The sequence below is a fragment of the Megalops cyprinoides genome, chromosome 5 (assembly GCF_013368585.1).
Source record: "Megalops cyprinoides isolate fMegCyp1 chromosome 5, fMegCyp1.pri, whole genome shotgun sequence".
NCBI classification, from domain to species: Eukaryota; Metazoa; Chordata; class Actinopteri; order Elopiformes; family Megalopidae; genus Megalops; species Megalops cyprinoides.
In genome coordinates, this window is record NC_050587.1 from 10,164,144 (window position 1) to 10,308,322 (window position 144,179).

Sequence of the window (144,179 nt, forward strand, 5' to 3'; positions counted from 1 at the left end):
AAGTGAGGGAATTAATTTAGAGGTATTAAATGACCCTTGTAATTGTAAGTGGTCCTTAGAGGTCTCCATGTTCTCGTTTACTCTACTGTGTGTCACATGGGTAGAATTTAGAACCTGTGTGTGTGTTTGTGTGAAGCCTTGAGAGTGACTTACCTGTAGCAGAAATTAATTGCAATTTGTGATAAACAAACCAAAACCACAACTTGAGGAGTTGGTGTCTGATGCTTTGAACTAACTGAAGTTTTGTTATGTGTTTTGTTCAAAAAAAAAAAAAGTGTGTAATGTGATAGCAAGCACATTCAGATTCAGCTGGCAACTACCCACTCAAAAGGCTCACCAAACTGCTCTTCTTAAACCAATAGATTTCTGGTCTGCATGCAACTTCAGGTGGACTAAACACATACATTTGATTTCATTTGCTAATGAATTCAAGTTCACTTGCATTTTCCTGGTCTGAGACAAATTAACCCTAAAGTGCAAAAAAGTTTGTTTGATAGTACTTCCAGTCCCAATCGATTGGAAATGAACAGGGTGGGAAAGCGCTCTTAATTTCATATATATTTTATATATTTCATATATTAATATGAACATTAGCTGTGGGTTTTCCATACAGAAAGTATAGTTTTCATGTGAAGGTTGTGTGCATGAACAAAGGATATGGGAAATCATTTAGACATTTTTGAGCATTGGCTGTACAGCAGTTGACTGCACTAGAAATTATTTATATAATGTAATAGTGGCTGAAATTTAATAACAATTGATAGCATTAATTGTAGCTTTTGGACTTACACTTCAACTTTAATTAAACAAAGTGAGTCTTCCATCTTTAAAAATATTATTCAGGGAGTCTATTTCTTCAACACAACCTTCTAGAAATAATGTAGCACCCTCTGACTAAGCAGTTTAAATACCCAAAAGGTACTTTTAATGCCTAAAAGAACCTTGATTTCAGACATTTTGTACTCACCTCCTTTCTTTTTCCTCTCTATATTTCTTCTTCATATTTGGATGTCACATTTTAGCACTTATCATCTTAAATATCAGACTGAACATGACTGATATGTTGGTCATATTTGGCTGAAATATAAAATAACCCATAATGCAGAAGAGCATAAAATAACTAAATATGCACAGGTAGCTCACATTGCTCCACATAGCAGCAGCTATCTCCTGAACAAAGAAGACTGTGGGCACCACATTGTACCCTTGAGCTAAGTACTTAACCTGAAATCCTTAGGTAAATATTCAGATGCATGAATATAACATTTGTAAAAATGTTAACTGTGGACATCCCTCTGAATAAGGGTGTCTGCTAAGAAAATGATTCACAATGAGTGACTTCCGAGATTGTTTCCAACTGAATGCTTCTCTTGTGGCCCAACCTGATCTTATTTGTTAAGACATTGAATAAATTTCACAAGCAAAGGTATATTAATGTTAGAGAATTTAAGGCTCACTAAGGTATTTTTGAAATACATTTTGTTATAAAAGTTATACTCACTATTAATAATGTCATTAAAGGTTATTGAAAAGTTATTTCAACATTGCTACTGTCGAATAAAGCTCTATTTGCACTTAACTTTAATATGAAAATTTCTAAGTGAACACTGGGAAAAGGAATGAATTAAATAGAAAGAGAAGAGTGGAAATGATATTAGCTAGCCAAACATTAAAATTTCTACTTATAAAACACACACTTATTTAGATAAGCACCAATTATTCATGCAAACAAAACACTGCTTTCTAATATATAGTCTAGATACTACCGAAAAAAATTGTGTTATGGCTATGATGTAGTAATACCTTCCAACAGATGTAACTTCTATATTTATCCAGGTACTGATTTCAAAACTGATTTCCTTCAAAACTGTCTAAGGATAGTGACAATGCTTGAGCAATTGGTATTCATTCCATTTGTACCAGGTGATTGGAACTCAAAGCTTAACAATGTTTTGGTTAGGGATAACATAGAAATGTAAATGTAAAAAATGTAAAATGTAGAAATGGCACTAAAATTGTAATAATGTTGTATTGTGCCTTTTGACCTCATATACTACGAATCTATGAATAATCCCAGAGTGAGCTGTCTAATGGTCAACAGGGGATCCAGTTTAAGCAATGGTTGAACGTATTAAACAAAAGATTGAACCTTACAATAATGATGCTTATAGGAAACCATAATAGATACCAATACCAAAGATACCAAAGGTTCCAATGTCAGCATGTGGTATGAGTTTATTGTTTTAAAAAGTCCCTGTGATTTTGAACTTCTCTGACTTTACTAATGATTCAAAGCCTTACTTTAAAATCTCGTCATGCTCATTTTTTTGTTTCCACCAACAGGAACTGAATAAGTAACAACAAACAAGAAAATACAGTTTTGTAACAATCCATAACAATTGCCTTCTGTTACCTGACTAGTGGTGCATTGTGAAAAGGTTCATAACACAACGAGCTGATTGGGACGTTCAAAAGTCCTCCAAAGGTCTCAAAAGAGCTATCAGGAGAAAAGTGAAGTCAAGATTCCTTGTGGATCAATAAAAGAATAGCCTTTTGAGTGCATCGCTCAAAATTTAAACCAACTGATGCTCTACAACCTAGTAAGAAAAATCTGACTGCTAAATGTTTAATGAAAACCCAAAACCAGAGAGCAATAACAACAACCAGAGAGCCCCTTCATCAACCAGGCCTTTTTTGTTGCCCTAACTGTGCATGCTTAAGGAGGAAATGAGGATATTGGCTTTCCAGCTCTGTCAGTGCAATTTGTTCACCCAAGGCTGATCCATACCCCAAGGCCAGAGCCAGGCCACTGATGAGACTAATGTTTTTCAGTGACTTCATAAATGTTTTACTGCTAATATAAATGCTGGAGAATGTTCCTCTTTTAGCCCAGCTTGAGGGCTTTCAAGGTGTGTAGTGCCAATGGCATTTTTTCTACTAAATGATAATTGCAAGTATGGATGGCAATACATAATTACTGATAATCCATTGAAGGAAATATTCTATTTTGAGAAAGTGACACGCTCAAAAACTAGCACGCATAAATGCATTTTGGATAATCTAATGGCACTGGTGGCAATTCAACATGATCCCACTCAATACAGAGACTACAATTGATACAAATATGGCCTTGACACATTGAATTTGTTATCACTAGGTTTGAGTGTATATGCAGTCCCTTAATACATGGTACAGGATAGAGTCAGAGATAGGTTTGTACTTCTTTTGACCATCAAAATATTGAGATTGTTCAAGAATTACAGACATTTTGGCATTATACCAGCATGAATATGTTCAATATCATCAATATTCATTCACCTTGGAAGTTAGCTGCAGGTCCCTATGGTCATAAAATCTATAAAATAGGATGATTAAGACATTAGCAATGCATTGCTGGACTGATTACACAAGCAGAATGTTTTCAGCCATTAGTTGCTTTTAACAATAAACAGCAAATTACTATTTTTGCAACACTGGAATTTTATCAAGCTTGACAGCTGCCTGGTAGTCTGTTGAAGAAAATGATCCCAGTATTTTCAATATTTAACCGAAAGATATAAAATGGATCAAAAACTGCAGGAGCAAATGTGTGCTCTGCAGAATTTCACACAGCAGTCACAAGTTGATTACCTAAGGGCAATTACTATGCAACAAAACAGAACCAGTCCTGAAAGTGGGTGAAAGCATCAGGCCACATTGCTGTTGTTATTTAATTTGGAGCCTAACCATCCAGCGTGTAAAGATGAATGGAAGTAAATTTTCAGATTATGGTAGACAAAGACTTTGCCCAGGTCAAGGCTATTACAGAAAAATATATTTGGGCAGCATATGAATCAGCACTTTGCTGATTTCTGAGGACTTTGCAGGACCTCTTGTTCAGGTTGACCTCCTGGACAGTATTTAAAAAAAATATAAACCTAGAAAGTTTCCATCCTCTGTATTGTACTGTCGATACACCACACTGAAGGTTATAAAATAACCATAAAATTCAGTGCAGATGAATTTCAAATGGACCATGCTACGGTCCTGTCCAGTAAACTGTTTAACTAAGACTGAGGTGGTGTCCTCACGTCAGACATGCCTCATGGCTTTGCACTGACAGAGTCTTGTTTTTCAGTTATGCATGTATTTCTTCCCCCACAATACCTTCCCACAGGGACACAGCAGTAAATACACTGCACAAGTTGAATTACAGGTTGGAAAAGGATTGTTTAGGGAAGACCATTATATTTTCCACACCATAGTATTTAAGACACAAATACATGAGACATATTTTGTCACAAAAACGGGTTTCCACCTACAATGCAACAATCACAATGCTATTTAGCGGGTACAAAATGCTGCTAATACAATGCTACAAGGTGGACAAAGGTAATTCAGAAACTGAGAGCCACCAAAGTGTTGAGAGTGTTTCATCATAATATTTCGGTTCTTTTTTTTTTTGGTTTCACTTTTGAAATGAATTTGCCTTTTCACTTATGCCTCACTCTACACCAAATTTCATTGTGCAGGCTGGGGACTGGGGGTGTATATTTATGATAAAAAGGAGCAGTCACCAGCAGATGAATGCTGTTAAATAATGCATGTTGTAGCTCTATCTAATCCAGGCTAGCAATATATTATTGACTTTTTCCACAACACAAGGCAACAGACAGCTCCACTATGATAGTGTTTATTTGGAAGCAGGTGGCACTCAGCTGAGAGCGAATGGTTTCAGTAATACATCAAAATGGCAACTTAAAATAATACTGTTGACCTCACAATTGGTAAAACATGCATAACTACTTTGCAGGAAGGCAACCCGGACTCATACACATGTTTCTCATACACCTGCCGAAAAGCATGGTTTGAGCTGATCTTTTTAAAGTGCCAACAGGTTGAGTTAAAAGCATAACGGCAAAGAACTTAACATGAACAAAATAAGACATAGATATGACTGAATGACTCAGACCTCCTCATGGACCCTGTCAGGGTTCACATCACTCAGAGTTTCAATTCAAATCACTCAATCACTTCATCTGCTCTCACAGAGAGAAGACTCTCAAGAGAGAGTTCATCACAAAGTAAAACTTGCAGCACAAAAGGGTTTAAGGCTCAGGGCCTTACATTACAGTTACTAACAGTATTTTGCCTTGCTCTTTTTGAAACCACACACACACACACACACACAAACACACACACACACTAGCACAGGTATACAGGCATACGTAAATATGAACATACACACAAAGGTACACTTGATTAATTTCTGAACTTATTTCCAGAGGCTTGTATCACTTTCTCTGGGCCATTATCTTTAAAGTGGTGTCTGTATTTTTCACTGAGTTGGCAGATGATTGAATGAAATATTTTTCGTTAAGAGTAGTTTTCTTGTCGCTGTTTATTTTCTAAACGGGAAAATTATGAATTACAAACATATTTCTCATGAATTATAAATAGAAGAATGGCATTAAAAGGCATTATTGCTGATAACTAATATAACAGCTCTAAACCAATTGTGTGTATTTTTAAATATGCTTGAGTGTAAACATATGGAAATGCATATTTGCAGTTAAAAGCTGCCTAACTGTCCATTCCCTACAGTTCTAAATGAATGAACAGACTCATTGACCCAGTAATGTCCCCTCCATGTGAAACAGCTTGTGTTGTATTCTGTGTAATGTCTAAACTGGTAAAAGGCCTATGTAATTAAAGAGTGCATTCTGTAATGCAAGGGTTTATCTCTATAAAAAATGTCCAGTGTCTTGAAGACCACAGCTTATCAGAGAGTGTGAGATTCAATCTGTTGCAAAGATTAATTCAGTCTGAGTGTCCTGGGAAATATAGTTTTGTAAGCATCCCCATCTGATTGTTCATATGAAATAGAATGATGCAAAAGTATCTTCATCATCTGTGACAGAGCACATCTTTCTTGACAAACATTATCATAACTCATGAACTTGTGTATTTGATCTTGTGAATATTTTGAGTTAATTGGGATATCATTGCACTTGGCAGGTACTGATGCAGCATGCTATGTGGGAAAGCATTTTAATTGGCCACTGCAATCTGTCTGGTCTATAATTAAACATAGCTTGAACCTTGTTTGACATGCTCCACTCTAAAAAATCCCCATTACCAAGAAGGAAAAAAAAATAAAGTGTAAAAGTGATGGCTATAACCTTTATTAACTTTACTATAGCAAAAACAGATAACCATTATAGTTGTCATGGAAACTTCACCTGTTTCTAAATCTCGCTCCTCTGTCAAACCTTCAGAAACTTTAAAGATGTACACACACATTTTCAATCATACTTATTTGTTCACATAAATGCATGGCCTCTCTTTTCATCTTTCTCACAGCAACACACACACATGCGCACAAATGCATTGTAGGATATACACCAATGTCCTTTTAGAATCAATGATATAATAAAAAGGGGAAAAAACAACAGTCAAGCATTATTAACTGTCTGATCCAAGGACAATTTCCTTGTCCTCCACCCTGAGGGAGATGCAATCATGCTGAAACTAACTATGCAATGATAAACAAGCAAGGGCGAGAAGTTTCCATTTTAAACGTTTCCATGGAAACACAATAAGATCAGGAAACTTTGATGCTGGAAGCAGTGATTGCAGTTGCTGTTAGCCATGACACTGTGCTATGAGGGGTAGTGACTGACTTTGACAGTGTATTATCCTCAATAACTGCACAGAATAATTGAGTGTATTTCTGCCTTGACACTAGACCATGTTGCACAGGTTACTGAACACCTGTCCACTGCAACTTGTGTCCAGGGAGAAGAAAGAATATCCATGGCAACAGGTAACCAGACTGTTCTTTCGAAAACTGGTTGAACAACATGGCCTTTGACCCAATGTAACGCTGATATAATTCAAGTCAAGCAGATATACATCTTTATAGTCCGCAAAATTTGCATTGCATTAATTGTTGACAACAAAATTGAGGCTTTTCCGTGACGCCTGCTTTTCATTTGTAAATAAACATTTGTTTCACAAAGTATCGATCAGTGTATACACACATTCTGTTAATCGAGCAACACTGAGGTTTAGCTGGATAACCAATTCTCTTGACGAGAAAAAACGTCGTGTTTCTACAGTTAAAGCTACCACACTAAAAACAGATTTCTAAATTTAATGGGTGACAAGATTGTTCTCATACTTTCCCCCCTTTTTTTACGACAGTCACACTCGAAACCAATTGTGCGTTATGTGTGAATATTCAGTGTAGTCAGGTAGCCGTGGAATCTAGGAGTGCGCAACCTGTTGCGTCGTGAAAACCGCAGCTACATAATGTGGAAATGCGGTAAACGGCGCTAGGACCCTGGCTGCTCAGCGCAGCGACCAAGTGTTGTGCGCTGAAGTGATAGCGAGCTACACAAGGAAGGAAGCAACATGCAGATCGAACGGGTAGTATGAGGTATGAGCAATCCGTACAAAGCTTTAAATGTATGTAGCAAAAAAGAAAAACGTTTTAGGCGTGAAGGCGAAGGATGAATCTGCAGTAAACCAGAGAAATCATATCATTTAGTATTTGCGTCTCGCTTTTGGTTTCCCCAGGCTTTGAAGATGAGAATGCTCCAGCGCTGGGGAGAAATGGGCTAGGCAGACACCTGCAAGCAAGATTTGAGCCTCATTTTATTGTTATGTAAGTACTCATTATTATTGCTGTTATTTTTTTTTTATTAATGTTTAGTAAGGTCTGTGCTGTTGCGTGCGTAGTTGCTACACAGATTTTATTCCCCGCAGAATTGTGCTGTATTTTCACAATTTTCTCTCCCCCCCCGTAATAATGTTAGCAAGCTACAGTTCACATCTGCACCCCCATCACAGCTTCTGAGTCATACCGAGCCTCCGTGACGGTAACTTGTTCGGCTATACGGTCTAGTCACCATTACTGTGTTGCACAACAACTCACCATAGGGGATTTACCATAAATTTTGTGAAGGTATGTTTTTAGTGTAGACAGATGAATATTATTTTAAGCATTGTCTTGAATGGCGAAGCGTTTGGGGAGTACAGTCATGACCACTCTTAAGTTCAGCGACTGTTAGCTTTTTTTCTTAAATATTATATTGAGGAAATATAAAACTGGTGACTTGAAACAAAATGTAATGCGTCGCTCTGGTCTTGGACTAAACAGGGATACCGAGGGACTATGAAGTTATGGTCTAGACGTAAATGCATACAGATATATTCTGTTTGACCCCTCAGCCATGCTTGTTTTTATATCACATTTATAAATTATGGGGGAGTTAAATGCCTGCATTAAGCAGGTAGGTAAAAAAAGTAAGGTTAAAAAAATAAATTATATATATATATATATATATATATATATATATATATATATATATATATATATATACACATATGTAAGTTCACATAACAGCATGTATATATACCCCCACCTTACTACACGGTCATCTTCAGTCTCTTTGATTTACCACCCACCAACCTGTTGACAGGTGTAAGTTATTTTGGTAGTGTCAGGTTGAGGTGAAGTAGATGTCAAAGACAGTGCACTAAATTAATAGATAAAAAAATATTCATCCAAAACACATTTTAGCTGTCACTTAGAATCAATGCCTCACTTCACAATGGTAGATAGACTGAGGCGGATGGGTCTAATTCAGATCAGTGCACAGAGGTAGATATTTGGTAATCCAGATAAACGCTTAAACAGAGTATTGCTGATGGCAAATTCTAAGCTTGCACACACATTGCCTCCAGTCCTTTGTGATGGCAGGAAACTTGACTGTTCCTCTCTTCTTAAATAGTAAGAATATTTCTTTTGGCTTTTGCAGAGGCTGCTCATTAGACAGTGGACAAAGGAAATCCTGTTTCCCATTGATAGCCTTATTTGCAAGGGCCCCATGTGTGTCAGTGCCATATTTCCAAACGGTTTGAAGAGACTAATGGTGTCCCGGGCAAATTAGTTGTGGCCTGAAAAAAAGCTTAAAAATCTGTCGAAAATGATGTTTGAGACACCATATTAAATGGAGTGGTCAAGGAAAGCTGAACATTAGCCTAATTAGCCTACTTCTAATTGTACATACTCTGTATCAACTATGAGGTACATGACACGACTTGGTTGTGTGGTACAGGGCGTGTGTTCCACTTGTAGGTGTATTTTTTCGCTGCTCTTTGTTGGGAGAAAATGTTTTATTTTACAACATAAAATGTTAATTGCACAGCTGCATTAACATATTGATGTATGGATGCTAATAACATTTGTTCTCACATAACAAGTGTGACCTGAACCATTACAGTTGCCACAAGGATAAGCCCATCAACCTTCTAGCAGATGATAAGGTATTATGGTGGTGATGACAACTCAGAACTGCCTCAGTAAATATCCAGTTGTATAAATGAATAGCAGGCAAAAATAGTGAGCTATGTCACTAATCTGGACAAGAGTGTCTTCTGAGAAACCAGTGTAATTCTTGGAAAATGCATCCTTATCAGAAAAATGTTAGACTGAGGGGTCAAAACCAATTTAAGGTTAATCTAAGACCAGTTCACGTTTGCTCTGTATTCTGTTCCTTACGCAACATTTTTCAGTGATTTCAGTGACCATGAAAGTGGTTGTACTGAATCTGGGTCAGAAAGTCTACGTGTGTGTATCTTTGCAATATTTATACTTTGTATTGTGTGTTGTTTGGATGATGAAGTTGTTTCAAATATTTATGCAGCTGGAAAGATGACATTTTGTTGAGAATTATGATGTTGCAGAAACCTGCGTACGCAATAGCAGAAGATGTCAGGACGCCTTAAAGTAACTGCACTGAAGAACAGATCAGACTGTTCTTTAGCTGTTTACCGTTGAAAAGGCTGACCCAACCGGGCTATATTGGAGACCACAGTCAGTGTGTTTTCTATGCTGGACTGTTCTACTCTCTGCTACTCTTTCACACCTCAGGATGATGGTCTGTTTCACGATGTACCTCATCAGCATACAGTCTTGTTATGATTCAAGGCAAGTAATCATCACCATGTGTCGGCACTTGGAGATTTTAAAACCAACCACCGTTAATGCGATTTTGAACACTGATGGGGTTTTTTTTTCTAAAAAAAAAAAGGGTAACAGCCGCATCGTATTATTTATTTGTTTAGCAGATGTCCTTGTTTAGGGTGACTCATCGTATATTGCTAATATTTTACGCATTATCCATTCATAGAACGGGATATCCATTGAAGCGTTTCAGATTAAGGTCGTTGTGCTTAAGCACCTCTGGTGCCTTACATGGGCCCTGGGCCTGGGCGCTTTCAGTCACAGTATGTAAAGATCTGCCAGTAACAGAGACAAATTCTTGGTGGGTGGGTTTCATTAATAGAGAGGAACGTACAATTTTGACTGGACCGGCTTCTCTAATTCTTTTAATTGTCCTTGAGTGATGGTCCCTGGGAGTTGCCCCTGTGTCTGAGCTGGTTTTTGACAGTCATTGCTTTTTTAATTAGCCTTCATCCTGCACAAGCAGGACTCCTGTAATCGCTGTCTGTCTGTGTGCTGTCATGCACGACGGCCTGTTGTTTCCGTGAATCACTGCGCAAATGAAGAAACCGGGAGCGTGTAGTAATTAGCGGAAGCAGCTTTTATTACCATTTCAATATGTCCCAAGTGCTGTTATCATTTATTACTTTCATAATTCAATTTCTGAATGTTCTCCCCCTGCAAACGACTCAACAATAGATTACAGCTGAATGAATTCATCGATCAATGATAGGTCAATCTAACTTGATGGTGAATCAGTATCCAGTTAAGGTGATAGTAATTTAATTGTTGGAATTTTCTTCTGTTTATCTTTCTATTTTATCTTCGTCAAACATTGTGCAAGTTACATATATTATTCATATTCCATTTCATGACAGGAAAAGTCTTATAATTCTCTTTATGATTCTCTTTATGAGTGAAACATTATTGAAAGCAAGTGGCAAACACTGGTTAAATCATGAGAAAGCGCTTTCACCCTTAGCTGTGTTTAACTCGTAAACATAGTAAAATTGAAGAAATATATTTTATAACTGTAGTGTATCAATGAAAAGTTCCCATTTCACCAATTAAAAAGTCTAGTGGTTCAGCCTCATGCTTAAAAATGTTGGTTCAGAGGGGAGTACTTAATCCTATTTGATCTATTTAATCTGACAATTTCTAAATATTTTCTGCACCGTTGATATACTGAGGGAATGACAAAGCACTGTATTTTCATTGTTATATTTGATTGTAATTAACCAAAGCACACACGGTGCATACATAATTCTCACATTTCTCAAACAGAAGTTCTCATGTGAATAGTGGAAGTGCCAATTACCTTATACTGTGTGGGTAATGCATTGTGCCCCATGTTGGGTGTACTCTGTGTGGGTCACTGTGTCCCATATTGGGTGTACTCTGTGGTTCCTCCGTCCAGATGACAAGTCCAGACAGTTATCAGCTGCCTGTTGTACCACCACAACCTGCCAACCTTTCAGCTGCTCTGCTGGCCACGTTACTGCTTAACAGGGCCGTGCTTTTCTGCTCACCACTGAAAACGTTGTGGTGAGTCAAAGCAAATGCCATGGTGACTGGACTGATGTCACAGTTTAGTGAAAAGCTAATTTAATTCTGACTACCCTGAGGAAGGTGGGGCAGGGGAAGAAAGAGAGAGAGAGAGAGAGAGAGGGAGGGGCAGGAGCAGAAAGGGGATGAGTGTGTGAGAGAGAGAAGGTGAGAGAGAGAGCATTTGTGGTGGCTCTGCAGGTCTGACCCTGGAATGCAGCACCTGCTCAGCGCTCTGTCGCTAATTAGCGCGGGTGAGCCCGCTGCGTCGTGCCGGGGGGTGAAAGGTCAGAGCAGGCCCCAGCTGCTGAGGAAGTGTTCACTGCGGAGGGCTATGTGTTTATTGGCAGTCTGCTGGCGAGTGTTCCCGGGGAGTTTCACCTGCAGGATCTGATACCAGGGAAAAGAAATACACTGCTGTCGGTGTTTCAGTGTCTCCCCCTAACCATAAATAGCAATTCGGCTATCACCATTAATTGAACTGTTTGAAGGTAGGGGTCTGGAGGCGGGAGGGGATAAGCGAACTTACAGTGTGCATTCAAAAGCGTCAATTAAGTGAAATGTGCCACCATACAAAGGATTATGCTTCGATTGATTCCAGTGTGTTCTAAATTCTGATTCATAATTCAGCAATGACACAGATTCCACTTGAGACACTTGGTCTGCCAGTGGTGTTTTTTATCAGGCTAATTGCAGACGAGGTAGAAGACGGTACAGATATTATTAGGTAGTCAGACAGCATAACCATACTTTCATACTGGAAACCCAAGCATTTCCATGCAGCTGCGCCTAAGATGCTGAGTTAAGTTCACTTTGCAAACCCCATCCTCTAAATGTGAATTTGAATTTTATTTCCTATTAGCCCCTCTGTCATGCAGGAAATATAAAATCAATCTTTATTGAGGTGTACCTTACTGGTGAAGGTTTCATATGATTTTTCATCTGACATGGCAAATGAAATTGACCTTTTTAGAACAGAATGAAAAAAAATCTGATTTTTTGAAAGGTTGTCTCTGTATTGAATATGAGCACACTCATACAAAGACGAGTGCCACAGAGCTGTAGTATGGTATCAGTGATTGTGGCAAAGCAGAAATTCAATGGATTTTATCACTTACTTTAAATCACATACATTTGATTAGAGGATTGCTTTTTTTGAGGTTAGAGTGGGTTTAGTACAATGTACAAAGTGACAGTAGTGGCCCAAGGTTGGGCTAACTAGGCAGTTGCACTGGAAAAAACAAAGCAAAAAATAAAATCATCAGATAGTCTGGAGTTTGGTGAAAAGCTTCATTTTATTGTGAGTACCCTCAGATGGGGGTGTACAACTTTCATGTCCATAACTTATGACAGAAGGTCAGAACATCAGTGCATGTGTTCACTTTGTCTTGAGTTCATCAATTCTTCCTTGCTCTAATTCTCTAATCCTTCCACAGACCACGAATAAAGAATCATTTCTGATTAGAAGATAATGAGCTAAAGGTGCTGCACTGCCAAAAACTTTAAGACTTGCAATGTGAATTCCTCAAAAAAACAAAAATGTAAGTGGGTCATAATCACAAAGTGGGTATAGTATTTTTGGTATTCATATTGTAAATAACCTTGCAGGGAAAAGAGTTTTAAAGCAAAGGGATTGATGCATACTGTATAAATAGTTGTGGAGGTTATGCTACATTCCATGTCTGTTCAGTTTAGGTGGAGGGGATCTGAGGTACAGTGGTAAGACCTTATATAATATTGCTGGAGCAGTGCACAGCACTAACACAATGATAGTAAACATCTACAGTCCTTGATGGAGAGGACCATCATAGGGCATGGTTTGTGGGCAAGCTGTACCTGCCAGTGGCTACTGTGGAAATAAGGCTAGCTGTTGTACCATCTTCTTTAACTAATGTTAGCATGTCAACATATATACTACTCATGCTGTAGTTTCTCACAGGTCTCTACCCAAAGGTCCTGCTCCACCTGCTTCCACCACAAGAGAACAGCTTGGGCTCCACGCTTTGGGAATCTGCTTTGGTGTCTGGAAGCCACTTTGGCTGTAGTGTTGTGTTATGCTGTAGCATAGTTCCTTCGTATGTTTGAGCCAGTTGTCTTGAAAGCCCCACTTATAGCCACACCATGACGTAGTACCTTCAGGTTGTTTACTGATTACTTGCAGCCTTAGTGGCTATCACAAAGTATAGCAGCAATCTTTAATATGTGTAAGTTGGAATTTCTTGGGGATTACTGGTCCCCCAAAATGCACAGTTAATGCGAGGGGCCACCTGACCTGTCACTTAGCGTCTGTGTTCTTGAGTAGGGTGTCGTGCTGTTTTGCCTCACTGTTCAGTTGCCAGGAACCCAAGGTGGAGCGTGAATATGGTGGGACTGGTTTGTGAAATGGGACGCAAGAACCCCCTTCAGGTATTTTCAGGGGCAGTGCCCTGCGGCGTTGGCAGCTCTCTGTGCTCATCACAAGGAGGTGGAAGTGACCAGGTGGGTTTTCCCACCTCTGCGACAGTGACCTCCACCAGTGTCTTGCTCTTGTGAGCTCCTGCCAAGACCCCTGCTTCAAACAGGTTTTTCATTGGTATCATAGGTCTGGAAAGGCTTCAGAACCACATAATCTTCCCATCTTCAGTCCCCCCCCCCTCAGTGCTAAGGACGGAGTTGGAACCACTGAGACGTGAGGTTCCCGCTCCAGTGTTCCACTGAGAACATTCGTCTGCTGGCTCAGCCGCCCGTTAAACTCCTGTGGAGTAATCCAGCTGGCAAATCAGTATCATGATCCTCTGCTGGACAGTGATGTTTTCTTTGCTAGATTTTTCCATTTGTTGTCTCCTGTTCATTACCACACCTGCTCTGACGCCAGTGTGATTTCTGCCTGCTCTTCAGTGAGCTCATTTGGATGAACACGTTGCTGTTAAAATTTGGCTGTTCGTTTAGGACTACAGATCCCATAATGCTCAACACACGAGCTCTTAAGACTCTGGCACAGCAGGTGGAGCGTTGAGCAGGCAGTGCTGAGTGGGACTGGGCGAGGTGTGTTGACACACACAGCCTAGGCATGGCATGTGGAAAGAAAGCTAAACAAAGGGAAACAGGTGGGACAGTGCAGAACATATTCTACTCCACGAGCAATTATAAAAACTCTCTTCTTGCAAAGGACAACACTCTCCACAAACACACCAATGCACCGAATGTCACAAAGGCTCATTGGCACCATGCCTGTCTGTTAGCAATGAGCAGGGAGACTGTTGCCCCATGGATGCCACAATATGTAATTTAATCTTCTCAGGCAACACGATTGAGATTGGATTATGGCCAGTTCTTTCACTCTCAAAGGCAAGATGTCTTAAGCAGCAGATGGATATAGCCACGCTGTTTCTTCATTTTTCGGTCTGACTGGCAATCAATAATGCATGGAAACATTAGTGTGACCAAGATGAAGCAGTGGCTTGAGTCCCTCTGTTTTATTAATTTATATTAATTATTACAACAAATATGAATATGATGATGATGATTATTATTATTGTTACTATTATTATTATTATTATATGAAACTGAGAAGACCACTTATTCCTCTCTGTGTTAAAAAGCTCTTAATGATGTTCAGCTGGTACACTCAACCTCTTTCTCACTTTGTCATCTTAAAGGATGCAGACTGATCATGAACTAATTGCTTGCTTTAAATAATTGATGACACTGGAAATACTCCGAAATGCCAAGGACTTTCAGTGGAGCACCGTATCTCTCTGAAAGAGAGGCTTTCGCCATTGCTATGCCTCACATTGATGCTCCTACCTGGAGTTTGATGTTTTCCTCAGAATTTGGGTGTGTATTTGAGCTTAGAGAATTCAGACTCATAAAGTGCACAGAGATTTAAATCTCTGTAGATTGCATTCGGTGCACACAGATTTCATTGCATTTATACAGACCTATTCCTTCTCCAAACTAAAGTGTTGTGAAATTTTTATTGCCTATTTTATGATGCTTAAGGACTATGTTGTACTCCTGTTACACAACACAAGGCAACAAGGAATTATGAAGAACATGTGGGAGAGGGAGATTTATTGCATTAATTTTCTCCAATGTAGAGAAAAACACTGCAAGCCCTTCATGGTGTGGTCCTCAAGAAGCAGAAAACATGGATGATACCTGACACTTTATAGCTATTTTATAACTCTTACTGTGCCTCTGAGTTTGACAGTGTTGTGTAGAAATATATTTGTATTCTGTAGGTATATCTATGTATCTGTATTTCATAGTCATTCACTCATAATCAGCGAGCAGTTATCGCCGAGGATATTTCTGCCCACCTGTAGGAATATCTGTGAGAGGTTTCACATTAAGTGCTCTCCCTGATGAGTAATGCTAATATACGTGTGTGTGCGCACGTGTGTGTGTGTGTACATAATCTGTGGCACATTTTTTTGCTTTTTTTGATAGCACAGCAAACACACAGCGTGTGTTTTTGAAACACACAGCGTAGGTGTGTGTGCATTTGCTGCCCAGGGGGGCGGCTGAGCCACCCAGTCCTTCCCAGCAGGATCACTGGGCTCTGCGCTACAGCCGGGCTGTGGACGCTGAGCCGGCGTGGCCGCATTCGGATCGGCGCTGTGGGAAGACCGCTGCAGTTGCCTGGTGACTGAGGGCCTCGCAACAGGCAAAGCGAGAAAGGCAGCCGAAAATCTTGGACCTTCTTCACATCGTTATTCATCGAGGCAGAACAAGTTGTCTCTGCTTTTTTTGATGGCTTATATTTTTAGCCTTTTTTTTAAGCAAGATCGATGCACGTCGAACTTGAATGTTATTCGAAGAATGGAAATATACTGTAGTGGAAGAGCTAATGAAAAAGATGTACTCACAGAAAAGAGGTATTAATGGTTCAAAACTTGTAATCATCTAAGTGAGTCCTGTGAATGCTCCAATTCTTTTTAGATGAACGGCCATTTGCAGACATCACACAGTTACTATTAAAAATCTAACATGGGTCCTTCATTCCAAATTAGCAGTCATTTTTGTTGCTAATTGGGATATTATCTGAATACATTAAAAGTATTAACAATCCCCTGTTATCCAAAAGTTCAAGTACTAGTGAAAACTTCAAAATTGGAATTCAGTGAAGGTGCACCATCGTGTCCCTCTGAGAAAGAAGGCTGTTTTGTTGCGAATAGAAGACTTCTTCTATTCGCAACAAAACTGCATGGCGATGAGATTTTTATTTGAATTGTTGTTGTGGCATCGAGGGAGGAAGTGTGTCCCTTCACTCCATTATGCTTTCACCCAAGTAACTGGATTGTCTTTTTCGCTCCATACTGAAAATGAAAGCTCTGAGATTGTGAGAGGGCTCTGTAAACGAGTATGCCAAGTGACAGTTTACTGGAGTCCGGTTTAAGCAGCATCTTCCTTAAGTAGGTTCTTATACATTTTTAATTGGGGAAATATTGGCTCTCTCCTTTTACGCCTGGCCCTTGTGATTCATCTTGAGGAATATTTCATGAGCATTCATTTTTCAGTCGCCTGTCTTGCAGAATTTAGCATTTGGTGATAATAGATTTGCATGGGTTAGATTAATAGCTGGATTACAGGTCCTCCTTCATATCCTCTGGACGTGCAGTCTATTTTTGCTCGCATTACTCCGGTTTTTGACGGCTCTCCGGAGATTGATTTCCAAAGGAAGTCGTGGAGGCCGACCGGTGGACCAGTTCGGATCTGTGAGATGAATACAGAGAGTGGGACAGTGTGGTGGCCGGTGTCGGGGGCCTGTTCGTGGTGTCGAAGGCTGATTAACATTGCCCGCTGCTTGACTCTGTGGTGATCTCTCTCACCTCATTGATCCTGTGTCACTGTGTCCATTCAGCTCCGAGCGCCATTTTCTGAGCCGGTTCCACTCAGTGTGCGGGCATGCAGGGCAGAGGTTAGTTCCATTATCCATAGCGCCCAGCACATTAAGCGGTACTCAGATATGCTAAACCGATAGGTGATTCCGCATTTAAATTGCCTGTTATATTATTTGATAGTATTACCTATTACGAATGTGAAATGTAATTAAGTTAAAATTAGTAGTCTTGAAATGATAGATTTACCTCCAGCGTATACCAAAAATAACTCTAGGACTGTGAGTCATTCTGTGAGCGATTGTGGGGTGATTAAACACCTTTTTGGAAAATAGCACAAAGTGGAAGTACAGTTTAAGAATATGTATGAGCCCTGTTAGGAGGACGGTTAGGGCAAGCGTGCTGCAGGGAACACCGGCTTTTATAAGGCTAAGGGTTTTGTGTTGGTCTCGCAAACGATTATAAATGCTCTGTCCCAGGCTTAGCGGCAGAACACTTAATTGCATTCCTCTCATGCTGTCATTTAATTCAGGGTGCATGACTTTTCAGCCTTGTTTGTCTCCTGTGGATGACTCCTAAGGCAGTTCACAGGTCACTGAAGGCCCACGGCTTGGGTCCAGGAGTGAAGTGATGTCCAGCGAGCATGGCTGTATGTGAACCATTGTGTGTGTTGTAGCGCATTAGCAGTGTACTCCTCTGGGAAGGCTGCGGCATCCTGTCTGTTGAACCATTGTGTCACAGGACCTACACTGAACAGTGCAGCTGATTTCAGTGCCTTCCTAGTATGAGTGTACTATTGCATATTTAATGCCCTTATTCTATGAGGTCAAGTACTCTGAGGAGGGTTGAATGTGTCCCTGGCCAGCCCTGAATTTTAATGAAGGCTCATCTTCCCTAATCTTGTAATTCTTGCCATTGTAGATGTTTGGCATGTGCCCGAAAAGAATAATTTGGAGTTTCATACAAAACTCCACTGTTGTACCCGTGGACAAGGTAGTCTTTTCAGTTTTGAGTTTCACCAGTTATTACCCAGCAGCTTAAACTTGATAATAAATGGAATGTAAACTATGTAAATCGCCCAATAATCAAATTTTTACTGCATCAGCCAGTCCTCTCAGTACTGCACAGGGAGTTATGTTTTGGAATGTCCTCTGTTTAGGGTTCATCACTTAGAGTCACGATTTCATCCATGCTTGTTGACCTCTTCGTCCTCTGACCTTCCTTACAGGGCTTGACAGGACAAAAAAAACACTTCCGGTTCTGCCCTAAGTGGTCCACACACAGACTGGCTTAGACCTCTGGAGAAAAAGCGACGGCAAAACTTGTTCAACAGCAGATGGGATTGGTCGCTGATATGCACGGTTTGACTTGTGCTTCGACCCGTGCTTTGTGGACTGGCAAGCAGATATACTTGTGACGCTCAGTGGATTGGTGCAGCAGGCACGGTGTTGGTCAGCTTTATTTTCGAGTGGTCAGCCGTCGCTTCTCTTTGTCCTTTTACTAGTCCCACTGCACCACTGTCAAATTGATGGCCGCAATAACGATTCCATTACCAAGGGGCTGCTTTAAAGCGGCACTGGGAAGATGAAGCGGCCTTGCCTTGTTTTGGCAGCCTCAATTGCTTTTTGTGCTCATGTGAGAGCCGCTGATTTTATTATACAAACACCATCAATTTTTAAACACCCGACACCAGGGAGCTGAAGGACTCTGGTATTCTCTGAAATATTGTGTTGGTGTTCCATCTTACAGTTACTTTACCAACCTGTAAACTTGGTTGTCTGTCTTCTCCCATTTTTTGCTTAAGCTTTCTTATTGTTCCATACTTATTTTGGCATGAAACACTCTCAGTTTTTAAACACCCGACACCAGAGAGCTGAAGGACTGTGATGTTCTTTGAAAGATTGTTTTGGTGTTGATCTTACAGTTACTATACCAACCTGTAAACTTGGTTTTCCGTCTTCTCCTATATCTTTTGCCTAAGCTTTCACTACACACTTTTTTTTTGGCATGAAGCGCTAAATTTTGATCCTTTCATTCCTTAGCCACGGTATGAATGTCTGGTGTTCAGCGCCACCCCAGCTCAGTTGTGCGACTGAATTGTTTGGGAACGCAGCACGTCTCTCCTGCCTTCAGTATCGGTGTTGCTGTCCTACCTGGTGTTATTGATCGGTGGAAATGCTCAACATTCCCCACGCCCCTGCATTCAGCCCCTGTCTGTGTTCTCCCTCCGGTGTTACCGGTCTCCAGGTCTGAGGCATTTCACGTTCCTCTCAAACAGAGACTGACCCCAGTGAAAAGCTCACGTCACGGACGCTCCTCTGCCATTTTTGCCCACCTTTTTGAAAAAGAAAAGGGCCGAGACAACCGCATGCCCTTTCCAAAATGCCCCCAGCGGCCTCTCTGCAGGCGTGTGGTGAATTGCTGTGCGGTTCACAAAACCCGGGATGCCCGGTTGCTCTGGAAGGAGTGTGGGGTCACGATTAAAGAACTGTGGGTGATCAGAGGAGCGTTCCTTCATGCGGCTAGCAGGCTTTCTGTTTGACGATGGTCTGCTTGAAGGCTTACTTTAAATGGTAGCTGATGCTTCTTCGCTGTGCTCTAGCACCGTGGATAACATGTGGATAGCTATGTAGAGGCTGAGGAGTGGCAGGATTATGCCGCAGGGAATGAGGCAGTAATGTATGCGGTGAAGAAAATGCAGATTGGTCTGGAGGGACGCATCCTTGAGTGAAGGGGCGTGGGCTGGATAAAGTCCTCTCTGTCTGACACTGTCCAAAATGAGTGACCAAAAGCCCTTGTCATTTTCCTTCATCTTAAAACTGTAATGGTTTAAAGACCAAATCAAAGTCATGATTGAACAATCTCAGCAGTTAGTTATGGTAAATAATTTATTCAAACATTTCGCGAGACACAGCTGGACAAGATAAAATGCCTGTCTTGGACAGTGTGTCTTATTAGCAGTCCATCAAGCTAACGTGAAGATGGGCAGTTTAAACAGATCGGGGATTACACTGGGCTAAAGCAGAGGGGAGTGAGGGTAGATTAGCAGAACGTGACACAGCGCAGGAGTGTCAGGGGGTTGAACATTAGGGAGACACTCCAAACAGGGGCTGATACAGGCAGGCCTGATGGACAAAGCTCTGATTCATGGGGGGAAGTTTGTGCTGCAGCGCTCTCAGCTGAGCCGCAGTAATTGGTGCCTTATCTCACGCATCAGTGAGGCCATCAAGTTGACAGCCTGAGTTGGGAGAGCCGTGTTATTCCGGAGCGGTCAAGGGGAAGATGATGGTTAATTTAAGGGTTTGCGCCGCTGTCATATCCTTTTTCCTTGGTCAGACCTTTCCAGAAATTAAGACATTCAGTCTTCTGAGAGACAAGAGCACACACGGAATAAGTTTGTGACTGCACAACAAACATCAGAATTGGTTTATGTTTTTTTTTTGTTTGTTTTTTACCACAGGGCCAAGTTACATGAAAGAATTTAGGAAACATTGGGCAGAATTGCTTTGGAATAGTGCTTGTTCAGTTTGTGTGAGGAAATGTGGCCCAAATTGTTTATTGCAATTTGGCTTCCATTTTGATATCAGGAATTTTTAATGTCTGACCTATTTTTTTGCCACTGTTTGTACTTCTTTATTGGAAATACTTTTTTGCTTTTTCGTGTATTAGTAACTGTCATTTTGGTACTCTGAAAGCATTTTGCGGAGATGTGTTTTTTTTTTTGTGTAGTATGCTTGTGGGCTCAAAGGATACTACTACTATGAACTGATGGAACGCAATGGGAAAGCCGGCAATATTGTTTGTCAGTGCTGGTGTTTAGTCATGATGCCTTCAGAGACTATAAATGCTTAATCTTTGCATATCAGGACAGGCATGCAGTACATTTTTACATTTCAAGGGTTAAATGGCAGGAACTCCAATGTCTTTATTGGTTTGTTAACACAATCTATCCATATTTCAAAGAAAAAGAAATTAAATCAAAAGTAATTTTTGTAATGATGCAGGATTTCCAGTAACCACCTCCTGCTTTACATAGGTTCTGTTAGCAAGAATTCCTTGCATTCCAAAGATCAAACAAGGCCGCCACTGCCCTCACAGTTTCATCCCTCTGAATTCTCAAAAGCACTTGTCAATGGCTGGTTTTTCTGTGGGAAGGGAGTTGGTCTTTAAATAAATGCCTGATATGAAAACCCTAATTTCCAGATGCCTGAATAAAGTTTTACAAAACCATGACCTACTCAAAATAATCTGTCCTAGTCAGAATTTTGGCCCACTAGTCAGTGAGTCTGTTGAATAGAATTTGTATGTTAGTTAACAAGATAACTGCAGAATGTAACATTTGCAAGATAATGATCTGGTCTAGGTAGCCATCAGGTTGGCTAGCTAGAGTTTTATTCTAGCTAACAGACTAACTAGATGAAAATAACATTAACCACCGGGATAGCCCATGAATCTTTTTAACCCACAAATGGTACGACAACAATGATCATGTTGAGGATTATGATGACAATAATAACAATAATAATAATAATAATAATAATAATAATAATAGTAATAGTCATAGTCTATTATTTTCCGGCCAGTAGTGAGTCATTTTGTAAATCTTGGATTACTACTAGAAATAAAAACAAGCTAGCAATCTTCAGCAACTAGCACCATAAAGTGGCATTCGTGCAACCTAGACAGGTCATTCAAATGAAGTCGGCTTTGTCCTGTACTTTGACTCGGGGTTTGACTCTCCCTTTATCCTCTCACCAATAACAGCGAGTCGTGAACATTTCAAATCACATTATTTTGCTCATTGGATAAAGCTGTCCACAGGGAAGCTGTGAAATTCAAACATTTCCCATCCTTCAAAAGGCATATGCTATGTATCCTTCCAGCTGAGCCACACCTCAAGGGTTCACATGTTCATCTTCTGTTGAAATCAGTGATTTTTTTTGGCACACTGAAGCCAATGTCAGTGCTGAGATACTGTCTAACGGGACTTTTAATATGTTGCATTCCAGTGTCCACTCTGTCCAGTAGAAATCAATATTTCTGCATCATCTGAGATGCAGCCTGATTGAAATGATAGTTAGCCAAAGCACAGCTGGATGTACAAGCTCAAACTTAATCTCCACACTGGAGGGAACAAGACTGCAGCGCTCTGAATGCCAGATAAATTAATATGCTCTTGCTGTTATAGTGTGACACTGTGGTTAAGTAATTAACTTAAGACAGTAATCCCAGCGCGCAAGAGTAGAAACCCGAATTAGAGATTTTGACGGCTTCCTAGCTATAGCCAGAGATGTTGAAGCAGCACTGTATCCAAGATCAAGGTTGTTTGCAGTGCAGCTGTAAACCAAGTGTGATGTCTGGCTGAGTGGAACGTCGGTCACCATTTGAGTCGCACTTGCGTTATGTGGATTGTCTGACGTGCTGACACTGTATGGTGCACGGGCACATCTCTGTATCAGTGACTGTGAAAGTGTGAGCTGGATCATAAGTGCTTGACTTGTTTTATCGGTTTTCACAAAAATAACAATTCAGTAATACAGTCCATAATATCCCATTGACATCAATGATATGATTCCAATATCTTTATCATTAGCTGGTTTTAACTAGGAGCTGACCTCCAAATGTAGATAGAAGAGTAGGTAGATATGTCAAAATGGTTTTATTTATTAAACAAAAAAAAAAAGTAACAAAAAGCTGTCACATTTCTACATACGCAGAGGCTCTATTTGGATAGTCTTGCACTGGATAAATTCCGCATGCATTGCACTGCAAGATTTACTGTGTGTCAGTGGGCATAGTATTTTCTGTCTCCATTGTATAGGCCATCGGTGTCCAGAAGAAGCTTGGTATGTGAACACTACAAAAACAATTTTCCTTCAAGAACATATTTCACATTGTAGGTTATTCTGAAAGGAGCCAATATACAATTTATTTTTTCACTTGGCTGTTTTCTCTTTTTTTTCTGTGAAATATGTTCTATCACTTCTGTTTTTGTCCAACACCATATTTTTTATTTTCTTGATTCTCTCCATAAACGTTGCCACTAAAACAGGTTTTGTGACCGCGTTGTTATAGAAGCTAAATGCTACTGCATACCTTTAAGCCTGTCTTGAAATGAGAATAAGATTTACAGCTGTGCAGCAGCCTTGTTGGTTGCATCCGGTGCATAAACCACGCGTAGCTTTGCGTTTGGAGGCAGGGTCTGCGGCAGTAGCATTTCCAGGAAGATGCCTGACAGCGGCCTGTCTGAGGTGAGCCGGGGAGAAGGCACTCTCTCTCGGCCCTCCCCCTTTCCCCCAGCCCCACCCCTCCCAACCCCTCACATGGAAGAGGGAAGAAAACCTCGAGAAGCAGCATGACCTCCGAGGGTTTGCCTTCTGCCAGGGGTGTGGCCATCTCCTCAGCTGGATGTTAGTCAGTCAACCTGAGTGCAGATAAGCCGCCGCGCTAAAGGGCTTTTTCTTTTTTCTCCTCATTAAAAGGGCAGAAAACCGGTAAGGACCAACTTTCTTGATCCAACTTCAGAAAAGTGAGCTCAAACAAATAGAAGGGGGTTTTTCTGTGTGAGTGTTTGATCTGTGTGATTTTCACTAAGGCTTTTCCAAAGAGAGAGGGATATATGTTTGGGTCGTTCCTCTGAAAATTGGGAGAGTGTGCCTCTCAAGTTTGTGGAATGTGATCACACCCTATACTGCAGGCTGATAGCTGTTTGAGCTCTGTTACTGCGCAATCTTGTCTCCCCTCACGGATGACTTGGAGGACATTTAGTAAGAATAAAGATGGTTAAAGAGTGCGTACTATTTCCCTTCCCTGATGGGTGTGTTACTCTTCATCTAGTAACATGAATGTCATTCAGTTCATGGTACAAGATATAGACACTTTTTTGAGTTTGTTTACACTACTGTAAGTGACCTTGATAAATTCAGCAAGAGATTGAGGATGTGATCTGTGGCCACACGTTACAGGGTATTTCACATTTTCACACATTATTAGTGCTGTCAGTATGTTGGTTGGTAATTCTGAGATGACCATCGGCTCATCTTAAGTCATTGATTGCCTTTGTGTGGTTGACACGGTCTGTTATATTATCTGTTGTATTTTTCTCTGTTTCCAAGTATCATGACATGGAGATGGCACCATCTGCAGTGTATTTACAATGCAAATTGTAACTGCTTCATAGTCATTCAGAGAATCCTCTGGCTTGTTGGCTGTTTAGCCCCTCACCATAGCACTGCGGAAAGGCGGGACAGAATCTTTGTTTAACATGCAAGTTTGGTTTGTTTTTCCCTACTTTGCATTATACAGCTATTTTGCATAAGCAAGGTTATAGATGGGGAAACTTGTTGGTCGAAAAGAGTTCTATTAAGTAAGCTTCTCAGTGCAACTGAAAGACTTCTCTCTCTCTCTCTCTCTCTTTCTCCACCTCCCCCTCTCTCAATCTCTCTCCTAAACAGATAAAAGCATGTGACATGGTGACAGATTGTAATGACTACTTGTGTTGTTTCTACAGGACAGAAAAGAACTTGTGTTTGTGCCCCACTTAATTGCTGGTACTTGTAGCTGTGAAATAGACTTCCAGACCCACGGAATGACAAACAACTCAAAATGTGCTGATTAAAAGGCCTGCGTTTCTGATTTCTGAATTTTTTGTCATCTCTTGCTCTCAAATGCTAGGCTGAATTAAATTGTTTATATCTTACTGACTTAAAAATGTGTCAGAATAATGAAACAGGCCCGGTGTTTCCTTGTGTCACTGGTAGGCACGGCTGTCAAGGCAGGCACATATCACCAGCATGACAGGCTGATGTATTGGCCATAACTGAGATTCAGAAAATGCCGCAGTTATAGTGACTGAGTAGTAGAAATCTTTATTTCCAAAAAAGGACTCCCTGAAACGTTTTTGAATGTATATGAGAAAAACCAAACCAAATAACAAAGAAATAATACCATATTAGATCTGATTAGACCAGTGTTTCCAAACCCTGGTCCTGGAGGCAGTCTGTGGAAGCTGTTTTTGTGCTGTTGAGCTGTCAGTTGAGTATTGATCTTTGTATGACATCTCCACATTTAATCTGCTGTCAGTTGTTTGTGAAAGATTTACAGGGGTGAGTTTGTACTGAAAAAAGGTGAAGCTATTAATTCAAAATAGATTTGTTGATAGCTGTCCCTTTGGGCATGTCTCAATTAAGATTAATTAGCGGTTTGATTCATCGGTGCTTTGATGAATTGTTCTGGGCCCCACAGGTGAAATAATTACACTCAATAAAGCTGAAGACCTCTCTGGATTATTTTATTTGAGTGCCTCACATGAATGGAAATAACTTACAGAAGAACATTTGCTTGTGTCCCTTTGTTAGAACAGAGATTCTGTTTCTGACTGAGATGTCACGAGGTGCTAACTGCCATTACTTGATAATGTCAAATGCAGATCGGTATTCAGTTGATTCAAGCTCAGTCAAACCTACAATGGAGATCTCAGCACCTGAAATAAAAACCAGCGCACATGGTGTTGCCCTTTTAGTAGAAAAATGTCTGTAGTAGACTGAGCATTATAATTTCTTTTTGAAGGCTAATCAAATACATGATGTGAAAATGTATGATTAACATTTTCACATATTGCAGTCAATAAAAAGTAATGTAAATTGATATTTCATGAGCTTTATGGCATTAGAAAGGTATTGCTCAGTTAAGATCAGTTGACCAGTCAGGTGTGATTCAGATTGGTTCAGGTTGGTTCCCTGTACTATTGGGAGGATCATTTCGCAAAAAATTAGACCAATTGCTGGTGTGAGCACTTCCAAGATTCATAGGAGGTTTGCCTCTGTGTGAGCATGTTTCTGAGATATGTCCATGCATGCCTGGTTAAGCCTGTAAGTCTGAAGTATGATCACAGAGGCCTTTGCAACACACCATCATCTCTGAAATACCACAGAATATAGCTTTAAGACACCTATATCTAAGCAACGCTATCTGCATATTTCTAACACAAATTAATGTGTTTTAACACAATTACTTGTGCTACTACAGGTAGCGTTTTTAAGGAAATATCTGCTTTTCTTTTTTGCTTTTTAAGAAATACAATTATATAAGATTGTTTACTCCGCTTTATATTCTGACATGAATGAAAATTAAAAACTGCCAGAAGGTAATGTTTAACTGGTATTATAACTGAAAAGGTTGTAAATTCAAATACAGTGCTGGTTACTGCCATTGTCTGCCAGGCAAATTGATAATTTAGTAATTTAGTAATTGCACTATGATTGTGTTTTTATATATTATCATGTGATTTTTTTTATATTTGACAATATGGCAAAAAATACTCAAAAGAGTTTAATATCTTAGAGTTGTACATAAAACATCATGCACCATGTTGAAAATGTATTGGATTGACCTTTAAGAAGCAGCCAGGGTCAAAGGTCAGACCACATGACTTCTTGGAAGTGTTAATTGCTACAATGACCACAACTCACAAAAAAGTTGGCATTTTGCAGCCTCTCTCTTAACACTGAGCCAAGGTTTCAACATGGTACATGACATTTCTTCAGAGATTGATGGAATACAGTATGCACACCAGCTAGATACTGTCCAGAGCGTTATTGAAAATAAAAATAACAAAAATAGTGGTTAATGGAACAATCCTGCACACTTCAAATTATTTCATAACTGAACTGCTAATGGGCAACATATTGATTGACAATGAATGACATACACTTAGCATTTGTACTTGAATTGATCTTGTCACCCTTTTTAATTGCTACATGAACTGTATATAATGTAATAGGGTTTGACTATATGTACAATATACTAGACTGTGAAGAAATGTTTTATTTCTTGGCTGAAGCATTAATAATAATGATAATAACAACAACAATAATAGTAATGATAACAATAACAATATTTTTTATAATTATAATGCATCTGGTTATATTCATTTTATAGAACATCAAGGAGAATATCATTAGACATATGGTGGTCTTCCAACAGCCTTCTGTAACAGTGTCCCCCCAGGTTACAAAGAAATAAAACAGTCCTCATCAGTCAAATCAGTGTTTCAGTCATGTGTATAAGCAAGGTACACCAAGGCTAAAATCTATTTACTTATAATATAAGTTTTAAAATACATTAACTTACAAATAATATCATTGAGTGCTTAAGAAAAAGCTAAACAAACACACCCTCCTCTGACCAGCAGCACTCACTACAGTGGCAATAGTTGGAGAATGGATGGCTGAACATTAGTCCAACATTCACAGGTTTGCAGTAACTTTACTGTAGATCACCCTGACCATGGCCTACTGTAACAAGCTCACTGGCTCCACTTAACAGTGCTTTCTGATGTATAGAAACCACTTTTGTTCTGCATAGGGGGCCATACCTTTTGACAGAAGTATGGCAACTAATACATTTACGTGTTAAAATAACTTGTTAAAATGAAAAATTGTCCCTCATATTGTTTTGAATGTGAAGTAACTGTTTTATAAAACGTAGGAGAGACCGTGCTGTATCATGTTTACAGTCACAGCTAAATGGTTGCAGGTGCTTTGCTGTGTGCCATGCGTAAAACCTGGTAGCTGTGAGTGTATTCATGATATACCATGGCCCCTCCTGCCTCTTTGCTTTGGTGCAGTTCAGTGAATGATTTCACAGACTGCAGACTGATAGATGTTTTGTGAAACTCATGCTATGCAGACCACTGAGCCTGCGTCATCTTGAGCTCCCTCTCAACCACCTCTTAGCAGAGAATTGTGAAATGGTCTCATGGACTCTTGAATGAGAGTAAACCACAGGTGAAACTACCATTGACTTTCATTCGCCTGTGTAGGTATCGTAACCCTCATTCAGCCGATTTATTGTGGATAGCAGATTTGCTTGGGTAAATGGACTCCTTTATGAAGCCTGGCAGTATTCCTTGAGCATCTTTAATATAAATTCCATTTTTGTATTGTGTGCTCTCAAGAAAATGGATCATTTGACCAAAGTGGACCATCTGGGCTTGTGCAGTTCACTCAGAGGACTCAATAACAGTTGTGCCGTTTCAGAACCCTTTCATTACACATAGATAACCCTGCGATTATCATCAATTCGGCATGCAGTGCACCTCACCCTCCTTTATGCCACAGTAACAAAACAAAAACACAGCACACTTTAGAAGTAGTCTCCTTGCTTGTTGTTAGCTCACTGAATGTCATGACACAGTGAAGCATGGAGAGTTGTAATCATTCTCCACAAAACTATTAAACGGCTGCTGTCCCCTTAACCTGCTTTTAAGAGTCTGTCTCCAAATGTCAGACTGTATTATATCATATCATCCATATCACATGTCTGCCCTTCTGAATTTTATTGGTAAGATAGTGCACATCTCTGTGGTTACGAGATTGTATCTGATATTTAACCATGAATGTCCCTGCTCTCTCAAAAGGGGCAAGGAGTTGTCAGAGGTGGTCAGACCTGTGGAAAAAAAGCCTTTGGATCAGCCTTTTTTTTCACCGTGGCCATGCCTAAATGGAAGTGAATTATTATGTCCTCTTGCACTGGTGCAGACGGGGCTCAGACCAGCTGCTTCTAAATGGATGACAAGCCCACCGACACAGAGCTTAAGGGCCTCCAGGTTCCCGCGCCTCTTTTCTGTGTAAAATCGATCTCACACAGAGACGCACAGCGCGCTTAACCTTTCTGCCTGACTGGAGGCGGTGCTGCTACAGGTGTTGGCAAACCGCCCGTGGGGTGATGGAAAGCTCCCCGGTGCACACGGTACACGTAGGTGGGCAGTCTGCGGGGCAGCTAAAGAGGGGGCCTTTCCCATCCGATAATTCACAGACTGCCAGCCCTGATGGAGAGACACTAAATGGACACCTGCTGTGGCGTCATGTGAGCTAGTGGGAACTGCCAGTGAGATGGGGACTAGCAAGGTGAAGAGGTTGAGGTAGACACTATCTTACCTGAAAGTCCACAAAGTCATGGAAGGGGTGAAATATATGAACAAAAAGCCATACTACATCAAGCACTAAAATGTATCACATGCCTTCGATGGCTTTGACTTCTTCAATGACTACCTTTTCAATGCCTTTTCCACTGTCAGTTGGCCAGTCACAGCACATATGAAATGCCAATCTCAAAACCCTAACAAACAACTGGATAAAACTGAAACACTTGAGGGAGACATCCCCACAAGCCCGTTATGCCAGCAATATTGGATAAATGCACAATGTTAAAATTCACGCTTTTGTTAATGTGATATTATGACCATAACCAAATACTTTCATTCAAATGATACTTCACATGGAAAATCTGAAAATCCAAATAAGTGTCTAAGCCATAGTTATAGCATGTGTCTGCTACATTTTGTTGGCATCAGGTGAATTTAAACAGCAGCCCATACCAGGTAGGATGAGTTAGTTGTGGAACACTGTCGGGAAGAATTGTGTGGTATAGTAGGCTAATGGTGCATTTCCACACAGGTCTGGTATTGAACCAAAAGGTGAGGTGGACGTTCTTATATATGTCTGTTGGAACAAGCAATTGAGTGAATATCCTTGAAATTAAGAAGTGGTTTACATGAGAATCTGGGCTGAGCAGACGAACACAAAGATACTCAGTCTTCTGAACGGTCCCATGTGCCCAGTCTCTGACATCTCTGCCATTACTGATGAAACTGTTGTTTGTACCTTCTGTACTGAACACGATTATAAGAGCACTACTCGAGTACCAAAGCAAACTCATGAACCAATTTTACAGGATACGGCTGAGAATGTAATTAAGTCATGCTATCACAAGAAGCAGCAACCTTGGAGATAGCAGATACGAAGCTTAACTCCAAGGCAGGAACTTTGTTAAAACAAAATTTGATTTGAGTGGCTTCAAATCAGTGTGTGTGTGTGTACTTTAACTCTTCTGCCTTGAGGTGTTCTGCCAGAGGCAGCTTGTTGCTGCCCTGTTAATAAGATCACAGTAATGCCCAGACTTTCATCTGCTCTCTGGCATCCACTCCTTCTGAGCTTACTCTCTGTAGCCGTCAATTTGTTGCCTTTGCACAGAGGTAGGATTATGGGAAATGTAGTAGTATTCATTTTTTACGTGATATGTTTTTGAAGGAGTTCCGCATTTGTTCAAAATAATGTGGTTTTGAATTTTGATGCTGTCACCCCTCGCAAGTATGTGGACAACAGAAGTGAAACGCATTCCTGCGACTTCGTCTCACTGTGGTCAGTCTACCAGGCATTTGGAAAATTACTCAAAAGTGCTTACTTACTGTTCACTGCGTTTCTTTTTTTTGATCAATTTTTTTTATTTTTATTAAGGAAACATTTGCAAGGATGCTTACATGAATAGCATGAGAAGAGAGAAGGTATCGTAACGTTATGTTACCTAATATACAGATCATTTCTTAGTTAAAAGCTTACTGGCAAAAAAGTCTGTGATGGTCTAAGACATCTCTTTCCATGCCTGCACCGTTGAAGCTTTAGCTCTGTAAAATTTTGCATTACTGTATTCCAAATTGACTATATCTCGAAGAGTCAGAATCCAGTACCTCTGCATTGGAAGGTTCACTGTGTGTTTCTCATGAAACAACACAGAAATTGTACTGAAGATGTTACAGACCATGTACGCAGACTATATGAGTTACAGTAAATTAAGTCATGTGTCTGAATACAGTAGTATGTCAAGAAATTATTCATTTTGAACTATGTTTTAAAATGACCAATTCTCTTTGAGAACTGGAAATTCTGTTGGTTATATCCAAAATGTGGAAAAGTCTCCATAGTGTGTAAGTATTTCCTCAGTTATGTCTGGTCTGATCTCCCTGTTGCGGACATGGAATATTGTACCCCATTGCTGAGCACACTTAGAAATTGATTATGTGTGATGTAAACGTAATCTCTTAATACTTTTGGACAAATTCATGTTTTTTAATCTAAAATCATGACCCAGTCATTGATATCCCATGACACAGCTCTTGTTCTAAATTATGGTGAGCAGATAGCACAGGGATGGTTTTTGAATAGGAATTCATACAAGAAATGATTGTCCGGGTATTTGGTGATGGACAAATAATGATAATACACATTCTAAAAAGAAGAAAAGAAGAGAAATTTCATTTCTGGCTTTAATGAATTATTGAAATCCAGATCAGTCCAAAGAATAATTAACCAAGGTTCTACATTAAGGGGCAGAGTTTTCTTTTTAGGCACAAAATGGATAGGTGTGGGTGGTGGGGGGTCTCAGATATCGATGGGACACAAACAGATCGCCAGCTGACATGGAGCCATCAAATCATGGTGCTGAATGGAATCATGGGCCTAAGCCAGTCAGCAGGTCCACCTCTTTCCACTCCCTATCATAAGAAACAGTGTATGTTACGTTTCCATCATATTGCCATTTTTCGTATTGTTTGACCTGAGACTGGTCATGCCACTAGATAGTTATGCTAGCTATTTGAGGGTGTCAGTTGTAGGGGGGTGGTGTTGTCTGCACAGGGGTTGAGCCTGCACATGGTAGACAGGGGGCGTTAGACCGAGATGCGCTAAAGTGAAAGACAGCTCTGAGCTAGTGTCCCTATTCATTTGTTATTTCTGTGATGGGTTGTGGTGTGGTTCAAGGTGGCAGAGGTGTTGTGTATTGTAGATAGACAGGGACAGACAAGGATGACAATTCATAAAGGTTGTTTTTCCTTTTCTCTGTTTTCCAACCCTCTGATGAGACAGTAATATCACTATATTTTCAGAATCATGCTGTCGATAACAAAGTATCGCCATAAGTACAAACATGAGATGGGGTGAAAAGCTGTTAAAAGAAGACCAAACATTCAACTTATTTACAACCCATGTTCATTCAGAATCAGATGTATTGATGTCCCAGTCTGCCTCCTGCTGCCTCTACCTCACTTAAGTTTCTATGCAGTCCCCAACAGCATGGTTTTCCATGCTTATCTCCATGGCTAGTGACTCACCCAGGAGTTTTTCAATAGTACCTGCTGATAATATGAGCAAAACTCTGCTCACACCTTGCAATTCGGTCAATTGGTCAACAAGTTATTCCTGTTATACGATGGCACGGTGGCTAGCAGGGGCAGTGTGCAAGACTGACTGTATGTGTGAAAGTTGATGAGGGTGACCATTCTCAGTTCAGGTCTTGCAGCTGAATTGCAAATGATAGTACTATCTTGACCAGTGTTGTGCAAGTTCACACTTCACGAGAGCTAGCTCAGAGTTTAGTTCACACAGATTAAAATGAACAAGTTCACATTCATAGTTCACAATTTTGAATTTTGAACAAGTTCAAAATTCATTTCATTTCTTCCATTTTTTTTAAATGAGCTGCTCTGAGCTTATCTTTTTCAGTAGAACCTCCCCCTACCCATCCATCCCCAGCTCCCAATCATTGCCACTTCCCACTGATTGTGTATACTCGTACATTCATAAATTATGTATTTTACTACTGGAAGTGCAAAAGCAAATAAAGTAATAAAAAGTTCACATCACAAAATAGATTCCTTTGTTAATCGCCTCCACTTGCACTAGCCATTTTGCAAAAACTGTTTAAGCTAGCCAGTGCTTACAGTGCACCATGTACCATGTCATATATAAGGGTATTGTCCAGGGACTATTTTATGTGTACGTCTACATGCGCAGTGATTGTTACGCGGGATATGGGCAGTTGGTTGCGAGTTGTCGAGCTGTCTAGCTGATGAGATTCACTAATAAAAACGTCTCAAGTATGGAATAACACTGTCCGTGTTTATTCATCAAGCAGTAGCTTTAACACACCCAAGGATTCCGAATCTCACACAAACCTGAACGAGCTCAAGTTCACGTTGTTTAGTTGTAAACGGATACGTTCAATTTCACTGCTCTTTTAACGCGTTCATGCACAACACTGATCTTCACTCATTGTATCCTGAAATGTTTGTTTCCTCAATGGAAGGATGGCAATTATACTGGATATTATAGTTGTACACTGCTAAATGTACAACATTCCGATGATTTTCTACCTTAACCTGTGTATAGCTAAACAATGAAAAAGAAAAACAAAACCTGGATGTTATGTGTTTTTTGCCTGATGTTTGTACAGTTCAGTTTAATTGGCTATGAAATTCACCTATCTGCGTATGGCATAAACCACTATGACCCACTGTACTCAAAACAGAGCATTCAAAAGGAGTTCCCTTGTGTCCAAATCAGCATTAAGACCCCTTAGTTGAAGTGCTTGTTGAAAATGACATGAATATCCTTTACTGCTGTCAAAATAAAGATGTGGAAGGAAGGTGGTGAAAACAGCCTTTTATCAGTATAAGAATGAGAAAGGAGAGGCAGAGGTTAAATCAGTCTCAATCAGTCAAGTTGAAAAGCTACAGCTAACCAAGACAGTAGTATAGCCATGGAATTGCTGCTGGAATGACAGTAACAAGAGTATTGAAGCTTTATGAATTAAATCAGGTTTTCAGAGCTGAGCAGTTGGAATTCATTTTCGGAGGCCCTTTTAGTATTTAATATTTAAGTCTGTATTAATCACCCTCCTGCACCCTGCCCTCCCCCTTCCCCTACAAACCTCCCATCCAGGCCTTCTCAAAACACAGGAGAACCCCGCCAAGAGTGATCTGGGAGAAAGGTGACTGGTTTGTCATCTACAGTCTGTGATTTTTTAATATTTTTTAACACTGACAAGAGTGAGGTAACAGAGCTGACATAGTGGTGGATAGGACAAAGTGTCACTTGTGAGAACAGAGAGAGAGAGAGAGAGAGCACTGTCTTGACCACTGTACAGTCTTTCAGTGATCTCTGACCAGAGTAGTAGGAGTATTTGGGGGGTTTGGTGTATCACTGACTGAATGCTAAACCACTAATCACCTACATAGTGCAATGAAAGAATATGTGTTTTTTTTTCAGGTGAATCACTTGCGGTAAAGCATTTTTCAGTGTGCTGTGCTGTTTTCCTCCCGGTGTAATCCAGGCCTTCAGATGTGAGATGATCACAGTTCTGGGTTTATTGAGCACAAGGATATAATTTCTAAAGCTTAACCAAATGGGAAATGAGGAAGTTTTGCAGTCAAGTGAGCATTTGTTGCTGTCTTGTTCAGTGTGGTTTGTTTTGTATAAATGAACCGTAGATGCTTAATGTTTATTTATTTTCATCTCTTTATTTAATCCATGTGAACCAGTCTAGAAAGAATGCTCCTTTGCAGGGTTTTAATAGGGCTTAATGTCATATTTCCCAGAATTCAGCAGACCTCTGTTACATTATGGTTCAGCTTGCTCACTGCCCACTCCTGAGGCATGTTTTCCTTATCTCACAGTAATTCCACAGTGTCAATGATGCAGGGTGACGTTACGTAAACATGTGTGTGTTTGTGTGTGTGTGTGTGTGTGTGTGTGTGTGTGTCTGTGTGCGTGTTTCTGTGTGTGTATATGTGCAAATGTTTGCAAGAAATGGTAGTGAGTCATGTCTTGACCCTTACTATGACAACCAGGAATGTGACATTTCATTTGAAGTGGTCATAGAGAGGTTATTGATTAGTCATAAGACAGCGGCTTTATCACAAGGAACAAATACTGACAATTAAATAAATGAGTACATTTTAATGACGCCATTGTGATTCCTTGTTTTGTAAAGAAGTGGATGGATATAACTGAACAATGCTGAAATTTCTCTTTTTCATCATGTTGTAAATGCACAGGAGGCTAAAGGCCTTATTCAGCCTTTATGCAATAATAATTCATGTGATGTTCCTTTGGACTGCTATGAGGCCATTTAGCCATCATTGATTTGGCTGAAGGGAGACTGATACCTAATTGATTTTTTATGCACAATATAAGAGAATTGAATAATCTGTGACAAGTTTGGTTCAACAAATGTTCAATGGGTCTTTGTAGTTTTGTTGATTCATTTTTTTTTTTTGTCATATTTTTTCCACAACATACTGACCTAGCAGAAGTACACAGAATTTGAGTTTTGGACCCAAATGACAAGAAATGCGAGTGCTGTAGGATTCAATTACACATGTCACGATAAGTATCTAATCTGCAGGCAACTGCAGTTCATTATGTTGTAAATTAACGATTTTATGATTTAAATGCTGTAGTCAGCATTTCCCACAAGCTTATTTTTCTAGGGAGAGAATGTGCTCCGCGCAAACACTGTATACACATATCACTGTACTAGTGTGCAGTATCAGGAGTATGTATCATTTTTACTGTCGATATGTTAGTAACGTTAGGCATTCAGCTCAGACCCAAACCTTTTACAGAGGCATAAGCCATATAGTTGGTTTTTTTCCCCTAGTGACTGGTATTGGAATGGATGGGGCATTTGTTGAGACTTTTAGGTGTCTATGCAAAATCCCCCTAAATTGATCCATCTTTGGCATTGCTGCGCTGATTGACAGATGTATATTACTGCCACCAGGCTATTCTTGTTGTCGCAGATGAATAGTCCTGCAGCTACCTTCTCAACAGCTCTCCAGGTGCTGATTTAGAGTTGGGAGATTTATTGCCTCTTTCACTTGTGACATCAGCAGAAAGCAGAGCAAGGTTATAGATTGCTTTTGTGCTTTCACGAACACTTAAGTCCAGTAATGGGATGAGGCAGAAAGGCATAGGCTGGCAGCGTGTGCTTGAATTATGAAGTGAAAGAAAGCACTCAGTTCAGGACGGAGGTGACACCAGGCTTGTGGGTTTTCCTTGTAGTTTCAAAGCTGAAATACGCCAACTCTTACCAGTTGTAGGGGTCACAAACAAGTAATGAAATTGACAATGAGACATGAATTCAGACACATTATTCTAAGTGAATTTGCTAGGGAATGGAAACCTGCACCCAAACAAAACTGTAAAACAAATCCTCATTGTTGTGTCTGCTCAGAGTTCCAAGAGAAATCAGACATGTGTGCGCTTGAAATAGCACGCTCGAAATGTGCTTGGAGATTGGGCACTGTTTGTGCTGGGTTAAAAGGACAACTACAGATAATGAACACAAAATGCATGGATAGGTTCCTCCTGAAGTTGTCAAAAAATTATTATATTTGTATTAACGTCTTGTCAGACAGACAATATATTTTGATAGCTGGTTGCTGTCAACCCTTTTGGGATAAACACACTTTGTTGTGCCTAGTTTTGTGGATGCAGGTTTATAAGGCCTTGTTTGTGTGAGGTTTTGTTGTGGTTTATGATAGTTTTACTGAAACCTGTAAGTCTGCTTGCTCCCTACTCTGTTCTGTGCTGTATGCCCATCTACACAGTAATTTCTTCCATCATGAACATCCTATATCTATGTATCAGCCATGTTCTGTCATTTGTATGAGACTGTTGAGATTGTTAGTTTATTGAAAAAATAGATTTTGCATCCATCCAGTTTCTATTCAAACAGCCTCTTTTCTCATAATTATTAATAAATATTGTAAGTCTTTGGTAAGCCTCTGTTTTCTCAGTTTCAGGAAATGCCCTTAATATTTTTCTTTTGTTTTCTATTATGTGTTTTCTGTCATTTTCATTAAGCTTAGTTTATTGATTTATGGTCTCTTTGTCTCCATTAACTGCGCCAGTCAACCTGACTTTATACCCTTTTTAACTAATTTTTCTGGAACACACTACCTGGAGAAAGGGCAGAAATGTTAGGACATTAGCCACGACAAAATGCGGAAAACTGATTTTCCTGTTTCAAAGCAGATTAAAATGGAAAAGGAGACATCAGAGTAATGAATAAATGGAGCTCTTTCCTTAAATCATGTGACTTGCAAAATGCATTTATCTGTTACATAAAAAATCAAATTTTCATGTTCAAAAATTGATAATTCATTGTCATGTACTGTCCTGCAGGTCCTCTGTTAATAACATATTACAGCCAATAGCAAAGGTCTTTAACATTATTATGCATGTTATCTATTGTTTGGCATGGTACTGTAATACAGTAATGGCATATGGATGGCACCATGATGATACGAACTTGCTTAAAGGTCCCCAGATTGGTTTTCTGTGGTCCTGTGTTCGCACAAAGTTTTGCACGCAATATATTGGGGTGTATCAGACCTAAAGGCATGCTGGGACAGTTGATGTGACAGAAAGTAAGGGGAAGAGGATCAAGGAGGAGTCCTTCTTTTTTCTACAGTGGCAGTGGACTCCAGTGGGGAGGAGGAACAAGCTTCATTCTTTATAGATTTTATTTTTTGTTTTCCTTTTTGTTATTGAGAAGATAAAAGATCTTCCTGACTGCTATGTTGGAAGACCCTCTGCCAATTCGAAGTGATCATTGCAAACTTAAGCTCAGGCTTTACACTGGGCCCCACATTGGACTCTTCTCTGAAACTAGATGTAAACAAAATCCAGATTTTCTGGCCAATAATGCAGCTGTCGGTCTCTTTTGGTGGAGCAGTTTGTCCAGCAAGACAGAAGCATGGCCGCCAAGACTTAATACAGGACCAGCTGCAGTATGTGTCTCCAGTGGTGTGGCATCAAAAAAGAATGGGAATGGGAGATTAACTGGGGACCTTCTCACTTCCTCTGGACATGGTATCATTTGCGCTGATGTTTGAAGGGACCCCACCATATTTGACATCCTCAGATTCAAGGGTAAATGCTGTTGGTTGGTTTGAGACGGAACGAAAAGCCAGCATCCCAAAATCATTTGGTAGTGCTGTGGAGACTTCATTACCATGGTTAGACAATAATTATGGTAGCTTTACAGTGTGGAAAAATTACATTTCCAGAAAATATTACAAATCAAAGGTTGGGTACTGTTTGAACAATTACACAACAGGTAGCAGAAGTGATTAATCAAAAATGATTCATTCTCAACTAAAAGTTCCTTTTCTCTTTTTATTTATCTGATGTCTCTCGTCAAACTTTATTTGAAGTGGGTGTGATCCTCCTCAATCCAACATGATTTAGTTCCTTTTGCACTTCACTTGCAGACTCTGCTGTATTTCTCCTAAGTTTCTACATTCTTGCTACTCAGCAGTAGTGTGCTGTTGCACAAGTTAATCTCTGCATTGAGTCTGTTCTTGGTAATTGTCAGTTTCAAATGAGAATGAAACCAGTTGAGTTGAGGCTAGGCCTCACCATGCTGACTCATTATTTACTTGGACTTGTGAAAGTTTGTCTGTTCTCTTCAAGTTGTGTCTCTACCAGTGCTGTCAGTTCTGTTTGCTCTGTGACCATAATAAGCCATGTTGAATCGAATAAGGGTTGAGAGTACTGGAAAGGTAAGAAAGGGGTTGCCAGAGGCAAAAATATTCTCGAAGGAAGGCTTAAATTGCTCCCACACAAGGCTTTAGCAAACTTTAGCTTCGGTGGAAGTCGGGATTGTTCAGTAAGAGGGCTTAAAATGCAGAGCATTCAGTACTTTCAGGCCAACCCTTGTTTTAAACATGGTGAAGATATGTGTGGCGTCCATTTTGAGCCCTCCCAGTGTGCTTCAGTGACACAACAGTCAATCAAATCCCTCCAAAAATCAAGCTGGTTTTGTGGTGTGGAACATGGAAGTGACATGGAGCACAAAGACCACCCTCTAACAATCACCAATTTAAAAACTGTGCTAAGTCTTTCTTTCAGCGGGTTACACTTTGTGATTGTGCTGAAAATTCATGTAATAAAAGAAAAGGCACATATGATACAGTATACAAATGTCACTGAGGCCAGAACATCTTGAGAACTGAACTTTTTTTTAGTTTACTCTACACCTGCCTGTTTTATCTTTGTTTGCAATGAAAAGAATGAGGTTGCTAGTTACAGTAAGTGTTTGCCTTTGTTTGCCACCTTATGATGGTTGAAGAAACCCAATGCTATGTTAGAGAAACTGTATCAAAAGCATCACAGTGAATCATGCTGAATATACACAGATACGGCTTACAGAACTGTTGATAACTTGTGAACAGGTCATGTTACCCTGCTAAAGGAACAGGTTAAAGACACCTGCTCACTGTGGTATTTCACCCAGCAAGCTCTACAACCACTCTTCTGGGCACAATGTGGAACAGTTTCAGATCGGTCAGCATACATACATCAGCCCAGGTTAACCTGCTGTAGAAACACCTGAAGCTCACTTCAGGCTGACCTACAGCTAATGCGGGACAGTTGGAACGTGGCTTTTGAGATTTTGTCTGTCTAAATAAATTGTATATCAGAAGAATGAGTATTGCGAGGTTTGTTTTATTAGCCCATCTTTCTTGAGTCTCAGATGACAGCGTAAACAAGTCAGCTAATACACACAAATTGAAGCACATAAGGCACATTTGGGAAAACCGTAATGCATCTCATGCTGGCCTTCAGCTTGACGATAGTCATGAGTGCAAAGAGCGTGACATTGAACCACTGAACTGGCAAAAGTGTGGAATAGCCCAGTACCCCAAGCGTAAGGCACTTACGATGAACTGTTCCGTTAAATAATCTGTGACATGCATCTGATGTACGACATCTTGGATGAGGATGTTTCTCGCCGAATAAGTGGTACTGTTTACCTGTAGTACTTATAGTCCACTTATATTGTTCACCTCGCTTATAGTGTCCAACAAGTTTTCAGTCATGTGCTTTGCAGGAATTAATGCAATATTCCCCATCCAGTATCATTCTTCTCATCTCATATTATCAACGACTCAAAAGTCATGTGTATTTAATCAGCCTGAATGTTTAATGCTTATTAGAACCGTAGTGTACCCTTGGTGTGTGTTATGTAACAACAATCCTCCAGCTATTGCGTGGCAAAGTACGGCTTCCTGTTGGAATGGGAAATATTACATCCTGAACACCTCCCTGTAGGTCTGGCTCTGTGTCTAGACGTGGCCCGTCTTTAGTCTGACGGCGGATGAGCTTGCATGTTCTCTGCAGTGTCTGCCATTGAAAGTGCTGCTGAGTTACTGTATGTGGGCAGCGGCGCAGCTTCGCATAAGAACATTCCGCGTGTTTTAGTGTCGCCGCTGAAGGAATTCGAGTCGCATGATCTCGTCTAAATATAACGCGCATGGCCGCGGAGCCCAGACAAACAAGGCATACATCAGGGCCGGTGCTGAAGTCATCTGCTCCGCTTTACGCTGCGAATGCCATACGTGATTAACTAATTGGAAGCAAAAGTCATTGTCTCCTGTGCAGTGTCTGAGTTTGCTTCTTAAAGCTTTGTTTTTTTTGTGGCTCTTCAAGAGCTTTTCTGTTTATTCCTACAGCACAGACTGACACAGAACCCCAGTGTGAAAATGGAGGAAAACTTCCCCCAAACAGCAAATGCCATATTGATGGCAAATGCAAAATAATTGGCACAACAACTCAAGAAGAAAAGTATTTATAATAGTGTGAAATTTTTGTTGGAATGGTTTCCTAGCTGCTCTGCCATCCACAGTTGTTTGTGTTTACTGTAAAGTCTTGTGTCAAGCCTTTGCCACACACAGTTGCTTCTGTATACTGTAAGGTCCTGTGTGAAGCTTGTGCCATACAGAATTGCTTCTGTATAGTGTGAGGTCCTGCGTCAAGCCTGTGTCACACACAGTTGCTTTTGTTTACTGTAAGGTCCTCTCTGAAGCCTCTGCCATAGAGCTAGTTCTGTATACCGTAAGGTCCTTGCGTCAAACCTGTACCATACAGAGTTGCTACAGTATACCCTAAGGTCCTGCATCAAACCTGTACCATGCACAGTTGCTTCTGTATACTGTGAGGCCCTACGTCAAACCATTGCTGCACACACGGTTGTGTGTGCACAGTGGAGCCTGCTGTGGATGTGTGCTGAGAACAGGAGAACCTCCTGACTGCTCATGAGGAAGCATGGGCTCAATCATGTGCCAGGACCCATCCTCCCTTCACTCCCTGCGACCCCACATCAGGCAGCACGGCCCTGGCCTCTCCGCCGTCTTCCCTCCTGACCTCAGGGATGGAGAATCCCGGGTTCACTCCAGCGTGGCCCATTCCTGACCTCCGTCGCAATCCATGCGAGTCAACATACGCGTAGGACACGCCTTCAGCAGGTCATGCGATTCTGCGCTATTTTTCACCTTATTTAGCCTGCAGAAGTTACTCGGAAAGAGGGATGACTCAAAAGGCTTGAGGTTTTTCTTCGGTAAGGTTTGTAAAAAGGGCTTGCAATGCCCTTAATCATGTCTCAGATGTGGAGGAAGCGGGGCCTGCCAAATACAATTGCCGTGACACTGTACTGCTTTAAAGGCAAAGCCTTGGCACCTTTCAAACAAGTATTCAATCAGTCAATGCTGTGCAGTGGGGACAGGTGTACATCTCATGTAGATTAAAAAAATGCGGAAGATGAAATTGGGAAGTTGCTACTCTGGATATCTGCAGAGCAGTTTTGTCAGTCAGTCTCCATTCGCCAATCATATGTTATGTCTCTCGAGTAACATTACAATGATTGCAGTCGTGACTGGATGTCATGCTGTCACTCTATGGAATGAAGTTGCTAAGACATATTTATTTATATCTTTCATTATTATCATGCATTAAGAACTGAATGATACATTGGACCTTACTGGAATTAATTTAATGTAAAGGGCACCTTGCTTGAATTAAAGTATGGACTCATTTCACTTCTGGGAAACCTGAAGTGGAATTCATCTTCTAGGAGGTTTTGTTGTTGTTGTAGTAATAGGAATAAAGGCATATTCAGACAATTCCTTAAAAACAATGTTCATCATAGCTGGCTACATTTGCGGTAACAACCACAGATATCAAACTATGGGCTATGATTTCCCTCCAGAACCACATATCTGTTGGTAAGTAGTTTGGTGCAGCACTGACGGTTTGTGTATGTGGCTAGGTAGTGCTTTAGATTAGATCAGATAAAGGTATTCTTTGGTCATGCATTGGTCCTTCTTTTCAAGTTTTTATTGCATAGTAGTGACACCATCTCTGTCACAGTCACCATCATGTGGTGACATTCTTGGCTGAATATACGTTTGACAATACATTGTCACCAGATACATACTCTCATCTCAGGTGTTCATTGTTCAAAGCAACCCTCTCATACTCATATATTGTTTTTACTATTTACATTGACACACGAGGAGATTGTATCCAGTCCCTTGATGTCAAAGCCTGGTAATTTAATAGTAAATATTATTGTAATCAAATATTAATTGCTGTGCATATTTAAATGCATAATCATGTGTAAGCATGTTTCTTCAATGATTCTTCAATGATGACACAAAGTGTCAGTCCTCATTTATCCATATGGTTACCATGAAGCCTGATAGATGCATATTAGCTAACCTGAGGAGGTTTTTTCTTTTCATTTTGAAGTTGAAAAGGCACTACCAATCTATTTCAACACTCATGTGCCCTTATTGGTTTGAGAAAATTAAAACGATTACCAGCCTTCAATGTTTGCTTAGGGGCATCATTGCACAAGTCATAATGTCCTGTACAGAATGTTCCATAAAAGTTTAATAAGCCATTCAAATCGCCACAGCAAAAGCCGTTTTATTGAATCATCCCCACAGACTAAGACTCCAGACCACATTCCTTTTCAATCCTCAGAAGCACTGCACCCTCATTTTTGAGCCGTATAACCTAACTGTGCCTTTGTGCCCTGGCCTTCTGGGTTCCCTCTGTGAATATCCTGCAGTAAGCTGCAGCAGAACAATTTATTTTGATACTCTGTCAGAGGTAATCTGGTAATAACTCCCCTGCTGTGTTTCCGTCATCAAGATACTGTATCTACTTTATTAGTGTATCAGTGGTTTGCACTGATGTCTGCACCCAAAGATATCACGGGCTCACAATCTACTCAGAAAAGCTTTTGTGGTGTTATTCTAAGAAGGGTGAACTCACCATATTTGCCGGTGTTTATGGGTTATTTTTTGCAGTCATCAGCATTTTACATCAGCATAATCTTTTATCTAGTTTAAATCTAGTTTTATCTAGTGTAAAGTGTGAAATTGATGTTGAGAGGTTTGAAGTGTCATTTCCCCCTTGCTTAAAAAGAGGGTGGTTTGGGTGGAGGGGCAGGCCGGGGGGGGGGGGGGCGACGTGTCGCATGGCTACTGACAAAGCTTTTTTTGTCGCATCTTTGTTTCAGGTTCTGCGCAGTCAGCACTATGACTGATGGTGACTATGATTATCTCATCAAGCTCCTAGCTCTGGGGGACTCCGGAGTGGGGAAGACCACCTTTCTGTACAGGTACACCGACAACAAGTTCAACCCCAAGTTCATCACCACAGTGGGAATAGACTTCAGGGAAAAGAGAGTGGTGAGTTTGCTTTCAGCATCGCCCTTCCTTGTTACACTGTCAAGTCACTGTGGGTTTTTTAACCACAGGCTTAAATTAAAGTGTTGTTCTCTCTCATCTCTGCTCAGACAGTGCATGTTGTCTAAGTTCATGTTTGTGTACTCATAGCAATGTACTGGAACATACAAGATTTTGCCAAGTGAGTTATGCAGTATCAAATCCCCATCCACTTCCTCCAGGTTCACTGTGCCAGTGTGCAAATGTTGGACCTATAGTGTAGCCCAGCGAGGGCAGACAGGCGGGAGCAATAAGGAACTGGAAATGCAGAGGCCCTATGGTAACAACTACACTGATAAAGAGCTTCGTTCCCTGGTGTTTAATATCTGTCTGCTTAGCGTGAGGCTACGCTAAAGCTCTGCCTGGACACTTTTGAACTATTCCTTGCTGAAAGCAGAGGTTTATTTTTGGATGTGGTCTTTCAGGCAGGGTTTAGCGGGGGAGCGGATAGCAGTTCAGAGCCGGCTGAGATGCGAGGCGCCTTTCATCGCTGGGAAAGGCCCGGGCTTGTGTATAAAAACGCTCTCCGTCATGGCCCCGCTCCTGCGACGCCGCTTGTTTGAATATATTTAACCGTGTGACTCATGGGCATTATTGCCTTTCCTGTTGAAGGGAGGGCTGATACCTTCATCATTTCCACGGCGAGCGAGGAAGTGTTAGAGGGCATAATGTAGTCTCATGCCTCGCACCTCGTCTGCACGCTGCGTGCTGGAGAGAAACGCTGATAATGAGGCATCGTTTGCATTCCTCTGTAATGCCAGTCACATGCCTCGCTGGGTACGGCCTGCAGCGCTTGCGTGTGGAGTCGTCCTCCTGCTCTGGTGCGGAGGGGAGGAGGCATATGCAAATACAGCACTGCAAACCCTGTCGATGCAAAACGCATGGAAAAGCGCTGTTCTGGTCCAACCGCCTCAATTACCTGCCAAAACATTTCTCTAAAGTCTCCTTTTCAGCATTGGTGCTCGACTCTGTATCTTAGTTCGCTCTTAAAGCCTCAAATCAACATTCAGGGCTGGACCTCTGTTGACTTACTTTGAGGAGACGGTAATCCAGTCAAAAGCCAGCTGAATTATCTGTACAGTAATCAAAAAGCCATTTGGGCAAACTTACCTCTGCTTGAAGTCCTTTTGATTGGTTCAGACTTTAATGTTTCTTTGATAACTTAATCACTTGGTGATAGTCACTTTTAAAACTTCATCCTGTTTTCACTTTGAGCCAAAGAGGTCTGTTGCAGTTATCCCCCTGCTGCTTGAGTGCAAGGTTTTGTCACATTAATGACATCACATTTGAAGATGTGACATGGAAAATGTCATGAATTGATCTTGGAGGAAAAATATCAGGAATAAAAACAGTCACAAGTGGTATTACTCTATGGGTTTTCATGAAGTTTAAAGCATTCAGCCTCTGCTTTGGTGTGTTCTGAACGTGGTGTTAGGGATGTACCATGCAGATACAGGTGTGTCTTTAATCTCTAATTTGGTCAATTAAGTCTCTGAGGAAGATCTTTTTCATTAAAATTCCATACATATATATTCATGTAAATGTTTTAAACGTGTTATATATGTTTTAAAAAACCTCCAGAAATCATGGGAAGGTGACGTGTTTGTTTCAGTCATGCAAAGTAATTAAAAGTACAGTAAGTAAACGTAACAAAAGGTGATTGAATAAACTGTCCTTGTCCTGTCATGTCTCCCTTTCTCATTTGTCATAAATGACAATGATTGAGTGACTATGGCATCCAAACAGCCAAGGCAATTGCGAGTGACCCTCCTGGGCCAAAGTTGAAACATAAATCAATTTCTCTAGACCTGAAAATGCAGATAATGAGGAAGGCAGAAAAAGTAGAAGTCAAAAGAGAAGTGTCACATTTCTCTCGAGTGAAAATCATTTTTAAACCAAGCGAAAAAGGCGAAAAGACTCTGGTGCGATGCGCTAGTGACGTTAACAGTCGGGGCTAAGACAGTGGCAATTACAGCGCTAGCTCCGGGTGAAATGTGAGTGTGAGTCTCTGGTAACAAAATTTCTGATAACGAAGTGAATTGACAGAACATATCCTCTGTGATGTGTCACTCTCATTGTTTTACTCATGTAAACTGCTCACCAATTAACTGCGCACCCATCAGAGTGCATAGACATGCCTTGAATGGTTTCAGTCATAGCAGCAAATGTGTATTTTTAACAAAATTTCAAGTTGCTAGCTGAATTGATATTTCTGTGTTCATCTGTGTTTATTCTTACAGTACAGCAGATCTCAGATGTCACAGGGCTGTCAGTCAGTTGGCACTAACACTTGTGCTGCATGGGTAATATTTTTGAGCCTTCTAATTGGATTTGCTTCTGCATTTTCATGTCAAGATCAAATCTAATCCATCAGAAAGCTCAGCACTGATGACATCCTCCTCCTTTTTGGATGTAAATACTGCATGCAAATTGGAACAGGCTGTTCAAATATGTCAGGCAAACAAAAGCAGTCCTTTAGTCTGACAGACTGAGGGATGCCGAGCTGTCCGAGGAACGGGATGGGGTGATCGCGAATCGCCAACATTCCCAAAAACATTCCTTACCGTGTTCTTGCAGTAATAACACTTGAACGTGTTGCAGTCTTCAGATGTAACAACATGTGTGACCTCCCACTGTGGGTGCTGTTCCTTCATCAGCCAGAATCGTTTGAAGGCTCATCTTCTGTTACTGTAGTTACTGCAATTTCGAAACAGAATAAGAAAGGCATTTCTGCGGCTTGTGTTGTTGAAGGTTTCCACCAAATCTCTGCACTTATGCCTTTTGTTCAGATGTGAGTACGGAGAAAGAGACGGCATCTGGAGTGCGCTGGCAGCACTGCTAACGTTTTTTTGTTATTCAGGTATACACGGCGACCAACTCCAATGGGACCACAGGGAAGACGTTCAAAGTGCACCTTCAGCTCTGGGACACAGCCGGACAGGAAAGGTACACACCTGCTGCAGAGTTAGACGTCACAAACACAGACGAGTGGGATCAAACCATTTCACAACCCATACGAAAAACCTATATATTGAGATACATGTTTTTGAGAGCATATTTGGCTGACTGACATGCTGTATTCCTCAGTATATTACACTATCTTTCATTATTGTATGGGGATATGGCATGTGGCTGAGTCAGATACTGTTGATATTCTCTTTAGAAATCCTTCAAAGGGCAGACAAGGTTTTGTTTAATTGAGCTATGCTAGGATACTAGCACTTACTATAATTTGCTGTGAGTTGTTTGATTTCATATAACAGAGGCACTGTTTTTACTTGAATCATCCAGCTTTTGAAATAAAGTAGCATTACTATCTTACTTACTTTGGTCATGGCCATGAACAGGTTTTGCTGGTGTGTGCATAAAATGAATTCTGCATATGTTTTTCAGTTCTGCTTTACTATGCCAAAAAGTTTTGTTCTTAATTTCTGTCATTGTTCATGGGCCCCGGGAAGGTGTTCAACCAACGGGTCGTTTCACACATGGTGTTCAGGGGCAGCATCAGCCTGTACACTGTACCCCTGCCTTGTGGGGTCGTGCTTGGTGAAGTCATTCAACGTCACAGGACTGTGACATTTTCCCAGCTGACTGCCAGCTTAGCCAGTGGCAACACCTCAGCCGTGTGAAAAGGGAAAAAAAAAGTGTTGGCTAGTCTAAAACGGGCTTCAGTGAAAGAGCCAGTTGAGTAGTGGAGTATCAGTGTCATACCTGCTCTTATCTGAAGAGCTGAGAGCTGAAAACCTCCTTTCTTTCCGTCAGTTACATACACACACAAATGAGTTACCAAATATTTAACTGCATGTCGACACAAGATCCATTATATTACATGACATTATTATCATATAGCAGACGCTCTCATCCACAGCGACTTACATAGGTTACACTTTTACATGTTACCCATTTATGCAGCTGGGTATTTACTGATGGAATTGTGGGTTATGTTCCTTGCCCAAGGGTACAGCAGCAGTGCGAAATAGAACCAGCAACCTTTCGGTTATGAGTCCCACTCCTTACCGCTATGCTGCACTGCCACTTACTGTTTAATATGTACATCAATAATCTGTACGCTTCATCTTGGCCTGGTCATTCAGAACACATGTGCTGTATTTTATTACAGTTCTTTGACTGCTGTAGAAGGATGTTCTATGGGGAAAGTGATGTATTGTGTGCAATAGCTTGTGAAATAGTGGTATTTTACACAATAAACAATTTCCACATGGTGCTGAACTTGTATTCTGTGTTCCAGATTCAGGAGCTTGACGACAGCCTTCTTCAGAGATGCCATGGGCTTCCTGCTCATGTTTGATCTCACCAGTCAGCAAAGCTTTCTGAATGTCAGGAACTGGATGAGTAAGTGGCAGCAGCGAGTGGAGACCCTCTACTCATTTCTGACATCAAACCCCATATTGTTTTCAGTTTAAAAGGGGCTAATCTGAGGAATAGGTGGGTCAAAGGTTTGAGTGAATCGTGCTTTTCAGACATAAGGTGAAGAAATGATCCTCCCGTTTTCCTACATCAAATGCGTTTGAACCTTAGAATTTTCCCCTTGTCAGCACTGTGCAAGCAAAGAGGCTGACCAGGAGTGTGTTATTTATAGATGAGGAAAAAAGAGGAATTGCTAGAGACTGCCATGAATTAACAACAGAACGTTAAACCTGTATTGTCCTCTGTTGTAAATGGTGATCTAACAGCCCTTTCTTTGGTGCCCCTAACAGTATTGATAGGTTTTCCTTTATCAAAAAAGTGAATTAATTATATAATTTGTTGGGGTGTTGCAGGCCAGCTCCAGGCCAATGCGTACTGTGAAAATCCAGACATAGTATTAGTTGGTAATAAGGCAGACCTTGCTGATCAGAGAGAAGTCCAAGAGAAGCAGGCAAAGGAACTTGCGGACAAGTACGGGTAAGTGAGATCCAATACGACATACATATTATGTCTATCAAGCAGGATATCCCTTGTTCTGTCACATTGAAGTTCTCAATTAAGTACTCCGATAGGAAGAACCCTTTGTTGAAAAGTAAGACCGCAGTTTCCACAATAACAGTAATTATGATGATAACGCTGTCTGAGTGCCTTTGACAGAAACGAGAGACGTAAGGCAAGAGGCATTTACATTGATTCACAGAGAAACCTTTCATTTCAGCCACAAACTGCAATCAGCATTAATGGCCCATACTATGGTTACTTGGAACCAGACGGGGCTTTTTTTCAAAATTGGATGATACAGATAATCCTGACATGAGCCATGTCTGTAATTTAGTGTTTATCAGAAAACAAATGCTGGAGAAATGTGTGAAGTCATTTTTATGTGACACAAAGGAAAAGACATCTGTTCCTTATTTTTGAATAAGCAATTAAGCTGTTGGGACAGTAATGGAATTGCTTATATTTCCAACTTTTTTCATTGCTTACAATTGATCTTTTTCCCTCAGCATACATGTAAGTATTGTAAGTATGTAAATGCCATTTTAATCTAAGTGAGTACTGCTTACCAATTAAGTTACTTGATGAGTCTTATAGTATTTAGTATTTGTCTATAAACTGATGTAGGATGTACAATGTTACAATGTTTGAACTTTTCATTGAGCAGATAATTAATGACAGTATGACTTTAAGATATGCATATTTATCATTAAATTGATTGTGTGCTCGTTTGACGTAAAATGATTGGATGGATGCTCTTTTCTTTTATTCTTGAAAATTAAGTTGTGGAAAATTGACCACATTTATGGTTTATTTCCTTGACCAGCTATTGTTCAGCTGTAGCCAGTGACAAAAATCAACCTGCTACGTTTGGAATTGCTCTGCCAAGATCAAAGTTCACTGCTCTTTTGCTTTGGTTCTCATTGCATGAAAATTTGGTTCACAATAGGACTTGGTTCACACTAGGTTGCATGAGTTGAGTTTGAAAACAAATGTTTGTTAATACTGAACACATACTGTAGAGTTAATGTCAGTTTTATCCATAGAATTTGTGAGAATAAATCAAACCCTAGCAAACCTGCTCATAATCTTGAATCCCTTCACTCACCGCGTCTGTTGCTTCTTTGCCTCAGCATCCCTTACTTTGAGACGAGCGCAGCCACAGGCTCAGAGGTGGACAAGGCCGTGATCACTCTCCTGGACCTGGTGATGAAGCGCATGGAGCAGTGCGTGGACAAGCCCGCCCAGGAGGCCCCCAACGGGGAAGGCACCAGCAAACTGGAGGCCGCTCCACCCAACGAGAAAAAGTGTGCATGCTAGACTGACCGTGCCCCCACCCCTCTCGCCTCGCCTTCCCCACCCACACTCCCTCCCGCCCCCCCACGCTGGTACGGCAGGGCCTCCTTCTCCGCGGACAGACACATACAGAGATACAATGCAGTCAGAGGTTATACCATGGAGGCGTGGCCTACCAGTTCTGGCCCGTCTCATTGGTGCCCTTGGACGGTCACTATATTTCAGAACATTTATGAAGCTCATTGACCTGCCTTGCCTGCCAAGCTAAAACCCCCCTTGCTCCCATCCAATGCCTGTTTATCCACATCAGTTTACCAATTGTTCAAATGTCCCCTCTGTGATATGAAAACAAAGCCTTATTATTGAACGTGAAATAGGTCTCAGTTTTAGCAAGGGTACGAGTAACTCGGTGGTAGTTATTCCAAGCGGATGGCCTGGTTCTGTCACACATTGAGTGGAAGTTCAAAGCACGGTGCTGGTCCTCCTGGACTCTGCTGTGCACCACTTCCTGTTCTCGTCATGACATCTCGTTCATGACACCACCCTGGCAGATGCTGGTTTTCAAAGGCCACATTAACAACTCCTGTAGTTTGGAATTGCCCTACTAGGATTGATGTTCATATCCCTTTCACTTTCATAAGCAACAGATATTATAAAGTACTACCTGTTACACAAGAATACGTTACAGTATATCAACAATTATGACCTAGATGGTTTTATTTTTGGTGCCTGTTTTTTCATATACGTCCCAGTGGAGCTTGATATGGCTTGGATTGAAATAACACATTTCTCATCATGAAATACCATAGAGGGTCTTACACTGAAAATCTGCCCCATAAGTATAATTACAGAATAAAAGAAAATGTTAATAAATCAGCGCCATTGTAATCTATGGTGAGGCAGTGATATGTCCATAAATGTCTTAATATAAAAGGTACTGAGAGACTTACCGCCAGTTTCTGAAGCATTCCTTTGTGTCATATCCTTTAATGGAATAAGCCTCCTCTGGGTTTGCCACCATTTAGGAGGACAGTGCCGAGTCAATGGACCTCTTTAGCGCTAGCTGCCTAGATAACTGGCAACTGCTGTTTGTGTGCCAAAAATCACCTTTTTTATTACAGCTGGTTCAGCAGTATCTGCCTTTGTACATGGGGCCTTTGTAGTTTCCAGCTGACATAGCATGGAGATATTGCACACATCCTTCCCCAGTACTCCCCCCAAGTATTACAGAATCACACACCTCAATCCTGCATACTTGTGTGTACTGTAATTCCCCCCTCTCTCCCCTACCCCAGACTTGTTGTATTCCTGAATGTAACTGCTAAGAGGTTTTCCATTTCAGGTTGTTTGTTTCTGTTTTGTAGTTACGGTATTCTTTTTTCGATTGTAAGTGAATCGAAAACACAGGAGGCAAAAACAAATGGCAGTATTGAATATGACTCTTCTGTGAAAAGGAAAAAAAAAAGATGTTTAAAATATAATGTTTGTGCTGTACATAACTGGATGAAGTGGGACTTGTGTGTAAAACCAATCACGTAAGACCTTGTAAGACTTTTAACGATAAGTTATAGCGAAGTTATACGAAGTTTTGTGATGTACTGTAAGTTTACAGTAGTAACAAAGTATGTGCAATTGTTTTCTCTGTAAAGCAATGCTGTTTGGGTTGGCCATGGCTTACAGCTGGCTACGTGTTAAAATGACCATGGGATTTTAGTTTAGTAATTATTTTTAGTTGGAAACGCACCTTGGCCCACTATTTTCATTTCAGGAGACTTTTTTTTCAGGTTTGTTTGTATGTCTAGGGGAACATTGATAGGGGAATATTGAAACAATAATTTGATAGAGATTTATTACCATAATACACAATCGTTTTATTTTAGGCACAGCGTAAGAATCATTGAGGCCCCAGATTTTAATATTGCTGGAGGCCTCAGAGCAGGATTGCTGTTCAGTAATTTATACTTAAATGTATACATAGTCACAGTAATATCTGTATGTATAAGAGAATGTCTTCTTCCCAGTACTCTAAATACTCATTTATTTCTCAGAAAACCTGCTATTGTGTTTGTGACCACATTTGTTAGTGTGGGGATAGTTTCAATTTAATTGACCATATTCAATTCCAACAGTTTTACTGCTTTTAAAAATAAAAGGCATTGCCTCTTATTAATGATAGCAGGAGGATTAGGACATTGTATATTTAGGAACACATTTTTTATTTTCTTTAAGAAGAGAACTGTAAACTGCATTGCTTCGTAAACTGCAGTTGTACTTTGGAAATCTGGCCATATACTTCCATGTACAGTATAAATTATTGAGTAAAAAATGATTCTTTGTATTCAGTATACAATAATACCAGAACTGAACACAAAAATAGGGTAAAGGATAGTTCTGTAACTATAGAACAGAATATTAATAATAGTTAAAACTAACTTAACTGAGACAATAAATGTTAAGCTCGTTATAGCTGAAAATTCTGCATTGTTATTAGCCTAGAATGCATAAGTTTAATTGCATATTGTTTGTAATATCAAAAGAGAATTACTAAAAAAGAAGCATTAAAAACTTTGAGGTGACTATAATATAGCTGTATGCTGTCATTCGGTATCGTAAAGCATTATTTGAAATTTAACGGTTACTGCACGACAGTAATTTAACGGTTACTACAGACTGTAGAGTTCACCATGCGTAAAGCACAGTTTGCGGTATATAGGAGATTGAAAACACATAGATTAGCAATCAGAAAGCGTTTCTTGGTCAGTGTATCCACTAGCTGAAGCAGTTCTAATGTATTCACACTCCACAGCACTAGCAGGAGTGCCATGTTGGGATCACATGCGCAGTGATCTACAGTTAGATCTACAGATAGAAGTATGAAGGTAGCTGTGCTATTTCATAAGCGGTGCACTAAAATACAATGCTTTTGGGATACTACAGTGGCATTGGACTGTAGCTGGTCTGGTACCTGATCTCCTTCGTGGAGATCAGGTATCAGACTAGCTTCAGTCCAGCTAACCTCAGCGCACAGGTGTAATTTCAAGCCGCTTCTGTACGCAACTGGTCACTGACTCTGCGCTAGACTTGCAGAACTTAATAGCAGGCATTTACATGAAGTGTTACTGGCATCAACCGTGATAGTGAGACCAGCACAGTACGGGGGCTTCTCCGAACATCGCACGTTTCCTTAAGCCGAGCCTAAGAAATACATTAAAACATGACAATCCTTGGACCAAATTACAGAGTGTTTCTGTGCAAATATATGGTTTTTTTTTTGGTTTTTTTTTACTCCTCCTCTCCCAAATTCTCCGCTTGGAAAAGAAGTTGTGGACGCCTTACTGAGTGCCAACATTGACAAGAAGGTTTATATCCCCAGTGGACAGCGAAGTTTTATTTGCCCAGAAACTCTGCTCTTAATGTTTTTACTGTATTGTTACATAGCATGTAGAATTTTTTATTATTATTGTTTTGAGCAAACGTATGTGATTTAAGTAGAGGAAAGGTCTACAGTTTGCTCTCTGGTGTTTGAACTCTAGCCATTTTCGAAAGTTTACATTGTCTGGAGGATTCCCTCTTCTCTGTTGTGTGCCTGTAATGCTCTTTGACCAATAATATCCTGTATAATCCTTTGTAAAGGTTGTGAACTATGAATATTTTAATGCAGAAAAATACTAAACAAAACAAAGAAAAAATAGATATATGTAACCATATATACAGGTTTGAATTAATTTAAGTTTCTTGAAGAGCATTATTTTTCAAAAAATGTTCCTCATGTATTTGAAAAAAAAAAAGAAAACATGCTTTAAGTATTGATATGCCTGCTAATGACATTTTGCCAGGTTGCTAGATATTTCAATGCACCATTAGCATGATCAACCTGGAAATGAGCTTTGAAATAGTCAGTGTTATGATATCTGTGGGTCTGATCAGTGTATCCCTTGAGAAGTCCAAGTCTGTCTCTGTTTCTCTCTGCGGCTACTAAAACTGCAGCCAACCACAAACGATACAAGGCAAGCTGCACAAGCTGCAAGTACTAATGCAGTTTATCTTGATCTCATTAACCTGATTGAAAGATGTTTTGTGGCAAACGTTGGCTTCGTTTTTTTTCCCTTCTTCTTTTAATTTGAGATTTTTTTCTTTATTTATTTTTGGCTGTTCTGTGTATTTCGGGATGGTTTAGTCCAGTGTGGGTTTTGCTAGTTTATAATCTGTTCAAATTTTTTTTTTTAGGTGATGCACTCAAAGTATTTCTTTATTTTAACTCAAATAAAGTTTGAAACACCACACGGTGCTTTATCAAGTGGAGACTTTATTGCTTGTCTGCTTTTGGAAGTTGTATTTTAAAAATGTTTGCTTTCAGGTCAAAAGGTGACAGTGGTCACGGTAATGCGCTGTTTCTTCCTACAAACCAAAGGGATTGCCTTACAGTAAGTGTGTCTGTGGTGAGTCGGCGATGTTTGGGTCAAGTTATGTTCCATGAGTGTCATGTGATGCCTCCCTTCCTTCCCCTTAGGGACAGGGGAGACTCTCGGAGGTAAGTATGTTTCGCCGCTGGATAAGAAGCACTACGCTGGAAAGTGAACAGTACCATAAAGATTAAGTACTGTGCTTCCCATCCCACTATACATTTCCTCAGCAACAGTACTACTACTACTACTCATTTATGTAATTTAAAAAAAACTTGACAATACTCAACACAACTCCATCAGAAGAGATTTGCAGCTAAAACTTTCTGTGAAAAGTCAAGACCCTGATTCACAGATTTAAGCCTTTTCATTTATATTTACATTCCTTTATATTCTTATGTTAATTATTAAGACAATATTTAGTCTGAAGATAGATATAATTTGAAACAAATTCCTTTGTTACATGATAGATTTTGTCTCAGCTTGAAACCTTTTTCATGGTACTACTTATTCTAATTATTATTAAGGGATGCATTTTTCAAAAGATTTGTGTGTAACTTATTTAATCACTGTCTCTACATTGAACTACAGTATGTTTGACCATGCAGTTAAAAAAAAAGGATGATATTAGTGGCATTTTCTTGTCAAATTACTAACTTGTGGCAAATATTAAATTTCCATAGAAGTGAGCCCCTCTGAAGCATCCCCCTAAATGGCCATACCTTAAAAAGTCACTGTAGTGTACAGCACCACACAGATGCAATAGGGCCTGTCAGACAGCCTTTGCGTTCCATTAAAGTATGCAAGTGGAGGCCTCACTCCCACATGGAATGAACTGCTGAGCTCAAAGCAGGGAGGCAGATGGATGTAAATCCGTATTGATCTCCAGTCAGACAGCAACATCGGCACAGCCTATGTCCACACTTCACTACGGACATGCTTGGAAACGAATACATTCTTCGGTGGCGTCTTGCCCTGTGTATTCACTGTAGGATCATGTGGTCCTGAGAACGGTCATATAGGTTGTTATTGCAGTGTTAGTATTACTTATAAAGATGTTGTGATGCGGCTAAAAATGTCTTGTTTTTTCAAAACGAGCTATTCACACATTTTAGGTGATGATGAGAATACATATCTCTTACTTATTCATCTCTACTTGTATTTTTCATATCACTTTTCTCTGTATTTGAAGGCAGGGGTCTGAAAGGTTACAAATCCCAGGTGGAACTATGCAGCTGTATCAGTGACCACTATACTTAACCTGAATTGCTGCTGCCAAATTTCCACAGTATGTGAGATCAGAGCAACTGCAAATTAGATAATGCTGATGGGTATTACTTCTTTGTCTTTTATTATTATTATTATGTTATATAGAGGAGGAAAACTGTCATTAATAGTGTGGAACACACTTGTATTTTTCAGGAAAAAGTCCTCTCCTGAAGATTTTTAAAAAGCATGTAAATAGCATGTAGCATGTAAATATTGATTTTCATTAATTACAGTTCAATTCATATATCAATATTAATATTTCAAGTACTTTCCCTGTTTCACAAAAAAACAAATTTCCTAGTAGAAAGTGTTAGGCTCTGCAATATGTACAGATTGTTTATTTATTTATTTATTTATTTATTTTTATGAACATAACTGACATAACATAATGACACAAACATAACTCATATGTTTGTGTCATTACTTGGAATTTAAATATCCTCCTTATTTGAATTCCCACAATTAGTCCTTTTTGTTTATTAGAAATTATTTGTATTCATTTTTGCTCAGTAGAGGAGCATACTGTTTGACCTCAGGTGGACTTGAGGAAAATCTGGACTTGACCAAAATATCTCTTATTTCCTTGGGGCAGTGGCTGCCACAGTGCACAGCATGACTGGCTCAGCTTACAAAGCAGTCAGATATGATCTGGCTGATTCATAGCCCTGTGTTTTGGAAGCAGCATTATTGTTTGTTTCGGATTGTGTCACGTACTTGACACTATGAAGATCATTTTCACAACAAACCGGAAATCATATTAGATAATTCATCTCTGCAGTGGGAAGCTGTTCTCTTCATTCAGGTAATATGAGACTTTTTTTTTGTTACTTTTTGTAATTTTTCATTTAAGCAGACACTTTTATCCAGGGTGACATACAGTAATTAAGGATTAAGGCTTAATTTGGCACATTCTCATATCCATCCATCTGGATTTCCACTGTAACCACTGAGATGAAGTACCTTACCCAAGGGTACAACGGGGTGATCGAGCAAGTATTCAAACCCACAGATCCCACCTCTGCCTCCATTAAAATGATGAGTGGAAATTTGCAAAGAAAAAGTGCTTTGCTTTGACCGGCTCAAGTGTGGTCCAGATGAAACATCTCTATAGGGAATGAAGGTGCTCACAGTGGGCGACAGAAAATGATGTGCACTGAGGATGTGTTTGTATGTATAACACTTGATGAACACACAAGGATTTGAGGAGGATTTGAGACGTTGAGATCGTATCTTTTAAACAAGCGCTAACCCAAAAAACAAAAAAACGTTAAAGAGGTCTTTACCCTACAGGATACATTATCACAAGAGCTGTGGTTAATTAGGTCTAATAATTAGTCCTTGGTCCTTTTGTTTAATTAATCCGCAGCTGTACTAAAATTCAATAACGCAAGACAAATAAAGCCCTGGATTTACAGTACTCTGTTCAGAATAGAAAATCAAACCATCAAATGGAGCTTTCCATGGAGAATACATTAGGAAATGTAGCAAATTAATCACCAAGGCTATATCAAATAATGCTATGAACATTTTGATCAAATTTTCATTTGAAAAATAATTTCTCCCCTAACAGTTAAATCATTAGTCATATCAAATTAAAGAATATCCATGTCCAGATAATCAGTATTGTTCAAAAGTGTATGAAATTGTACATACTTAATATCCCATAATACTATTTTATATTTTATGTAATGTAATTTGAATGAAGCTATGGTAGAAATGTGGAAACTATCAATTATAATGCAGGAAAACATCTGTAGCTGCAGTCTGTTCTATGTGGTATGGGATCCCTGATGGACAGCTTTGTGTGTATGTGTGTGTGTGTGTGTGTGTGTGTGTATTTGTGCGTTTGGAAGTAAGGGGGCAGCTTTCTAACCAAGGCCACTGTAGTAAGTGAAGGCATTGTCTTGGTTTGGGCATCATTTTGCCTTTATACACATTGCAGTAAGTGGCACAGGGCTGTCTGGTAGGTGCTGCAAGCACAGTGCTGTTCTGGGCTCAGAGCCCTCGTTCCTCACACGGGGCAAACAACAGACCTCCATTACACTCATTACATTATTCATCAGCATGGCACACAGTCTTCCACACAACATCCATTTGGCACATCATATTATGGTCAAAATATAGTGCTCTACATGTTTATCCATGCATCCTGATTATATTGCAAATAAATATGATATGAGAGAAAAAAATTGGATCATTTTCCTAGCTATATAAAAAAACTTATACCTTTATACCTTATACCATTGCACAGAGAAAAGTGATATTTTTCTCAAATAATACATTTAACTCCAGAAAACATGAGTCATACATCATATTCACAAACCTGTGGTTATAATTTTGTAAATAAACAATCCAATATGCATTTTTTGTTGTTTATGGCATTTTTTCAGTCCTGCTTAATTAGGGGTACGAGTAAACATGGAGGAGGGCGCTGTATCTGCTGTATTTATGTGACCCGATTCGTGACCCAGTCTTTAAAGCAGCTGAGATATGGCGCTTGGGGATTGAACAGCTGCGTTGCGCCTTGGCCACGTTTCCTTTGTTTGCGTGCCCGGCGCCCCATCGTCGCCCCTCCGCTCACGCTCCACTGGGTTTCCGACAGCGTCACGTGATCCGACCTGTGGCGGCAGCCCGCAGAGCTGTCCCTGCGGTGGCTGTAGTGATGCTGCATATTGCTGTGCAGGAAGTAGGAGCCGTGAAACCACCTTTCAACCAGACACAAAGGTTTGCACGTGTAGACAAAGGTTTAACGCTAACTATAACATTCTATTTAGCTGATGAACCTGGGAGTGTATTTGAATTAAACCTGCCTTGAAAATTCTTATGAGTTTAACAAATCTTGAATGTCAATGCTATGCTATTAGTAGCACCTTATGAACAGAGGCTTGCCATGGTCTGTATAGAGGGGCTGTCTCTGCCATGCCCAAGGCGCTTCTACACAGTTCTAGATATTCCACTTCACTAGGAAAAAAAATTCCAGGATGCCTCAAATTAATTTAAGGGTATTTTTGAATGGAAAGGTACAGCATTAAAGGAATGGGAAGCAGTTCTGCAGGGATCTTTGGCTTGACTTGGAGTTTTGTCTTCCAGGGAGGCTAGAAACACCACCACAGCCGTAGAGCAGTATTACAAGCCTTCATCATTAGGCAAGAGGGGTCAGTACTGGCTGAAGGGCAAACTGAGTGGAAATCTGTATCTAACCAGGGAAGAGTGTCAAAGCCTGGCTTAATACCCTTGAATACAGTCGAATACAGAAACCTGCAGACCTAGGAAGAAGCGGGATACCCAAACAGCTGATGCAACAGGAAGGAGACGTTTGTAGGTACTTTATATGCATCATTTGCTGGTTTGGATTTGTTCAGAGAGAATAAGAGTGGGTATAGGAAATTCTCATCTTCAAGAGCTGCATTTATTAAACTTTCACTTCTTGCTGAGAAGCAAGGAATCAGAGCAGATATAGATCCCTATGTGTTAGTCACTTCTGGGCGAGGGCCTTCACTTTTTCCCCTCAAATTTAAATGACACAGCACTGCTATCTTTTGGTGCTACAGGAGGATAATAGTCATATCAATGACTCAACTAGAGTCTGTGTGGCTTTTTTATCCCAGGATTTCAAGGTATGCAGGATTTTACTACTACTGTTCTACTGTACTAATGTACTACTACTGTACTACTGTAAGTTGGGTCACTCAGTACCACCATGGAGCTGAAGGGACAGACACTACTCACCAGGTCGCCATAGATCATTCAAGGTGTAGATGCTAGCATCATGTAGCCAGCATGCTGTATCTAGATTCAGGTGTGTGCTTTTCACATAATAGCATAGTATTTACTGTATATAGCTGTCAGTCAGTACTCTTAAGACTGCAAAGACAATGTCCCAAATTAGGCTGGAATGTGCAAGATCCTGTACATTAGTGCATGACTCTATCTGGCACCCAGAGTGAGAGGTGAGTGTGCCAGTCTGAAGATGTCGTCATTGTTAAGACTTGTTTGCCGCACTACAGCGAGTCCACGTTTTTAATTCATGAACACACCCCCACCCCCAGAGCTGCTCTGTACATTGCAGGCCGACATGCTAATACAGGAGTTCACTTCGACTGAATTAGTGTGTCATTAATGTATAGTTCCCTCTGTCTGACTGGTTTGGATTGGGTCACTTTTAATAAGACAAGATATGTTTTTTGCTGTTAAAACAAGGGTAACTGTTGTTGTGAGTCTGTCTGGAAGTCTACGCATGTGTGTGTATATGTGTGTGCGTGCCTGCCTGTGCATGTGTTAGAGTGTGTGTGGCCAGTCGGGGACTGACAGCCTCCATCTGGGTTTGTGTTCAATTAATTCTCTGTGGCTGTCAAGGAGGTCTTCTCCTGCAATATGTTACAATATGTCAAATGCATGGCATTGGACAGATGCACAATCTTTTCATGTCTGTTTATATTAGTAATTAGTCAGGAAATATTAAAAAAAGAGACAGGAGCGAGCAGTTTCCAATTTCGCAGATATCCACATGAGTTCTCTGTGACAGAAACGTGACATTTGAACTGTGGTTTTATGCTATTGATAAGGACTATTGTGCCACCAAATATCAGACAATCAACTGTGTATGTGTGTATGTACGTGTGTATGTGTGTGCATGGACATGTATGTGTGAAATCATTTATTATACCCTCAGGCTCAACACTATTACACTTGAGTGCATTTTTTCCTTTTGGTGTGCACAAAACCCCACAAAAATTAATGAATTGAATAAAACATTTCTTTAAATGACAACGCCCCCCTCCTCCATTCCCTTCCAGTAGCCTTTCCAGCTCATTGTGCTAACCACCTTTCAAAATTCTGGATGTCCCTGTGAAGTCTGTTCTTGCACTACAAAAGAGCTATTCAAAAATGGAGGAAGGAACTAACTAGCCAAAGAGCACAGCGTAGATGCAGGAACGAGGGATGCTGGCTGTAACTGGCATCACCGCAGGCTTCCACATTTTACAATACAAATAAATAATGGCATGTCAATATTAGCAGCCGAGCTTGTCTGGGGCGATTTATAATGCTTTACAGTATTAAATCCCACACATCCTGCAGCCAGTTATGCTGCACCAGATATGATGTATGTGGCTGGTTATGGTCTTGATTACATATTAATGTTTGTTGATCTAGAGTATGTGTCATTTATGGTTGCGCTAAGTCATTCCCTTTGTTTGAATTGTGTATATTTAGTAATGCTGCATTAAGCTAGTATTCAAGAGACATATATAAGGCTGGAATTGAACACTGATAATAACAGATAATAATAGTTATGCGCTTTCCGCTTATTGTTGTAGGTGTAGTGCCTTTATCATTTGAGCAGTACAACAGCAGTGCCATACTGCTCTGGTCCAGGAACCAGTGGTCTCAGCTACCCATGTTGCTTTGGTCTGCCTCTGAGACAGTTACTGCGCTGAGTTCATGCTGTATCTCTAACAGCTTGGGGTCTGCCACAGTGGGCATGTTATTTATATACATGCCGATACTTATTTGCTCAGCGGGCACCGTTATCCAGAGCCCCTTTCACATCACACATTTTGCCAGTTTGGATTGCGCATCTCACTCAAGGATGTTGTTTCAAGGTTTGGCAGATAGAAGTATGGCCTCCTAATCGCTCCGTCACTGTGCGGCCCCGTGCTGGAGTCTCTGCTTTCCTTACCTGTATTGCCTGTCACTTTCAATGTCGGACTTGTCTCTTGTGATGTGTTTCAGCCTGCCGGTTGATGGGGTGCGCTTTTGAGTATGGAGCACATTCGCTCATTTTCACCATTTAGTAGCATTGTAAGAGAGGCTTTAAGGCTTAATATGTAAATAATGCACATTACATTAAAAGGAAAAACAAACATACTAAAATTGTGCCAAAGATCTTTGAAATGGAAAGCAGTAATTCAGCTTATTTTATCATGTGAAGGCCTTCAATTAGCTACACTCAGTTTAACCATGAAACAAAACATACTGTGTTGATCCACATGTTTTTATGTCTCCACACTGTCTCTGTTTCTCAGTATGTCTGTGTAGCCAACTGTATTCAAGTGCTCACATGATCTCCACCAGCCAAGGGGTCACAAAGGTCAATGTTTGGAGGAGATGCATTAAGTGTAAAAATATTACAGCCCTGATCGTCCCCCTCTTCACCTTCAGTTATAAATACAATTCATAATGATCTTTCAGTTATGGATATTATCAATCATGAATTTATTATCAATCATGGATCAAAAATAAAAAAAATAAAAACAAGCATTCTTCCATGATATACATCCCACATAAATATCTGGGAAATTTCCTGTTATCCTTGGTCAGATAGTACAGACAACATGCATTGGTCAAGTTACCCTTAATATTTCCTTCTCTCCCACAATAACTATGAATGAAATGAGGATGATGTGCCCTGGATGTAGGTATAAGGAGTCCTTTCAGTGATCTATATCAGCTCTCTGGACTCTGGAAATGTCGTTGAAAGAAATGCAATGCTGGCAAAGCCATAGAGCAGAAATTCACCAAGCTGCTCAGTAAAAGTCGTTCTCTGGGAAAGAGGTATGTGTGGTATAGTGGTAAGGCACAGGGGTTGTAACCCAGGGGTTGCTGGTTTGACTCCCAGGTGGGGCTGTACTGTTTTACCTTTGGGCGAGGTGCTTACTGTAACCTGAACTGCCTCAGTTAAATATCAATTGCACATTCTCTCCCACTTGTCATCAGTTCGTAAAGTGAATAAATCTGTCCTCAGGTATTGTTGCACCTTTGTAAATGCATGTCATACTGTGCTTTATTTAGAAGCGTGACTAGCATCTCAAGGCCATTTGATTGGTAAATGTCAATACATTTATTTTCACTGTATCATAGGGCTTGATGTTTATTTGTAGCTATACAATTTACCAGAAACAATGATGACCAAAATCAGAGTTCCTCAGTACAGTTATGGATATTGTAATGGCTGGAACACCCATTGGTCTATCAGCAAGCAGGACCCATATCCATTTTATAATGGACTTTATGAATCAATTTAGGTATTATTCCTAATGCAGTCCTCTTCGTGGGTCTTGGAAATGCTCACTGATTTTACCTTAGTCGATTTAAAATATGCAGATAGGATCAGAGGCTTGTAAAAAAGATGATTTCCCTATGGGGGCTTTATACTCAATGGTATATATCATCTTTTCCCAATGCAATTTCACTTCTCTTTTCATCCTATTATATTTATGAGTTAATTCATGAAGCCATGAGATTAACAATGCATTAAATGAGCAAAGGAGGTAGGCAATGAGTTCCTGAGAGCCAAAAGCCTGTATTACACACCAACGGGCAGTTTCCAGATTCTATTTCCCTGTGCTGGTCTTGTGTGTTTGTCAATGTCTCTGATGTTCATATTTACAAGCAGCAGTGGCTTGGGAGACTGTATGGAGCCGATGTGCTGCCCAGTGGAACGGCATGTGTGTGGGTGGATTCAGTGTTGCTACCATCATAGCACTCAAATGCCCAGTACACAGCTATGATATACACGCTAACAGTTATACTATAATCATATGACATTAGATGAGACACGACACATCCTTGTAATTAGGCATTGGGAGAAAAAGGTCTGTACAAATTATAAAGTTCCCGCACACTTAAACGTAGCACAAAGCTGTATGATCTGGGTAGCTCAAGTACACCTAAACTTGTGCAATCAAATAACTGCAATAACACTTGCATTTATGCATACATACATGCATACACACCTACAAGTATATGCACATACATGAGTGTACATACATGAACCACACAAATATATGAATATTTGCAGATGTGTTTTTAGGTACATACATCCATAAACACAATAACAAAGGCACAATAATTGCACTGTGAACATTACATAGTAACTTGGTATTTGGTAACCTGCTTAAACTTACACAGTTCTGAGAGGCATGTTCACACCTTGGGAAGGATAATTCAACATAGAAGTTACAGTGCATATCTCTAAGCCAGTAAATGCACAGCACTGAATCTGAAACCAAAGTACTTTCTCACACCTCATTTTGCACTTAAGTGATAGATCAACAACAAATAGACTACAGCTCGAATGCCATGACTGAATGGACTTCTAATCAGGCAGTTTTCCAGAAGGCTGTTGTATGAAAAAATTAGAAAAGGGCATTTTTAAAAAGGGACCAAAGGGATAGTACACTGAATTGAATTGTTATCATGGATTTTTTACACGGAGCCACTTGTTGCCTTGTAAAGCTCCAGATTTCCAAAGTGGTTGGAGTGGACTTTGCGTTCTGGCTGTAATTGGCAGTGTAGTATACCAGCGCAGAGTACATAACAGGAGTATTGGCATGCTGATGATGACAGAACATTCCAGTAAATGAGGAATTGGTGGGAGCCCAGAATAGAAGCTAGCGGGACTCTAATGGAACTGGGGAGAGATTGGGCTTTACTTGCCATATTTGTGTGCATAAAGGGGAAACTGAGCCAATGGATTGGCTAAATGACTGAAGGTTTGTGTGAGTGGAGGTGAGTGCTTTTCAGTGCCAGAAAGACGTTCTGGAATACAATCTATACATAAGGCACCAGTAATGCAGTGAAGCATATTAATGTATGGTAACCTAGCAACCAATGCACCAGTCTGGTTCTTCATTACTGCAACAGAAGCCACCATCTAATTCACAAGGTTCATTGTTTCGTTTAGGCAAACGCATATTTAAATTGCGTGTAATTCAAGGCCTCACTTACAATTGGGAAACACAAGGATGGCATTTTATAATAATGACCTAAGTAATTGTTGCAGATTATGTCCACTGACTGGCTAAAAATTATACCTGAAATTGTGATTATTTATGCCTAATAACAGACAGGAGATCATATACATTCTCTGCCCCCAAAGAAATATATCACCTTATCTTTGATCCTTGTTATACAGATTTTTTTGTCCACTGAAAAGGTAGTATTTATGGATATTTAGATATTTAGACTTAACAAAGGGGTGAATGTATTTCAAAGTGAAAAAAAAAAATCACATTTCAATAACATATCAGGTCAGTCTTGGAAGCTTGTATAGATTTCGCATATATGCTTTATAATGTGACCTCAGTGGTCAGACTTAACATTCTTAGGTCTGAAGTGGGCACAATTTACCACTATAAAAATGTTATGAATGACAGGACTTGTAGCAGCAACAGTGAGTTATTGCCTCACAACCTGTCAAAGGCAGGAGTAGATCTATTCTGCCCCCATGCTCTGATCCTGGATCAATACGCACCTTTTGTTCAAAGTGGTTGGGAAAAGGATGAAGGGTTACTAAACCGCGTCTAGATCACTTGGTGGGGAAGAGAATAACATGAGGGTATACTCAGGTAGCATAATGAAACAGTTGCACATTCTGATGTTTGTGCTTTGATCTGCTTATTAATCAGAGGGATCTTGCCAATAATTTATGTTTTCATTTCTCAAATTATGTTACATTATTGACATTTGGCAAACACTTTTATCTAGACCAACTTGCACAGCTTAAAGTTTAATCCATTCATACAGCTGAATATTAACTGAAGCCATTGTGGGTTAAGCACCTCGCCCAAGGTTACAAGAGCAGTGCCCAAGTGGGGGATTGAACCAACAACCCTGTGCCTTACAAGTATACTACACTACTGTCCATACATAAAACAGCAGCAGGAAAATTATACAAAATTAGCATGTTTTGTGTTTCTATTTAAACAGGAATAAGAATAAAATATGGAGGGCACTGTAAATACACTGTATTCTTATTATCTACTATATTTTTATATCAGCTTTGATTTTAAATATTTCCAACTTGCTCTGAAGATGGCTGCAGCAATGGCTACTGTGGGCTTAAATATCACATCTACCCAAATACATCTGCCTTAAGATTTGATTTTTTGCATTTCAGATAGGGCCTGAAAGGGTTTGGATGTTTCCTTATTTATTGTACTGACTAACCAAACACAAGTTTAAGTCTGACTGCTAATGCTTCACTGTTTTAATGTATACCCACACATCCTCTGTATGATTTCATAGCGCATAAGCATTCATAAACACTGAATTTCAAAAATCAGCAGATTATAGTCAAACAGCAGGCAGATGTCTGGTATCACAGGAACCCCTTTACAGTTAGCAACAGTTGTCACAAGCAGCCTCGCAAGGAGTCAACCAGCATTACTGGTGTGGAAGCAGGGGAGCAGGTGCCGGAGCCCTTAGGGCATCATGAAGGCGACATAATACTCAACAGGTTCACTTAGTTCCAGGTTACAGAAACCCAGAGACAAACTTTAGAATGTGGAGCTACAAATGAAGACATTAACATGTTATTATAGAAGCCAACAGCTCTTTAATAGCCCTTACAATCACATATATAAGTGTCTAAGGAAGGGAGTGACAGTTTATGACCATGTTCTCATGTATTTTGTGGAACACACAGCTGTTCAATTCTAGCCCTAGATATGTCTCTTGAAAAGTAGCTTAATGCAGCATTACTGAATATACACAATTCAAACAAAGGGAATGACTTAGCACAACCGTAAATGACACATACTCTACATCAACAAACATAAATACATAACCAAGACCATAACCAGCCAAATACATCACATCTGGTGCAACAGTACATAAGAGGAGCTAGTGCTAGAATTAAAGGCAAGTTAGCCCGTATATGTAAATAGACAGGTTAGAGAGGTTGTTTGGCAGAAGGCACTCCTTTTGACATAATTTAATACATTAAATACATTACCGGGTTTTATGTGATCGATTTGGTGCCACAGAAACTGCATTAGCGCAGCCTTTGTGGCCCCTTACCGCAGCAGCGTGATGCTATCAGTGAAAGCGTTTCAGTGGCCCCGGCATTTCGGCTGAAATAAAATATAAATGGCTAAAGGCTACAGGGAACCGTGCGTCAAAGGCCGCGCTGAATTACACGCACACACACGAGGCAGAGCTTTCTGGACTCAGAGTCTTGTAAACAACTGGTGGTAGGTGTACATGGGCTAGCTCTTCCCTTCCAAGAACACAAGCAGCCCAGGGTTCACTCGCTGCGTGATGCTAATAGGGACGTCTTCACCAAAACACTCCGCTTTAAGTACGTTCGTTTATTTTGCAACCCAAAGTCCAGGAGTGCGTGTTCCTCTTCAGGAGCTTTTCTCAGAAAAAATTACACACCATATGGAGAGTTCAATGGCACTGAAGAAATAAGACCTCACCCTTTCCCCCCTCCTGTAACCATAGTGTATTCGTATAGTTTGCACCATGCATGTACTGTCTTGGGGTCACACAGACTTTGCACTGCAAGGTCTGCTCTGTCCAGAAATCCCAGATCCCAAAAGCTTGTCCTGCGTGGGCCAGGAGTCTCTTTGCATGGTTCATCATCTATTCCAGGTTCTCACACGCCTCATCTCCTTTTTTCCCCCAAGAATGGCAAGCGCATGGTTGCGTTGTCCACGTGAGAAACGTGTTGCCTTGGGTGATACCAAATTGTCCAATTTCACATCTGCGATGCTTGACATTTTGTCCAACATGAAAACACGTCCTTATTGTGGTGCAACACGAGGCTTAAGTGTGCCAAGACATCAGCAGAAGACACAGGCGAGATTGAAACAGTTCATGAAAGACAACATTCATTTTCTGTGGAGTTTGCCAGAAAAAAACAGCTTTATAAATGACAAAATCAAAAGACTCATCCCTCTTTCCAATTACATCCAACTGCTGTGCGAAAGAAACAGTAGAGATACTGTAAATATTTCTGAAAGAGATATTTTCAAACACATTTTACCAAAAACGTGAACCCAAGCCCAATGACTTAAAAGTACCATATACAATAAATGCTTTAAAACATGTAAAAAATAAAACTCTATTCATGGGGTATAATACGGGAAAGTCAATGCATTCCAGGAAATGAGCTCAAGCTGTAAATGTCTTTATGGTAGATGCATTACCTCCAAAATACACCTTTGGTAAACAAACATGTTTTTAGACATGTTCATAATACATTTTTAAACAGGGACACTGGATTTCATGTTCCCCTAACTATTTAACTCCAAATAATTTGAGAAACCAAGGTTTTGCTATGATTAACTATATATCAAATTTACCTCAGATCTAATTTCAGAGAAATTACCCTGTTTGAAACCTCTGATGGGGTTTGTGTGAGGTCAGACTGTGGCATCAGTTTGCAACTGAAATTCCGATGAGGAAGGAGGATAGGGATATGGCAGAATCCCATCTGTTGCTCTTTCTTTGCAGGTATTTATTATGGAAGTGCACTGCTGGTCTAGTGGAATCCAGATGCTGGTCCTAATGCCATCCCTCCAGGTTCTGAGGTGTCAGGCTGTGCTGGACTTGGGCTCCGTCACCGGCTCATCGTCCTCGTCTACACTCAGGTCCAGCCTCAGATTCTCCATGGTTTGTCTGACCGTCAGGGACTCGTTCCGCCTACGCACACAACACGGAACACAGTGGGATGTGTCACTTCCTGTCTCACAGTGCATGATGGGAAAATGTGCTCAATGCTTTCATGATGGGAATGTATTATTATACGTTATTATACATGTATTATTATTAGTTTTTTTTTATCAAATGTTGACATCCCTCAAGAGCTAAGTTAAAAAACTGCTTCTCTTTTCCCCGGTATTGGATTAAATATGTACTGTAGTCTTACTCTAAGAGAATATAACAGGGCAAGATAGGCAAGTGCTCGTTGCTGATAGAGACCAAAACACAGAGCTGAATCATGCTCTGGTCTATGTAACAGGGTTTTTCTCTATTTCAAGGGTATGAAAGAAGCAGGAATAATAATGGGATTTATCATGGTACTTGTCAGTCAGTCATCACTGATGTGTAACAGTGTTGTGAGTACTGTTGTGTGTCAGTAGCACGTGATGGTGAAATGTGAGGTGAGGTGTGTGTCATTGGCGTATAACAGCACAGTGTGAGTACTGTTGTGTGTCAGTGGTGTGTGATAGTGGAGAATATTACCAGTGATGTGTGTCAGTAGTGTGTGTGACAGTTGAACGTGAAGGCAGGTGTGTCAGTAGTGTGATAGTAGAGAATATGAGCACAGCTGTGTGTCGAGTGTGTGTTAAAAAGGATGCAAACACAGGTGTGTGTCAATAGCGTGTGACAGTTGAATGTCAGCACAGGTGTGTGTCAGTAGTGTGTGTGACAGTTGAACGTGAAGGCAGGTGTGTCAGTAGTGTGATAGTAGAGAATATGAGCACAGCTGTGTGTCGAGTGTGTGTTAAAAAGGATGCAAACACAGGTGTGTGTCAATAGCGTGTGACAGTTGAATGTCAGCACAGGTGTGTGTCAGTAGTGTGTAATAGTAGAGAATATGAGGACAGGTGTGTGTCAGTAGTGTGACAGTAGAGAATATGAGCACAGGTGTGTGTCAGTAGCGTGTGATAGAGGAGAATATGAGTACTGTTGTGTTGTGTCAGTAGTGTGTAACGGCGGGGGCGGGAGTGTGATGTCTCACTTCATCTTGAGGTGCTGGTCGAGCAGCTGCCTCTGCAGACGGCTGCTGGTCTCCCTCTCCTCGGCCAGCTCCCTCTGAGTGTGCCGGTGCTGCGTCTCCCTGCGGCTCGCCTCCTCCTCCACCTCGTTCAGCTGCCGCTTCAGGGAGCGGATCCGCTGCGTCATCTGGGGGCGAGGGCAAGGGTCAGAGGTCAGGGGTCAATCAGTCACTCACCCTCACTCACCCCACCAATTCTTTTTTATAGACATCTGTTGTATATATTTTTTTGTTTTTGAACAGAAAACAAAAAAATATATTCAGTGTCTATCTGGTGATGTTCAGCATCACACTGGAAATAAGAAATACACGACTTGTTTGCTGGTTTGCTTTGAGAACACAACAGCACACTATAGGTAGCTCTCTACCGCCACCTTGTGGTGTGAGAATGATTGCCTTACCAGATCCTTCTGCTCTGTGGCAAGTCTGTGCTCCTCCTCCAACTGGTCTGACAGTTCTTTGACTTTCCTCTCTAGCTTGCCAATGTTGTTTGTCAGCACTATTTTATTCCTGCAAATTTAGAGAACCGTTATTTCACCACAATTCCCAGCAATGTAACTTTAACAGGAAAAACAGCTAGAGAGGTCAGAAATTTAGGAACAGACACACCAGAAGATCAAACTGTGAGGGCCGGAAAAACAATTTCAAGATCTCAAAAAGAGGTCGCTAGGTGTTTTAAAAGGAAAACCAGAGAAAGTGTTTCTTGAAATGACCGAATCCACACTACGCACAGTGTGGCCAAAGTTCAGTGGGCCAAACCAAACACCTTTCCCTGGTTTACATTTTCTCAGAAAACAACCACTGGTGCCCTTGAAGTGAGACGCATAGCTGTGGCAGTGATACTGGAATACTGTCAGTTTTAAGAAAGCCTTTAGGAGACCGATTCGGGCTCTCCTCACTGACCTCTCCTCTGCCCGAAGGGAGTTCTCCAGGTCCTTGACCCTGCTCTCAGCCTTGGTGATGACATCCTCCTGGACCCTGGAGCTCTGCAGCTCCTCCACCTCCAAGCGCAGCTCCCTGATCTGGGGTTAAAGTGCACGTTCATCAATACCATGGAACGTTACGGGTGTAAACTGTTCATATGAGACATACGGTACCAATCAAAAGTTTGGGCACACCTGATTAAGATAATGTGAAACTTAGACTAGGTGGAATATTTATCTAGCTTTTGCTAGCTACTTGGCAAAGAAGAAAATGTTGGGTACTCAAATACTGCACAGCTTTTTATGGCCTCACCATAAGACAGCGACAGCATATGCTGTCCTGTCTGAACAACACTCTTCTATGTTGTTGCCAGACAGTTACTAATCACTACTGTTTAGATGATTTCTCACCATAATATCACATTTTGTGCAACAACAGATAATGCAATCTCCTGTTACGAAGGATTTTTGGCACATTTTCAGACCCAAGCCTTCACATACCTTTGCTAGGCTTATTTAGAATGTTTACCAAGGGAAAAGTGCTGAACTGCTCCACTGATTAGATTAGAACACCTAGCATTAATATGGTATGCCCCATCCCAAACAGAACACTGCAATGCCAGCATTGCTTTTGTGATCATTTCAAAGTGTGACCGGCCCACGGGATGGTAGGTTACCTGTCTCTCCAGAACAGCCTTCTCACACTCCAGCTGGTCATTCAAGTCCTTCTCCTGTATCAGCCTCAGCTGCAGTTGTTCAGTCTGTAACACACACGGGCGCAGTCAGGATAAGGCGCTCGTAGTAAAATAGGTAAACCGCTTTAGACAGAGATACGTTCCGAGCGCGCTTGCATGACGTCAGCAACCGAGGCTCTAAATGAATCACATTTGCATGAACAAAAAGAGGACAATGGCTACTTGTTTAATTTGGTGATATATTTTAGGACAGCTCATGTGAGACCTTTTCTTATTGCTCACACAAGTATAAAGGGGCAAAGTTCACTCCAGTTCTGCTGTGGTGAGTCACAGTCTAAATATGTGGTGGAGCAATTTTCCATTTTCTGAGAAAATGAGGAGTTAAAAATAGCTGTTGGTACTGTCTCAAAGTGGCATTATGAATGATGAAGTGTGTCTTCTCACTGGCTGGCTGGCTGGCTGGCTGGCTGGCTGGCTGGCTGGCTGGCTGGGGGGGGGGTGCGGGGGGGGGGTGCGTATAGAGGCAGATGGGGGTGCGTATAGAGGCGGTTGGGGGGGGGGGGGTATAGAGGCGGTTGGAGGGGGGTATAGAGGCGGATGGGGGTGCGTATAGAGGCGGTTGGGGTGCGTATAGAGGCGGTTGGGGTGCGTATAGAGGCGGTTGGGGTGCGTATAGAGGCGGTTGGGGTGCGTATAGAGGCGGTTGGGGGGGGTATAGAGGCGGATGGGGGTGCGTATAGAGGCGGTTGGGGGGGGGGGGGTATAGAGGCGGTTGGGGGGGGTATAGAGGCGGATGGGGGTGCGTATAGAGGCGGTTGGGGTGCGTATAGAGGCGGTTGGGGTGCGTATAGAGGCGGTTGGGGGGGGTATAGAGGCGGATGGGGGTGCGTATAGAGGCGGTTGGGGTGCGTATAGAGGCGGTTGGGGGGGGGGGGGTATAGAGGCGGTTGGGGGGGTATAGAGGCGGATGGGGGTGCGTATAGAGGCGGTTGGGGTGCGTATAGAGGCGGTTGGGGTGCGTATAGAGGCGGTTGGGGGGGGGGTATAGAGGCGGATGGGGGTGCGTATAGAGGCGGTTGGGGTGCGTATAGAGGCGGTTGGGGGGGGGGGGGGTATAGAGGCGGTTGGGGGGGGGTATAGAGGCGGATGGGGGTGCGTATAGAGGCGGTTGGGGTGCGTATAGAGGCGGTTGGGGGGGGGTATAGAGGCAGATGGGGGTGCGTATAGAGGCGGTTGGGGTGCGTATAGAGGCGGTTGGGGTGCGTATAGAGGCGGTTGGGGGGGGTATAGAGGCGGATGGGGGTGCGTATAGAGGCGGTTGGGGTGCGTATAGAGGCGGTTGGGGGGGGGGTATAGAGGCGGTTTGGGGGGGGTATAGAGGCGGATGGGGGTGCGTATAGAGGCGGTTGGGGTGTGTATAGAGGCGGTTGGGGGGGGGGTATAGAGGCAGATGGGGGTGCGTATAGAGGCGGTTGGGGTGCGTATAGAGGCGGTTGGGGTGCGTATAGAGGCGGTTGGGGGGGGGGTATAGAGGCGGATGGGGGTGCGTATAGAGGCGGTTGGGGTGCGTATAGAGGCAGATGGGGGTGCGTATAGAGGCGGTTGGGGTGCGTATAGAGGCAGATGGGGGTGCGTATAGAGGCGGTTGGGGGGGGTATAGAGGCGGATGGGGGTACGTATAGAGGCGGTTGGGGGTGCGTATAGAGGCAGATGGGGGTGCGTATAGAGGCGGTTGGGGTGCGTATAGAGGCGGTTGGGGTGCGTATAGAGGCGGTTGGGGGGGGTATAGAGGCGGATGGGGGTGCGTATAGAGGCGGTTGGGGTGCGTATAGAGGCGGTTGGGGGGGGTATAGAGGCGGATGGGGGTCACTCACCTGCTCGATGGCCCTCTTTTGTTTGCTGGCCCACCTCTGCTCGCTGTCATGCATCTCCTCCAGGTCACTCTCCAGATCGATCATCTTCTCCTGTCACGTGAGCAGCACCGGGATATGTCAGCGCACTGCTCTTAAAGCAGCAAAGACCGAGAGACAACCCTGCCACCTCCCTCTCGCCTCTGCCACACAGAAGTGAACTCGGTGCCTTTCTTAAAAAAGAACTTCATTTGTTAGATGATGTTTCATTCTTATAGGAGGTTATAGGATTCTTATATGTGGATCGTTTCACAGGGGTTATCATTGGTTTGCTCCAAAGGGTTTAGCCGTTGTAACTCATTGATTTCTTTATCTGTGATTCTTGTGATACCATTGGTACTAGCCATTTTTAGCCACAATATCAATTTCCTGTTGACATTAGCCATATTAGCCATGATGGTTTTGCCTGTGTGGGAATCTCCTTTAGTGCGTGCGGTTTCGGGGTGATCTGTGCCCCAGTGTGGAGACGCAGGGGTGAGTGTACCTGGGCCTGCTTGAGCTGTTTGACCACGTCCTCCTTGGACTGGGCCAGCGTCTGCAGCTCCATCTGCAGGTCTTCCAGCGTGCGCTCGGCCTGCTTGCACTGCAGCTGCGCCCGCTCCCGCAGCTGGATCTCCTCCTCCAGGGTGCGCTCCTTATCGATCAGCTTCCCCGAGACCTGCGGGGACCAGAGAACCGTCAGCTGGGGACACCGCACCGAGCCGCACCACACCGCACTACACCAACCCGCACTATACCACACAACACTACACTACAATATACCTACACTACACCACACTACAGCACACAACATCATACTACATAACACAACATCACACCACACCTTACCACACCATATCCACACTATACCACACCATGTACAACTGGCTTGAGTAGGTGCACAGCAATTTTAAATAAATAACAAAAAGCTTTAATATGTAGAATTATCTCACTACCTTACATTATTTATTTTCTTAGGGGTCACCTCTGAATTTGGAACCTGTGGTCCTGTGGTTATGAATTCAGGTCCTTCATCATCATACCTATACAACTACATGCTGCCACCCAAAGCGAGGGGTATTAAATAGGGTGAAGACTGATGAGAGCAGCAGTGGTCCTGCACCGTACCTCCCCCTGCAGTTTGCTGATGGTCTGCTGGGCTCTCTGCAGCTCCTGGGACTTCTCCATCAGGCTCTCCTCCAGCTCCTCCACCCTCTGCTCCGCGTCGTCCTTCAGCTTCTGCTGCAGGCTGAGCTCCGCCGTCGCCTGATTGGACACCTGCAGGGCCTCCCCCAGCTGCAGAGGACAGAACACCGTTAGGCACGGGATGCTGTGTACATACAACACAGTCACACGCAGGTAGCTGCGTACATACAATACAGTCAAACTCACGTTGCTCCATACGTGCAATACAGTCACACTCACATAGCTCCATGTGTACAGTAGAGCCACACACAGGTAATTCTGTATGATACAGTACTGTTAGGCACAGACAGCTCTGTGCAGACCCCCTGCTCTGTAGGTATACACTTTGATGTGGTAGATACTGTCCTCTGTTGGTAGCCCAGGTGCCACAGATTATCTCCAAAGAAAATGGATATCCAGATACCGTCCTCAATGTTATATAATACGTTTATGTAATTTATCGTACTGATCTTTGTGATTTCAAGACTCACTGCATGACCAAGCTGAATGTCGTTTAACGCATATGTCTATGTTCAATATATGTAAAGCTAAAGGTTTCAGAGTTCAAAGTAAGTGACAAACAGAATCTTGGTGCCCATCTCATTTGAACCATAGCAACCACACTGAATTTCTATTGTCCTCCTTTCAGATCCGCTAGCTGGTTTGTCCCTCATGACATTCTCAGGTCTAAACCTAAAGGGCTTTACAAAACAGATGTTTCTTCTGAAGGGGAACATCTTATTCTGACTTCACACATGTGGAGAGTGTATGTTTATGAACATGAAATGACTGAATCGGTTCAACATTGAGCATTAATTGTGTGCACCTGCCATATGTGGCGATATCGATGTGAGCATAGTCATTCAGGTGAAAGGATTTCAGTTAAATTAACAGAACAGGTTCACAGCGTTTCTATCAGGTGTAATCTGCGCAGGCACCCTATGGTTTTTTCAATCGTCATTTTAACTTAAAACTGAAAATAAGGATTAATTTGACTGATTTCAGTTGAGGAAAAAAAAACACTTCTTGCATGAGCCCCTTAAAATAACACTCCCCTGATCGAGATAAAAGGGTGCGACATTTGATGTGTTACATTCTTACTTGAAGAGGTATCACGTAAAATTGAAAAAATAAGAATATCCTTTCCGGAAGGTTAAAGGTGCAAACTTTGGTCTGTGTGGATTTTTTTTTACCTGTCAGGATTTGATTCACAAAATGCAGTCAGTGCAAAACAAATGCAAAGAAAAAAAAAATTAAGTTATATTTTCATATACAGAAAGCGATGGAATGGTGAACACCCTGCATCTACACCCTGTTCACTTTGGTCAAATCCTTGGCATTTGAATTAAGTGGCATCACACCAAAACTGAAATGAACTGACTGCACCCATGCTTTGTCACTTGGCTTTTGTCAGAATGCTCCCACTCACTGCTCTAGGAGTGCTGTTAGCCTAGTCTGACACTGTTGTGCATTTAAATTGAAGGGATACACTCATGTGCTATTGTGATGGAAGTCGATCTGGATAAGAGCGTCTGCTAAATGCATGTAATGTAATGTAATGTCACACCCCTACTCAGTGGTCAAGTCCCCCAGACTGAATCCTGGGAGGGGCCTGTATGTCCGACACACACACACACCTCTGCCTCCAGGCGCAGAACGGTGCTGCTGAGATCCGCCGACCTCTTATCACGCGTCTGCTTCTCTATCTTCAGCTCCTCCAGCTCCCTCTCCATGTGCCAGAGCTTCTCCGACATCTCCTGGGAGTGTTGCGTCTGCTTGTCCAGGGCCTCCTGCAAGACAGAGGAGCACCGGTCGGTTCACACAATCCTCTGCGCTCGCAGTCGCTAAGCAACAGGTCGCCGAGAGCGGGCCGGACTTTGGGAGGTAGGCAGGATATGAATGTACTGTGTGGTCAGTCGGGAGAGGAGAACCGTGGCGCGGCGTTTGAAACCAGAGCGGACAGCCCTGTTTGACACTGCTCTACGGGCTGATGCTAAGCACACGTTCATCTGCATACCGTACCTCAGCGTCTTGTATTTTGTTCTTCAGAGACTGCTGCAGGAAGTTGAAGGCGTACTCTTGAGTGTTGGCCTCCACCATCACCTCTCTCGCCTCCTTCAGCTCCGACTGCAGAACAAACAAGGAGCAAGGGCCACACAGTAAGACCCACCGCCACATGGAGAATACATACAGCAGTGAGCCTTACTGAAGAGTTCAACAGTGCGCACACGGGGACCTTCACGACCGGGTTTGGGATTTTATTTACATAGGAATCTTTTATTGTACCATGTTATCATTTTCCCCAACAACCTGAATTTCTTTTATTTGCCGTTAGCACTATCTTAGTGAACCTTCTTCTCACCTCCTAGTGAAAAATTAATAGCCTCATAACATAATGACACTTGGGTTTACCCATATTTTAAAGGAAAACCCTATTAATATCATTCAAAGTACCTGCAGAGCATCACTGGTTTATAGTGATTCTACAGATATCTATAGACAACTTCACAAAACTCTAAAACAATTGTCACAGTGCGGTGTGGTTAAACCTATACAAGATGGTTATTTATTAAGTGGGCTATTTTCTAATCATTAGTGTAATTTTGTATCGTTGCATTATTGCAAATATTGACGAATCACAACAGAAATACTCATAAAGAGACCTGTGCAACTTAACTGGACTTCACCGTAACTTGTAACAGCTGAAGACAGCACGGCCATACCTCCATCTCCCTGAAGCGCTCGTTCATTAGGAGGTTCTCTCTCTCCATCTCGGCCATCCTCTCCCGCATCCTCTTCATCTCCACCTGCAGCTGGGTGTTGGTCCTCAGCAGGTCCTCGTTGTTCACCAGCAGGCCCCGCATCTCGAAACGGATCTGATTCCTCTCCTTGTCCATCTCCACGCTCTCCGCCTCCAGGAACTGGTTCCTCTGTAGGGGGGAGGTGACGTGATCAGAACACACTGAGACCTTAAGCGCCTGCAAAACCAGGTTTACTTCTGATTCTGGTCATTTCAATGGTCTGGACTGTACCAGATACTTTAAATCAGAAGATCTAGTTCCAATAGTGATTGTTTGTTTTGCTACTTTTTGCAGTTTCATAGGATGCCTGTAATGTATATTAAGTCAATCCCATCATTACTTTAACTAAATCTGGAAAGGAAACTCAATTACTTCAGAGAGAAGTTTAAAGAAAAAAGCGTATAAAGTATATAAACACACACAGCACCATTTTTTTTTATTTCAACCTTTAAATCCCAACACTTTTGTTCAGAGTTCTTCAACTGCTTTTTCAATATATATATGTAAAAATGTTTGCAGGTTAAACGGCACAATATCTATGGGTTAAACTGTTCAACATAAATATAGATGTAAACTATATGATATCTGAGGAAGGAAGTTCAATATCTATGTATGAAACTTTACAGTATCTGCAGGCAAAACTGCACAATGCCTCCAGGTACACCTATAGTACTGGCAAACTGAGGGAATGTTCTTCTTAAGAATGACATACCCTCTGGCATTCGTTCAGCTGCCTGGTGAGCTCTTCGATGAAGTCCCGCTTGTTGGGAACTCCCGGCCGCATGGGAAGGGTGTTGGACATCACCTGTAAAAGCCAGGAAATTTGTCACACAACCACAAAATCAAATAGGGACGTTCAAAGGGTAACATGAATACTTCTCTCAAAATCAAAGTCAATCAAACCAAAATGACTCAGCATACTGTATGTAAAACTTGAAAAAGCCATCTAGAGTTTTAACAAAAATGTTTGTCTTTTAAAAATTACCAAAGCCAACCAAGCTGACATACTGTATTTACATCATGCATATCACAATATATTTTTGTATATACCGTAAAACAATGTAGTGTTCTCTCTCTCTCTCTCTCTCATATATATATATATATATATATATATATATATACATATTCAATCATTCAAGATTATTCATAAATTATAGTACCATGATGTTGCATACTGTATGAAGGTGTTACCTTGCATAAACCTTATATAATAAGGACTGATAGAATAAGACCTCCTTGGCTAAGGCCTTACCTCACGCCTCCTTGTCAAGGTATCGTAGGCGGAGTATTGTCTGCGGGGCAAAGTCACTGTGGGGGAGGGCACAGGGCTGGTGCTCCTGCTGCTGTTGAACCCAAACAGGTTGAGCTCTGATGTGGCTGGTGACAGGACGTCCTGGACCTGAGAAAGATGGACGCCACATGTCACCAACCAAACTGAGGCTGGTTTTAGCTACAAAAAAGTACATTACGAATCTTGATATTATTGCAAAAATCAATGTTCCCCAGACACGGACACAGAAATCAGACCTTTTCAACACTTTCCAAAAACCTGAGTAGCTGACCATCATTTACATGCTTAATAGTAGCACCACAGAGCTACAATTCAAAAAAGCATCACTTAATCATTATGGGTCAGTGCAGACAGTGTGAAAGGAGATAATTCAGTAAAAGACATTAAAGCTACATTACCTTATACTCAGACATTCTGTAGCTGGGGTTAAAGTCGATGGATGGGGACGTGTAGGGGCTGTTGAACACCCTTGGCGGACTCTCAAAGCCACCCATCTGAAATAAAGGCAGAAAGGCATTATATATTGCTGAAGACCAATGTGCGCTGTATGGGTAGAGGACATGTTATATTTAACATAAAGACAGCATCTGGTTTCAGACTACGCTGTAAAATGTCAGCTGTCAAGTGCGGCTTATGGATGCAAGACTACAATAAATGAAAAATCTGAAGTAACTGAGTCTACTGCTTTGAGCTTGAACACATAATAGCAATCGCCACTGCCAAAAATTGCAGTTTTGTAGCAGGAGTGTCTAAATGACCCATCTGGTTATCAAATGCACACTCGACACACTTCCCGGGTGGAATTAGAGGAGGACCACAACCTGGCAACCTCCTCCCCCCCTCCGGGTTCCCAGCGCCAGCATGCTCACCCGGTCCGACATGGTGTCCCAGTCCCGGGACGCCAGCGACTCCAGGGACCCACGGTGGTTCGGCCCCGATCTGGAGGTGCTGCTCTCCCAGCGGGAGCTCCGGGGCCCATTCTCCCCCGCTGTTCCATCTGGGTCCCTGGAACCGTTCCTGATCACGTCGGAGCCAAGGAACAGCTGATATTTGGGGTTCTGCGCGACTCTGGGATTCGGCGCCTCGTCCTCGGACGGGGGACTCCCGGGCTGCTTGCTCGGATCAAAGTCGGATTCCTACAGGATTTGAACATATCAAACGGGAACATATAGGATGTTAGCTCGGTGACTGGAGGGGGCACCACGGCGGCCGTTACAGTATGGTGTTTTTTGATGGTACCGTATGTTATATTGGGAGATGCTTGTGATGTGCAGCAGAGCCAGTGAACTGCAATGAACACAACACATGAGGAGGACGCATGCCAAGCCAAATATAAAGAGACACATGGCAGACACAGCAGACACAACAGACACGGCAAACTGCAAATTGCAATTCATGCAGTAACTGCTTACAATTCATGCAGCTCAAAAACACAAAGAAGGCGGTAAAATCAGACAGTGACATTTATTAAAACTCCTGCTTCATTCAAACATGCACACGTTGAAGAGAGAGGGGGGGTGGTGTGTGTCCAGTTTGGGAGGTGGGGTTAATCCAGACCAAGCCTCTGCGGTTAGTACTGACCAGGTGGGTGATGAGGATGAGACGACAAGGAAGGAGCGAACCATGCAGTGGAATTTCCGTGCAGTGCAAACACAAATGTGCATTTACTCAAACTCGAGGCAGGCGATTCTGTATTGGGGGGGCAGTCTCACTCCAATCGACTTACCGAACCCATCCCATAACCGGGCTCTGATCCGTCACGCGGCCCCCCTTTGCCTGGGGAGACGTCCCTCTCGGCATTGCTGTCTGCAGAGCCCCCGAAACACTGAGTTCCACCTTCGCTGTGGGGGTCTGTGCCCCTTGCTGGGGGCGTCACCCTTATAGAGGGTAAAGGGGTTGGTTCAGGGGCTCCTCCTCCTCCATCTCCGTTAGCCAAAGCCGAAGCGCTCCTGTTCAGGGTGCCCTTTCTGTCCTCCATCGGTCCGGAGTCTGAACTGCTCTTCAAGGCGGCCTTCCCGCTGCTGTCCCCGGCGCCAACCGGAGAGCCGGTCGGCGACGATGCCATGGAACCCGTAGGGGAGGCTTGCCCGTTCTCGCCCCCGGAGAACTTCTGGATCAGGTCTTTGACACTGCCTGACCTCTTCAGGTTAGATCCTTTCACCAGAGAACCCGTCCGGTTGGCTCCTCCAGGTTTAGATCCATCTACAGGGTAGGCATGAGCCTTCTTGTCGCCGTTCGGACTCTGCTGTGCCCCGGGGGATTTCGACGACGCGGCGGCGTGTCCATTCGTGAGCCCCGTGAAGCTCTTCGCACTATGTCCCACGACCCCTCTCGCCTCTTTGAGGGCAGCTCCCTGGGAAAAAATGAGCTTGCAATTCAAAAACAGCACTGCCAAGGCAAGAGACAGGGTACAGTGGGCGTGCAGACTATATCTGTGCCCTTTACTCTCCTTCTGTTCTGCCAAATCCTGCCCTGTTTTTCCTCTGTAGCTCAAACTGTCTTTGCAGAACGGAATTCAGTCCTCAGGGGACAACTCGCTGTTTCGGCAATCCGAGTGAAACGTCTGGAGGCGAAAGATGTTCGCGGATTTCCTCCTTTTTAAGTAAAGCAAAAGCTAGTGAAATGAAAGGCAAGCCCTGGATTCATCTGGTGTTATGGCCACCAGCCTGACCCACTGTCACGCAAGCTCATGCACTGAGACCAATAACACCTCTAGTTTCTGATCCCAAACAAAAGTGCTGACAGCAACGCAAGGGCTGTAAAGCCTTAACCAGAATGTGATGAACCTGTGAAGGAGAAAACCCCTCAGGACTATTTCTGAGAGTGTATTTGTGCTTCTGCAGACCGGCGCAGCAGGTACTGACAAACTGGAGTGAGAGCCTCATCTACTTCACAGTGTTGCCTTTTACTGGGTTGAGTAGCTTCCTGAGATAGGATTGCCTTATCTGGAGAGCCTGTGTAGCAGAGAGAGATGCTCTCTTGCGTTGGTGAGCATCACAAAGTCGGGATGGATTATATCAAAGGTGGATTTTATGGATAATATAAAAGAAGGCAGACACATGACCTACCTCTCTGCCCATCACAGGGTTAAAACATTCCACCTTTTCTCTTGCAGGTATAACCCACATGACAGGGCCCTTCCCATGTTTGAACAGTGATAATTATGCAGAGTTTTGATGTCGTGTTTGTGATAGCAGACTGAGGGATAACCCTCACGATCATTGGTGTAGCTATTATCAATATCTGACTACAGATGTGCTTGGGAAAACAAAATCTTGTTGCCTGTTTACTTCAGGAAATGGTTATGATCACATATGTGTTTGCATGTCATAGAGAATGCTCCCCTCCTCACAGAAAGCCTGGCAATCACCTGGATTTCAACTGACCCACTCAGGTGTGGCCATGTTCTTCTAAGCCTGACGTGTGGGTATCATAACATAGATGAACGATAAAACTTTTTTTTTAATGGTGTGTTTAAGTCTCTTTTAATTATGACTGAGCTGCCGGAGGCTCAAACCTATAATCAGGACGATCATGTGGAAGGCTGGAGCCAACGTGCATGTTGGTTTTGCCTAATGTAATTGCATTATCGCATATTTTCCATGCTTGTGGGGATTACAGTTTGAAACGCAACAAATTCAAATTATATAAGCTCTGTCTCCCTCTCTCTGGCAGGTTATGTTTAATTAACGAGATGACTGCTGTATTTACGTTCCGGGTTCACCCAAGCATACGAAAGCAGGCCCAATGCACAGCTGTAAAACAGAGGCAGAGGCAACTTTAAAAAAGATCGGGCTCCTTTGGACAAAAATCCCTATTGAGAGGCTCCAACATCTGTGCATTCATCTAAAAAGTGAACACACCCACCCCCCTATTCCCCCAACCCCCAACCCCAACACGTTATGAAACATCAATTTCAGACTGGAGTTCCAGCACAGACAGGAGTGACAAAAATGAACAACCCCCCCCTCCCAATCTAGCTTAAAAACCAAACCAAGCTTCAATTAATGATCAAATGGCGCAATTATGCTAATGCCGGTTATATAAATGAACTGGACGGGGTCCAGCGGTTCTGATTAGCGTCCTGGCAGATCTGGATGAGGAATGGCTGAGTTAATCCTAGGCCTCTCCTCTCATCCCGCACCGATGAATGAGTGCTCTGCAGGCGGAGCAAGCCAGGTTTCTCTCCGAATTAGACAGCGGTAATCACTCTCTTCCTTTATGGCCATGGCAGGGTTAATCAGTTAATCACAGAAAATAATAATAATAATTAAGTCATATTTGAGCCCACTGGCAATTGCTCATATTTTTCCATTGTGTGATTAGCTTTTGGGGGTTCATTGTTGTAAAATGGCATTTGCCGCAGACGTGTACCGCTCGTATATGTAGTGTTTGATACATGCTGTTCCTGGAAGTCATGCGCAGTGTAGCTCTAACAGGAGCGGGGAAAAAAATGAGAAAATCAGATCGCCAGCCAAACGGGAGGTTAAGTCATCAGAGCCGTTTCTCACAAAGACCTGTTAATTACCCAGCGTCCTGGCTGCGACGGCACCTTTTGGCTGTTAGATGCCGGTTGCCATGCCAACCGCGCACACACACAGCCCGCCACAGGAGCGGCGCTGGGTTCTCGCTGTTCCGGTGGGTGGGTGGGGGGGGGTTTGGGGACGAGGGGGAGGTCACAGACGTGAGAACGGGGCGCGCTGACCCAGGATCCGGGTTCAGGCGGGCCGTGAGATGGCTGGCTGCCTGGGAGCCCGCTGGCCCAGGGCCCCGAGCCGCCGAGGGGACGGCCGTGGCGGTACATCTGTCCTGTTTCCCATGGCGGCCGGTCGCTGCCTACCCGCGGGCTCCCCCAGGCTGTCTCGCCGGAGCGGATCGCGGATGAGGACGGGGGAGCAAGGATCCTCCGCGGCTCACCGGAGCGCCATATGGTGGTGGTTGGGGGGGGGGGTTTGCGGCGCGCGCTGACCCAGATCCGCACTGACACGAATGGCTGTCAGTGTCACTGTGCCGTATGTGTGTTTGTGCGTTTCGTTTTTTTAAACATATTCTACTTATTAAGAGTTTCATCAGGCATCTGCTGCCTGTTTTCACTCACTGTCTACATCGTGCTTTATAATAACAGCAAAAAAATTGTGTCGGTACGTGACGGTTCGCACACACAAACCACAACTTTTGGAAAAATCGCCATCTAATTCAGCGGTTGACCTCATCCTAAGAATCAGCTCTGGGGGGCACAAAATGGAGGAGAGGAGTCTCTCAGAGGCGGCGTTCCCTCGGCGTGAGCACCTCGGCTCACGACTGTAAACAGAGAGAGACAGAGAGAGAGCTTCCGGAGGCTTCTCGCCGAACGGGAGGCACGCGCGGGAACGCAGCCTCAGCAAAACGAGTAAGAGGGAAAATATTAAACCGCGGCTGCCTGCATCTGTTCCACGCAGGGCGAAACATTTCAGAACATTCAGCCCCAGGCAATCTGCTCAACAATATGTTCTGTTGTTCTTCCGCGCAAAGTGATGTGCGGTTTCCTTTCATCAGGCAAAATGGGGGATTACATGGCACATACTTTCCAGTTGGCATTGCCTGGGTGTTGAACAGACCAGAGTGCACATCAGACCTGTTTTCAGTCTAATTTAGGGGCCACAGGACTGATGATATGACATAGGCTACATTTTATATAGGGGGACAGGTGTAATACTGATATGCAGATGACACATTTTCTCTATGAGTCAAATCTATTTTGCCTGGTTAAATATAAGACTCAGACTCAGAACCATTCTGACAACCCTTAATCCAAACTTAAACTATTTTGTATAATAGGTAAACACTGATCCAGTATCAGTGCCTGGGGGCATCATATATATTCAAATGTCCAACCATAGGAAAACAAAACAGAGTGATGAGACACAGAGGGGAGGAGACAAACATTGTGTGTGACACTCCGTACTTCCCTCTAAAAACATCTTACCTGAGAATAAATATGCCAAATAATACCTGGATGCAGACAGAAAGAACTGTCCAACTTGCTGACAAAGATGTAGTGTCTATGTAGAGAGACATTTGGACAGTTTCTGGGAACCATTCATTTAGTTGACATTGTCGTTAATATCCAGAAACTGAAAACATTTAGTTAGCTCTTGGGGGCATGAGCATAATTTGTGAAGGCCACTGTATTAATTGACTTGTGAACAACGACAACATGCTTCCTTTGGAGTTTGAGGGAAATGGCACACATTATACTACATTACATTATTGGCATTTAGCAGACGCTCTTATCCAGAGCGACTTACATTGATTACGGTTCTTTACAGTGTTATCCCATTATACAGCTGGATATTTACTGAGGCTATTCTGGGTACAGCTGGGAATCGAACTGGCTACCTTTCGGTTAAAAGTCCTGCTTCTTACCACTATGCTAGAGTGCCGCCAATGGTAAAATGAGGAGAAGTGCGGATGCCCGTGTGGGGAATGTGAAAGGGGTCACGGGGGGCTCCCCGCGCGGGAGACGAGAGAGAGAGGCCCCGGCGGTAATTACCATGCTGTTCTCCCCCTGCATGCCGTCGGACACCTTCCCGGAGAAGTCCTGCAGACGCTGCACCTCCTCCTGGTACCGCTGCGCGTCCTCTCCCAGCATCCCCCGCAGGGTGCTCAGGGCCTCCTCCTGCAGCCGAAGCCTCTCCGCCCGCTCCTCTCTGCTCGCGACGCTCTCCTGCAGCCTCTGCTTCGCCCGCAGCAGCGCCTGCGTGGGGGGAAAATGCACCAATCGGGGGGCGGGACACGCTTTGCCTGGTGTGCAGCAGGCTAGTGAGCCTGTTGGCCAGGAGGAGGCCCAGCACAATGGCCGTCAGCGCACCCCTGGGATCTAACTAAACTCTTATCATACATATTTGGAGGCAGAACGTCTTACAAAAGCTGTGTGTGTTACTATTGTTCTGGGCAGCAGGTCATACAGCCTACAGTACCAGTCAAAAGTCTGGACTCTGCTTTTATTCTTTATTTCAAAAAAGTGTTAAACAAATCAATCTTATACTTTAGATTCTTCAAAGTAGCCAAAAAATATTTTTTAAAAATCAATTTTTGCTAAATCAGTGAAAATGGACGCTCACTTTGCCTGCACTGCCCTCCTCACAGAGTAACTCTGCATGACTGGATGGAATGAGCGGGAGGGCTACATCGGGCGACTGGCCCGGGGTCACTTACGGCTCTGTCCTCGGAGTTCGGAGATCCCTGTAATAAGGTCTCTGCCTCGGTCCGCTGGGCCTCCAAATCTCTCAGCTCAAATTTCAGGAGATCCTGCTGGCGTCTCACCTCTGTCAGCCTGCGGCAAAGCACAGAACAGCCTCTAAAATCTCCAGGGCTGTGGCAAGGATCAGACAGGAGAGACATGCACGCACACACGGACTCACACACGCGTATGGATGCAAACACACGCACACACGGACTCACACACATGTGCATGGATGCACAGACAGGCACACACTCACATGCACCCACACGCGTGCACACACACACACACACAGCTTTGAAGTTTGGCCTTTAACCAAAAAATAAATAAATGATGCAAATAACAGTAAATTCCTGTAATTTAAAGGTGGGTCATTTCTGCCCAGTTTTGCTGTAACTCAGGCACCATAGATAAGTCTGGCATGCCTATTGTGCACATGAAATACTCGCTAGACTTGAGTATCTCACATTGGCTGTTGACTTTGACTTGTCATATCAGTAACATTGTTGACAGAGGGGTTGAGAGAAAACCTGCTTCTGGAATAGCTGACATGGATCTACTCTGAAGCGTGCAGTGCATATCTGATAAACTCTTAATCACAGCGGCTACTACAGGGGACAAGATTTTCAATAAGCTGCTTTCCTGTGTCAGTACAGCAATAATTTAGAGGCAACAGTTTCACCCTACCGGCTTTTCTGCATAGGAGATACACTTCAAAGAGGAAATATGAAAGCTGTTTAAAATGAAACTATGGAAAACATTCCACATAATCAATTTAATATATAACCACTAGAGGGGGGTATTCAATAATCTACATTAAACCCTGTCAGCGTGGAGCAGATATACCAACACAAACCCTCCTGTCTGCACACTAATAAGAGTAGCAGCAGGATGTCACCTATCAGCCAACAAAGCAATGACAATGTATAAAGACATTCACATCACCTTTAAAGAGAGCAGAATTAGAACCGGCAAATTAGAACTCTCAAGCATAAATGTGAACTACAAATGTCAAAGACTAGGTGCATGTTGATGCCATGTATTTTTATGCAGAAATATATGGGTGGGTATATGTGTGTATGTGTGTGTGTGTGTGTGTGTGTGTGTGTGTGTATGTGTGTCAGTGTGTACGTTTCCTGTCCTCATAATTAGATATGCAACTACGAATGAGAATTACTTGAAATAAACATATATAACTAATAAATTCAATGCATCATTGTATTAGCCATAAATGTAGCAAACATGAAAATGCACATGCATGGTACTATATTACTGTGAGACTAGAAAAATCTTTCAGCAAGGGTTGTCCTTCATTTAACACTTAGAAGTCAATCTAGGAGTTGACTATGAGGCCATTTACCTAACTGTCCTTAACTATTTGCAACAAATTTAAGACAATATCAAATATAGATATTATAAAATAACATATTTTTCAATTCTTCCACTTCATCACAAATGAATTCCAGTTACCAACCAAATATAAATGTATGTTCACATAACGAAAACTGAAAGATAAAAGCAACATTGCTTCGTCAGAGGATTCGCAAAATGTATGGATAATTTTGACCACAGACGCCAGTTAGGAAAACAGAGTAATCAAAACACAGCAGGCCTCATTGGGAATAGGTTCAATATCTCCCTTTGTATGGTGGGGTGGAGTGGAGTGCTGTGCTGTTGGAGAGGCCGCAGCTTCTTCAGTTACATGTTCATCTGCAGGTTTGTCCAGCTGCCGCTGCACCACATCTGCTTTGGCCCACATCCCTTTCGCCTCGCTTTTCAAAAGAGCAGAACTAATATCCCCCCGGATCACATTACACACTCAGATGTTTTATGGTAGCCATTTTAACTCTCCCGTAATGACGAGCGAGCTAACTCGTACTTACGACCACACTGCGATGGCCTGCAAGCGAAAAAAACGCGTGAAAAACACGACAGAGTGCTGCTACCCGCTGTTCATCTGTCTGCATTCAGTCCTCGAAACATTTGTAAATGCACAGCTTTAAATGCAAGGCATGTGGCCAGGCTAAAAAACAATGTCTGGCCGCGTGCAAATAAAAGCTTTCAGGGAAAGTGTCCAAAAAAATTCAATAATTGCAAAGTGAACATCTAACAGTGTCAGCGTGCGAGGGCTGCTGTGATTGGCATCCGGGTTAGACCCGCATCAACGGAGATCGGTTTGCATCTGGAGGGGCGGTAAAGCGAAGGCAGCGCTTGCGTGAACCTTCATTAACCTTCTTTTAATGTGGGTTTATATTTGAAGTCCACCGCGACGCGGTTAGCCGCTCAGACTGGAGGCTTCCCCGGCACAGGTTGCCAGCTGTTGAGCTGTTTTTAAATAATCTGATTGAAAAGTACGTATAGATCACCCGTACGCTAGTGGAGTTTCCCCAGCAGGTTTGCTCCACAGATGATATCTGATATGGACAGCATTAATAGTCATGCTTGAGAAAACGTGAGCCAATCACAACTGTGTTTCACAGGGGTTTTCAATATAAGAACTTAACATCAAATGAGCTTTGCGCTATGCATTTAAAATGCAACCACATGGCAATTTCAAAGAAAGGCACTGGCAATCATAAATTCCACCTCACATCATGTATCACTTTAACCACATCATGTATCACATTCACCGTTAAGCAGTGATTTAACTATTACAGACTGTGTAAATCACGGCCAAATATAAATTAAAGTCATGGGTCTTAAAATAATATGAGAGTTGCACCTTATTAAATCCTGTTTTCTGAGAACATACTGTACATGTTCGTAGATGGAAAATATGAGAATGCACTCTCATGGACTACCACTTCCATTCCAAACATTCCTGTAATCTTTCTGAGAGACTGCATACCAAAATACAGCAGGTGCACTGAACTTTGCACATAAGAATGATTACTTATTACTGAAAAATGATAAGCCAAAAATAATCTTTCTCAATAACCTTTGAACAAGGATAATACTTATAACGATAAAATAAGAATTGGTATTGATTTGTAACTAGAATATGTACTGTATATGGTAGATAGGAGTCTACCATAGAATAAGAAATAAGCTTCAAGCTAATACATTCGGCGTCAGGCTAGCTTCTTCCTTCAGTTTGCAGCTCAGCACATCTGAGCATGGGGTTTCTACAATGCAGCAGAGAGATCCTGCACTGAAATGAACAAGCATCTCATGGCTATAACGTTATCCAATCATGTATACTTTTATATTATGAAGTCATTGTGCAGACACAGACAGGACCATGAGAAATAAAGATGTTAAGAGGCAGCAGAAAAGGCAGCGGGTGCTCCCTGCCCTCCTGGTTTCTCGTCAGAAGAAGTGGGAGTGATAGGCTTGCAGGAGACACGCAGGTTAATTGAAGGGGTCGAAAGGAACAAAGAAGCCGATTTGGAGACATAAAGATAAAGATGTGGAAAGACATTTCAACAGAAATACGTGAATCATCGCTTTTAATCCCGGAGAAAAGCCGAGAGGAAGAGGGTGGTAAGAGAAATGACTGTGCAAAATTTGCATATGAATGATAGGAGAAACTAAAGGGAATTAATAACAAGGCCTGCTGTGAAGTTGTAGCATGCAAAGAGCTACTGGCACAAAACAGAGCCTTGGGGTACCCCGGCAAAGGTGAAAGGTGCGGCAAATGCAGGTAGATTAAGACAGGTGCCAAAAGGAGGGTTTGATTCCCACCGTGTCATCAGCCAATAATGACCAGGAGCCCACAGAGGATAGAGATTGGGGCGTTGACCAGAGTTTACTCATATCGCCACTCTCAGTCACCATGCGAACTGTCATGGGTCTGAAAATTTGAAATATTCTGCTTGGATGATGTCACTGAAGTAGTTCAAGTCCTCCAATGGGTGCCCACTCCACTGTTACGTGCTGTACAACTTTCAGTGCGAAAAATAAATGTTGGTTGCTTCCGAGATGGAGATGGAGAGAAGTGGAGATTCCAAACATTAGGGTGCTGTATAACATTTCAGTTATCACAGAAAAACTTGATTAAAAAAGTGTAAAACAATGCATGCTCCTTCAGGAAGATGGAAAAGTCCAAATTGGCCCTGTGTTTCACAATTCTAAGATCTCACATACCACACAAATTCAGCTCTCCTTTCTGCAGTTAATAAATATAGCCCCGAAATACATGTTTTAAAGTCAAATGAACAGACACGGTGTTTGAATGCAATGTTTAAAACGCGCAGTTGTGGTTTACAGTTCTGTATGACTTTGAGGCATGAAAGAATAGCCTTTTATTACAAATGCCTTTGTCTGGCTGAAAAGCCCTCCAATTACATTGACGCGGTATCACGTATCCGCCTAACACAGCGTGAACAACACATAAGCCTTTAGGTTCACAGAGTTGGCAGACTGGGACACGCAGATGCCGAGCCAGTTAAATAAGATGTCATATGTGTTAAATAATGAAACAATTAATGGCATATTGATACGGCACTGTAATACCCAATACGCCGTGCCAGCGCACGACTTCAAAGCATTGCTCTTAAAATCTATCAGCGCTCAACATCTGCTGAGAGGGAGGTTTCTTTAAAACTCACAAGTCGAAAATGAAGGAATATAAATGTGATTAGGAATTTGAATACCTCGCACAGAATCATGGATATATAGGATTGCAATACAGACAACACGGGGAGGGCGTCTAACGTCACATCTAACTGTGTGTGTTCCAGAGGAATTGGTTGGGTGATGTTTTTTTTTCCCCTGAAACAAAGGCCTGTGTTGAAATACTACAGTAGCTGTGTAATCAAGGCTGGTTGCAATAAAAACAACTTAAACTGCAACTAGCAACTTTCCCGTGATGGATGGGGAGCAGATTCTAACCTGAGCGGGCAGGTCACATTACCACATCTACTCTGGGCATTAGGCTTGGCAGGAAGCTCCACACTCTTATAAGTAAAAGCAGAGGCTTCCGACGTAGTGATGCATCATTTAAGGGCTCTCGCATGTCAACTTCTGCCGTTTAACTCTCCACAACAGCACAGAGTTCACATAAAACCAGCCTGACTTCTGCAAACCCACACAAACAAATATACAGTGGCATGCAAAAGTTTGGGCACCCCTGGTCAAAATGTCTGTTACTGTGAATAGTTAATAATAGTTAATGAACTGATCTCCGAAAGACATAAAGTTAAAGATGAAACATTCTTTTGCAAGGAAGAATGGGCGAAAATCCCCAGAAAGAACTGAAAGACTCAAAAGCTACAAAAAGCGTTTACAAGCTGTGATACTTGCCAAAGGGGGTGTTACTAAGTACTGACCATGCAGGGTGCCCAAACTTTTGCTTCGGGCCCTTTTCCTTTTTTGTTATTTTGAAACTGTAAAAGATGGAAATAAAAAAGTAATCTTGCTTAAAATATTAAAGAAATGTGTCATCTTTAACTTTATGTCTTTTGGAAATCTGGTCATCTTTTACTTGCTTAGCTATTCACAGTAACAGAAATTTTGACCAGGGGTGCCCAAACTTTTGCATGCCACTGTATCTATATAAACACACATGCAAAAATAACACAAGCCGCTGTGAATCTTTGGCATTGAGAACCATTTAAGGAGTACAGCAACTGCAAATGGTTCCCTGGAAATTGATGACACACCCTTTACGGCGCATTTGTGCAGAGCTCTGTTTTGTGTTTTCTTTAAATCCAAAACATGCCCAGATCTATCTCTGTGAATAAAAGCAAGAATCTGATACCCTGGAAATGGTCTCAGTCCCATACAGGGGTTCGCTGATTTACCACACGAAAAAGTCATAATTAATTCCAAGATAGCAACCAGTAATTGAGACAAATTTGAGGAAATATGCACAAATGCAAATATTCGCCTGGGTTCAATACAGTATGGCATGTTACCATGTGGGTCGAATTTTACTAAAACCACCTTTTTATTACAGAAATTCAAAGTATCAAGTTATACATCTGATTCCTTTCAAAAGCTCCACACACTGTTAAACTATTTCTAATGGCCCGAATTTTCAGTTGTAAATTGTGGACTTGAAACATCACCAAGAAGGTACAGGAAAACCATTGTCACACAGTATTCAATAAGACAAGGCTTCTGGGTGCATTGATTCACACAGCTACCTAATTCTGAACACTCCTACTGTAGGAACTACAGTCAATATAATCTTATTTAAAATTCTGCAACAAATAGCCATATTGGTAACACACTTACTGACATACAATACTTCAGATGCATAAATAATTGTTGTAATGCAAGAATGATCATGTTCTTGTGTTTCTGTGTTGCTATTATTTGATTTAGAATACAGGAGAGGTATGCTGCGTCTTTGTGCTAATACAGCTATCCCACTACAATGAACCTCAGCTAAATACAGAAAAGGTCCAACATGCGGAACCATTGTAGATTCACATTCAGCCGGCTTCTGCTTCAGCTCAAAACACTTTGATGTTTGATATTAGTGGGATATTACAGGAGACTAAAGGCTATCTATGCCTGGTATTTTCATGTCCAATTGAATAGAGGAACAAACACACTTTTGAAATCATTATAACTTGTCAGAGCACCTGCACATCTACTTACCATAAGTGCCCCACCCAAACCCTTGGGAATTTCCTTCATATGCTGCATATTTACATAGCCCTCATGTACCAGAAACCCAACCTCGCAAAAGTAAAGAGAAATTCACAGTCTAGGCAGACAGGCAAGCCGCGACAGGACCGAGCTTGCGTTGGCACAGGAGGCAGAGCTAGCTGCCGCCAGGAGATAAAGCTCAACGCCACCGTCAGGAGTCATCCCGAAACGGGACAGGAAGGTGAACCTACTGCCAGTGGATTCGGGCGACCTCCTGCTCTGTGCTCGTCTGCAGGTCTCTGAGGTGACAGCTGAGCTCCTGGCTCTGATCGATGTGCTTCTGAAGGCTGCTGAGGTTCTCCCCGTCTTCCGATATCTGTCAGGGGACAGAAGTGTCTTAGAATTACACAAACATGTGTTTTCTCTTTGGGTGTCAGAAAGAAGACAGCGCTTCAACCACAGCACCTAAAACATAAATTGTCAGTGTACTGCCCCCGTGCAGTTACAGTAGCCAAGACCCTGTTTCTATTCAATCTCTGCAGGCAGTAGATAATGTCATACACTCTACATTGTGAAAAAGAGGATAAACATAAAGCTTTGTATGTCTTACTCTGGATTTGGTTTTTCTGCTTGTGTATTCTAGAAAGCTTCTAAATATACACACATATATGACCACTGTCAGTTGTAATGAACACAGCATGAGCTCAATGTTTTCTTAGTCATAGATATTTCAGGGAATTTGTGAAACCTCAGTTATAATAGGATGACTAATGTCTTAAAGGTTTATGAATGCCATTGGGAAACACCCACTTGGGTGTGTTTGGTCTTAAAAGCAGGTAGGCTCTTGTTAGTCTGAAGTTAATCTGTTATCAGTGTCTGCCACACATCTCCTAGTCAATTTCCTCCCTTTAAAGAAACAGATGAATTATTTTTCTTCAATATTCTTTGCACATGCATATATATGAATATGTAAAGGAAATGGCATACAGTGCATTTACAAGACAAGCAGAGCTCACAGACTGCCCTGCAACTCCACCCTCTCCATCTACAGCTATGTCTTGAGCGAGCTGTATCTGGATAAAATGCCTCTGGAGGATTTCATTAAATGTAGTTTTTCCTCAGTTTTACATTGATATGACTGGAATTATTGACATAAAATACAGAACAGAAGCAGCCTGGGTTCATACAACAATCATGCATTCAGAATCCTGCTTTTGACGCTTTTGGCAAGATGGGCCTAGACACACTACAAGTCAACGTTTGATTGAAATGAGCCCATGATGTCTTACTTACGATGAGTCAGTCTGAGTCTTGGGCTTTCCGGGGGTAACTCCCTATAAGGGTACACCTTAAGATTCGTGGCAAGCGTCCCACTACATTTAACAGTCAGTCAGTATCTCATACATTCCATACAATGCAGGGATTTCAGACAGACGGAAGGCCAGCTTAAGTTATCACAGACGCAGTGATTCATCAGTCTGCATAACTCTCTGTAAGCGTGATGACTGAGAGGTTCTGCCACACACCTGCAAGCAAAAAGCCTAGCCTGGTACCTGCAGGGGGTGGGTGGAATGAGATCCCTACACTTGAAGTGGGGTGTGGTACAGGGCCAGGGGGAAAGATGGCAGCAAAGCACCAGACGTTAATGTTAGGTAAGATCCAATGGGGTCTTAGCCTGTTTGATTTTGTACCCCAGACAGTTAAAGAGCTAAACCATTGGAAATTAGGTAAAGGGACATCTCTTCAAGTTACTAACAATGGAATAGGAAATCTAAATCCGACACATGCTAGATATTCCCATTCAGGGTTTCACTCACTCCTGAGATTGTTTGTGTCACCAGATCTTCAGCGGACAGAGTCTTCTGGAAGATCCTCACTTTGCTTTCCAGGAGTTCTGTAAGCTTGACCAGCGAAGGGGTGAGGTGGCTCTCAGACCCTGTGGACTGTAGGAAAACACCATGAGGTCAACAGGTCAGGCAAAATCAACATCACACCCAGGGAAGACGTTACCATGCCAACACACTCTAACACAACGCTGAGCCGGTGGTCAGGGTGATCAAAAAACGCTGGAAGAAAAGAGTTCACAATGGATTACTATCATCTATTTAAAATTGGGTAAGAAGTGCGATTTTGAAAAATGAGACATATCTGAGAATAGCAGTCTCCCAGCAATAGGTCAAATTCATTCTCAAGTAATTAACCACAGAAAAACAGAACAGGCTTCGGAAACAGGTTCAGCGCTGACACAGAGCGATCGCCTAATCAAGCAGCAACAACATGCGACCTGTTAATCAACTCCATTAGCAGAAACATCAAGGGGCAAGAAGAGATACGTACACGACCAGTCTTAAGGAAGAATTAAGACAAATTAGCATCGCGTTTCACGTTCCATTACCTTTAATGAACCAGTCTCCTGACAGCCAATGACCTGCCTTTGTCAGTGTCCATTTGTATGTGTAATTGTAAATACCGGCAGAAAGCTGTCATCTGCCCCACGAGTGAAAACGTCGGTGGTAAACAGACACGCGCCAGACCTCATGAGCCACCCGGAGAGGAAAGACAAATCTGCATTGCATGTTTAATTCATTTTCATTAATAAATTAGGTCCCAGACACAGTGTCTCTCCATCAGTCAACTCAATCCAGGTGAGCATCAAAAGCCTTACAAACGATCACAATGGGACTTGATATATTCTCTTTGACGTTAAGGCATTTAATCTTGCAGAGGAAGAAAAAGAAAACCGACTTGTGTTAGATAAGCAGTTTTACTTTCAAACATGGGCTCTGTATTGAAACTCAATAGTATTGCTCATGGTTGTGAGGCTAGTTTCAAAGGCAATTGAAAATGTCATAAAAATCATATTAATCATTTCACATTTATTGTTGTGCACAACACATGGAATGCAATTATATATGCAATTATACATTTATTTACTTGTCTGTCTTTACCACAAAAACTAGGACCAAACAAGCACAAACCTAAGCACAAACAAGCACAAACCTTTCTCTAATACAGGTCTGTTCATTTTTAGTTAATTAGTTCAGTTTTAGTTTTTAGTTAATAGTTATAATTGCCTTTAGTCTGAATTACATAAGCGTCATGGAAAACTGTGCAAACAGTCATTACACTGTGTGAAGTTAATCTTCTGCTGTTGATACAGCTTCGGCAGAAGTGCTTTGCGTAAGTGATAACAGGCTCTCCTGTGGCCTTCAGGCCCCGTGTGGAGCTCATTCCTGCTTTTGTCACAGCCCATCAGTGCGATAGCAGTACAAAGAGATGCCCTGGTCCACACACAGAAATGTCTGAACTGTACAAAGGTCATATTTACAGTTATCTTTACACTCTTTCATCCCTGATGCTGTCCCAGCTGAAATTTGGGGTTTCTTTTTTATGATGCTCGTAACTAAGTCAAACCTTAAAGGCAAACAATTCAAAAAAGAAGTTCCTTTCTAGTTATGCACAACAGTCAAAAGATCTATGACAAATTATACATATGTAAAACTACGGCTGTAGTGTTGCTCGATAACAACAAATATTACTCAGAATGATTACTACTCACAATTCCATTTAGAGATTCCTCAAAGTTCATTTTGAACACAGGTGAAACTGAGGAGATTCTGACCCCCCAAAACAGCACGCCTGTTCCTTTTCACGGTGACCAGTGTGTTGTGAATCGTCTCCGTTGCCATGTGAACCAGCGTGCCAAAGCTCTGGCCGCCCCCATCGGCCCATGTGGTCAGAATCTGCCCAGCACGCGCATGTGGCTCGGGGCTGTTTGTCCACACCTGACTGATCAGTTTACTGAGTGTCCCAGAGCGAGTGGGGGGGGGTATCGCTGCTGTTGGTGGGGGGGCGGGGGGGGGGGGGGGGGGGGGGGGTGCACGCTGGGACTGACAAATCAGCCATTTAAGGTGAGCATGCAGCTAAGGTAAGCATGCATCTCTTCGTGCAGATGATCAGCCTGGTCAGGCACTCTGAGGGAGCACTAGGCTTGCCATTTAGAGGATTTACTAACAGTCTCCAGGCTGTGAAGCAATGGCCATTTTCGCTTGCATGGATCAACAGACATGAAATAAGATGCACAAATATAAAGTCAGCAACAATGCTACTATCATGTCACTACCAGTAGCAGCGGTCAAATAAAGAGAGGTTTATTTTGAAATACATTATGATGACATGACTGTATAAACCACAGCCACATACACAAACACACACATTTCACAGACCAAATGATGAGAGCAACTATGTAGCATCAAAGCGCAGACAATGTGGCTCTTCGAACTCCATCGACAAAAGAAAAACAGTGCCCTCTATGGTTTAAGGGACTGGACCCGTGACCACAAGGGGACAGCTTTACACTTCAGATGAGGCATTACTCACTGCTATGCCATAGAGCAAGAAATTAACATGAAGAGCTTCATACCTAGTACACCACTGTATACCTGGATTAAATGTTGAACATATCCTATGCAAGTTGCCTGGGATAAGCATCCACTGAGAAAATAAGTTCTGAAGCACACACAAAGGAGAACTCCCTGGGCTGCAACAATATGCATATCATGCAGCATTTATATATAAACAAACCTTCTGATAAAAGAGATGAAAGGAATACTGATATCCTGCTACCTGCTCTCATCACACTGATCTAGTCAATCATACTTGTATAGGATACTGCATCTCGTCAATAAATGCTATTATAATCTATTCTATTTAGTCTATCATACTTGTATAATTCTTTATATTCAGTAAATAGTATACTTACTGAATGTAAAGAATATGGTATAGTATATAGTATATGCTAGTATATTGTACTGTATCTAGTCAATCACATTAGTATACCTATACTAGTCTACTCATACTAGTCTGCTCTGTCTTATCAATAATACTTGTCTACTCTTTCAAAGAAAATAAAACTTCTGCATTTGTAGTAAAAAGCTGTCATACAACAATTCTTACTGCTCAAAGCTCAAAAATAATACTAGCTAAAAATGTGTACATTATAGAGAAAAAACAAAACAAAAAAAAAAACACAAGGCAATCAACAGCCCTTTGATTTAGTGGGTGTATTTGCAATATGAAGCTCTCAAATTCGACACCATACTGGGCTGAAATTGTTTATTTAATTGCTTCCTCTCCCTCTAAAAGGCTATCAACAGGCTGTTGTCTCAGTGTAAGAATTCTCCCACGGTACGGGACTGCCTGCACTAACACTTCTTTGGAATCGATAATTGAATTCCGCAATTTTTTCCCGTGACAAAAAAGGAGCAAAACTGGGAAGAAACTCAGTACATAATTACATACAATCTTCAAGGAAAGCTGGGATGTCGCAATCAAAAATACGTGGGGACCTATTTTATTTGGCAGGTTTGTAGAAGCCAAATCCAAACTTTTTGGTTTTAAGTCAAGGTTACTTAGTATCATAAAAACGACTTCATACAATGGAAGTGGAGACATTTAGGTATACAATAGTCTGATCTGGTCATCAGATGGATAAAAAGTCAATAACACACATTTCATGGTTTCCAGTTCATGCTGTACCTCCATCATCAGTTTGCTTACAACAGACAGTCTATGTAGGAGGTGCACACACATGCCTGACAGCAAAGGGCATGACCGGCACAAGCACAATGTCCCACGCTAAATATTCCTCAAGCAGAGTGCAGCCAAGCTCTTCGGGGGTTATTCAACACACCAGACATCGCCGGCAACCGGCAGGAACAGCCTTCCCCTTACCTGTCCACGCTGCCAGGTGACGAACGGCTCTCGAACCGCGGCGGCTTCTCAGGCGCGAGGAGACACTCGTCTGTCACGGCAAGACTGAGCCTCCCGACGCCACCGGCCAGCCCTCCTGCGCGGGGTGGGAGGGAGGGGGGGGCCGAGAAACACGTTTTTCCTGTCCCCTCCATCGAGAGGAAACTCCCAGTCCTCACCACATTGCTGCGCACCCACACTGACAGGAAGGCTCAACCTGTTCCATCGTGTGGGACCTCAGGGCGAGAGAGAGATCTGCTATATTCCCTGGCGGCAAACTCCCATACAGCACACAGCATTTTGTGCCGCTTCTTGAGCTCCTGAAGGGGATTTACTGCCGTCACATTATCTCAGTCAACACTATAATTAGGTGCTGCTCACATTTATTCAGTCAATTCGCGCTTGTTTCTTTATCATTTCTGATGAACCGGCCTGTTTTATCCCTTATAATAACTAAATGATGCCTTCGCACAGGTTCATGCGAGAGAGTCACCAGCTGTGTGGGTTCAGATTCAGGTGAAGCTGAAATCTTTCAGAAGCAACAGCGGCTCTGCAGGGCCTCTCTCTCTCTCTCTCTCTCTCTCCCGCCGGGTGTACTCCGGTTCATGGGGGCACGGTTCCCGCCCAGCCCTCACGGTGCTGAGCTCACCTGAAGGAACAGCACGCAGGGACCCGGGGAACGGCGAGGCCCGGGGCGTGTCCGGGCAGGGCCAAGTCTCACGCAGAGGCAGACGGCAAACACCCCGCCCGGTTTCCAGCTCCACAGAAACACGCTCGGCGCTGCAGGACTCCGAGGGCCCGGGGCGTATTATTGTAATATCTGATAAATCTTCTCTTAGCTTTGCCTTGTTCACCTGTGCACTGTTGCTCTTCATTTGGCAGGCATTTTCTCACCTCATATGTCCCCGTTTCATTTTGTTTACTAAATTGACTGGGTTATGCTGAAAACAACCCCTCATAACTGGGGTGAACACACACACACACACATATACACTACATAAAAATACAGCATGTATCTCAATATTGGATATTTTGAGGATGCAGGGAAGAATTCTATGCACTATCTGGATTTTGCGGACTGAAGCACTGTTTTTCTTCACTGTGGACATATTTTTCAATGAGATTTTAATGACTCCCTCAGATGTTCTGTCCCTTGTAAGGTCAGCGTAGCGATATCCTTCTAGTGATAACGTCATCAGTGAACACTGGAGGAATGCCCATTGATGAAGCACAAGAGTTTACCCCGGGATAACACAATGACAATAAATGATGATTAACTCAGAAGCAAGGAATCATAAAGCCTTCAGTCTGCCGAACCTTTATGCAACAATGCAGCACAGATTCCTCAGCTATGAGTTGACCACATTAAGAGCACATTAGGTGGCTATAAAAGGTAAACATTAAGAAATCGCTGCCACCGCACCAACTTTCAACACTCTCCACACTTTGGACATGCCTCGCCCTTCCAACAGTCTCATATCAACAGAACACTACAGACCCTTGAACTACTGAGAAGCCCAAACCACACTGATGCATTTACTAGGTTTCACAATTGGAATTTAATAAAAGAGAAAAAGAGATGTGATGAATTTATTCAATGTGGGATCATATTTGTGGGATCAGTGACAGTCAACATGCGGGCTCAGCCAAGTGAAAGGGGAAGTCAAATTTGTAAAATGCAAAACTGTAATTGGAAGTTGTATTTCCAACTCTCACTTTACTATCACAAGTTAATGAAGAACATACTGTACATAGTAGCACTGCACCGCAAACCACTGCAACTGCAACAACTGCTACTACTGCTGCGGCTTCTGCTGTGAGTAACGATAAAATAGCATTATGACAGTAAGTGGACAAAGAACTGCACAGCCACAGTGAGCCCCTGTGGAAACACATGCATGCGCACTGCAGGCAGGAGAGACAGCAGCCATTCCCCCCAACAGCCTTTCCTTCTGAGCTCTCTGCAAATGACTGGCTGAAATTTTACTGTCTTTCAAAAAGGAAATAAACTCACTACAACGGCACAGCTAAATTCATTAGAAATGAAACAGGGCAGCCTCGGTCTTTAAGAAATTGCTAACGAATATCTTTATGGTTAATGTGTGTGTGTGTGTGTGTGTGTGTGTGTGTGTGTGTGTGTGTGTGTGTGTGTGTGTGTCGGGTGGGGGTATCTCATCTCAGTGGAGGTGAAGAAGGCCTGACCTGACTAAAGGAGTTAATTGCTTTAAGTTGTTGTTTAACCCGGTGCAGTGGGTGGAGGCCGAACAGAGGCAGCCGCCATCGCCCCCGGGACATACTGTAGCAAAACTTGATTTAGGAGGGATTATCATCTATTTGTCCTGTTCCAGTACATGTCTCCCTCACAGCAAGTTGCAACTTAAAACCATTAATGCAGCAGGAATAATTACGAGACAGTTATGAAACAAAACAGCCTCCCTTGTGGCATTAGAACGAACACTGTTCACACAGGATGGTCTCGAGTCACATGACGGTCAGCTGGAATTTTCTTTTTGTCAATGTCTGTGTCAAAGCACCTCTGCATTTCAGTTTTGAAGTGGGAATACATAAAACAGCCACTGCAATGACAATACTTAAGTCCACTTAATTAAGTCCACTGTTTCAATGGAATGTGTGTCTATGTACATTTCAGGTGAAGTGACTGAGGCCTTTAGGATGTAAGATTCACAAACTATTACTTAAAAAAAGTCATATTAAAAACAGAATTATCATCAGAATTAAAATAATTGTAAATGCTTAAAATCTTCAAAGGTGAAAAAAGAAAATCAACTTTTTGTAATCGTCCAAAATGGGCTTGCCTTGGCAATCAAATGAATGTTCCTGTGACCACACGGAACGTTTGTTCAACTGACATTTAAATCACCCCAGGAAAGAAATGAAAACACCGACTAGTTCAGATCTGGTGACTTGAAATGAACGCATCTCCTCAAACTGTTTTGTCTCCTCTGGAGCCTGGGAAACATCCTCTTCTCTAGGTGCTGCTCAAAAACAAACAACCGCTGCCAAGTGCGCCTCTCACATGTTGCTACAAAGAACACCGTGCGTCTGTCAGCATGAAAATTCCTGCATGGTGAGGCGTGCGTTCCAGTGAGTCAGGCAAGTGACGCGGGGCGTACCGACAAGGGGACCCGAAACCCTCCACGACACCCGTCCCACCGCGGCCGGCGCTGTGCGTCGACGCCATGATTCAGCCCGCTGGAATTCAGTCAAGGAGTCACGCCCCGCCCCTCCCCATCGCGTCCCCGTCCCCGTCGCCACCCGAGGCCCGGCGGAATTCCTTTCCTCCACCCCGTCTCCACCCTTTTCGCCACACCGCTAGCACCTGGCAGGCACGCTGCATTTCTTGACGGCACAATAACTTTCACTGGATTTCCAGAGAAATCAGACAAAAAAAAACAAAGAGGCAACGCAGTCTGGGAACCGCTTCCATTCCTTTGCCTTCACTTGATTGAGTGCCTATATTTGTCATTCATGTGCAATTAAGTAGGCAAAAACGGGGACGGTCTGGTGCGGCTGTGTGAATGTGTGCGGGTCATAGTGAAACTCACTGGAGTTACTTTCACTTAGAATATAATGGGTGGGTGATTAGTAAGAGGAGCACTGTATTTGCCATTTCTTGTGGAGTCATTCAGTTAGTCAGCCTGTTCGACGTGACCCCACATAACTATTTCACTCGTTGAACTGTAAGAAATCTGAAATTGCGGGGAGCAACAGAATATCAAAATGTTGGCACCAGCGCTCCAAATCCAGTGTGAGCGCTTCATCCTAGCTAAAACAATCTGCCTCGACCTTGGTGATTCTCCTTAAAAGGACTCCATGGTGGAACAGGATGCAAAGCCAGGCAGGAGCTTTCAGAGATTAAGGAGACACGTGTATGTGTGCTGAAGGTGTATTCTTTGATGGATTCCTTCCCTAATATAGCTGCTAAATTGCATTCTGGTGAGTTGTGCAAAAATTGTCCTATAAAATTAAAACTCAGTCTAACACCAGTTTCAAGTCATTTTTACCGTCACGCATACATAAACGTGGCTCGTTGTTAACAGTGGCAAACTAATGACATGTCTAGCCTAATCTCTTAATGAATCCTATCACATTATAGGCAGGTCACCTGTCACTCGACATATGCAAATTTTACATAATCCCTTTAAAAAAAAAAAATCTCAGTTGCACAACTACTACCTTACATAACTTGGGGACTGTTTGTAATGCACAATTTCCAACATACATTGTCCCCCAATACAAAAATGCCTTACATCCAAACATTCCATAAATATTCAATATGTTTCACTTCAGTTGCAAGCTTGTAGCTGGACACAGAATCACAGCTCAGTGAAAAGAAGATGAGGACCCAGGGGACACCGCAGTGCGGCAAACAAAGGCATTCCCCTCTGAATTGTTAGAGTGCACGCTACCAATGGTGTTCCACAAGCCAATGTGTGTGCACATTATGAAGGATACCCATGAAAACTAATTTAACTGAACCTTTCATGAATGAGCCGAGGCACCCGAGTCAACAGCTGGTAACAAAGCGAGGACCTTCCCAATACTGCATCTCCCTCTGATGGAGGAGGGTTAAGTAATTGCGTCCTGAAAAGCAAGCTCAGGTATATCATTAAACCATGCCAAAAAGCTGAGGGCTTCAAGAATAAGCAGGAACCTGTTGCCTTTCCCCCTTGTCTGCCTTGATGAAATAAAGGGAGTTCGCCCAACATGGAAAGGCACAGTTTCAAGCCACATGGCAAGAGAACAAAGCTTTAAATTTGAATTAAGAGTCTGCCGAAGGCTTCCCAAACCCTCTGTATCAAACATATTTCAAAAGCAGCTGTAAAAACAAGAACAACAAAACCAAAGTCCAATTCAGTGCCGTTTTTGACAGATTAAACAGCTGTGTGGCATAAGGGATGAGTCAATGAAGTCTTCACCTGTATTTTAAGACTTTCTAACATTTCTTACTAAGACCTAAACTAATCTTACGGGATACATCCTTTCGCGGCGAATTTGCAATCTTTGATCTTCCTCTGATATGCGTGCTCGATCAACAAACGTACCAGGATTAAAACGATGGGGGAAAACTCAGAGCAAGTCCAGACACTCGCAGAAGACGAAAACCGTGACGCTGCCTCACCGCGGCTGTGGGTTCAGGTACATCACCTCTGCTTCAAGACAGGATCTTTACAACTGTCTTTTCTAAAAGGTCACTTCCTCAAAGCCCTGGACCTCACCACCTATTCCTGTCTAGACACATCCTTTGGATTCAATGCACAAGTCGTTATAAGGAGAGGCGCAGCCAAACTCCAGAGCGCTAGACAGCTAGTCTGGGCTGCTCCGGTCCGCAGGAGAGATCACAGTTTCCCAGGTCATGGTTTTCCCTGCAGCCTCCAATGCGGATCACTCCTTCAATCCCCTCCGCCATCCCCATCACACCCAACGCAAAACCATGCCCCCTTCCTCAAGGGGAGCCACTGAGCAGCATTCAACTTTTTTACCCCCCAACTGCAGAAACTGTAATCAAGACTATAATGGATAACCAGAAACTGGAGGACTGCCAAGATTCAGAAAGAGTTTAAAATAGATCTTTTTATGGAACTGTGCCTAGCAACAGCTTTCAAGATGTAGTGCACAGAGTATAATGAAATGCAAATGATTAGGCCCAGATGATAGATGAGTGACATCCTAAACAAGCAAACATATTTCTTAACTAGGTGATTGCATTGAGCGGTTTAATTAGACAGTTTATTTGCTCTCCCAGAATAAACAGAAGAAAATGTGTAATTGCTTATATATTGCCTAATTGCTTAAGAGCTCAATACAGGTGTGAAATAAACAGCCTGAGACTGGCTGGAGCCCCTTTGCAGCTAAAAAAAGATGCATAGAGCAAGCATGCAGTAAAGCCACTGTGGTGCTCTCACACTGGAGCAAAGGTTTTTCCATGCCAGTAACCTTGGGCGTGGGCGAGAGATGGAGAAACAATTGGAAGCAAGGTGTGGTTCTTTGCTCAAGGTGCCCACCCTCATACCTTAAAGCACAAAAGTCTTATGAATGTCAGGTCTTTACTGTGAAAGCTGTGCTGCATATCTGAAAGTAGTACCTCTTAGGCAGCATCTGAACAATCTAATCTCAAAAGGGATCTGTTGATACAAAGTTGGGACAAAGGACATTTTTGTGTTATTCAACTGTACTTGAAAAAAGTTAAACACTGCAGAACAATACTACAAATTAAAAAAGCCTGTGCAATTCGGCCTCTGTTCTTGCCTAGCTCCACTACATTCATTTTGTTAATGCACACTGTAATTCCAGTCCACTGCCACCGCAACATGAACCACCTTATAGTGGAGCGACTTTCAGCACAACTAAAGTGAACACAATGGACACTTGAGTTAAAGTAGGATTCCACTATAATTTAGGCTCACACTACTCAGGGTATGGTCTTCCTTTATGCCCTGCCTTTTCTCACATGTTCATTTGCTGTGCTGCTTAAATGCGTAACTATGCTGTTTTTGATGGAGGTGATGGGCGTATCCCATTTGGTTAACACGTCTAGGCCAAACTACCTTTACATCACATGAATCACTTCCTCTTCACTTCAAGTGCCAATGACATCAGGCTAACAACACTCCCTGTCTATGGTATTCCAGATGAATGAGTAAATGAATGCATAAATACAGTACATACCAATGTTGTTTCAAATATTGCAATACATAAGTGAATATATAACTGTTTCTGTGTACCTTTTTCTTATTGACCACACCTTTCTCTCACTCAACATTAATGACCAATGACAGGGTAGGGGCAAAGCCAAACCTGAGAGATTGGGCAGACTCTATATGAACAATGCTAGGAGTGTAGGAGGTATTAGCTTTAGGTTTGGGTGCCATCAACATTAACACCCCCAGAACAACCACAAAAATCCTTGTGCCATCAAATATTCTCTTCAGTCTCTTCTGTTTATTGCCTTAGCCCACTTAATGTGCATGAATGGTCCTTGCAGTGAAACTTAATTAATTAAATTAATATCTAAAATGCTGGCTTTTTTCCGCATTACCATGTACTAAAAGATACATGTATTGTTGGAGCATATATTTCAGCTAAATCAATATAATCAGAGTATGGAAATTGAGGTATTTTCAGTATATTGCAATATATTTCTGATTTGCATTCATATATTTTAATTGTATTTGCAGTATATTCTTGGACTGGACAACATATTTCTCACTATATTACAGCGTATTTTATTTTCATATAGGCACAGACAAAGGACGTGGGAAGGTGTGCTTGGAATCCTTAAGGAAACAGCTGGCAGTGGGTATCACTGAGCAAGAGGCACTGCACGTCGGGCTGGGCTCACACAGAAGCCTTCCCTCCAGCTCTCAGTGCACTGTACCCACAGGGCAGAGCGTATTACCCCCACATTCCAAATTCAAAGCAGTGGAGGGGCTGTAAAAGCACTGGGAGTGCCTCTGTGTAGACGCTCCTCTATCTGCCTACACAGCACACTCAGTGAACGCGCAATGACACACAATGTTCCTGCCAGCACACTGCAGGTTACTGTTTTAAGGTCTTGCAGCTTAACTCCCGACTCCGAAGCAGTCATCATACCCGCAGCCGCAATCCTTACGGTCTGTGTGGGATCTTTGCAATTTTCTATGGTAGCGACAGCCGCAGTGCCGCAGCAGGTAATAGGATCTACTTTCTGTTCTCCTGCACGCACTGTTGTGGGGGCCAAGTTTAATTTTCTTGGCACTTTTGTCGGTACTGATAGTGGTCCTCCTGAATGCCATAGGTCTTGCGAGATAAGATAATGCCTGCTTTCCTGCGCTGTAAACAGTTCTTGACAATGCCTTGAAAATCGGGCAGGCTCAAAACTGCTCGCACTCCTACTGCATTCCCTTTTGAAAAATAATTTGGGAGAATTAGTATAACCCCACACCTGCTCAATTTCTCATTCCTCGAATATGTACATATACACACAAAATAACCACAGAGCATAATTCTGTGTAAGGAAAATGCTACAGAGGGGATCATGCTTTTTGTTGCACTATACACTGTTTAAACAGCTTTAAAGTCTTTTCCCACACACAAATGAGCTCAATATCTCTGTGTGATAAGGACATACTGTACCAAAACCTGTGATCAGAGAGAGGCCTCCATGGAACAATATTCTGAAACTGCACCCTATACACAGTATGTGCAATAAGCCAGACACCTAACAGATTTGTTCTTGATAAACTGGATTAAGTAACATGTGAGCCAGTTTAACTAGGGTGTAGTTTTTTGGCTACCTTCTGATAGCTAACGTTAAGATTCCAGCCCTGTCTACGCCTTCATTTTTTAAATTCCTTGCTTCAACAAACCTAGTCCTTTTGGTCTTCTTCGTGTTGCTTAGTTCTTCCTTTCTCAATTGTACAGTCTTGTCTATTTAAAATGGTTTAAAATGTGCTGATTCCATTCCAATAATTCTATTTAAAGGAACTGATTACCTGTTGATACTGAATGAAAAATCCATATTACATTTAAAAATCCAAGTTCCAAAAAATCCATGATTACACTTAAAACTAAAAAAATAACAAAAGCAACAAAAACCCAGACCTCCTAACTAAATCTATGAGTCAGTTGTCTTCATGAATAGATCTCTTTATCCTCCAAGCCTTAAAACTTGCACTACAACTTTGCGACAATACAGTTATGTACAACACAACACAATACAGCACAATGCATTAGAATCCACTCGGGTGAATGTGATCAAATGTAATGTGCAGTTTCACTGTTTACATGCTGGATTGGTTACCATGGTTTTGGAGGCCTGTCCAATCGCGAGCCACAGCAACAGGAGAGGATGAGGGCATCGCTCTCCTGACTGACAGAAACAGAATTCCTTACCAGGGTGGGATGCATGCCATACAAGTTTAGAGCATGCTTCCAGAGATTCATACGCTTCCGTAGAGTGGGAACTCTCAGCGTCACTGCCACCATCCCTGAATTCACGGGATGAGAACAAAAGAAGACCCACAACAAAAAAATAAACACTGCCGCAAATGTCATATTACAGAATTTGTTAAGATTTTTGTATCTTATATCTCTGCCATATCAAATATTTACCACGTTCCCTCAGGAATAGCAGTTTCCTCTGCGTGAATGTGTTCTATTAGAGATTTCTTTCAGTGTCTGGTCTCCATAGCAATGAAATGCTACACACCTTAGCACGCCTCAAACGCTAAGTGCTGAGAAGATCCATTGTTCTAATGGAGGAATAAAAATGACAGTCGGAGGAAAATTAAGACATCTTAATAAAAATGTCATCACAATAGCCACCTAATCATTAAAGCTCATAATGACAACCATATTTATGCCTAACACCCAGATTTTGTGACAAAATCGTGTTTATACAATATGCTACTGAATGTTTTTTAACAGACCATGTCTGCCTGTGACCTCACTTCTCATATGGAATAGAGAGGTCACTGCTCATATGGAATAGTACTGTTTTATGTACATTTCATGTACAGTATTTGCAGATTTCTATTTTGACGTGATGTTAAGGGAGGAAGCTAATCTTACTGGATGTTCTTTAATAACAGTTCCCATGTCTGTCCACTAATATATTTTGCGGTTACTGAAATGAATCAAAAAGCTTCCTAGGAAGCAAAAGTAAAGTAACCCACAAAAATTAGTTAATCAAAGATAAGCACAAACATTCCACTTAGACTGACCCCTGAAGGCCCAGAAACACTCAGTGGCTATTGCAGTTCTGGAGTTCGTGCAGAGGTGAGTTCTCCTATCTTCTGTTTGTCAAACCCACAAATTCCTCTGGCATTTGAGGAAAGGAGTGAGGGATTTTTCTTCTACTGTTTCCCAAAACAGTGCATATTTGTTTGAGAACAGACTATTTGTTCTGTGACAGTTTATTTAATTTAGAGACTTCACAGAGAACGAAGAATGAGCAGTATGTGTTCAAAAGCACCCAGATGGCTCTTTATCTGATTGCCAAATTTATACATTTACATTTTCAGCAGAGGCAACTTTTCATTTCACTGAGGGATTTTTGTTGCTCTCTCTGTTGTTACAAAGTGCAATTGGCTTGCCTATGGACACATAATTTTGCGCTACTGTAATTCCCCTGGAGTGCATAGGTGAGCTAAGACACTACATTACATCAGGTGATGCTATCAAACAGGTAGAGGCCTCTCCTCTTGAGTGAGACAATGTTTGTTTCATGACCTCCTATGAACAGCTCTTTTCAGAAGTAATGCTGCTATTTGGGAGCTCTTGGCACATTCAAGCCTTTGATTTCATTCAGTTTTTAAACTCCTGGAACTTTACACAAAAGACTGTGGAAGGCGAGGTGCTAACAGCACATACACAGATGCTTAACATAATGTAAGGTTGGTCTTCAGTGACTCATCTGGCCAATATGACAGCATGAATGCATGTAGCTGATGATTCCTGTTGTAACAGACACTACAAAAGGCTACACATAGAAAATGAGCCAACAGTAACATGCTGAATCATATGTTTTATAATCATTCGTGTATGTTTTACAAGTTAGTCACCTTTAAACCTTTTGACTTGTTTGTTTTTTTCTTTGTTAAATAGATATGTGATATTGAAAAGTAGCTGAAATGAAACTTCTCACGTTCTCAAGATCGGGTAACGCCAACGCTTAAACAGCCATTCTCATATGATTTACAACAAGCGACATCAACAATATTCATATGTAATGTCACCACCATTCTATACCTGCTGACACTAATTGTTAAATGGTATTTGAGCAGTCACGGATGGCCAAGTCTGTACTTTGTAAATTTAACCATCACGTTGAATAGATGACAACTGCTCTTTAGAAAGTGAAGCAAGGAATGCCGCTGCATACAGTCTGCCCCGATCTATTCTACAGTTGTCTGGTATTTGACGATTTATGTCTGAGAACCTCCAACAGCTTCCCAGACCTGAATGATAAAACATTCTGACAAAAATGTGGCAAGCAACATTACGTGTGTGAGGAGCATGGGCTGCTAAAAAGCTGAGCAATCAAAGTTGCTCTGTTTGGATACGGAGAGAGAAAACACCTTCCTGTGCCTCTACCAACACTGCCCTAAAACCACTAACCCGCGTGATGCTGGCAAAGCTTTTGTGTGGTCAGGAAGAACCCTTGTGCCCTGAAGCTGGTACAAGGTCCTTAGGAAAACAAGAATACATTCAAGTTCTGCTGGTTGGTTCACTTCCTTGCATGAACGCAAAGAATGTGCCCCCATCAAAAACATTAGCAGAAATGTGTTTCTGCCACAGACACCTGTGTCATCAGGTGTCATGTTTAGGTACAGCACGCCTTGACTGTCAGTTACTGATGAGGCGAGGAATTCATTTGATCAGAAAATACTTGTATGGATAAATTTGCATATACCTGGTCACCTGATACTGCATTTAGCTGTGCAAAGTGTCAAGATATGGCCTGAGTCTAATCGCTTACTAGCATGTTTTTCTGCATTTGAAATGTACTTTGTAACGGAATTTCATATTGGAGTTCATTAATGGAAGTAAATCTCACAGTTGTAAGTTCCAGTTTCTAAAAACTCTCACTTATCCTTTAATTCAAAACCCCTTTGTGTTTAAACATTGTAGTGCACACATTTCCACTTAAAATGTAACAGGCATATTCCTCATCATGAACTTTGGGAATCTGGCATTAAAACTGTTCCACAGAACTCATTTTTATCTTATGACGCCACAACCAGGCGATTCACCAGTAGATTTTTTTTTTCCTCATTTCCAGAAATGAGCATTATTATTTCTGGAAGTTTCACCTCAAATCGTCATTGTGATCTAGACGGCATTAAAATAAACAACTGCTGAAGGCAGGCCAAAAGAAAAGGCAAAAAATAATTGATTGAGTAGCATAAACTTCACCTCATGGCCAGAAATTTGTTATTTTTTGCATATAGTAATTATCACAGTTGCACAACCGCTGCCAGAGGAAGACAGTAAATGTTCATAACAACAAAAGTAAGTTTAGAATTACTATTGCATATCAAAGCTATAGTATACAAGGCCTTCCACACAAAACATATGAACAACCCAACTGTTTGCAGTATCATCCAAAAGGTAAGGAAGCATTACACTGTAGCTCATCATATTTCATACTACGACCCAGAAAAACACAAAAATAATATGCAAAATGTATGAACAATCAGCTACAATGTCTGACTTAGTTAGCTTGGCAGCTCTGATATGCAGACAGGGCAACAGCTCTTGTCTGCTGATGTAGCCGACATGGAGGTTTTGAAACTGTAACAGTAAACTAGTTTTTAATTACAGCACAGGTGTGAAACTGTGTCTCTGAGACACAGATGCATATGCACTATGGTCAAGTTCTTCATAAGGTTAGCGTGGGTCTAAGAATGCACCACACTTTGTACTAACAGTGCAATGAATGCACAAAAAAATCACATTTGCATGCCACATGCACACACATCTCCTGGTTCTAGTATTATGGTTGCAATCTAACAGATGGTTGATACTGCAATGATACTTTGGCATTCCCACACAAAATTGCTCCTGGATTTACAGCATCCTGAAGCCATGCGTGCACAGAATAGGCAAACACACCTTGATCCACCTGCTGATCCTGCGTTCCTCAGCTCCACCCTTGGTGAAAAGACACAGAGGCTGCTACTGTAGCATCGGACACAATTGGCTGGCTCCTGCTATCTCTCAGTGTACACTTTGCAACACTACACACTTTGCTCTCCCTTTTCCTGAAGAGAAATGTTTGCAATTTTACCACAGAAGGTACAGCTTGTTTTCTTCTGACATTCATTATAATGATCAAACAGTTTGTTTACTGACACAACAAATGAACAGACATGAGAAGTGCCGAGTGCCAGGGGTGAATGTGGATTACTGAACCAGCTTGTAGTTTAACAGTCTTTTAATTTTTAATGTATTTCTTCAAGTATCTTTGACACACCCTTATGATTGATATTATTTTAAGGTATGCATTGTAAAGAGCTTTGCAATTAATCATTGAGGGTCTGATATTCAGAATTTTTAGCAGCAATAGATGCAAGCCAAATCTGATGCTGCACAATATGCATATGTTTGTATACACGGTATTAATAGTTACACAGGTGGTGGAAACACCTCCACCCTACACTACCTTAAGATGCTGTTACCTTATATTGCACTTAGGGTAATGCTTTTATCCAGAATAACCTTCAGAGCTTACATTTTCACACACTGTTTAAATATATGCAACTGGACATTCAGCCTCAGTAGTATAACAGCAGTGCCTCACCTGGAATTTCGGATGGAAAAGTTTTGGTTATTTTTGGTTAGAAAGTCCTGTTCCTTAGAGTCTAGAACATTAGTACTAGTGTAACATGTCGTAATAGAAGTGCGAGTATTGTAATTATTTACAACTATGGTCTTGCTGGAAGCAGCCCTATCTCATGACATTAGTAAACAAAGTAATACAATAATAGCTGCTATGCCTTATGACCTTTATGCTGATCGGTATTTTCTAGCAGACATGCGCTAGCGAAATATTTCCCAAGAACTTTCGATACAGGAGTGAAACGCATCAAAGCGAACAAACGCTGGCGTACGCTCCTACCCGTTTACACGCATCTGCACGGCATCTGTCTCGGAACCCCCGCTGCGTGGCTGTTCCTCAAGCGCACTTCAACTTCTTTCATCTGGCTAAATTAAACACTTCAGAACGGCCGCACGGACCAACCACAATAACAACACGCATGCTAATGCTATCATTTCCATTTACATTTGCATGCTCCACTGTGTGTAACAGTTACCCACGTTCTTGTGAGTGTTGGTTAGCTCGGGACAGTTTGCCAACAGGGGAAAAAAAAAACACATCTTATCGTATCTTACCTTTAACCTGTCAGCCTCTGCGCTGGAGACGGCAGTGAATGAATCCCTCCCTGTGCCTCAGCGAGATACAGAGAAGTAGGTGGAGCACCTGCCGATAAACGTCGGAGGACACACCTAAGCAATCAAATGTGTCCTTTGGCGCGGGCTATGGTACAGGTAAAAGAAAGGAATAATAATATTGAACAAATTCAAAGCTATGTGTGCTAAAGACAGGAAGCGTTGTTTCTTATAATGTGATTACTGGCTCGATTCCAAACTGGACAATAATCTCAAGGAAGTTGTGTTCTGCCCCTTGACCTCGCAGCACAGCAGTGAACATGAATTCTCTTACCATGTTTGGTGATTTGGCTGCGTTTCAGGAATGCAACAAGCTCGGGAATTTATTTTCTCAATTCATTTTTTTCCAGTAGGCATTTTCAAACTGTACCCTTCAGAGAACTTAGTGTGACAGTCTTTAATGGCTGCTGAAAAAACAATTAAATGTGATCAAATGAGACTTGCTGCCCCAAAAAAGAACACCTTGTCCATCACAGGCTGCTGTTCTGTCAGTTGACATACCTGACTGACAGATTTTTGGGCTGATTTTCTTGTCAGCAATGGTTTGGTTGACTAGTTCACCCTTAAGGGCCTAACTCCTGCCTATTGCATTTCAGTGTCTGCTGTTTCATGTGCTACAATTTTAATGTCACCTACTTGGAACAATCCTCACCTATCAGGTTTGTTCATCCACGACAGGCACTTGTGAATTTTGGTCTGCTCCCCCAAGCTTTCATGTCACTAATGTAGGCCTACTACTTAAAAGTTAATTGTTGTAGTAAACAGTCAATATACATTTTGCATTGTGTTCATTCATTCAGCGTACAACTGCATACTTTAGATCCCCTCTGTGATGAACTCAACAAAGCTCAGTGATCCACCTTAAGTCTGGCAAGGGAGCCATGCCATAATCAAGATGGTATCAGGTGACATTGATCAACTTAACTTAATCAAACACAGTGCAGTGCACAGAAGGATACTAGACCTGTCAATACTAGACAAGGCAAAGGTTTTTCCTGAGGGGTCAACTCAATCAATAACATAAAAAAGACTGATGAACCTAAAAATCAGTGATGACAATAAAGGGCAATTTCTTGATATGGTGTTCTTTACCATACAGTTTTATGGTAGCAGGCATGCCAGGTAGCAGGCATGCAATAAATAGTAGGTATCATCTATTTTCCCTTACACATTTTTAACATTTTCTCCCTCTCTAACATACGTGATAATAGGTGACTTCATGTGTAGGTCCCTCCACAGCATGTCTTTCTCCTTTAATCCTCTATTCAGTCTACAGATGTAAAGTTATATGTCCTGAAATTTGATCGATGTATGTTTAATTGAAATATAAAAGATTTAGATTCCACTCAGTAAGACAAAAATGCAGCATAGCTAAGCAGAATCTGTATATATGTTTAAATGCTGAAATGAGAATGTTTTTTCCCAAGGTTTTTTGATGAGCTTTTCCAGATTCAAAAAGGGGAAAAAATGAACAAGCATAAAAGAGAAAGAACCCACAAAAGAAGGACAATGTGTGCATAAAGAACATTTCTGAAATCATGAGTGACAGTAACATGATATGCAAATAATTTGTCACAATCCAGGCATTCAGGTGGAGCAATGAATTCTGGAAATTGTATAAGGGTGAAGTAAGTTAGCCTGAAGTAGGTTACATAATCAATGCAAATCATTCAAATGAACGTGTGTTTTTGGTAATTAAAACAAATGAGCTTTGGATGCCTTCTCCCTACAAAGGCTAGAGAATACCAATGTAAATTTTGCATTTCCAGTGAATTTACCCCTTAAGTCAAAAATGCATTTTGTGATAGCTTCATTGATGAGATAGCACAGCTGTCTTGATATGTGTTGATATGCTTATTTGGGAATTAAATGAGATCTGAGATGAAGTTGAACGTTTGTCTGCAAGATTCCTACCTATGATGTAATAGTATTTGACTGTCAATAAACTGGACAATGCACTGGAATTTAGGAGGCTTAAAAAAATCAATGGATTGCATTTATAGGGAGCCTTGTGTGGATCTCAAAGCCCTTTACAGTGATGTCAGAGTAACTCCTTTAAATAACCATCAATCTGCAGCACCAACCTGGGTGATGTACAGTTGCCTTGTGCTTTCATAAAGGAGGGGATTTATTTAGCTATTAAAACTGTGGGATTATTACACAGGCAGACTATGAGAGCCAGATTGGAAACTCAGACAGGATACTGGAGAGACCTTGACTCTTAGGAAGTACCATGGGATCTGTAACGACCAGAGTAAGTCATGACTTCTGAAAGATGGCATCTCCTTCAGCGCAGTGTCCCCATCTCTTCATTAGCGCACTGGTTTTCTGTTAAAGCCAGAGGAAAGACTGCCCCCTACTGGCCCACCAATGCTACTTCCAGCAGTCTTTTACTCTGTTTGTCTCTCATCCACACCCTCACCAAGCTTCAGCCACTAGGTTTATGAGAAAGTGAAGGCTCCACAATAGTATGACCACTGAGGTTTAGAAAAAGCAAAGCCATTGGGGGATTTGTGTTCCTTCCAATTTTTTGTAAAACTGATAGCAGAGACCAGAACAAAAACTCTCACAAAGTTCTGGAAATTTACACTTTACCTTCACCTGGAGCTAGTCAGGCATTCTCAAGCTGATTTCAATCACATCACATGCCACGTGAATGTTCCAATTAATCAACAGTAACAGCAAACAAGAATTAATGTACGACAATTGATGAGTTAAGTGATTAGTTAAGATCATATGATTACAGACCTAAGACCTGAGACTTAAGACAAGGATTAACGATTGCACTTTTAATAAATGTGGCTTGAGCCTATATGTCAATTTAATGACATTTTCACAGGGGACAAACAAAGAGGATAATTCTCAAATCAAGCAAATATTCAGTGGGCTAGTTTATGAATATTAAATTATTAAAAAAATGTTTGGGAATGCCAAAATAGATCCTGGTGAAGACAATGCCAAAGCATCGAGTGATTTTGGGTTCTGAGCACTGTCATAAAATTAAAAGAAATATTTTAAAAAAAATGAAATTTCCTATTGAATTGAATCCGTTATTTTTTACACCACTGGTTATCTCTGGGGACTTGCACACACTGTATACTTTTGGACATGTGTGAACATTTGGGAATTTGCTTTAAATTTGCAGCAGGAAATGTCTCATATTGCAATGATTTCCAAATCATATAGACTACCGTTTCTATTTGGAAAAACAATGGGTAGGTAGTTACTAAAGGCTTCACTTTGCAACATGTGCCAAGCCTCCTTTTCTACAAGTAGTGCTGATGGCTGAGTACGCAACTGCATGAGGCTTAGGCCCGTGGCTATGTCACAGGAGGGCGGGGGCCATTGTTCAATTGTTTCCAAACTGTGATGTCAAATTTGTAACCTGTCATATAAACGCATGCCAAGGTTAGGAGTGGTACTGAATCAAAGCTTTATCCAGCCTTGTGCTAACCTGAAATCATGGTTCTTCTGCAAACCAAAACTGATGAAATCTAACTAAACCTAATGTGATTGGACCGAATGGCAGGGCCAGAGATTCAGCTACAAAGTTGCCCCATTTTTGCTGGTTTGTAACTTTGATCAGCAGGAGGTTCAGGTTTTTGTTGCGATACAGCTCTGTTACGTGCATGAATCCCGTTTTACTGAACAAACCGTGCTGACCTTAAAACGTCCTGGAAGACATTTTAAAATAATGGATCTGTGACTTAGTTCTTATTTAAAATTCATCCATTTAAAGTGATAATCAATGTCAAAGTAACATTCAGTGATGTCAATCTTTAGAACAAACAGCTGATATATAGCTGATAAGCTGATATATATTACTGTATTACTTTATTGGCATTGGATGAGAGTATTCCTTTCACAGTTTAAACAGTAAGATGGGGCCTTAAACCAGGAAATCTTTTTGTTGGGATGATAGTGAGGGATTTATTGCAGGGAGGGAACTGCTTGATGTTGCTCAAGAAGAGGAACAATGAGGTCATGTTGAGTTTTTTTGTTATTTTCCATTTCTCATGAGGACATAAATCTAACCTGTCATTGTATTTTTTTCTGATCTCACCAATTTCAGATTCCTGGCAGAAGTGCTCCGATGTACACACCTCAAGATTCCAAGAAGCTATGAAGTCATTGTATAGAACACACCCCGAACAGTGGTATTCATATATATCAATTTTTATTGTAGTAGCTATTTATCGCAGTGTTCATGTTTTGCATCAGACGTCACCAATGAAGTAAACACAGCACCAAGCTTTCAACACTCCCAACAAGTGTGAACCAACAGGAACATAAAAAGTCTTTCAACAGAACGAAACTACTTTCCATGAAATTAGAAAAATCTTTGACTCCGTTACTATTCATGCATGTTATTCCAGTATCGTTTAACCCATGGTTGTATTTGAACAGGGGAACTGTGGCAACTTTCCCATTCTGCTGTGGTTAATGCTCACCATCCCCACATCCTGAAAAAATCATAAAACAGTCTTTTATTATTTATTATTATATTAGTATTTAAATGATAGATTCAGTGCTGTATGTATATTTAACTCCAATCCATTGAACTAATTCACCTTGTTACCTTATAAATGTCTTGTAATGGTGAATGAGTACCCTTAACTTACCTATTTTGTTGGATAAAAAAGCAAGAGTCATGTAAGCACTAGGTTATAAAAATGGCACATTTATTGCTACAGAACGGTCATGTACATGACTTCATTGAATAACTACAGATGAAAAACAACAGGCAATGGCCTACAATGAGCTGGTTTGAAGAGAAACTCCAGCACACAACCTGTTTGGACACTTCTACTAATCTGAAAAAAGTAATAATAATAACAACAATAATCATCATAACATAAAACGAAGTAAAAAAAAAAAAATTACAACGGAAATAAAACAATAATTAAGAAAAAAGTAAAATTAAACAAAAAAAAAAAAACGAAAAAAAAAAAACAAAACACCAAAATTACATGAAAAAAAGGTTTGAGGCACTCAGCCACACATTGGAAAGAAAGTGTAACTGTTATTTATTTAGTTTTAATCACTGCTGCAGGTACGGATGAGACCACCCACGGCAGACTGCGGCCCATCAGAAAACACCGTACAGTTTCGTCTCAGTAACACACGGTAAAATAACATCTTTAAATAGTAAAATAAAGTAACAAACTTTTACTTTGAATGATTCCAAAAATCTACAAAGTGGAATATTCAGAATCTGACTCTTTTATTTTTTTTTTCTTATTTCTTCAATATTCCTGGTATAAAAGGATTGCCCCTGCAAAAAATAAGCCAAATATATTTTGTTTTAAATTTAGGGTTTTTTTTTTCTATAATAGGGTGCACTAGTCTATTTCATAGCAAAAGAGCACTAGACAAAGGAAGCTTTATAACAAAAAGCCAGGCACTGATACATGGTAATTCTCTGCTTATTTTTTCTTCACTTAATTGCATCACAAGTAACAAGAAGAATGAAAAAGGCCACAGTTCATATATTTTCACCATTACATATGTCTATAATACTCTGAAATGAACATGTTTAAACCAGCACTGCACAAGGATGAATTAAAAATACATAAGAAAGGAAAATGGCTACCCAAATAAAAGACGTAGGCCTAGAAGCCATGGTGCCTTCTCTTTATGTCTATTATACTTTGCGATTTGTACATATATATTACTTTATATTTTCCAGTCAGTTAGTTGTATACACTTTGTGCTTGTTCATGATTAATTCTGGATGGAGATGGGTGATCAGCTTCCTTTTTGTTTTTGTTTTTTTTTTTGCCCATTGCTGTCAATTTAGCGTCTTGCATGGTAAAAAAAAAGTGGGTCCAAATGTCGGTGAGCCCCACTCGCGTAATGGAAGGAAAGAACAAACAAAATCCGATCGGGGAACGGAACTGGAAAGAATGCGGAAGACTGGATCGGTACAAATTGCATCCCTCGCTTGGCAGTTCGTAGCCGTTAAAGGGGAACTCCGGTCGAGGTCAGTTAAGTCGGTATCTTTGACGATATACATAGAGACATTACGTGTGTATCCCAGCAGGACAAGGAACACAATTTCAGATCCAGTGCTGTTTTCGCAAGGCTTGGTGCTGGTACTGTATCATTCACACGTGTGCATAATTTCTGCCCATCATGGCAGCTCCAAGGCGGGTGCGGATAAAGGCAAAAATTATGGACATGCTCTCGGATTGGCCAGTGACTGATGACACTGCCTGGGCTGAAAATCAGCTCTTGATCTGAACTGTAAGTCGTGATCGCAGATGACATGTATGTACATGTAATCAGAAATACCAACCTTCCCGATTTTGACCAGAGCTCCCTTTTAACATTCATTGTAGCTACACTGATGGCAAACGGGACCCCTACTTTTCCATCCCCAACTTTAAATTGTTTCTCAGTATCATTATTCTAAGAGTGTTTTATTTGTGGAAAAATGGAGATGGATCAATTCATACTCTCAACTAATAATTAAAATATTACCATGGATTAATTATTTTAATATACTTAAATGGATTGGCTTTGTTCTGAGATTTGTGTTAACATCAAAGTGGCTCCCACAGACTTTGATAATAGAGATAACACTGGCAGGACATTATTATTTTTTTTTTTTTTTTGGCAGTGGGTGCATATCATGAGTCTTATCCTCACTTAAAATTGTAGCCACCTCTGAAAGGCAAGCGAGCCCCTCTTGATTGTTCAGTTAATTTTTCCAACATACATGATCTGTCTTAATACTTACACATGAGCAACTAGCGTGTAGCTAAAACCGTTCTAAAAACCATCTTGCAGGCAGATTTTTTCATTCCTTTGCATACAGAAAAATGCTGTTAAATTACCAAATATCAGCTGAATTTTGTCATTTGTGTCTTGTGTTCTGGAATGCGTGTTTCTAATGTATATAATATAAAAAGAAAACAAACAAACAACAACAACAACCAAAAAAAAAAAAAGCAAAAAACCAAACAAGCCGACATTTCCCACTGCAAACGCCACCTGGTTTGCCCACACAGGAATACACGTGAATGTGAGCTAACCACTGTTTGCAGTAAACAAAAACTTTACTGCAGTAACAAGGTAAAGAATAAACCTTAAACACCTCTGAGCACCGGAAGGTTTTGGTACAAAGGAGAATGACCAGATGTGCAGCCGGTAAAGGAAACCAATGGTGTCGCCCACTCCGGCGGCCACAGCAAAACATGTAAAACACCTGCTTCATGTGTTTTCATACTGTGGAAACACTGTAGAATGCACAGGGAATTTCCCAGAATGCTCTTCAAACTCAAGGGTTAATCCAATATAGTACAAAGGTTTAGGCCCCCCCATCCCAAAAACAATAAAAACTTAAATTTAAGGCAGTAATGAAGTTGCCCCAATTTCAAATATATTTTGGTGGGGGGGGACCCTTACCATTCTTTCTGTATCACTATGGTTCACTCCATGTCTGTCAGTTACCAAACACTAGCCCTCATGGAAGCGATGTGCTGTCAGCTCTCCGAGTTAAAATCTACATAATTATGTTTGGGCCAGTTATGTCCTCCTGTCATTTTATAACACAATTTTGACCCATTTCACTGAAAGGATATATTTAATGATAATTTAAATACTTGTTTCTATACATTAAATTTCATGAAAGATATGGAGCTTCTCAGAGCTATATTATTGTTTCCAGTAGTTGTTTCCCCTCTGATAAAAGCTGAATTTTCGCTTTGGGACTTTCTGGTAATGTTGCACCACCAAAGTCGGTCAGTTCAGTCACTCAACAAATTGGGCAGTGCAGCAGTGTTGTGAGCGGAGAGCTGAACCTTTAAAACACAATTAATGCCTTCGATCACTGATTTTGGCACCAGGCTACAATGATCAGTGGGATAAAGTGGCTACAATTACGATACAATTGATCCATCCCCATCTCTCTCTGCCGCCAGCAAGTCGACACCCAACCAAAATCACATGAACCCTGTGTGTTATGACTATTTACATATTTCCTCCAAAAATACAATTAAAAAATGTCAATGTAATGAGCATGGAGCATGAAACAAATCTTATATACCTTATTTTGTTCTGTTTTGCACCCCCCCGCCCCTCCCAAAAAATATGTTCCCAGAAATATAAACATAACATTTAAAAAAAGAATTGATTTTTGAAGCTTTTGACCTCACTACATTTTTCAATGTGACACATTTTCAACACACACTGAATTATTTTTTTCGTCTTTCAACAAAAACTGGTACAACGTATTTCTAAACACAAAATAACAACAGTCTACATGTAAAAATATAACTTTTACATACACAATTTCAAAATAATGGTAGGTTTGCATTTGTTGCATACAATTTACAAATGTCTGTGTTTCCTTGACAGCTGATTAGCGGTGAGTGGAGCAGATGGAACTGCGGTCCCTTTTGTCCTGTGGAGGATGCCGTACAACGTGACGTCATGGCACATCAAAGGTCAGTACAAGCCATGTCTCTTGAAAAGTAACACTGAAGTGCCTTTTGTGTTTCTGCCAAGCTTTGAGAAAATAATTCTTCCCCCAAACAATCTCTCCTTTGAAAACGGCACCATCCTTATATATCGTATATATTTCTACATTTATATATATTGATTTTTCTTATATATTCTTTTCCAGTTTCAGTGCCTCGTGTTGATTGGATAAGTTAAACCACGTAAAAAGGTCGCTGTCTAATCTCCTGCAGCGTTCCGTGGTTTGGATTTTTGACAGAGAAACCAGAACAGACAAAGAAAGAGAAACATACAAAAGAGAAAAAAAATCCGCTTTACACATACAACCACACACTTGTACTGAAGACTACAGTGGCTCACGGAAAAGCCAATATTCATAAAAAGCTGATAGCTATAATACAACGCTCAATAACGGACATGTCGCTCGCTATGGAAACAGGCTGCAACTTGTGAGGGCAAAGGGGGCTGGGGGGTGGGGGCGAAACTTACTCAAAACAGGGTCGTTCAGTGACACGCCTTCTAATTACATATAAGCATACAGTACATTAAATACAGTTTATCCAAAAAATACTTTTTTTTCCTTTTTACTTTTTTTAAATTCCAGGTCATAAAAAACCCGACTGCATAGACCTAATGACTAACGATTCCCTAAGCTTGCATCCTAAAAAGTTCCGATAATGTCCTCCTCGCATTGTAATGATATGAACTCTAAAAGGCACATTGGTAGAAGTGTAGCATGTTGAAATTGCATCTCTGGGGAGCAGGGGTGGGGGGTGGGGAGGGGCGGGGTTTAAGGGGTGGGGGCGGGGTTTGGGGCGGGGCAGGGTGCGGAAGGACCTGGGTAAGACTGAAAAAGCGAAGTGATGGACGGCTAGGCCTCGGCTGCTCTACCCTTCGCCGTCAGCGGCGGCGTGGGGGGCGTGCGCCCCCTCCGGCCCAACCGAACTGACCGACCGACCCTCCGTCCGCCTGCACCGGATGCACGAGCCTGTCCCCCTTTCCTGACCACTCAGCAGCCTCCAGCCACGAAGCAACTTTTAAACAAACCGTTACTGCCGACCTCCCCCTACGCCCAAAAAAGATACGTCTGCTCTGCCCGTGCAAAGGAACGCCCAATGAAAAAAATCGCTGAAGTCACAATCGGGACATTTGCTGGTTTGAAGTCGCTATAGGGGCGGCAGTACTTCTCTTCTCCAGTACAAAGCCACACTTAGCCAACTATGAACCCCAACAAAATGTTATCGTAAGATCGTCTGTCCTGTTTAGAAGTACACTTTTTTTTTCATTATTGCAAGTTTTACAATTTCATGAGACTTTAAATCATCCTTTTCCTTTTTTTTTAGTTTGTTTAACCCCCTCCCCTGAAGACCTACAGGCTGATTACATATACTGCGTATATATATACTTTTTTATTTGTTTATACTTCCAAGAGGAGTTCAGGCACAACTGCAAGGGTTCCACAGTGTGGAGAAGATTGCCACTCAAAGGGCTGCTCTCGACAGCTCTGCAACGTTTTTTTACAACATTCCTAATGATATGTTTGGAGACTCGTCCATCAAGTTGCGCTTTTTTTTTGTTAGTTTTTGTTTTTTGTTTTTTTTTTTTTTTAATGGGAATGCTGAAAAAAAAACCTCTTGTGTCTGTTTCCTTAGCCACTGTACATTTGCAGTTACCTCTACACAAGAAAGGATGGGGGGAGGAGACAAAAGTGTTGGGTCAGATGGTTGGTTGGTTGATTGATTTGATTGATTTGACTGGTTGGATGGTGGGGAAAGGATAACGTTGTCAAAGGAAGTGGTCGCTCATCATTTTGATGAACTCCGGCAACTTGGACCTGGGAAGGAAAACACGACGGCGTCAGCGCACACTTTCGATCTCCACAGAAACGTCACAATTCATCTTTTAGCACAACAGACGACAACACAACAAGGGCTAAACAGAAACTCAGAGGCAACCGCTGAATCATTTCTGCCTATATTCAAAATCAATGCATAACTGCACAAACACTTGCGTTTGATTCTGCTACTTCTTCTTCGAATGATACACGGGTGAGCTGTCTTCAGAATCCAAAAACTTCAGCGCTCAGGAGAGCTAGGTCAGACTGGTGTTTCCTCTCTCATGAGGTATAATTACTGTGACCCAGACAATGGTTTTCAAGATGCCTGTTAACAGGCAAAGTGTTGCCAGTAACCTGTTCACAACTGACATGACAACATTTTTGTCTATTTGATGATACTTTTCAAAAGACATGCCATTCTCACAACTGACAATTATACATAATTGGACATCTCTAAAAGGCTCCATTGAACGCACACAGGTGCAAGTGCTGTAGAATATTGTAAGGTGTGTCCTTCCGTCTTCAGATTCTGAAAGTGATGTCTATGCGCTGCATGAGTTTTTAATTATGACTCACGTTTACAAATGTAGCTGTCGCTCGATCCAAAAGCGCTCACTGTGATGCATTTGTGCAACACTGCTTGTTACACTCTTATGTTTGCCTTGTCTCTGTGTTGTCCACTGTCAGGGTTACAATGTGTTGGGTCTAACCGGAGCTTTGATACAGGGCTGTCCCATTGCTATTTATTTACATATCTATATACAGTAACAATTTGTGTGCATGAGGTGTTCATTTAGCTTTATTGTCAGCACCTACGTGCATTTCATTTTAACTGCCTCAAAAATGTATTTTTCTTTTATGTCATTTACATTGGCAGTGTGGTGTACGGCTGTGTAGGACCTCTGTGATGTCTGCCTTGAATCTGTATATATAAATACACAGGAAGTTAGCAGCTCAAAAATAGCTAAAGGGAACGTTGATGACAGTGAGGGATCATCTAGTTGTTTGTTTAGCGTTCTAGATAATGTGGCTGTCGTTCTCATACGCAGAGGAGTTTGAAAACGAGGGGACCAATCAAAGTCAGAGTGCGTGTGCGAAACATGCCCCGAGGTCAAACACGAAGGTGCTACTCTCCGAACCTTATCACTTTTAGACCTGTGAAAGGTGGAATGAGCCCAGGGCACTGAGTGCTAACCCAGGCGTCTTCACTTTATTTAGGTCTGTTCTCAAGCTGTTGGTATCACCTCATTAACGACGGCTCCCTTTAATCTCACTGTCACCGCTAAAAACTTCGACGCAGGCATAGCCGACGCTACAGAGTTATGCTGGGTTATTTTCCCTCAGTATACAGAAGAAGGAATGACAACAGCAACATCTTCTTTTCCCAGCCACACAACAGCACTTTTATAAATCCTGAATTACTTATAAAACATTAAAAAACAATGCTGAATGCTGAATTAACATCAGTCGCAAACGGACACAAGGCTCACTGAATGTCTGCCAAGAGAACGTCCGTTCCTTTCGCAGCGAGCCTTCATTCTGTTTGTATAATTTTTCTCTGAGTGTTGATCCTCCTGTTTGGAGTTACTTGAAGACGAACCCTCTTTTCCCATATAAGTAATTTCCAGCCTTCTGAGAACTGCCCTTCACTGTGTTACTGTTGAATCGGTCTTGCTGAACTCGTGTAGCATATTAATGACCTACTTCTAGTCAAGCTGAAAAATATGAAGAAAGCTGTATTGGTATGTTTTACACTTTGTCATGTTTATGTGAAGGGAAAAATCTGGTGTAAGTCCAGGTTACAAAACACTGTCCAGCGCAATACAAGTACCGATCATTTTTCACAAACAGGTTGCGGGCAATTTAAACAACAAATCAATAAATAATACTGGGAAAAATGCACTTCAGTCAAGTATAAACCTCTTTTGTTGCAGAATACCAATCTGGTGTAAGTTTCTACATTTATGAAACTCTGACCACATTTACAGTGTAAGAATTTTGAGGTCATGGAGCAATCTGGTACAGCACGAGCTGTAGTAATGAGCTACATCCCTTTGTAACTCCACGGTCCTCTGCTCTGATGAAGGAAAATGCCTCTGAGTTTCTGTCGCCCACGGCCCTTCAGTGCTCATTGTACGTGACTGCCTCGCATTATACGTGAGGATGCAGTGAGAGAACATTTTCAACAGAACAACAAGGATCTCGAAAAGGGCATCTGCTAAGCAATTAAAGAAAATAAAGGCAGCACAGCCACACAAATCAAACCTCCAACAAACACATCAAAAGCACACTTACTGCCAATCTGTTGTTAAAATGTACCCAGCGTATAAAATGATTAAATAGCACAGGGGGTTTGTGGGGTAATCACAACCCGACTGGTCCGTCATTTGAGTCTACAACACCTCAAAGCGCTCTGCTGGCCAAATGGCTGCCCCACACTGCATGGGCACAAGCAGCAGGCTTTGAGGGATGGGGATTTTCGTTTTTTTTTGTCTGTGCGATTCCATTTTGCCGTCTACTTCTGCAAGAGAAGCAGGTGGAGACAGAACATCCAAGCCATCTGTTCTCTAAATGCAGAAAGTGACTCTAATTCACTGTGTGCAATCGCTTTCTTTGTTTCTTTCTTTTTTCTTTATCTGTGGAGCAAGGATGCTTTTTTTTAAATAAAAAACCAATTTAGTTTGTCTTTTGTTTGGTTAATGGCTATTGACGGTACACATGTAAAACAGCAGATTAGTTTAAAGTGAAATATTCTGACCATTTATGGGTTTCTTTTTACATTTGTCCCATGGGATTGGCGTCGCCCATGCTGTGGTGCGCCCCCGCCAGGGAGAGCGGGGGCCCGTCCGACGACACTTTCTCCTCCTCCCGCCTCTTCAGGCAGGCCGCCTTGGGGTTCAGGTTCCTCTCTGAAACAGAGGCGGAAGAGCTGCGGTCACGTCTTATCCGTTAACTTGACCTGGAGGGTCCACTGAGATTCAAAATCTCTTTTCCAAGGGAAATGTGGCCAAGAGGGCCTCAGGGATGTAAGTTTCAAAATCAAAACAGATTATAACTTATAAAAAAACTTATAAGATAAAAACTTATAACAAAGGATGGGAACATCATGCAGGATTTAAAAACCTGTGTGCTCCTGAGTTATAATACCCAAGATCATACATATAAAGTCCTTCAGTGCAATGAGTGTGTTTTAATTTGAACTGTTGCTGGGGCGTATTCCAAGACCAGATATGAGTCTAAATACAGCACAGTATATGATTTTGGAATTAGAAAAAGTGGAGGTGGAGATTACAGGACGTATATGGAGAGAAAGCTGGGTACAAAGGTAAGAGAGCAGTTTCCCCAAGACAAGCGTTATGAATGAAAAATGATAAATAAAATAGTTCACATTCTCTTCTCACAGAATCCACAGAGGAGATCAAAGGTCATCTCTGATTCAGTTACAGCACAAGCTTTGGCTAGGTGATAAGTCTAAACTTTCTGCAATTAGTGTGAGAAGTCTGTTCAGTTAGTCTGAGAAAGTCCAATGCTGTAGATCATGGAGAATCGTGTCAGTCTGACACTGAACAGCACGTTGCCTGGCCATAAAGTCGTTTCAGCAGGAGGTACTCCTAGCCTGTGAAGAATCATTTCTCAAACGGGAACATTTATCTTAAATATAAATAAAACATAATTTTTCATCATGAGGAAAAATGATTTTTCTTGGACATAGTTTTCATTCGTATACGCAACACAAAAATTTCAACAGTAAAGCATCTTCAAATGAAGAAAAATAGTATTAAAGAAACATTGGAGTCGAGTTATGAATTTGTGTATAATATTAAACGTTGTCATCTTAAGATACGTCATGAAACGGCAATAAAATGGCATTACTTATTTTGGGTTTTTTAGCTGAGTCAGTGCCACCCAGTGGGGTAGAGAAGATACTGCTCTGAGGGCTGATCCAGGCTAACGCAGTGTCTCAGCACTTCAGTCAGGTGACACGAAGCTTGAGCAATTTTAACCATTCTCACAACGTGCTGATGTCAGGCTACAACAGGGAGGGAAATGTAGTGGAATTTCCTGTTGCCACAATGTGGCAAAGTGACATTTTATTCAATGTAGTACTTTTATTTTGTGGCCTGAATGTACAATATGCGAAGCTGTCGTGTTACTGTACCGTTGCACCATTTAGAATTTAAACTATTTCCACGCTCAGAAGTCAAGGTCCACAGAAATTCTTTGCTAGGGGCTTGAACAGTCAAACCAAAAGAAGTACTTTTCACTACCCTTTCAGAGTAACAGTAACAGTAACACAAGTGTAAAATACCCGGGTATAACCTGCTATCAAATAGGCAAAATTTTGTTCTTTAATTTATTTTCAACCAGATTTCAGCTGTAACGTAGGGGCAGCAGTTTCCACAAAGACACCATCTGACATCTTTGTTAGGCATATAGCAGTAATAACGGCCTCCTTTTCTAGGTACTGCACCTGTGCACTCTGTAGGAAGCAATAACGGAGCCCTCTATTACATATACAATGGTGAAAGAGTCCTTTGCTAGGTATAAAATGGAGCAGTAATAACAGTCCTTTGTTGGGTATATGGCAGTAATAAAAGTCATTTGTTAGGTATACAGTGGTAATAATACAGTCTTTTGCTAGGTGCACAGCAGTATCAGGAGCCCTTTTTTAAGCATAAGGCAATGATAAGAGTCCTTTGTTAGGTATAAAGCAGTGTTAAGAACACGTTATTAAGTATATAGAAGTACTTAGAGTCCCTTGTTAGATATATAGCAGCATTATGAGCCCTTTGCTAAACATAAGGCAATAATTCAGACTTCCTTGTTATGTATAAAGCAGTACTAAGAGTGATTAAACATGCATAGAGCAGCATTAAGTGTCCTTTGTTAAGTATGAAGAAGTATTAAGAGTCCTTCATTAAGCATGAATCAGTATTAAGAGTCCTTTGTTATGTATACAGCAGTAAGACCAGAGTCCTTTTTAGAAACACAATCTATGACGACAATCATGTAATGTACTAATATAGAAATGCAGCGGCTATGAGCAGCAGTGTTGGGACGGCGACGCTGGCACTGACCTCGGACCTGCTGCTCCAGGCTGAGGATGACGGCCACGGCCTGGTGCAGGATGAGCAGTTTGGTCTGGGGCTTGTCGCTCTTCAGGTGGAGCTGCACCATGCGGCCCAGCTCCTTGAAGGCCTCGTTGATGTCGCGCACGCGCAGACGCTCGCGCGCGTTGTTGGCCATCCTGCGCTCCTTCTCCCGCTCGATCTTCTGCTCGGGGGACAGGTCCTCGTCGTCGTTATTGCTGTGGGACGGGACGCGGGGGAACACGTGCCCAGCGTGGGGGGGAGAGAGTAGGGGTGGGGGACAGTCAGGGTGACACCGCAGCATAACGGGACTTGTTGACAGAGAGCCTCCTTGTTTCTGGCAGCAGCACTTTCACTCGGAATGCTAAGGTAGCTAAATGAACGCCCATCATTGTCATCCGTACGCCCACAAAGGAAAACACAGTGATAAAATGGCAACTTCCATTGTGTTGCCTTAGAATTTCACCAATAAAGGAGTGACTACGTCAGGAACCACAACAGCAGCATCAAACATCATCACAACATCACATCAGCGCGGCAGAACATCTTAGGATGGGGCCGAAACAAGTCCAAATTGCCATTCCAGGTGGAAAGCCATAAACCCTTTGAAGACCTTCGGAGTCAGGTGTTTATCCTGGGATGGGGGTTTGCACAGTTGTGTGCTTTGAGAATTTGGGGCTAAGCTCCCTACACTCATGTGTGAGAGGCAGCTAAAACCAGGCCCAAGACCATGGAGCGACTGGTTACAAACCCGAAGACAGCCATTTGAAGACAACGGACCATCTCTGCGAATTCGCGTGAGGGGGGGGAGACACCGCTTGGCACTTTGGCTAGGAATGCTGTGTCACTGCGTGAACATTCATACACTGTAAATCTGTCATCTGAATAGCTGTGTTTGTGGCACGCATGGTTGCAGGTTGTGGAATGAGGTCGCTGTGGAAGATGACTTCATGCTGGCGGTATGACCGCTTGAGAATGTGGGGTGGGAAACGGGTACGCTGTGCTCGGTTCTGCTGGGTATCGGGTGTGGGTTTGGCGGGTTTACCGAGTCTTTCGATTTAGCTGCCTCTCAAAGCACACTGGTTCACTTCATCAAAGTCCGGTGAGGGAAGTTGAATGAAGCGAGCGCTGGCGATACGGTTACCTAGGTCTTGACCTATCAATTGACTTGAGGTCCTTGGCGTCGCCGTCGTCCTTCTTGCCCTCCAGGGACTTGGCGTCCTGCAGGTTCTCGTCCCCCTCGTCCTCGGACTTGATCTCGGAGCTGACCGACGAGGTGCTCTGGCCCTGCAGCCCGCCGGACAGGGCTGCCGAGGGAGAGGGGGAAAGAGAGGGGGAGAGAGAGACAGAGAGAGAGAGAGACAGAAGAAGAGGTCAGAGCACTGACGACACAGAAGAGTCAAAAGAGAGATGATCTAATCTCCGTGGATCGCCCTCTGATTAGTTCGCACAATCTGGACAGTGTGTTCAGAAGCCGGCCTGAAAGTGCTGCTGCGTTTTATCCGGGGGCAGAGCAATCTTTGTGAGACTCGTGTTGCTGGATTCCTGCTTGCACAACGTCATCCCAGTGCTGCTGCACAGCCTCATTTTTCAGCTACTGCTTCGTCAGACAGAGTCCCCTACTCAAAATGCCGAGGAGGGATATGAAAATCGAATATCGTTCATAGTGCCATGTTCTCCACACAAGGACCAGCGACTTCATTCAAACTGACTTCAGAGAAACGGTCAGGTTGTGGGTCACTTCAGCTCCAGCTCATACACTGTGCCTCGCAAGCCTACACCTGCTCCTCCTCAGCTTCAGTTGGAAGGAGGGAGACAGGCCGGTAAATTGGGATGGACTCTGGACCCAGTTCGGGGATTTAGAGGGAGGTTCTGCGTGTCTAATTTGGGCTTGAGAACACTGTTCCCTTTGTTTGGACTAACTCGGCTCTCTGGGCCACAACTCCTGTCAAAATAAAACGTTTTTTGCTGTTCCCGTGCCCACAAAGGCAAGCTGTCACCCTCCCCCAGGAAAGGAGCATCTCAAACGCTGCCCTGCTCAGTGCTACGCTTGACAGTCGTGCCCTCTTTGGAAACAGTCACTTCCTCCTTCCCTGTCTCCCTAAAAGCAGGCTGTGTATGCACAGTACGATTCTTAACAGCCCCCCATGAAATGAGAACCTGACTTTTTTTTTTTTTGTCTGCCTGATGTAAACAGAACCTCTCAGCTGATACGGGCCGCCCCTATGGGGGCGATTCCAAGAGGCCTCTGACCTCTCTGCAGACCTGCGGTGACGCTCAGTGCTACATTAGAACTGCAGCTAAGAGATTCGGGGGGGGGGGGGGGGTGGGGCGTTGGGTAAGGCCGATTTGGACCCTGAGCCGAAGCAGAGATGCCTCTCTGCTTTGTGCCGGTCAACAAGATTCCACCCCCCTCAGCCAGCCGGAGTCACGGCGCACAAAAAGCCTCTAATTGATTCCCCTTCTTTCCGTTTCGCCTGAGCTGATTGATCCGGTTAGGGCCGTGACTTTCGACAGCGGCGCCGAAAAAAGCCCAACGCTCCACGGGAATGACATCAGCGAGAGCTGAGCCAACACTGCCAATCGGCCCTCAGCTCTCATTGGATAAAGCAGCGTTCAGCTTCTGCACTTTCTGACACTGCAAGTTCACCAGTTAGCCTAGCGGGCTGTCAGCTATTGCGGCACTTCATTCGCTCTTCATTTTGTGTCAAAAAGTAGCTAGCTGTTTCGATCAGCAGAAACACACACAGCGTTAGACTGCTGTCAGACACACAAAGTGTGTTAATGCATAGATGCTGCACCATATGCAAATCCTTAAAAGACAAAAAAACGTACTGATCCACGAGGGGTTCTCAACCTGTAAGGTGAACCTCAGTAATGCAGTGCAATCCAAAAAAACAATGGCCACACTCAAAGGGAAAAATGGCATCCTTGGAAGAACACAGAGACATGAAATGTCTCAAATGTCTAAATTCAAAACCACCGTGATTCATAAAGTCTCAAAACAATGCGTTACTACCAGATTTTGCCCATTTTCTAAGATTGAAAATTGAATTAAAATTGTTTACAAGTATGGATTTCCCCCCAGTTCTAGAAATCTTAATCCGCCCTCACATTAGATGCACCTTATGATGAAATAAACCCCAGTGAATCATGGGAAATGCTTGAAGTCACAGAGTGTCCTGCTCCCCACTCAAACCATTTTTAATGGCTTCCTTCTGCCTGTAATTTTTGTAAATAATCATTTTTCATAGGCCCTGCCACCAATTCCCTCTCCCTTTAAGTCATTCTATAGGACTGTAACTTCCTTCCCTCAGTACTTTTATGGTACTCAACACCTCATTAGGCTGTTGGCTTGTACCTCCGTGGAACCTGTTGCCAAGGAAGCAATTTTCAGAAAGAAATGCTCACCATTATAAACCTGCCAGAAGCTAATTTGCTTTCTTGTGTAGGTCATATATAATTTCCCTTTTCACATATTCATATTTAAAGTGTATTTTGCGTTCCCTGCCTAATCACAATTACTTTTACATTTGACTAGGGCCCAATAAAATAAACAGATTATGTGCATATAAAATAAATTTGCCACTTTTTCAACGTTCTGCTCGCTCAGAATATTTAACCCGTTGTTAGCATAACCAAAAAGTGTGACTATACAAGGCAATTCATGAAATAATGGCTCACTGAATTAAAATTATGCATGGTGGTCTTCTTGGTATTTTCACAGCTACATCCTCTCACGAATCCCCAGTTCTCATATTCTTTGGTAACCGTTTACTTGACCCCAGATCATATACTGTATGCTGATACAGCCAAAAGAGTAAATTTATGTAGTTCTTTGCAAAAACCGCAGTGTATGGATAGCCTAAAGGGAACACCTGAAGTTGCCCCAAGGGAATTTCTTTTTGCAGATAATCTCAGATGACGTTTATGTTCCCAAACTGATCTTTGTCAGGGTCAATTTGAGTTGAAACATAGTTTGCCATGCATTCATTCATGCGCTCATCACTGCACTCTCTCAATACTTTTATATTTGCACTGCTCATTATAGCACAGGCTGAACTTCTCAAGTTGTTCAGATTACTATCATTTATATTGTACATTCAACCAACTGTACATATCTTGTCTACACTGTACATACAACCCCCATATATATACTCCCCTTTCCAACTCCACTTCACCTCTATGTATAAAATATTTATTATATTATACATATATAATAATCTGTATATATGTTATTCTCCATTGTCAATAACGCTGTACACACTGTAAGATATAGCATCACTTATGCTGTAGTACTTACGTTTACCTGCAGTTATCTGTAAATAATACTATTCTTTTGCACTTCTGGTTAGATGCTAACTGTATTTGATTGGCTTTGTACCTGCACTCTGCACAATGACAATACAGTTGAATCTAATCTAATTAAGAATCAGTCCTACTAACCAAACACAGCCTGGGGGACACTGTTCACATTTACTCATCTGACTTACTCATCTGGCCCAATTACTGTACAGCCCTGATCAGAAACATTGTGTGTTAAAACAGAGGCCGTCAGTAGGGGGCGCTGCACTCCGCACTCACCACGGTAGGGATCCGGTGGCTGGCTCAGGTCCGGTGACGTGGCCGACTGTACGGGCAGCTGGGGCACTGGCACTTGGTTGGGCACGATGGGGTGGCTGCCACGCAGGCCCACGCCGTCCTCACGGTGCGCCCCCACCTGCAAAACCAGCAGAGGCGCGGGTCAGAGGTAGGGGTCAGGGGTGCGAATCACTATCCCCACCCACTCTGCGAGGGGCCCTCTCTCCTGGTCCAATCGGCTCCTCTGCATTTCAGGAGCACAGTGGCATGAAACACAAAGTAACATGGTGACTGACAGGGATGTGTGATTAATCACAATGGCTATACAAACCAAGAAATACAGGCAAAGAGGAAGCAGTATTACTGCCCAAAAATAAAAACTGAGTGGAATGTTCAGAATCCAGGTTTAGGACTGAAATTCACATGGCAGAAAATGCCCTCTACAATGGTCAAACATGGCTGTTTTTCATCCAGCAAGCAATATAAATACTGCCCCAAATTTGCCCCGCCCCTTTAAGGCGCTGCCACGATTCGGCCAGACCCACCCCTTCTGCCAGATCAGCTCCCTTAATTTCTAACAGGGTTTATTCTCTCTCTCTCTCTCCTGTTTCTCTCCCCCCCTCCACCCACCCCCTTACCTACACAGCTGCACAGTGCCAGAGCTGACCTGCAGAGGGCGCCCTCTCCCTGCGCATTGCAGGGTGGGGGGTTTGGGGGGGGCCCCGGGCCACCTCCATTTCCCCCCATCTTCCACTAGTGACAAACGCGGTGGAGCTGCTCAGGCAGGTAAAATACAAAATGATCTCCCATGGAGCCCCGGCGGAGCGCACTGATTCCCATCCATCTGTCTTCTATCATGTCCGCCAACAGAACTGACAATTATCTTAATGCCCATATGTTTAATTGTGGGCTTCCTAATTCCCTCGACAGAATCGAGAGATCCAGCAGGAATTGCGATTTGGCACAAGTTTTTTTTTTTCTTTTTTTTTTTTTCCTCCCTCTTCTTCTTCTTCTTCTCCCTTCCTTCGTTTTAGGGGATACGATTCGAGGACCTGCCATCTCTCTCTCTCTCCCTCTCCCTCTCTCTCTCTCTCTTCCCCCCACCCCCCGCCTGTAATTCCAGCTAAGCCTTTGACGGCACAGCCTGATATGTCAGCGACGCCTCCCTGCTTGATGCAAATATCAGAAAATGTCGAACGGCTTTGCGGGGAGCAGGCGGTGCGTTCCAAGGCCGCCATTTGTTTGCTCGTCTTTCATCACGGCGCGGCCCCCAAATGCAAAATGGCACCATCCTGGCTGAGGATATAAGGGCTGGCGTACATATTTAATAAAGGTTTTATATTTAAAAACTAAACTGAATTAGTATCGCGACGCGCGGAGCTCGGAGCGGGACGCTTTCCCCAGCGCGCCCTGTCATCCGTGCCACTGTTAATCAGAGAGACGCTGCTTCACCTGCGCGCTCCGGGCTCATTATGCAGCCGGGGAAACGCGAAGTTTCTGGGTCGGAGCGCGGAGTTGGCGCTCTCTCCCTGCAACTTCTCCCTCAGAATGAAGGGGGAACCGTCGACCAGGGCCCGGTCGCCCAGGCGGGCCTACAGGTTTACGCTACTCTCTGCGTTTCTGTAATTCAGACTCGAGTGCAACTGCGAAAAAAATCGATAAGGCCGAGTTTGACAACCGAAGGGCATTTTGTCTTGGTTGTTATTGATCATTTTGAGTGAACTTATTTTAAACTGAGAGGTAGGCCATTATCTCTGGTAAGGCATTCTCTGTTGAACTGACTGAAATAGTTTTGTATTGTACTGTCTGCTTAAAATGTCCTCAATGGAAGAAACTGTTTCTTTCTTACGGTTATGTCGAGCCCTTCAGCTGTTATGCGAAAATATTTGCGGCTCTAGAGTCTGGGCTCCTGCTCAAAGCCGGCTTGTCCGGACCATCTCTGGCCAGGTTAGGGGGCTCTGTCGAGGCAGGGCTACCAGCGCAGCAGAGCTAATTGCGGTTTAGCCACGCGGGCCTCGGCTGGCTGTGTTTACACGCAGCAGGGCTCGCTCACAAACGACCCCTCTGTGAGGGGGACTGATGAAATCCAGGCCTTTCCTGACAGGCCCTTTCAACAAGAAGCACTTATGTCACAGACGTGGGTGTGCTTTCAAAAACAGAAAGGGGGACAAGAGAGAGAGGGGCGGGGGGGGGGTAAAGAAAGAGACATGCAAAAACTACAAAAGAAACGCAGTCGCGCAACTCTGCGTGCTGGAATGGAGAAGGTTCTGAACAGAGGACAACAGAGAGCGGCTAGGCCGCAGGCGACCCCCGGGTTTCCGATTTTCAAAATAAACATACGCCTCAGCACAAAATCACGGAGGTGTTTTAAAATGAACAGCCATGAGAGGTGATGGCACACACCAAACGGGCAAAGCAGAGAAAAGGCACATCCCTTTAGAGGGTAAAAATACAGAAATGTATGGAAACCAGTGCCGCAGTATTCAGGTAAAACTTTGATGAAGACGCTCTGCTCACTGGCCCAGATTAAACTGGATTTCTAGCTATGTGCATTTATAAAGCCTTTGTCAACAGTAATCTGCATACTACGTTCTCAGTCCGGCCACAGCTCTGCTAAATCCAAGAGCAATCCTACCTCCACCCCTCGGCCTACCCCGTCATGGTGATCCAGGGTGGTCTTTACCACGTGAAGGTTTGACGATCACTGGTAGGCCTCTGAAACACTTTACGGGAACGGCTCATGTGTTGCGGGGTGAGGGACGGGGGGGGTGGGCATCTTAAAAGAGCCCAAGAAACTAGCGGAACTCGTGGATTTTTTTTTTTTTTTTACAGAAGAAAGAAAATTGTTTCCTCATGACTTTACAGTCATAAACAGGGCCATTACCGAATAAACTCAATCAAACCTTCTGCTGGAGACTGCTGGGAATTGAAGCCGAAATGTGACGTGAATGGGGGCTTTTTCATACCGTCCCCAGCAAGCGGCTAATCAAAGCAGCCAGCGTCCTCTTTAAAATACCCACATTACCTGGCAAAGTGGCTCTCCACCAGCCATACCTTTTGCTACTTAAATCTGAATGCTTCCATATGCCCCGGCTCATCCTTAGATTAATTGCCTTTAACGCAGAGGAGAAAAAAAAAAAGAATGAGAAGAAGAAAAAAAAAATGTTGTGGCACTGCAAAGACGTGGCCCAGGGCAGAGAAATTCAAGGTGTAAATGAAAGCAATAGGCCATCATTAAATGGGAAACATATGGAGGCGTTCGCTAATAACGTGGAAACGTGAAAAATAAAAGCAGAAAGACAAGATGTGAAGAACAAGGGATGCCAGTTTGCACTTCTACCAACGAGCTAATCATCAAATTTTCTGAAATAGAATTTTTATGCTGTACAAACAGCCATAAAATTAAAGGGATATCTTATGCATATGAACAACAGGACTCACCACATATCACATGAACTATGTCACTCTTCAACACACAGTATTTTTTTACACACAGTATTTTTGACAAAAGCATTAATTAAACACATAGAGTAAATGGTACAATTTTAATATTTTGCATATTCTGGTGATTTTATCCATCACAATTTAAATCAACGCCATTTCGCTTAAATGTTGGGATTCTTTCATAGTGCAGATGTCACATTTACAACACCTCCAAGAACAAAGGAGTTAACAGAAATCCAGCTCATGACTGTTACTCATTCGTTCACACTTTCAGCTGCAGGTACAAAAGCCTGTATGAAACACCTTAACTCTCCGAGCATATTTCGCCAATGAGCAGGAAACAAATGCTCATCTCACTCGTTTGCATTACAGCAAACGACTCATTTCGCATCGCAGCCGCTGAGCCCAAGGTCGCTTCTCAAATCAAGAAACCATCCGTCAAAGTTTGATACAATAGCTTGACATGTTTATGAGGCTAAAAACGGCCCTCCTTTGCGAACAATTGAAACCGAAGCACAAAAGCCTTGCCCCGAAAAAAAAAAAAATTAGGCTCACTTAAAAAGAATGGTTTACATTACCCAGAATAGTTGGAACAAATTGACTTCCTCTACGGTCTTAATAATAGAAGCTGAGCGAACTTTGCACAATGCGGCATTTATCTGAAGTGTCGGGACCCGGAGAGGGGGGTTACAATTGAGGGGTCACAGCATAAGGGCCGAGTGTTACACTCAATTTCCTCACCGCAGTGCCGGGGCCGATGGAGAGGAGGAAGTTTAATTTGGCTAAAACCGTCTTCTCTGGTCCCTGCCAAGCGGCGGGATCATTGTTCGCGCCCCACTCTCCGGCTCGGAAAAACCCTCCTTTTCCCCAAACGCATTGCAGCTGCGGAGAAATTCTGAAGCGAGCTGGAGGTGCCGGGGTGGCTTCTTCAGATGGTAATTCAATTAAAACTGGGACCTCAAACGGTTTACTGGCCCTTTAAATGAGGGGAGGGGAAGGGTGCTCGGTGCGGTAACGAGGCGCTGGCAGTTCAGTTCCGCTCTCTGACGGGCCGCTGGGAGTTGCTTGTGGTCCTCATCCACCGCGCAAAGCCGCGACATATCTTTCGGGTGATTTCATGCACTTGTTGATGATGGCCGGTGAACTGGCCTCGTACAGCTGTTGCTGTACAGCAGTGGCCGCTGGCCAAGGAGGCTGAGTAAGAAGAGTTATGAATGACTCTTAACAGTGACTTTCGTGTTCATTGTCCGTTTTTCTACAGCTCAATCGGGGCATCTTGCAACAAAGATCAGAGAGAACACTTTATTTTGAACATTTGTTTGTCTTGCCCATCCTGAGAAGTCTACACAGCTTTGCCGCTTTATTAAAGGAGTTTTTAGTGCCAACAACAGACAGTTCAACTTAAGATTTATTTGTGATAAATAAATAAAATAACCTGAGAAGACTTTAAATAAAGGTTTCCATTTTTACATCTTCAGAAATAACACAATGCAGGTCCCGCTTTTGCCCACTAGGGGGAGTGTGGAGGCAGTGTAAGTGCTAGCCCTGCCTGCTAGCACTGCGGATGGAGATCCATGGAGGCAGGCTGATCACAAAGCCGTGCGCTGTGAAGCTGAAATTTCCACAGAAAGGCCTCCCTGCGCGGCCCTGCCGTCTGCGGAATAACGTGCCTTTGTGCCTCTCGGCCGCACGGGTTAATTACACAGGCCACTTCCTGTGTTTTAGTCACGGACAAGTGTTTGCGTACCCCCCCCGCGCATTTCACACGAACACTGATGCACAGGCCAGTTGAGCCTAAAACACATGTACAACTGCTTACCATTAATATAAATGCCCAATCATTATTATCCACATTTTACGATTCAGTAATACATCTCAGTGAGATGTTACGAAGATCGACATCTGATATTTATAATATAAAAACAGTCTGGAAATAATAAGAAATGCAACTGAAGAGCATGTGAATAACTCTGAGCTCCGTCTACTAATTGGACAAAGTAAGTGTAGTCTGAAAACCTATTAACATTGTTGTACTTTGTCAAGAGAAGGCCCACTTTTGTGGAAGAGAATGCTAAGGTCTTCCACGGGTCATCTGTAAACCACCATGTAATAACCCATACGTTTTGTGTTCGCACCCAGTGGCGCTTTAAATAATCACTATAAAATTTATGTGTGTGTGTGTGTGTGTGTGTGTGTGTGTGTGTAGTGGGGAAGACGGCAGTCATTTGCTACCAATAGTTGCATTTCTGTTTAATGAAACAAGAATATACTGTGGTGCATTTTATATGCATCGGTCCATTATGAAAGCCATGTTGCTACAACAGCTTTTTACCTGTTGTATTGTACTGATGTAAGAACTTGACTGCTGAAAGGAAAAGAAAGCGAATACTGAAGTGTTACATAAAAAGCAATGAAATGTCATCTTACTGCAAGAGAAAAACAAACAAACAGCAGAATAAAACCTACTCCATGTGTAGTGGAAATTTGAAATTTATCTTAAAATTAGAATCTACAGGCAATTTTCCCTGAAAAACCCAATTCTTTCAGGCTGTAAAAGCCACTGCACGATGAGAGAGTGCCTAAATCTCTCCTCCCGATGCTAGTGAGCGCTCAGCCATGCATCAGGGGCTGTGAAACTCAGGGTACTGCCAGAGTCTGAGTCTGAGTTCTGTCATTTCATCACTAAGAAAATCTCTGAACGTGTGTCTCTGCCTGCTGAAACCAGGAAGTTCAGCTCCCTTTTTAAAAGCCACAGATCTGATGGCTTTTGACCACAATCTGTTCCACAGAAGATTTACCGGAGCTTAGAGTCTATTTATTAAAAAAGGATACAATTTTAAAAGGTATTACTCTATCTTTTTTAAGCTGTAATGCCTCAATCTCCCTCTTCGAATAGGCTGCACATCAATTTAGCCTGCTTAGAAGAACACTTAGCTCAAATGGGCCATCATAAGTGTTTAAAGATTAGGCCATGATACCTCACCTAACAGGGCAACGGTCATAGATTTTGAGGGGCTAGTAGAATGTAGTTGTTTTTTTTTTCAGAGCCCAAAGTGCTAAGACTGATCTGGGAAGAGGAAGGGGTTCGGGAGGTGGGGGTTGTGTGAGTACAAGTCTCTAAAATGTTACATTGGGAACGACGCGTATTAGCAAAAGAGCTTTAAGGGGCGAAAAAGCCGGGGCTTCGTGGGCTGGTCTAAATTACACTGTGCGCATCCTCTGAAGTACGAGCGGAATGTTCTAAACACCACCGAGGCAGGGGGACAGCTGCTTTTTCTTTTCAAACTTGCGTTGGAAAAAAAAAAAAACACTGACCGCCTACCCGCCCCCACGCCCCCCCCCTTCCCTTTCCAAACGCTTTTTCGGCACATCGTGGGAGCACCTGCTTTCCAAATGACCTCAGCTTCCCATCCCCTGACTTTGGGTCTTGTAACAAATCAGTTTTCCAAACACGATCCAGCTGTTTCTCGCAGGGATCTCTTCTGGGGTCCGGCGGGGGCTGGGGAGGCGTTGGGGGGGTGGGGGGGTGTTATCGCTGCCCTGTGGATTACGTATCAGGTGACCGCTCCCAGCCAATGACTGCCTTCAACAAAGAGCAATAAATGCACATTGTGGGAGTGGGAGACTTCTCGTCACTGTACTTCATTGTCACTGTAAGCCAAAGGGCTCAGATGCCATTTCTCTGTACTTCTTTACCTCTCTTAAGACACCTTGTTTTCACCTTCATTCACTTTCACAAGGGTTTATTCTAAGCACTGCTAACAAAATGCCATTAGATCAAAAAAGAATCCATGGAAAACCCCAGATGTTGTATACCCTTGATGTGAAACAGCCAACACTCTACCAATGACAAATCAATTTTCTTCAACTGAAAAGGGCGTCCGCTATTTGCCGAGGTTCCCTGCCCACAGGCTACGCTCTGGAAACCTCAGGTAATGCCGTTCAGACACAAGACTTCAGCGGGGGAATTTCGGCAAGAGCGATCCCAAACAACCTTGACAAGGAAAGCAAACGGAAGAGTTTAAAATAGTCCTTTAAAAATACATTACCTCACTAACATTTCTCTCTGCTGATCCAGACGATGGAAAAAAAAAAAATCAATGAGTCAGTATCCAATGGTTGTCTAAAACAGCACTTTTCCCTCTTTTTTTTTGGGGATGGGGGGGGGGGGGGGCAACGTGAATAGCAGATGGCTGAATGCGAATCGGGTGGGGTAATCTAGCAGAGAGCCCGCGGGGCGCTGCAGCGACATCACAGTGAAGGTGCGCCAATGGAAAGCGATCCGCTTGCACACCCCCCCCCTTTCACGCACACCCGGCAGATGTCGAAACACTTCGGACGACCTGTTACCGAAAGGAGGGAGAGGTGGGCGGTCCCTTAATTTACAACCCCAACATGGTTTCTGTATTTCAAGATGGCGGAATGAGCCTTGCAGCCCGTACATGCGCACCCTTGTGTGTGTGCCATCTTTAGGCAATCTTTCACTGAAATTATTTAATCTCTGAGCAAGTTTCGGGGGGCGTGGGAGGGCAAACCTAGCGGAGGGGGGCTGTCACCGTAGGGGACCTCTGACCTACTAAGCAGAAACCAAGGAACCCAGGACATGCTGACATGCCATTAGTTCTGCCCTAATAAATGAGCTGGCTGCCAGTCATCAACTGACCAAAGATCTGCCCCTCCAAATGGCCTGAATTTACACTCTCCAGCAGACCTTAAGGTTCTTTATTTAAGGAAAAAACTGTTATTAACTCTGAAAGACTGGTAACGACGAGCTGCCTTGAATCGTCTTACAAATACCCAATTGATTTGGAAATATAACGAAGGAGAACAGCTGTCTTTATCCCCTTTCACAGTAGTATGTTTAGGGCATGTTTTCAGGGTGGTACCCCTAAACCCCATTTTTTACCCCTGCTATTTCAATGGCTTTTAAATGTGCCACACTTGCATGGGAAGCACTGCAGTGAGGCTCGTGCACTCTTCTTACACACTCACCTGTGATGCTAGTTACCATTTTTCACACTAAAAGTCATAGCACTATAGGAGAGCTAGCGTGCAGTGCATCTCTAACTGACAGCAACCTTGCGTCTTGTGTCATCTGAGCTGCGAGAAGGTGCTGTCGCAGCTGTGATCCTATGAACCGTTTATACCCCACCACTGAGGACCAGCCATGGTCAGCTAACGGCATAGCCCAGACTGAAACTAGCGAACTGCGCTACAGGTCTCTGAGCGAGGGCCTTTGCCGGCTGAGCCACCTGGGAGCCGCTCTGCTCGTTCCGGTCGTTTTTCTTGCGACCATGTTTCCACAAGGCACCCGAAGGGAGGCTGAAGGAGCACCGCGGAGCAGCAGGGAGAAACAGGTGAGACACACTGTTCACAGAATGTGCGTGAGAACGGGGTAATTGCTCGCAGGACGTGACTCACGGAGCGAAGCTGTTTCTGACAGCCCCCCTTTCAGGCCACAGGTGCTCTGCATTTCCAGCGGTGCCATTCCAGAGCGCTACACTGTAACTGCTAGAGCGAAAACACCAAGCAAATGGTGTTCGTGTTCCCGAACTCGGGGGACTGACATGAGCGTGAAGGAAACATAAAGTAGATGGACAGCAGTGTGGCGTAGTGGTAAGGAGCAGGGCTTGTAACCAAACGGTTGTCGGTTCGGTTCCCCGCTGGGACACCGCTATCGCACCCTTGGGCAAGGTACTTAAACCGCAATTGCCTCAGTAAATATCCAGCTATATAAATGGATAAAATTGTAAGCCACTCTGAGTGACTTAAGAGTGTCTGCTAAACGACAACAATGTCACGTACTGTAGATGCACCAGTGACACCAAAGGAGTGTGTCATGCCTGGGAAAAGTTTGGAGACGACACGCAAAGCTTTGACCCCGCTGCAGGTCGACAGTGAGCGTGTGCGCCTGCTTTGTTTGTCTGTGAGCGCTCGACGTGGCTAAGTGTGCTGGCGTGCACATGAGCGAGCGGTCGAGCGTGCGTGCTGTAGATGGATAAAGAGTGTGTGCGTGCGTGCGCGTATGTGTGTGCGCGTGTGCGTGTGTGCGGCGATGGCCCTGCCTCCCGCTCTCCTCAGCGGTTCCTCTCTCTCTCTCTCGCTCGCTCTCTCTCTGCCTCCTACTGCTGCTTTATTCCCCACAGCTGGCTGGAGCTTTATGGCTTGTTTCAAGTATAAAAAAAACAACCTTAAATATGGAAAAGATTACCAGCATCTTCCTTGATGTTTTGAAGTGTTGCCTCCCCTCCACTGCCGCTCCCCCCCCCCCCAGTCCCTCTGAGCAGTGTGGAATACATCAAATGGTCAGAGGCCAGAGCTCAGACTGACTGAATACAAATGACATTTCCTCTTAATTATTTTTTTTTTTAAACTTCTAGTCTGCCGGCCGCTGGCCTTCTCTGAACAGGTTGCCCAGTTCTTCAGCCATCGTCCTCTCTCTCTCTCTCTGTCTCTGTCTCTCTCTCTCTCTCTCTCCTCGAAACTGGGGCGCATGTGTAACAAGTGTCTGGTAAATAACGGGAAACATGTTGAGACAAATACTCGGAAACCGACCGCTTGCAGCAACCACCCCCCTCCCACTCCCAAAATCCACCCCACTGCTTTGGGTTCAGTCAAAAAAAAAAAAACGAACAGAAAAGAACAGAACGAAAAGAGACCCGCTTCAATTGCATCAACATGTCGCCCGTTCCCCCAGGACCTGCTACAACATGTGGTAATCGTCAAGCCCAATAAATCACACAGGAAACCGCGTGCTGACTCCGCTCCATCACCCCTCGGTCTGAAACAGTGCCCTGTGACCCTGGCTGTGGCTCTGCTATAAGAATGGCAATCGATTTGGTCCCCAATCAAGTGCGTTAGCACTTCTGCGAGCAGATACGCAGTGAGGGACTCCTGAGAAGCACTCGATGGAGGAATATTTATTAGGAATGGAATTACGAGAAAAATAACGGCCACCTAAGAGAGACAGAGCAGGTCCCAAAGTCAACCGTGAGCCTGGAAATTATGCTTTCTCGCTGTGGGTCATTATTCCAAAAAACGTTTTGTAACCATCACAACTTTTATTCTTCCTTTCATGCTGATTTTTTCTTCTTTTAAAACATAATCTGTACCATACCAGCAACAGGCTGCCTGTCCTTGGTCCCCCTAGTGTCCCTAATAGAGCTTGTGATTTTGAAAGACCTTCTGAGCTGAGCAGACAGTCTGTACACATGCATAGGGATGGGAAAACTCAAACACCTCAGAGGGCACAGGGTTCCTTTTTACCCTTTAGCTTTGGGTTTAGGGACTGATTAGCTCCTCACATGCCAGAGGGGAGGTCATTAGATGAGGCTGCGTGTTGTTTTTGCAGAGTGGAAGTCCTACCCTGGCACTGAAGCACTCTGTGTGCTTTACGGACTATACCTCCCCTGGGCGCCATTAGCCCCTAACCGCTCGCCTCCCGGCTGTCGAGCTCACCTCAGGCGTGCGGTCACTTCACATGTGATACCGAGATGCTCGGCGTTGCGAGTCACAGTGCCCCCGCGGCCTACAGTGGCCTACCGATCTCCCCGCCCGCGTTTCGTGGGCGGCAGTGTAGCATACTGGTTAAGGAGCAGGACTTGTAACTGAAATGTTGCTGGTTCGATTCCCTGCTGCACTGCTGATATACCCTTAAGCAAGGTACTTAACCCACAATTGCCTCAGTAGATATCCAGCTGTATAAATGGATAACATTGTAAAAAACTGTAACTGATGTATGTCGCTCTGGATGAGAGCGTCCGCTAAATGGCAATAATGTAATGTAATGTAATGTTTCGGTGTTACGCCACCTCTCGCCGGGGGAAACTCACCATGATGGAGTGTCTGTTGGCCGACAGCAGGCCCGTGCCGTAGCCGGAGCTCAGGCCGGCCATGGCGCCGTTGTGCGACGCCCCTATCAAGCCGTGCATGTCGCCGTGGCCGCTGGGGATGCCGGTGGAGGGCCCCACCGCGTGGCTCCGCAGCACGTGGATGGCGTCATCCAGCCGCTCCAGCCGGTCCTCGATGCGGCTTTGCTGCGGGGGGCAGGGCAAGAAGACGGGGGGGGTTAGTGAGGGGGGACTGGCACGCAGACGTGCTGTTAGCGCTTAGCGTTAGCGCCGGGAAGGCGGGGAACCTACCAGGGAGTGCAGCGGGGCCTCGTAGTTGGGGGAGGACGGCCCCTGTCCTCCGTTCCTGGACCACGCGGCCGTGCTCGCTGCTGGAGAAGCAGGGGAGAAAAGGGTGAGCATGGTGGAGAAGAGGGACGTCTCACCCCGGCCTCACCCCAGTCTCGGGGTGCTTCAGGGCGCTCGGGCATGTGACAGGAGCGGAGCTCGGTGAGAAACGTCTGTCCCCTACCCTCGGCCTCACCCTGTAACGTCTTAACGTCTCCAGAGAGCTGGATACAGCCCTGCTCAGACACAGGTTATGGTGTCTCCTCGCCTGTGGGAATGGGATTTGCACACAGTCCAAGATGAAAACGCTGCCTTGATGTCAGCAGAGGGCCGCGTGATGGAAGGAGTGGGGCTGGCCTATAGATATCACTCTGCTCCTGTCTGGGGCTGTGCCTTATATCACTGTGTAACTCAGACCGGTAAACACTGTCAGGGTCCCCCAGTATATCTGCAAATGGCAGCTGTTTCACCACAGCTGGTGTATTGCATGATTCTCTGACTTATAACTGGAGGAGTCAGAATTCTGCCATCAGTATGACGGATAAAAGGAACAGGAAGCAAGAAAACTGCGGGAACGAAAAAAATGGCCCAGGCTACGTGGCGTTTAAGCACATCTGCCGTGTACGAGCGCGGGGCGCCGTTTCTTTCGCGAAGGGTCGGATTCGAGTGCTCAAGAGAGTCGGCACGTCCCCTCGAGCGCGGTCCTTCTCCTTTTAATCCAAGGCCGCCAAAACAAACAGGCCTTTTCTCTCCCCGCTCCGCCTTTGTTGGGGCGCCTTTGTCCCGCCATCCCTGATCCCCGCGGCTACCTCGTTGACGCGGGGCATCATTAGCTGGTGGGGAACGTACCCTCTCCTTCCGGCTGAAATGTAAACCGGTGCTGGGGGGGGGGGACCACAATAGGGCAGGTAAGCAACAATGGCTCTTCGATATGCTGCCGCTGTGTTATGCTAATGCCCCCCGCCCCCCCCCCCCATATGCACCCCCCCCCTTATTTGTTTGATTAGGTAAAACGCTGTGTAACCACTACCGGGGCCCCCTTGTTAAGATGAAGCCCTGTTTAAAGCAGGCAGAATTACACAAGCAATTAAAGGAGCGGCGTAACAAAAGCTTGTTCATTCATTACTCCCTTTCTCCCTGTCTGACCCGCCTGTTTGAAGGGCGCCGGATTCCTCCATTATGCATATTAGATCTAATTAAGTTGTTTTTATTGTCCTCTTTTATGTATACTCACATTTTGGTAACCCACTTTTATTATTGAGCCTCATTTCCATATGCTAATTAGCAAATAATTACCTCCACATTCATGTGCAAATAAAGTCAATGTGTTATCAGCAACAAAATTATTAAATTACGTATTTAAAAAAAAAAA

At 42.5% G+C, this 144,179-nt stretch overlaps 3 protein-coding genes across 23 annotated transcripts in view; 1 reads left to right on the forward strand and 2 right to left on the reverse strand.

The window, feature by feature from the left end:
- Positions 1-7,383: 7,383 nt before the first annotated feature.
- Positions 7,384-50,555, forward strand: rab27b (RAB27B, member RAS oncogene family). 2 transcript variants are annotated; one of them, XM_036529098.1, is made up of 7 exons: positions 7,384-7,420; positions 7,561-7,648; positions 43,351-43,522; positions 46,419-46,504; positions 47,808-47,911; positions 48,340-48,463; positions 49,618-50,555. In XM_036529098.1, coding segments are annotated over exons 2-7 (675 nt in total). In that variant the 5' UTR covers positions 7,384-7,420; positions 7,561-7,646; the 3' UTR covers positions 49,805-50,555. The 2 variants fall into 2 exon arrangements, with proteins under 2 accessions (XP_036384991.1, XP_036384992.1); XM_036529099.1 differs by lacking the exons at positions 7,384-7,420; positions 7,561-7,648 and adding an exon at positions 23,782-23,852.
- Positions 50,556-67,250: 16,695 nt separating this feature from the next.
- On the reverse strand, positions 67,251-111,340 carry LOC118778295 (cingulin-like protein 1). Of its 3 annotated transcripts, none has more exons than XM_036529769.1 (21): positions 111,159-111,340; positions 93,326-93,451; positions 91,760-91,884; positions 84,944-85,061; positions 84,279-84,482; positions 79,473-80,099; positions 78,616-78,882; positions 78,145-78,240; positions 77,708-77,854; positions 77,168-77,260; positions 76,378-76,584; positions 75,677-75,781; positions 75,292-75,444; positions 73,598-73,765; positions 72,975-73,148; positions 72,455-72,544; positions 70,563-70,646; positions 69,866-69,984; positions 69,364-69,472; positions 68,927-69,090; positions 67,251-67,884 (listed from the first exon to the last, which is right to left on the reverse strand). In XM_036529769.1, exons 5-21 carry the CDS (start codon positions 84,375-84,377, stop codon positions 67,776-67,778), a joined length of 2,811 nt encoding a protein of 936 aa, XP_036385662.1. In that variant the 5' UTR covers positions 84,378-84,482; positions 84,944-85,061; positions 91,760-91,884; positions 93,326-93,451; positions 111,159-111,340; the 3' UTR covers positions 67,251-67,775. The 3 variants fall into 3 exon arrangements, with proteins under 3 accessions (XP_036385662.1, XP_036385663.1, XP_036385664.1); XM_036529770.1 differs by lacking the exon at positions 111,159-111,340 and adding an exon at positions 97,242-97,312; XM_036529771.1 differs by lacking the exon at positions 79,473-80,099 and having other exon boundaries at positions 67,255-67,884.
- Positions 111,341-120,480: 9,140 nt separating this feature from the next.
- tcf4 (transcription factor 4) overlaps positions 120,481-144,179 on the reverse strand; it is a 157,234-nt gene continuing 133,535 nt past the window's right edge. For 7 of the 18 annotated variants that reach the window (XM_036528627.1, XM_036528629.1, XM_036528628.1 and 4 more), the window contains 7 exons: positions 142,772-142,851; positions 142,463-142,666; positions 131,190-131,325; positions 127,750-127,912; positions 126,594-126,823; positions 124,295-124,424; positions 120,481-121,512 (listed from right to left, as the gene is read on the reverse strand). In XM_036528627.1, coding sequence (XP_036384520.1) covers positions 121,464-121,512; positions 124,295-124,424; positions 126,594-126,823; positions 127,750-127,912; positions 131,190-131,325; positions 142,463-142,666; positions 142,772-142,851 — 992 coding nt within the window. In that variant the 3' untranslated portion in view covers positions 120,481-121,463. Of the gene's footprint in view, positions 121,513-124,273; positions 124,425-126,593; positions 126,824-127,749; positions 127,913-131,189; positions 131,326-142,462; positions 142,667-142,771; positions 142,852-144,179 lie in introns of all 18 variants that reach the window. The other 11 variants (XM_036528642.1, XM_036528634.1, XM_036528639.1 and 8 more) reach the window with 6 other exon arrangements.

Coding starts and splice junctions, on each gene's coding strand:
- rab27b (XM_036529098.1), top strand. Junction 46,505..47,807: donor GACACAGCCGGACAGGAAAG/GTACACACCTGC, acceptor TCTGTGTTCCAG/ATTCAGGAGCTTGACGACAG. Junction 48,464..49,617: donor GAACTTGCGGACAAGTACGG/GTAAGTGAGATC, acceptor TCTTTGCCTCAG/CATCCCTTACTTTGAGACGA.
- LOC118778295 (XM_036529769.1), bottom strand. CDS start 84,377: ATGCTGGGAGAGGACGCGCAGCGGTACCAGGAGGAGGTGCAGCGTCTG. Junction 78,883..79,472: donor CCGGTTATGGGATGGGTTCG/GTAAGTCGATTG, acceptor CAAATCCTGTAG/GAATCCGACTTTGATCCGAG. Junction 78,241..78,615: donor GGGACACCATGTCGGACCGG/GTGAGCATGCTG, acceptor CCTTTATTTCAG/ATGGGTGGCTTTGAGAGTCC.